This window comes from Amblyomma maculatum, chromosome 9 (genome assembly GCF_055883805.1).
Source record: "Amblyomma maculatum isolate TAMU_Amacu chromosome 9, ASM5588380v1, whole genome shotgun sequence".
In the NCBI taxonomy this organism is placed as follows: domain Eukaryota; kingdom Metazoa; phylum Arthropoda; class Arachnida; order Ixodida; family Ixodidae; genus Amblyomma; species Amblyomma maculatum.
Genome location: NC_139352.1, coordinates 90,044,953 through 90,189,131, shown reverse-complemented (window position 1 = coordinate 90,189,131; position 144,179 = coordinate 90,044,953). Strand labels below are relative to the sequence as shown.

Here is a 144,179-nt window from a genome sequence, read left to right as displayed (position 1 = left end):
TTTCACTAGAACGTGTAAGCTATAGCCTGTTTGAAGAGATGAAATAACAGAAAAAAAATATGATTACACTTAAGTGAGTTTCTCATCTCTCACAGGACAGGAATGTCTTCTGTATCATTGTAAAAATGCAACTAAAATGATGTCTATAGTTATAAAACAAAGCATGAAATAGTAATGCACTACATATGAAAGACTATGGCATTATCATGACAATAACCTTAAACAAAGGTCGACAGAACTCTGTTCAATTTATTGGATCTTAACCCGCCGTTTTCTTGGTGGGAAATAAGCACAGATAAAATTGTTCAGGTACAGTATTATTAAACATATATTTGCAGAGATAAAAATTTGTGAGATGTTATCACATAAGTGGAGAAATAAGAAAGCACATTAGTTTCCAGTTAAAATAATGTGCATTATACAAATGGCTAAACAAATGAATAAACTGGACATTGCACTTTGCCCACCATAAGCACATAAAATTGTTCAGGTACAGTAGTAATAAACGTATATTTGCAGATATACAAATTCGTGAGATCTTATCACAGAACTGGAGAAATAAGAAAGTACATTAGTTTCCAGTTAAAATAATGTGCATTAAACAAATGGCTAAACAAATGAATAAACTGGATATTGTACTTTGCCCACCACTTTTTCAACTCTACAAAATAACACAGTAAAACACAAGTATAATATGAACTAAATCAAAGAATTAGCACCATCGTAAACTTGACATTCAATACTTTAAAATGATTACTCCATGTGACATGCAAGTTGCATGAAAACATCAGCAAATAAAAACTTATGTATGATAAAAAATAAAGGTGTGAATTTGACCTTTGTGACATGATAAAAAAGAAAGCTGCACCTTTGGCCTTTGCAACATGACCAAAAAAGAGAGGAAGCTACGTTTTTGGCCTTGTAACATGACCAAGAAAAAGAAAGCTACACTTTCGGCCTTTGTAACATGACAAAAAAAAAAGAAAGCTGTGCATTTGGCCATTGTGACATCTTCAAAAAATATAGCTGCACCTTTGTAACATGAGCAAAAACAAAAGTTGCGCATTTAGCCTTCGTGACATGATCAAAAAGAAAGCTGCACCTTTGGCATTTGTAACAAGACCAAAAAAAAGAAAGCTGCACTTTTGGCCTTTGTGACAAGCCCAAAAAAAATTCTGCACTTTTGGCCTTTGACATGATAAAAAAAAGAGTTGCGTCTTTTGCCTTTGCAATTCAGTGTTCATGGTTCCATGTTCACGTCAGGGCACTAGATTCCTTTCGCATCGAGGTGTTGACCCTCATTTCAGTGCGGTCTCCTTCTCTGTCGTTAGCCCCTATCAGCCATCGCCTAACTACGGCACTGACTTCTCGCTGAGACGCTTCTTTGGCATGGTTAACACTTGCACAGCCTGCACAAGAGACAGAAATACTTAATAACATAAAATTCAAGAGTACACATTTCTTTTAGCAAGAATGGAAAACAAGCAGAGAACCACAAAAATACTTGAGCAAGAAACTTTAACAAAAATAAAACTTTGTTCTATCTTATTCTCTTGTACCAGCAGCAGAACGAATATGTCACTATTAGAATTACTTTTTCTATAGCCTTTTAATGAAGCAATTAAGAAAAACCACATGACTTCCTTCTATGGCTGTTTCATATTACACAAACGTGCATAAGTATCATTTAATTTTCACTGCTTCCAATGAGGTAGTATGGCAGCAGGCCTTGCATATTAAGACCTTTAAGGCACATCAAGACAATATGAATGACTTGCTCAGGGTAGAGAACACAGCACCTACCCAGTATCATGTTCAAATTCTTGAGGTTCGCAAATGCATTCTTGCTTCCTCCTCTTCCTCTCCAGCTGAACTGGATTGCTGCACCTTTCGAGAGCAGCTGGCGGAGCAGCCTGCGAACGGTGTCAGCTAAATCCGTGCCACCATATTTCGAGAAGTAGCTGACCTGGAATATACGAAAACATGTTTAGTCTTGAATGGCGGATGCATTTCTCAAAAATATCGAATTACGTGATTATGACCCTGGCAAAGAATCCCTTTGGTACTGTCAGGGTTATCACCAGAAAATTAGAGGTGGACATTTGAGGACTGCGGGGGGGGGGGGGGGGGGGGAGCTACAGTATTCAGGGAATAAGACCACAGCGCCGTCTCAAGAGAAGAAACTGCAGCACAAAAAGCTATGCAGGTTTTCTTTTTGGACTGATCTCCATCATATAGCACAACTCCAAATTGTTGGCGTTGTGTACAAGGCCTCACTAGGGCTTTTAAACAGGCCTTACCCAAATGCGAGATGTTCAATGGCAACTCACCATGGTGAAAAACGAAACATTTTGAATGCATAAATGTGCCAGACAAGTAAGCACTGTATTAGGAAAAAGGAGAACGTAGCATCTCAGAAACAATCATGAAATCAAATTGACAAAAGAAGGGGGAGCCACACTGTGAATGCAGTAAAATGTTTATTTAGGCATTCAGAAATTTGTTCGAATTTTACAAAAGTTCAAATTGTGTAAAACTCTGAAAACCATTTGCCTAAGCAATGCTAGTTATTTAACATCTGACCTGAACATTGATTTGAGTAGAAGGGTTAGCTAAAACGACCGTATTTCATAGACTCGCCAAGTGCTTTGTTGTACAGTGCACAGACTGTAGGGAGCACCCAAGAATTGCTCCAAAATTGAAAGTGCTACCTCGAGCCTTTTTGCAGTGCAGAGTAGTAGCAGTGGTGCTTTGTTACAAATGGCCTCATTGTGGTTACAAGATACTACACCATACAGACTGTGACCTGTCCAGTGATGCGTCCTCATAACTCAATGTTTCAGCCGAATTGAGAAGTGGAGGCAGCATGCGGGCGCAAGAGAAAAATATGAGTAGCAAGTAGAACAGCGTGATGCCATTCCGAAATAAAACTAAAAGGCCAGTGATGCATGCTGCAGTTTCTGAAATGGTATGTTTAGCCACATCAGCACAGTGTATGGCAAGCGGCATTTAGGCTTTATGGCTGGAAAAATAAAACTTACCAGTCTGTCCAAGTTTTCTGACGATGAAAGGTATTCATCTAGCGTGAGCACGTCCACAGCACAGGATGCTGGAAGCACTGGACAGTCCTCTGGCAGCCTGATCATGGCTGCCCCTCCTGATCCAGATGACTGTATTGTTGCCCGCATACTCTTGAGCTCAGACAAGATGATTATCTGGTTTTGGAAAACCTTCTTCTCAAAGGCTGAAATAAAAAAGCAATGTACATTAATTCTACAGGGTGCACCAACCACCAGCAAAAGTTCAAAAAATGCCTGGTGTGTGCTATTATATTTACATATGACTGAGAACAAAAAAAAATTTACTTTAGTGCTTCTTTCTGCTCCAGTATAATGAGACCCTAATTCAGCCATTCTTCTGTGCTCAAAATTGCAGTAATTATTCTTTTGGTAAAAGATCCTGATGCCCTAAGCGACTATGCCACCCCAATCTCTCACAATAGTAATAGCTGTGGCATATCTTTTGATGTACCGAGCAAGCAAAGCATAATCATTTCACCAACTCGCTCCATGTGCACCCACGTTACGGAGGAACCATAATTACCCAGTTCAGACAATGCAGCTACATGTGCATATAACTGCAGCTACATGTGTACATCCAACTTGGAACACCATGAAATCAAAGTATACATAGTATGTCTTAGCAACTAACCTAGAATTGTTGCATTGATGTTTTCTGCAATTTTTACTTGTCCGTAAAAAAAGTATCCAACACAATTGTAGCATTATCACTTTTTGTATAAATAATTCATGCATGCAAGGATCAACCGTTCACGGTAAGCAGCAATTCGGGAGAAACATGCAAGATTATAGGATTTTTAGTGGCTGATGCCTCACACATATGCAAACAATGTCCAGAAGAGAACTTGACTCAAGGAGTGATGTTAAATAGTTGACGAGCTTTCATGCACACTCACAGCTGCTAATTGATCTGTTATGACTTCCGTCAGCTGCATTGAATTGCAAATCTCTAAAAACACTAAAGGGAAAAAAGGCACATCAAATACAGTGCTCATGATTCCGGTGCGAACAAAAGCCCTGCAAATTCAAAGTTTAGTAATGAAACATGAATCCAGAGTGCATTCTTACCGACAAGATGTTCAGATAACTCTTTAATAGATTTGCGCACATCCGCTGAAGGAGGCTCTACTGATTCTGTAAAAAATAAAAACAAAGCACGTAAGCAGCACTTCCTACAATTCTTATATGAGGTAGTGCCTTTCTCAGCATTCAGCACATTATGAACATTTGTAATAGGCTCTAATTGAGGAAGCATAATAATATGCATATCAGAAGAACTCCAGAAGTGCTGCTAAAAGAACGAAAAAGATTTTTACAAGTCAAGCAACCCAATATGTTTCTTGGCATTAACAGACCATCCAAAAACGACTGGAGCATAGCACAGTAAGGTTTATATGCATATCACGTACCAGTCACTTGAGATTGCTCTGCTGAAGCTAGACCTAGTTCTTAAACTTGAAATATCATTTATCGTATTCACCACAAAAAAGGTACTGCACATATGAAGGCAGAAGAAATATGTGACAACAGAAAAACTAGTTCTATAAAATATAAAGCTTTAATAAGTTCTCATCGGTTCTTGCAGTGTTTTAGCTCGAAAAATAAAGAATTTTATACCGGCCACATTAAGGAGGGCTGCATGTTTTCAGCCTTTAAACACATGTTGAAATGTTTTAGTAAATTAATATATATAAAAAAAAGAATCAGGCCATTTTACAATATACGAAAATGAGTAAACGCACATGTACATTAGAGCACATCTCGTGTCACAGCTTCATATTAAGACAAATGCGCTCAACACAAACCAATCTACTGTTTTATCAACGCAAATGAAACTATTTTCGAATTAAACAGCAGTAACAGTGCATTTTACTATGAACACAGACTGAAGGCGAAATGGGCACTACCGAAGGATTGAATACCTTGTTCATTCGTGGAGGTTTTGCTGAATTGATGTGAATAAAATCTAGCGCACGAGTCATGCTTTCGAGTGTGGGAGGTATTTAGCCTTTTCTGTGCATCCCTTGGGGCTGAGCCAGATGGTTGTGAGGCTTGTTGCACAGTTTGCCTTTGTGTACCCGTAACACACAAAAGTGTCTCCTTAAGTAAGGCAACTTTTCAAATACTGATTAACACCGCTTGCTCTGGGTGAAGCTGCACATTGAAGCAAGCCATTTATTTACCAGGTTTGTGGTGCAACCGCATCTGCTCTTTCCCATTATTGTGCCGAGGTTCATCTCTGTCGCTTTCAACTAGTATGAATGGGTTTTCATCTGCAAAATCCATAAAATGTACACAGCTGAGCTGCATGTGTGTTACAATGAAATAATTGCATGAACATAATCCATACTGAACATTCAGAGTCAATGATAGGAGAGTAATTACCCACTACCATTCACGCCAAGTGCAGCTATATGCAATATAAGTTTGTAACTGAAGAAAAATGCATCCTGGTCTGGCATTTCAACCTGGGACCACCACCTCATCGGTAAATGATCTAAATTGAGACAGCTATCATTTGGTGGGTCAAGAATGAATTGATCAACAATTCAAAGTGAGCTAGAATGGTCTTTGGTGCACTGTAAGGTGGAGTAGATTTTTCATGGGGCAGTAATTACTCAATAGCATCGTCCCAAGCACATCCATAGCTACAAGCTTGCTTTCGTAGCTATATGCAATTATATGAATGCCAATGATTACTTCCCTATTACAAACCTACTGCGACTTAATTGGGAGCTTTCCTTAAACAATGGACTATTCACAACCAATGGCATTACAGAAGAGAGTGGGTCTAATTTAATATAAAAAAAACAAAACTCAGTGATTGCTGTTTCCATCCAAAAATCTCCAGAATGAATTCTCGGCAAAATTTTTCTAGAGCATTTCCGACAAACCACTGTGGAGTCGACCACTTGCACCACTTGAATTGATATGCATGTTAGAAAAATTACACAATCACGTACAAAACAAAATGACAGATGATACAGTAAGAGGAAGATCATTAGATGCCAATTTCATATGCATTCGTCGTCAATCGTGTAACATTTTTGCCTCTTTTGAAGTTAGCACAGCAGTTAACTTTGTGCATCAAACAATGTAATCACAATGTGATAATCTCATACATTAGACCTAAGTGCCAGCATTCACTTTCTAGCAGAACAGCAAGAATACAAGTTTTTTTTAAGCTGTTTCAAGCCTTTAATAGCACCAAAAAAAGTTCACTACTAAGACATTGCAATCAATACTCCATCACGCCTTCTGCTTAGCTCCTCAAGGTGCAACTGCTATTTTCCTTGCTTTCCTTGCATTCCCGCCAGTAAGCGACAGTAACTATTTCAAACTTCTGCAGCTTGTGATGTATAATACGTAGGGCTGAAATAGGTTTCTATGTTAAGGTTAAATGCAAAACATACTGAAGTATACAACAAGCCAACTGTCCAACACTCACTCTGCATGAAGGAACTATGTAGACTTGAGCTTGACATATCATCCTCACTATCAGTGAAAATCCTTTTTTTTTCGCCTCCCCCTTGGCTCTTTTGCAGCATCAGAGTGTTCGGACTCCAGATGAGATGTAACCAATGCGTTCACTAAACACTCCTTGGCTCGCATGTCGGTACCTGGTTTCAAAAAATTTGAAAGTTGAAGACAACACAACAGAAACCTTTAAGGCGACATGTAAGCTCAAGGAACTTTGAAAAATTAAGTCCTACAACCTGACATTTCAAAACTCTGCCTATCTCACCACTAGTTCCAACTTACTTCTATGAGCAGGAACTGCAACAGTAACTAAGCAGGGGCAGAGTACTGCTGCCACATAAACTCTAAAGGATTGCATGCCGCTTTGTTTTCAAGTGCAATGATTTCACTTTTAGGCGAGAATACAAACAGGTAAAATCAAGCATATAATTGGCTGCTTAAAATTAAAATTTTGCAACAGTGACTAGCTGAATCATCAGTTCACAGCAAATATTACTTTAGTTCTGAAAAAAAATTAATTTAAGGGACAAAACATCGAGGCAGTTAAACGTCAGACAACAAGCAGCACTGAAAAATATATGCAGGTGATGACATTTCATCCTTCCACACAGTTTCCCTCTTGTCATGAAATATCTGAAGTTATAAGACAAGCTGCTTACTTTTGGTAGACAGAATCCTAGCTGGGTACTGCTTCCAGCCATCCTCCAGATCTGCTCGAATCTGTACCATGCGGTCAACTTCATTTTTCTTCGTTGTTGGTGGCCAGAAACAAACTCTTCCAGCCCCAGCTTCCTCGACCCAGTTTGTAGGAACGACATACGAGCTTCCCTCCTCTACAAATTCCACAATGTGAAACCTGCACAACTTCAAAACCAACAACTGCAGAACTCCTTGAACAAATAGCAACTCAATGTGAAAGCACATACTTGGCAAACTTCAGATTAAAAAGAAACACTAATTTTAAAAAAATGCAGCAGGACATACACCCCATTGACAGCTCCCAGCCTAAAAGTGATGGAACAAAGGGCAGAAAACATATTTCCTCTTGTATGGCAAAAGCTGCCCTTTGCAAACAATGAAAATGTCTCAAAGCAACCAGCAGAAGATGATACAACAAATATTGACAGCAACGATGACCTGCAGGGGCGAGTGTAGAGCTGTCCTTCAATTTTGCACAATTTGCCAACGATAACAGTGCTGGATCCAGATGCAAGGACGTTCGAAACTAGAACCACTATGTTTTTAGTGAGCAATATGCAATTGTCAGGAGCCTTTCTGCTGATGCAACTATTTTTCCATGCAGCTTTACAGTACTGATTCCAGTCACAATAGGAGAGAGCAGGACCAGAAGAATGGATAGAGGATGAAATAACCCCAAACTCGACAGCATCAGCATTTGAAGGAGTGCTAACTCTAGAGTTCTGCTGTTCAACAATTCTGGTGTACAACTGCCGCAAAGGCTTATTACCTGATCTGACAAGACATTTCAAATCCTTTAGATGATTCTCAAATGGAAAGCAGCTAAATGAATCAAGGCAGCCAAGTCGACGAGCATCATGGCACAAGTGTACAAGACAGTGAAAATTATAAACGAGAGATTCTGGTCCATAGATGATTCTGCACTGCTGAACAAACTTGTGAAGCATTTCATCAGCAAAGTCAAGAAAGCCTTTCATTGAAGGACAGCACATCACCGCTATTCCAACATGCAGTAGCAGAAAGTGATGACACAAAACTGGTGGCAACACCTGTTTCAAAACAACGTGTCCAGAGTACAAGACAGTGTCTGAATTCTGTGGCTTTCCGCCTCTCAAACATCTGAAGAGGCCGTAGCTTTCGAGCAAAGTCCTTGGGCGCATGGCTGCCAAGCAGTTTCAGGATTTGTGATGCATGCATAACTGAGCTGTATGCAATGCGCACTTTCAGGAGACCTTTCACCCAATAAGCAATCCGTTTTTTCATCACACCAAGGCAAACGAGGTGCATAGTCTAACAGAAATGCAGTGACCATTAGAATGCTAATTGCAGTGAGGGGCGAAACGCCTCTATGATGTTCCTTTTGCTCTTGGTTTACAAATGACTCATCAGAGCGCAGTGCACTACATAAGCTTTGATAGGTCATACGGCCAATGTAGACTCCTTTTTGGCAACATCTATCACATCCAAAATAGCCTGAGTACAACTTAGTAGCTTTTACAAAGGCCTTTGCCGGTGAATCACATAGTATTGCTTTTAGGAGAGAAACATAATGAATACCCTTGTGACAAAAACCATCTGAAAGTAGAAGCTGCAACTCTCCGACAAATTTGTTGAGGCAGTCATTGAGAGAGGGTGGTTTTGACGAACCACAGAATACACCCACTACAAACACAGAATCAAGGTGCTGACTAGTAGGATGGTGCAGTTGGACAAGAATGGGCCAAACCTGCTGGTGACTGCTTTTGAACAAGGGTAAACCATGAATGTTCACAGAAAAGAAAAGGCATGTAACATCTTTCAAAGGAGGCCAGGCATCCATTGTTTGTATAGACCCTCAAAAATTCCGAAGTGCACATACTCCCCATCGCCCATTTTGACAACCGGTACATTGCGGGGAGTGGACAGCAGGCTTTTATAGCTGCGCGGAAGATTATGAAAATGAGGCCTCAAACTTTTTTAGCAAAGAGTCAATAGCTGCTCCTGTGATGTTGTATTTGACTGCCCAGGCATGCCAACTGGCTTTGAAAACTCTCATGCTGCGTATAATGTTGCAAGAGGCCTTGAATAGGCTCAATGAGTTCTGCAAAGTTTAGTAATGAACCCTCAGAATGATGCTCAGAATGAAGGTCAGGTAGTGAATCCTCAAAATAATCTCGAAAGGTTGATGCCGCATCAGAGTCATCGCCTTCAGTCATTTGTTCTGGGGTACTCTCTGAAAGAAACTCTTGCATTGATGGAATAACAGTTTCTGGAGAATCTGTCAAAGCAGCAGCCGCTTCTGAAACCTCATTCAAGCACTGCAGAAACGCTTTTGATGCTAATCTAAATTCTCGGCGACGCTATGATTTTAAAATCTTCTCCCTGATGCCACAAACTTCACCTGGTCATGCTTGTCCTTCCACAATGAGCGAGATCTGTGACAGCCTGACACAGACCGGAACACTCCGTCAGAAGCTGGACATGTCTCACATAAAGCACCGTGCATACAGCAAACTCTCCACTCGCTCCATAGACCTATATATGCCCACCGTTACTGCGTGAAATCTGTATTGCTATATGCAGCAGGCACGTAGACAAAGTATTTTTTTTTCATAATAGAACTGCCAGCAATAGAGGAGGGGGATATCAGGTGCAGGGTAAGCAAGATGAACAAGAATACGGGGAAGAGAATGGAGGGGTAGGAATTACTTGTGCCTCCATTCAGATCAATTAAGGGGAAATTAGGGTGCTCGTTATAATACATGAAGGAAAGAAGCCAACAGTCGGCGAGGCCAAGGAAAGCGTAGGGGATGTTACTTTATGTCCTTTTTTAATGTTTACTTGGATAATCACAGAAATTAGTAATGTAATCTTGTTTAGGGGAAATATAATTAAACACAAAGTAGCGGAAAAAACAACGCGCCCATGGTGGGAACCGAACCCACGACCTCCGAATATCGCGTCCTGTGCTCTTCCAACTGAGCTACATCGGCCGCTGTCCCCCCTGCTACTTGCTTGGGTATTTATGTTGTCTGTATACGAACCTTGAGAGTGTTCACCAGCGCCACCCTCAACCATAGCGGCGGACGTAGAACGTCTTTTGTTACCGCCAGCGTCACGTAGAACGTGATCAAGAGCGAGGGCGAAAGCTGTGCTAGAACCCTCTTACGCTACATATGGCTTCAAGACTGCCAGAACTGAAAAGAGGATAGGCTATTGGTATTCGCAAAACGTTGGGCCAACTTACCTTGCCAATTGCAAACCGACATAGTCGGCAGCCAACCAGACTTCAAGCTTTTCCGTACCTTCGCTGGCCAACAAAATAGGCCAGCGACGAGTCCCCAACCTGGTGCCAACCATTGGCAAGCAGAAGCCATGTCTGCTTGGGAAGGCCAAGAGAAGGTGTGAGTTGCCCGCCCAAGGTAGAGTAAGGAATAATCAAGGGGGGTGGGGAAGCAAATGTGGACAGGCCACCTGCCAAGGGAGCCGCGGCGTGTGCCGCCGCATTGCCCCCTGATTCGTCCGAGTGACCTTGGGTCCAATGAATAGCGACAGTTCTGGTCGCCAGTTGGTGGCGTTTAAGGAGGCGCTGTATGGCCGTAGCTGTTGGATCTTGTGAACCCGGAGTAGCGATTTCCTTGTAAGCTTCATAAGAATCAGTAAGAATACGTATTGAACCAGTTCCGGTGCAAGGCACTCCTGACAAGGCTCCCCAAATTGCGAAGTGTTCAGCATGAATAGGGGTACCTTGAGGTAGGTGGCAGGCATAAGCGCCTGAAACGGAAGGGTTGTCATTGCATGCCCAGCCCATAGATGCAAATTCGAGTGTAATCATGCCCGACTGCTGTGCCGGAGTATCCGTGATCGAACCCGACCTCGACGGCTGCGTTTCGATGGAGGCGAAACGAAGAGGCGTCCGTGTACTGTGCAATGTCAGCGCACGTAAAGATCCCCGGGTGGTCGACATTACTCCGTAGCACTCCAATACGGCTCCTCTTTCTCTCTTTCCACTTTTACTCCCACCTCCATCCCTTTCTTTACGGCGCGGTTGAGGTGTTCACAGAAAACAAATGAGACAGTTACGGCGCCTTACCCTTCTTATAAATCAATCAATCAAAGCAGTGGTGGCTCAGCTGCAGAGCCAGTAGCAGGTCTGCGCATTTTCTTTTCTTTCTTCCTACAGCCACAACAACAACAAAAACGAATTGTCTACACCATTTTTCGAAGGCTATGTCGTCTTCTATGAAAACTAGATCTCACTGAAAACCCCGTTCCACTACGCTGCAGAGAAGGGTGGCTGTTCCTGGTCCTACGGAGCTGGGACCATAGGTCAACGCCGCTTGTGGCAGGGGCTAGCCAGCCACTGAATTTTTATTTTTTAGGCCGTCATTGCATCCGCCGCCGCTTAGGGAGTGGACGACGGCTGTTTTTGCAGCGCGCGTCTTTCCCTCCGTCTTCTTTTTTCTTTCTCTATTTTCTGCAGCGGACGTACTGGTGAAAAAAACAATACATGGTGCCAGACGGGTGCCAGTAGTAGCGATAACGTAGGCGAGCATATGTTTTCAGGAATCCAGCATGAGCGCTCTGTGGATCGTCGTAATAATTCGCACAAATGACTGGTCAGAGATGCCGGGGAATAACCAGCAGCCATTTTCGGCCATCAGGGAGGTAATTTCTGCGGTAAAGGAGGTTCTCACGGATAGTGAAGTGATGGGCTTGTCATCGGAGAGCTCGAGAAAGGTGGCGCTGTGATTGGTTGCCCAGAACGTTCATGAGTGAAACAATCCGGGGATCTTTGCACTGCTGAGATGCCATATCCATGGTTTCAAGAAGAAAGGAGTGAGGCCAGCAACATCGTGCGGCTCAGGGTCAGAGGTCACAGGGGAGCGTGAAAGGGCGTCTGCGTCGGAGTGCTTGCGACCAAAGTGATAAAGGACACGAATCTGATAGTCTTGTAACCGGAGAACCCAGCGGGCGAGGCGGCTAGAAGGATCTTTGAGGGACGACAGCCAGCACAGAGCTTGGTGATCGGTTATGGCATCGAATGGCCGACCATATAAGTGAGGACGAAACTTAGTTATGGCTCGAACAATCGCCAGACCTGCTTTTTCTGTTACTGTATAGCTGGACTCTGCTTTGGTCAGGGTACGACTGGCGTAAGCTATGACGAACTCAGCGAAACCAGGTTTGCGCTGAGCAAAAACGACACCGATACTGATGCCGCTGAAGTTCGTGTGGAGCTCGGTAGGAGCGCACGGGTCGAAATGGCGTCGTCGGACGGTGGGGATGTCAGATGTCGGCAGAACGTAGCAAAAGGATCATCACATTATTGAGACCAGGCCGACACGCCGGGGCTTCCAGCAAGAAGGTTCGTCAAGGGGGCAACAATTTCGGCAAAATTTCTAACGAAGGGGTGAAAATACGAGAAAAGCCGTATAAAGCTGCGTAGTTCTTTCATGTGAGGTGGGCCTGGGAAATTCTGCCACTGCAGGAAGTTTTGGCAGGGTCCGGCAGGATTCCGTCCTTGGACACGACGTGGACGAGTATCACCAGCTGTCGAGCACCAAATTAACACTTCTTCAAATTTATCTGCAAGCCTGCGTCGCGCAAACATCGAAGAACGCTCTCAAGGCGAATACGAGGAGATGGAAAGTTCTTCGAGGAGATGACATTATCTAGGTAGCAGAAATATATCTGACACTTCAGCCCGCGGAAGATGTCCATCATGCGCTCAAATGTGGCTGGAGCGTTACACAAACCAAAACACATGACATTACATTCATACAGACCGTCTGGCGTTATGAATGCAGTTTTCTGGCGGTCGGCTTCAGCCTGCCAATAGCCAGAGCGGAGAATGAGCGAAGAAACGTATTCAGCTCCCCGCAAGCAGTAAAGGGCATCTTCGATGCGTGGGAGGAAATTAACGTCCTTCCGAGTAATCGTATTGAGCCGACGGTAGTCGACGCAGAACCGAATGGCGCCGGCATTTTTCTTGACTAGCACGACTGGCGAAGCCGACGGGCTGTGAAAAGGCTGGATAACTCCGCGCTCGAGCATGTCACTCACTTGGTCATTGACGACGCTGCGTTCAGCGGCTGAAACTCGGTAGGGGGGCTGACGCAGTGGTGCGTGCAGGCCGGTGTCGTTATGATGGCGAACCGCGATGGTACGTACCAACGAAGTTTGGTGAGAGTCGAATTAGGCGCTGAATCGTTGATGCAAGGCAACAAGTTCGTCGCGCTGGGTAGGCGGCAAAGATGCGTCGACAAAACGCTCGAAAATATCAGATGTGGTCGAGTCGGTAACTCCAGCCGGAGGAGTGAGGGCAGTAACGCGATGCACTATAGGGTATGTAATAGCACTATAGGCGTCGGTGGGATCTATGATAACGACAGTGCCAAGTGATTCTCCTCGAAGCAATGTTGTTGGAAAAGGCAACCGGTTGGCGACGTACAGAGCGCTAATACCACCGGAAATTGCTAGCACGGCATGTGGTCAGCCACACATATTTGCGATGAGCACAATGGAGAGACGGTATGTACATTACTGTAGCGTAATTGATGGCGTCGCATTTCACAGACACAAAAAAAACAGAAGAGGAAGCCGGGACACCGACGTTGTCGGTAGTGAAGATGTGTGCAGCTGGAGCAAGGGTTGTTTCTATGAGAGTCTCACAAAGTGGCAACAAATCAATATGAGCACGTGCGCAGTCGATGAAGGCATGATGCTTGGACAAAAAGTGCCAGCCGAGGATGATTTCATGAGAAGAGTTGGCGAGAACAATGAATTCAATAATGTAGGAGAGGTTTTGTATGATGAGCCGTGCGGTGCACGCCGAAACTGTTCGAATGTTTTCGCCGCTCGCTGTTCGCAATAAAATATCGGGGGTCGGCGTCGTCACGTTTTTAAGTTTGCGGCAGAGGTTGCAGCCAATCACGAGAACCGCAGCACCAAAGTAAACAAGCACATCAATACCAACGCCTTTGACGAAAACCTCAATAATGTTTACCGGGCTTGACACAGTTACTTAAGGTGCAGTTCTTGCCTCCGGAACTGCGGCGCCTATTTTTCCGCCTGAAAGGGTGGTGATCGGCTGGTCATAGGAGAGCGAGACCGACAGCGTGGAGCTGGCAACCGGTGGACATATGAAGTGGAACGTGTCGGAGAATGATGCGACGGCGGACGACGGGACTCAGGTTCGAAAATATTTACGTCGTAGGCTGGAGCGCGCCCGTAGTAATAAAAACGGGATCCACGTGCGCGGCACCACCGCGCCATATGGCCAGCTACACCGCAGATGTAGCATATCGGTCGGTTGTCTTATGTGCGCCACAGACTTGGATTGCGGGGAACTGTGCGAAGTCGAGCGGGCTGAGTAGGTGGCACTGGAGGTATGGGCTACCGGCGATTGAAGAAGTGGCTTTGGGGCGAGTACATTGGCGTTTCGGGTGAAAGCGGTGGACGACTTGCGATCTCGACGTAGATCTGTGGAGCAGCTACCATAGGGGGTGGGTTGGTACTTGGCCGGATCTCGCCAACCTGCTCCTGGATGACACGCTGTATAGGAGGCGACAGAGATGAAGAATCGGGCCGGCATTTACCCAAGGACAACTGTTGAGCCACTACTTCCCGCACAAACAGTTTTATTTGCTGGAGAAGCGCTGGGTGATCCTGAGGGGCACCGGGAAGATCCAGTTGTCGATAGTGCTTCATTCGATGAAATGGCACGGTGTGTAAGGATACGCTGTTTGCGGAGCTCGTCATAATTCTGACACAAAGAAAGGACGTCAGAAAAGGTTTGAGGGGATTTGGCGGCGAGCATGTGGAATGCGTCCACTTGAAATCCTTTGAGGATGTGCTTGATCTTTCGTGCTTCAGTCATAGATGAAATAAGACGTTTACACAGGTCGACAATATCCACAGTGTAGCTCGTGAAATATTCGCCTTTCTGCTGGACGATAGAACTGAACCGTTGTTCGGCGCGAAGTTTCCGAACAGCAGGGCTGCCGAACACCTCTGTGAGACTAGTTTTCAGTACTGCCCAGGTTGAAATATCAGCTTCGTGGTTTCGGAACCACAAGCTGGCGACATCACGTAAATAGAAGATGACGTTGGTGAGCTTAACGTGGTCATCTCACTTGTTGTAAGCACTCACATGCTACTATGAAGTCAGCCAGTCCTCTACTTCGGTGTCGTCCGTGCCGATGAAGATAAGTGGGTCACGCTGTCGCACAGTTCCACATCAGATGATAACGCTTAAAACAAGCTGGCCAGACTGGGTTGTGGTGCCTGTTATGAGGGTATAGCCGGGTAAGGTGCGACTAAGGAGCTCCAGGTTGGGAACAGGCGACACCTCCACCAAGTGTAATGAAGCTGTTTAGATGGCTCGCACAACAATAAATTGTTACGGTGCAATAAGAAGGGGTGTTTAATTACAGTGCTGATGTAGCGGACAAGATGAAGCCTACTAGCGCCCAGAAACCAACTCTTCTTCGTCCTCTTCTGCCACACCATCACAATCCTTCATCATCATCAGTAGCGTGACATTTCCCCCCTACTCAGACGAAGCACTCTGGGCGTGTTCGTGAGTCGTGCGAGGCTCACACGGCTTCAAGCGGGCAACATAACATAGTTCGGTTTTGGCAGACCGGCGACCCGATGCTCTCAGGCGGGCTATTGCATACGTTAAATCAATGATGCGTTTGATAATCACATATTGGCCGTCATAGCAGGCCAAGAGTTTTTGATGTAGGCCGCTGCGCCGAATTGGATGCCAAAGCCAGACTAAATCACCTATGAAGTACGTTACACGCCGGTGACTGGCATCGTACCGTGCTTTGGAACGTTCTTGTGAAGCACCAGATCGTCAGCGGGCGATTCTCCGAGCTTCTTCGGCTAGACAGAGCGTCTCAGCCAGGCAGAGATCTTCATGGCTTGAGAAGGGCAGGGTAGTATCCAGGGCGTAGCATAGCGGTCTGACATACAGCAGGAAGAATGGACTGTACCCAGTCGTCTCATGCGTGGCAGTATTGAACGCATACGTGATGAAGGGTACTATAGTGTCCCAGTTCTTATGCCCTGCATCCACATACATAGCTAGCATGTTTATAAGCGTTCTGTTTGCGCGCTCAGTCAAGCCATTTGTCTGGGGATGGTATGGCGTCGAGTGTCTGGATGTTACGGCGCATAAACGCATGAGCTCTTCAACAACAATAGCGGTGAATTGTCGACCCCGACCAGTGATGAAAATTCGTGGTGGCCCGTGTGGTAAGATGACTGAGTGCAGCAGGAAAAGTGACACTTGATACGCCGTAGCAGAGGGAATAGCGGCGGTTTCACAGTAACGTGTGAGGTAGTCCACGCAGATTACAATCCATCAATTTCCATCCAAGGACTTCGGAAACGGACCTATGAATTCAATGCCTACTGGATCAAACGGAGCTGTCGGGGTCTTCACAGGATGCAGCAAGCCATATGGGGTTGCAGTGGGGCGTTTGTGACGTTGACAGTGTTTGCAACTGGCAACGTATTGCTCAATAGTCGAGCGCATTCTGGGCCAGTAAAATCTTTCTTGAGCATGGTGGAGTGTTTGAACTGATCCCAAATGCCCAGAAGTTGGATCATCATGCATGGCACGCAATATGTCCGTGCAAAGCGTCTTGGGAACTACGAGTAGGTATCGCTGGCCGACAGGCGAATAACACTTTTTCCATAGGAGGCCATCACGCACACAAAAACGGCTTGTAGCTGCGCTGGCTTGGGAGGCGGCAAAGAGACGCTGCAGACTGCTATCCCTTTGCTGTTCTATTTTGAAAACATTCGTGTCGGGGAACGCTGCTTCGAGGGTCGATATGTTATTGTCGAAATCGTCGCTGTCAGATCCGGTCGTGACTATTGGCATCCTAGAAAGACAATCTGCGTCTGCATGACGCCTCGCGCTTTTGTGCACCACGGCAAGGTCATATTCCTGTAACCGGAGGGCCCAGCATGAGAGGCGACCACTTGGGTCTCAAAGGTTCCGCAGCCAACAGAGTGAATGATGGTCAGTTACGATAGTAAAGGTCCGTCCGTATAAATATCAATGGAAACGCTTCATAGCTAAAACGACAGCCAGGCATTCCTGTTCGGTGACTGTGTAGTTTCGCTCCGGTTTGCTCAGGGTGCGACTTGCGTACGCGATAACATGCTCCCGTCCATCGTGCCGATGGACAAGGACTCCACCGTGACCGATTCCGCTAGCGTCCATGTGTACTTCTGTCAGTGCAGTAGGATCAAAGTGACGTAGGATGGGTTTCAATATTAAAAGAAACTTCAGTTGACGGAATGACACGTCGCAGTCTGGTGTCCAGTCAAAAGTAGAGTTTTTGTGGAGAAGGCACGTCAATGGGGAAGCAACGTCAGCAAAACGATGTATAAAGCGCCTAAAATATGAACACACCCTAGAAAACTGCGCAACTCCTTCACTGTATTCGGGGGTTTAAAAGACTCAACAGCGGGAGTTTTCTGGGGATCCGGCTTTACACCATCACCATTGACAAGAAGACCAGCGCTTGGCGCTCTCCAAAGCGGCACTTTTTCGAGTTTAGAGTTAGGGCGGCGTTGTGCACACAATTCAAGACACGTACTAGACGGTCATTGTGTTCTTGGAAGGACTTCCCAAATATGAAAACATCGTCCAGATATCAAAGACAAATGTCTCATTTTAAACCACGCAAAACTGTGTCCATAAATCGTTCAAATGTGGCAGGGGCGTTGCACAGCCCGAATGGAATAACAATAAACTCATAAAGGCCGTCTGGCGTTACGAAGGTTGTTTTTTTTTCTTATCCGCAGGGTCCATTGAAATTTGCCAGTAGCCAGATTTGAGATCAAGACAAGAAAAAATTTGGAGGACGCTTAAGCTTCACCTTGTGGGCAATTCCTCTGCCCGAGGGATGCACACGACAAACACACAGTGGGCCGTATGACAAACATCTTTAATCTCACAGGGATCGTCTAAGTCGGTGCTAGGTCGTCGTCCGGGGGGCTGCGGCCTGCGGGTCGTCTTCCGTGCGGAAGCTCCAGGCGCGAAGCAGGAACGAGGAGGCAGGAACCTAGAAGAGAGCGAGACGGCGGCGCGTGCCTTCTTTTATGCCCCCTCGCGCGGGACCGGTTATCCCCGAGCGAGCGGGGAGAGGGAAACAGGCACGCGCGCAGGGAGCATTGGGAAGTGGCGCGGACTTCGAATGCGCGGCGCGCCACGAGCCCTACATCTTCCCCCCCTCAGCGTCCGACCCGGGCTCCGCCAACAGCCGGGCCATGTCCATGTCCGAGTTCGGGTCGGCGTAAAATATGAAGGCTTGTCGCCTGGCTCTGGCGGGATGCCATCTCAGCTGGTCCATGGGATGGAAGAAGCAGCAGGCATGGCGGGACTGTTCCGGCTGGTCCCTCTCCGGCAGCGGCCACATCCTCGGGGTCACAGCACAGCTGGGCTCGGCCCCGGATACGCCTGGCAGCGGCCCTGAGCTGCTGCTCTACATCGTTGACCCCTTTCCACGTGGCGCCGTGCTGGATGCACATTGCAGCAGGCGTTTTCGCCCCGGGCACACCTGGCTTCCTGAGGCCCGTACTCCAGGCCTGGGCAGCGGGCTCCACTCCAGACGCGTTGAAGACGGCCAGCATGGCCGCGCTGGTCACAATAATGGGCCACAAACCACTACAAACTAGGGGGTGCCCCCTGTTTAAGTGGCCCCTCCTTGAACCAAGCGCTGGGTGCGGTTTCCCGCCCCAGCGACGGTGGTTCATCTGGCTGCAGCAAAATCTTATCAGAATGCATTCTGAAAGAAGCAAGGACGTTAGACAAAGTAGTGCCCTACCTTGGCCTTAGGTTATAGCTTCGGTTGCGAACCGGGTTGCTACCTGTACGCCTTACTTTGGGGGAGATCACTGCATCGCTTTGAGCTTCCCCCGCTTCGCAGTTATCGTCCTTGCGAAGGTGGTAAGCTTTCAAGTCTGCGACGTGCACCGGGCCAGCGGTTTCACCGCTCGCCAACAACCGCAGCTAGTAGGTGAGTGGCGTAGTCCGTGCCGTAACTTCGAACGGTCCAACCCACTTGTGCGCTAGCGACGCGGCGAGAACCACGCGCTGTGTTACTAAGCGGGTGCGTTCGCCGCGTCGCTAGCGCACAAGCGGGTTGGACCGTTCGAAGTTACGGCACGGACTACGCCACTCACCTGCCAGCTGCAGTTGTTGGCGAGCGGTGAAACCGCTGGTCCGGTGCACGTCGCAGACTTGAAAGCTTACCACCTTCGCAAGGACGATAACTGCGAAGCGGGGGAAGCTCCAAGCGACGCAGCGATCTCCCCCAAAGTAAGGCATACAGGTAGCAACCCGGTTCGCAACCGACGCTATAACCTAAGGCCAAGGTAGTGCACTTCTTTGTCTAACGTCTTTGCTTCTTTCAGAATCCATTCTGATAAGATTTTGCAGCAGCCAGATGAACCACCGTCGCTGGGGCGGGAAACTGCACCCAGCGCTTGGTTCAAGGAGGGGCCACTTAAACAGGGGGTACCCCCCTATTTTGTACTGGTTTGTGGCCCATTATTATGACCAGCGCGGCCTTGCTGCCGTCTTCAACGCGTCTGGAGTGGAGCCCGCTGCCCAGGACTGGAGTACGGGCATCAGGAAGCCAGGTGTGCCCGTGAGAAAACGCCTGCTGCAATGTGCAGACAGCACGGCGCCACGTGGAAAGGGGTCAACGATGTAGAGCAGCAGCTCAGGGCCGCTGCCAGGCTTATACGGGGCCGAGCCCAGCTGCGCTGTGACCCCGAGGATGTGGCCACTGCCGGAGAGGGACCAGCCGGAACAGTCCCGCCATGCCTGCTGCTTCTCCCGTCCCACGGACCAGCTGAGATGGCATCCCGCCAGAGCCAGGCGACTAGCCTTCATATTCTACGCCGACCCGGGCTCGGACATGGATATGGCCCGGCTGTTGGCGGAGCGCGGGTCGGATGCTGAGGGGGGGGGGGGAGGGGGAAGATGTAGGGCTCATGGCGCGCCGCGCATTCCTTGCGCTCTACAGGCGAGGGGGACAAAAGCCTCTGCGCCCCCGGGGCGGTCGCCCGGTGACGCGGCGTGGGAGTACATTTCCCATTTTTCGCCGTGGCTACCACGAAATTCTCCCGCCGACGGCGAAAGGCTGGTGTTACCAATTATGGCCGCCGGCGGTACGCGTTTCCCTGCATACGCATTGCTTGACACTCTCGTGCCAACGTTGCAGCGCACGGCAACACGACGGGCCGGTTCTTTGTATGTTAGGCGCGACGCCATTTTGAGTTTAGGCTAGCGTGTGTGCATATGAGGCGGAGTGCAGTATAGTGGTGCTTGTACAGTGTTTTAATTTTGTTTTGGATTATGTGTGTGTTTTTAGTGTCGGGCGGTTCGTGTTTTAATTTTTTTTGTGCATATGTTAGTTTGATGAAGTGTTTAGCCTTTGTGAATAGCCTAGTTCTGCGGCTCTCGGTCGGCCTTAGTTGTCGAGTGCAATGCCTCCTAAAAAAGACGTGCTAGATAGGGCCGCCGCTTCGGACGCCAGTGCGTCCGGAAGTGGAGGGACGTGGTAGAGTCTGCGCAGGTTTCCGATGCGGCCGCCCTGATGAGGCAGATGAACGAAACGTTGTCGGTGTTCACCCGTCAGCTCGGTTCGGTGGCTAGCGCTAACCAAGCCACAGCTGCGGCGACATTCTCGTGTCCGCGGATAAATGTAGAGGTTCCCTCCTTTTCCGGCTACATGGACGTGAAGTCAGTCCACGAGTTCTTGCAAGAACTCGAGGATTATCAGACGGCACTGGGTTTCCCAGACGACGTGGTGCTAGCGCAGGTAATCCCCGTGGCACTTGTTGAGAGCGCGGCGCGATGGAGACGCTGCCAGCCGGCCTTCCAGTCGATGGCAGACTTCACAAATCGCTTCCGCACCGAGTTCTTGCCGCCCGATTACGAGCGCCGGATGCTTGAGGAGCTTGAGTTGCGCACACAGCACCCAGAGGAGAGCCTCCTCGAGTATGTACGCGCAATGCAGGAGCTCTACAAAAGGGCAGATCCCACGGCAACCGATCTTGAACAGGTCGCACGCGTGATCAGGCAATGCCATCCGCGCTTCAAGCCGTATTTGCGGGGACGTGGTTTTGCAAACCTCGAGGCCCTAGCACAAGGAAGCGAAGGTAGTACAGGCGGATTTACTCGCTGAATTGCGCTACCAGCCACCCCCCAGGCCAGCCGAATCGCTAGAGCCGCGATACGCCTGGGCCGGAGGCCAAGACTCCGCGCCGCGCGCCAGGGGCGCAGACGTAATGACGGTTGGGCAGGAAAGGCCAGCGGAAGGCTCCGCGATTCCTCGCGCTCTTGACCCGTACGCGTTCGAGCAGCGGCGTCGAGCTGGGCTCGCCAGCGACGTCCACACAGGCGCGGAGAGACGAGAAAGACGTCCTCAACCGCTTCGTGGAACGCGGCATTCCCCGACCGCGCGGCAGGTGAACGATCGGCTTTTCTGGAATTGCAACCAGCCGGGCCACGTGGCACGAGAGTTACAAGCAAGGCGTATGCAGGGAAGCACGGACCGCCGGCGGCCATTACTGGTAACACCAGCCTGTCGCCGTCGGCGGGAGAATTTCGTGGTAGCCACGGCGAAAAATGGGAAATGTACTCCCACGCCGCGTCACCGGGCGACCGCCCCGGGGGCGCAGAGGCTTTTGTCCCCCTCGCCTGTAGAGCGCAAGGAATGCGCGGCGCGCCACGAGCCCTAGATCTTCCCCCCCCCTCAGCGTCCGACCCGGGCTCCGCCAACAGCCGGGCCATGTCCATGTCCGAGCCCGGGTCGGCGTAAAATATGAAGGCTTGTCGCCTGGCTCAGGCGGGATGCCATCTCAGCTGGTCCGTGGGACGGGAGAAGCAGCAGGCATGGCGGGACTGTTCCGGCTGGTTCCTCTCCGGCAGCGGACACATCCTCGGGGTCACAGCGCAGCTGGGCTCGGCCCCGGATACGCCTGGCAGCGGCCCTGAGCTGCTGCTCTACATCGTTGACCCCTTTCCACGTGGCGCCGTGCTGGATGCACATTGCAGCAGGGACAACAAAAGCAGGAGCGAAGCAGGAACGAGGAGGCAGGGACCAAGAAGAGAGCGAGACGGCGGCGCGTGCCTTCTTTTATAGCCCCCTCGCGCGGAACCGGTTAACCCCGAGCGAGCGGGGAGAGGGAAACAGGCACGCGCGCAGGGAGCATTGGGAAGTGGCGCGGCCTTCGATTGCGCGGCGCGCCACGAGCCCTACATCTCCCCCCCCCCCTCAGCGTCCGACCCGGGCTCCGCCAACAGCCGGGCCATGTCCATGTCCGAGCCCGGGTCGGCGTAGCCGGTGCTAGGTCGTCGTCCGGGGGGCTGCGGCCTGCGGGTCGTCTTCCGTGAGGAAGCTCCAGGCGCGAAGCAGGAGCGAAGCAGGAACGAGGAGGCAGGGACCAACCCAGGTAGCACAAAGTGGGCTATGAAGGGTGGGCCCCGGTGGGCCCGATGTAGGCAATGCAGGACAGCCCCGGTGGGCTCAATGTGGGTGCTGCAAGAGGGGCCGACGTAGGCCCGACGCGGGCTGTCGACAAAGCTCCAATTGGCCCCACTAGGGGCCGATGCAGGCAGCCCTTGCGGGGCTGCCCACATTTTTCCGACATTGTTAAAAGGGCACATCCCGCCAACTCCCCGCGATGGTCCTACTTTGGACCGATTTGGGCAGCCGCTTTGGAGGAACATTTTTTTTTATTTCAGTTAGCCCCTCAGAAAATGACATAGGACCAATGCGGGTTCTATAGCGGTAGCCACACTTGGGCTTGCCCACATTATTCTCATAGGGGTCCGACGTAGGAAATTGATGGAAAGCCCTAGTCCAAGTTTTCCCAATCAATATTTATGCACATAATTAAGTAATTATTTTATACATGTCTGCACTTTCTAAACAGCCGCAATATTAAATTTTACAATAATTCATAACATTCATCTAGCCAAAATGACATCTTGTTCAGGCTATGGAGATGTGTGTTCTGAACAGTAATATTGTACTGCGAGTTGCAGGCGGTCCAAAGCAACCACATAAGAGGCAACAGTTAGCAATCAGTTTGTTTTAGTATATGTAGCGCAATTTGCACGAGCGCGAGAACTAAAGCCATGTAAATTTCTAATCGACTAAACATGGCCACAACTGTTATACAAATCATCTATAACGGTAATTTAGGGCAACATCTAATGCAAATAAAAGTTAGAAACAATGATTACGCAATTGCACGCACGCCTTCTAGCCCCATTACGGCCGATGTGGGACCTACAGCGGTTTTGTGTGGGCAGCCCCAATTGGGCTGGGTGTTCGTTTTGAACCTAAAGCCCACTTGCTATTGCACGTGCCTTCAAATTCCCCACAAGGGACCAATTTTGGTATCATGCGGGCACGCCCGCCTTCCAGCCCCATTACGGCCTATGTGGGATATAAAGCAGTTTTATGTGGGCAGCCCCAATTGGGCTGGACGTTGTTTTTGAACCTAGAGCCCACCTGCTGTTGCACGGGCCTTCAAAGCCCCCACAAAGGACCGATTTTGGTACCATGCGGGCACGCCCGCCTTCCAGCCCCATTACAGCCTATGTGGGACCTAAAGCGGTTTAGCTAAGGCTGCCTCATTTGGGCTTCACGAGGGCTTGCCCAAATTGAGCCCTTATTCATATTTCACCTGCCCTCAAGTAACCTACAAGGGGCCGATTTGGGCAGCATGTGGGTATGTCCGTTTTCTTGCCCCACTGCGGCCGATGTTGGTCCCACAAAGATTTAATGGGGGCGGCCTCACTTCGGATCTATGAGGGCTCTCCCATAAAAAGCCCACATTTAGGTTGGATTGCCCTCAAATATCCGGCAAGGGACCCTTGTGGTCTGGATGCAGGAATGTGCTCTGCATTAGCCCAAGAAACGCCGCTATGGGACCCATGCAGGAGGAGCAGGGGCAAGCCCAAATGGGGCTTGCCCACATTTGCCCCATCGGGGACCGATGCAGGTTTTATGATGGTTGCCCCAGCCCCACTTGCCTACATCGGACCTACTGGGGCCCCACATTCTGTGCTACCTGGGAAGAAGAGAGCGAGACGGCGGCGCGTGCCTTCTTTTATATCCCCCTCGCGCGGGAATGCTTATCCCCGAGCGAGCGGGGAGAGGAAAACAGGCACGCGCGCAGGGAGCATTGGGAAGTGGCGCGGCCTTCGAATGCGCGGCGCGCCACGAGCCCTACAACCTTCAAGAGTGGAACGCGATAGCGTTATTGTACCTCGTTCGCACCGCCCGCTCATTCGGTCGGTATGCTCTTGAGTCACACAAAGACATAGTTTTCATACTCAACACCTCTAAGTGCACTGTACAATTTTTTTCTAATTATTTGTTCAAACAAGTGCTTCTCACAATATACATTATCGCAACGGTGAGCGCCGAGCAACGCAGCGTTCGGCGCGGGAACGAAACGTGCGCCTGAGCAAGCGGAACGAACCAAAGAACTCGGTGTCTCGGAGGAAGAAAGCCGGGCACCGACGCGCCATGAAGGCGGACGCGATCATGGGGCTGACGCCTTGGTGGGATCGTCCTCTATCTCGCTTGGGAGCACCACGCAGAAGCATGATTCCTCGGAAGCAGCTCGGCACACATCGCAGGGGACGCTTTCCCAGCAGAAGCGCTACGGCGCAGCGATCACGTCAGAGGCGTCCGGCATCAGAGGCTGCACCTAGCAATCGCGCTGTGAACGGAAAGAGGAGCCGCGTCGCCTAAACACCGCTGTTCGAGTGACGCACGCTGGATGTGGGAAGGAGAGAGAGCGAGAAAACTTATTAAACGCAAGGGTATTAGGGCATCCTCGCACCGGTACCCGCGCGGCCCGAAGGGGAGAAGCGGGTGAGCGAAGATAGCGATCTAAAGAAAGGAAAGACGCTTGATTCTACAACCCGTGAGGGTGCACGGCGAAACGTCAGGGGCGAGTGGCGCGCCACGTGTCGGGGCAGCGCCGCACATTGCGAGGAGGGGTTCTTCTGTGTTTGCCGCAAGATGACTCTGCATGTGCGCAGAGCGCAGAAGAAATGTAGCGGAAACGTACTTCGCTACTCGTGTAACAGCGACTTCTGTAAGTAACATGCTCATAATTACCGATATACACCGCAGTATAACGTTCTACGGCACGTTTCTAAGGCAACACCGCATTCACTAGAAGCGCTTTTGTACCGCTTTCAAGCATCGAACTCGTGGCTGAGTGTTTTTTTTTTGGTAGCGTCTCCATCTCACACTCCGGAGACCCTGGTTCGACCCTGGAGACCCAGCCCATCTTTGAAGTTGCTTTTTATTTATGAAGTGCATGCCGGAATTTATCGCTCACGGCCAACGCCACCGACGCCGACGACACCGGCTTTTCTGCGACACGAGCTCCTTAACGCTACCGCGTTAAAATAAGACGCACCAGACAGGCATTCGAGGGCGTTGTCTATGCGAGGAAGAGGATAGACATCCTTTTTCGTAACAGAATTTAGAGCCGGTAATCGACGCAGAATCGCCACGCACCGTCTTTCATGCGTACGAGAATAACAGGGTCTGTCCAAGGGCTAGATGACACCTGTATCACCTTCTTCGGTAGCATGTCCTCCACTTGCTCATGAATGACTTTGCACTCAGAAGGGGACACTTGATATGGCTTTTGATGGATGGGACGATCCAAACCAGTGTCGATGGTATGATGTGTCCGAGGTGCAGGGAAAAAGGTGGGTTCATCTGTTTGAGACAAGTCAAACATATTCGAAAAGGGTAGAAGAACATCCACAAGAGTACAGCGTTGAGTTGAGTTGAGATCGGCATGATCATGTGGCAGATCGAAGTTTCATCAGCAGGCGGAGGTACGGTGTCACTCGTAGCATCTGTGACCAAACCGACAACAACGTGGGGCGCATCGGATCCACAGGAGACAAGCTTCAATCCGGTGGGTAAAACTGCGGGCTCAGACGATGGATTGATTTTCCATAACGAGGCATTACTGTGATGCACGGAGATCATACAATGAGGAACAATAACATTTTTCTCCAGGCATGCTGAGTGAACTGGGTGCACCACGGCCTGGAATGAAACCTGCTCAAAAAGTGGAACGGACACGGGGATGAACATGACAGACAAGGGTGGAACTACTGTGTGTTCGGTAATACTAAAAACTGTTTCTTCATTACGGCCGCTTTCAAAAAGTGTCGGCAGATGCGAGCCGTCAAAATGAACTGCTTGACTTCGGCAGTCCACGGTAGCGCCACAAGACTTCAAAAAGTCCATTTGTAAAATGATGTCATGCGTAGAGTGGCGTGAGACGACGAGTTCGGCTTGAAAAATTGCACCACCCACAATCACTTCAGCACTACACACACCCAGAAGCCGCAACGCCTCTCCACTGACACCACAAAATGTTGAAGCCCGGTCGTATTCAAACATCACTTTGCGTCCCAACAAGCACCTAAACTGATTACTCATCACAGACACAGTCGCATCCGTATCCACCAAAGCAAATGCACACACACCATCAATGAACACACTTATTTTGTTTTGAGCATTGCAGTTGGAGGGATGTTGGCACAGAGCACATTTCCAGCGGCCTAACCTCCATTGGTCGCACTGGTAAATTTTTCTGACAGGTTGACATGGAGCACCGCCGCGGTGATGGAGAACGACGCGCACGGAAGGCGGGTGGAGGAGTAACACTTCGGTCAGATGCAGGGGAATGGTCGCGGAGATTCTCGTTCTTGATGCTGTGGTAGTACCCACGGGAAGTATTGGATTGCTGGAAAACGAGGCTGTATTGTCGATTGTTGGGTACTGCTGGAGGCGCCGGGTGGTTATAGCGTGGCGGGAACCTACTGCGGCAGTGCCTGGCGATGGGACTTTCGGCGCCGCAGCGGTAGCATATCGGTGGGGAAGGTAGAAAATGCTGTTGTGGATAAGAGCCAGGCACGGCAGGGTGCGTCGTAGGTCTGGCTGAATGCTCATACTGCACATGAATTCTGGTAGGTCGAATAGAAGATCTAGGTGCACTTGAGGTGACGTCATACCTTGGGGCTGTAAGCAACGACGCCGCCGGGTTGGCAAAATGCATTGGCGGGTAGTCAATAGAAGCTGCAATTACAGGAGCTTGGGAGAAAGGCTGCACTTGAATCGCTTGTGGTGGTGAAGCCGGCCGTCTAGGGACCCTCTGGACAGAAACCTCACCAGATTCATGCAGGGGAAGCGTGTTGAATCGTAGAAGTTCTTCGCTCACGATTTGCCGGATAGTTGACGGATGATCTAGTTGGGCATGGTCATCAAGACTGACCACGGTAGGCACGTTGGCCAGCCGCCCAAGTTTCGGTGCAATGCGACGTGTTTTAAAAGCTTGAAACGCGCGAATGTGTCTAATGACATCGGAGACAGTGTCAAGGTTGTCTTTGGCGATCAAGAAGTTGTACACGTCCGCCGCGATACCCTTCAAAATGTGACCGACGCTGTCTTCCTCGGGCATGTTGGAATTGACACATTTGCATAACTTGAGGATCTCTTGTGTGCAGGTTGTACAAGTGTCATCGGGCAATTGAGCTCTTTGAGCAAGGGTCTGCTCAGCCCACTTTTTGCTGGGAACGAGTCGCCAAAACGCAGTTTTATCTCGGTGGCGAACCGTTCCCAAGTCGCCAAGTTGTCCTCGTTATTCTCAAACCAGGTCATAGCCGTGTGAGTGAGAAAAAAAACGACGTTTGTTAGCATGGTAAGAGGGTCCCACCGGTTGTACCGACTAACTCGTTGATAATCAAGTAGCTACTTCTCAACGTCCTCGCTTTCTTCTCCGGCAAAAGCTCGTGGTTCCCGGTAAGGCTGGGACGGAATAGGGCTGGAGTGGACAGGCATGCCGCCAGCCTGGCTTGCAGCGTCGCGGCTTGCACGGTATGAGTCGATGTGGTCCATGATGGTCGTGAGCGGTGGCAGTTAAGCGATGCGGCGACTACGTCGAAGGTCCAGCTGGTCTTGCAGCGCTTTTGGTAGGGATCGTACGGAGCACCTTCAGCCAAGTTGTTACGGTGTAATAAGAACGGTTATTTATTTACAGTGCTGATGTAGCGGGACAAGAGAAGCTGTTGTTGTTGTTGTTCGCCTATAATTTGATGGCACATACCCACACAGGGGGATCGGCCAAGAATTGGGGTGCAGAAATATTAGATTTTGAAATGTATAACTACATCGCAAAAATAAATATAAATAAATGCTAGGGAATAGAGAAGGAAATGTAAATATGAAAAACCAAAATAAAAAGAGTAAATACTAACGCACGCAGTAGGAGAATAGTAAGATTTATATGTACAGATTAATACTTCAAAGCATATTAGCAAGGTAGACGTTTTGTTTCTATTAAGAAGTTTTGAATGGCGTTAAAAACAGGCCTGTGGCTGTACCCAAGCATGGTGGCACCGAGCGATAATAAAATTTGGCTCCTCAAATTAAGACCCAGCTGTTGTAACGGCTTCTCTAAATACAGTTTTCTCATCATGGTAAAATGGCGGCAAAATATCAAGAAATGATCTATTGTTTCCGGTTCCCCGCAGAATGCGCAGACAGGAGAAAGCGCCAAACCAGACCGGTGCATATAGATATTTAGGGGCGGAATACGACAGCGTAGCCTGGTTAGAGACACCTCAGTCTGCCTTGATTGACATGATTTCCTATTCCAGGAATACTTGAGATGCAGGTAGTCATCCGATGATAAAATAGATCCAGACTGCGTGCTTAATAAGGCACGCCGCCGAAATCGTGCTGCTGTTATGTACGCTGTTGCAGGGAGGATGGGCAATACAGGGCCACTTAGAGATTTTTTAGCTAGTTTGTCAGCAACCTCATTGGCTGTCACATTGCTGTGTCCTGGTACCCACACTATATGTATGAGGCTGAAATGTGAGGGGAGAAATGAAAGAAAGGCGTTTAAAATTGGCGAATCCATATTCGAAGAAAGCGACAAGTACAAGGAAGAAGAGCCTAATTACAGCCACTGTTGAGTATGGTGGGTCTAGTTTGCGCAGAGCAAGCACCACCGCCAGCAACTCCGCCTGGAAAATTGGAGTAAAATCCGGAAGTTGGACTGAAAAAGCCCAGTCTAAAAGCGGACAGTGTATTCCAACGCCGGCTTTTTCAATCTGAGAAGAATCCGTTGCTATCGTTATGCTAACGGGAATACTTTGTAAATGATCTTCTATTAATCCATTTAAAATGTGAGGTGATAAGTGTTTTGCATTATTTGGGAAAATGTCATCATAGACAATTTGAACCGACGATGCACTCACTTTTGTTGGAAGGATGTTAGAAAGGAGTACGTGCAAAGGTTGTAACAGATTTTGCACTCGAATTACTTGCGGGGTATGAAACTGAGGCCATCCGACTCCAAAAAAGAGTCTGCTTCGCAACAAAAAATTGATATGGAGCGGTGGAATTGTGATTCATATATTTTTAGATACGTCTGGACAGTCAAGAATTGTAAACTAGTTAACAACGGTGGTATTCGGGCTTCAAGGTATAATTCATACTTAACCAGCCAAAAGACGAGACACAGCAAAGAGGGGACAGGACAAGGCTTCTTTGTCGTTGTACCTGACAGCTGTTTCTCTGAAAAAGCCTCGGCCGCGATTGCCAAGAATTTTAAGAAGGTGAAAGCGAAGCCATCGTCTTACAGGAAGCAAGCTATCGCTTGGTTAGACGATCACAACCTGAAGGCTTTAAGTTCGAGGGTGAAGGCAGCTACCGACGCCAACTTGGATGTTTTCTTCTCGGGGAAGACGCACAAGACGGACATACCTTTCAGGACCATTGTTTCGGAACGTCGAACATGGCAGTACGAGATTTCGGGATTTTTGAAGAAGCATCTAAAGATGTTAAAAGTTAAGGACCCATTTTTGATTCGGAGTTCTTCTAAGGTGCTAGAATTTTTAATGGACAGAAATCCGGGTAGGTGCTCTGCAATGAGCATTGATGTGGAGGACTTATATTATTCTTTGCCGCAGGACGGACTTCTAAGGTGTGTGCAAGACTGCATCACTGTTGATAATGATGAACTGGCATTCATTAATGCGTGCGGTATATCGGTTGCTAGTTTCTTGGAGCTGTTATCCTTTTACCTTAGTTCCACTTTCGTCTGTTGGCAAGGCAGCACGTACATCCAGAAGTCAGGGGTATGCATTGGCTCGCAGGTCGCTCCTGTGCTCAGCGACATTTTTCTGTCTAAAGTTGACACCGCACTGAAGCCAGGTTTGGACGCCATCGGTATAGTAGCGTTTCGCTAGTTGATGACTACCTTATTTTCTTGAATAAGGATGGTTTCGATAGTTTGGCGCAAGATGTGTTACAAATGTTCAAAGAGCAAGGTCAGGGTCTGTCTTTTACGTATGAGTTTCCAAAAGATCACCATATAAAGTTTCTGGATTTGGACTTGTGCTTTGAAGATAATCACGTGTGTTGAAGCTACAGCCCCAGGTCAGGGAAGCCTCTGCTTAGCTTTGAATCGGACCACTCGAGGTTGGTAAAGGATGGGTTGGCGGTCGCATGCATCAAGTCCGCATTACGTAAATCTTGCTATCACCGTGTCGAAGATGCTTTTTCAAAACAAATTTCGAAGTTGTTGGCGGCAGGCTTTCCAACTATCCATCTCGCTCGTCTGTCAGAACGTGTTTTAACGCGATCGAGGAAGAGTAAAACGGTGCAGGGTGACGTTGGTGTGGCGACGCGACGAAAGATGGTGGCTGCGATACCTTATACCTCCACTGCGTTTCTCACCGACTTAAGAAACTGGCGGCAAGGTACGACGTTGACGTTGTATTTACAGCGAGAAACAAGATAGGAGGCTTGTGTGCTAGACTTAGAAAGGGGCTCGACAGTGTACCTCGTGATAGTTTTCGTTGTGCAGTGTCTCATAAGAAAAAGTTCACCACCTGCAGTAAGAATGTGGTCTACCGCATTCCGTTGAATTGTGGCCGGTGCTACTACGGGCAGACAGGCAGATGTCTAAATGTGCGCCTGACGGAATACTCTAATTCTCTGGGAGGGAAGGCGAGTTCCAATCTTGCGCTACATGTGGAATCCCGAGAGTGTAAGTTGAAGCATAACCCGTCCCTTTGTGCGCCTGACTTCAATAATACGGGTGTAGTTTACAGCAATGGTAATCAACTCTGCAGGGAGTTGGTTGAGGCATTTTACATTGCTAAAGCCGAGGACAAGTGTGTGGCTAAGGCGTCGGTTAGCCTTCATCGTAAGGAATTTGACCTTTTAGAAAAGTCGTTAGTTAGGCCTTGACTTTGAATTGGCTTTGTATTTTCGTCTTCATCTTCTTCCCAATGTCTTGCATTCCACCGGTTGGGTTGTGCGCGAGCTTTTCGGAAGGAGCCTTCGTTGTTTTCTTCCGGTCATAAACATTCAGTTGATAGTCCAGCCTTGTCCTGTCCCCTCTTTGCTGTGTCTCGTCTTTTGGCTGGTTAAGTATGAACCCATACCAACGTGCCCAGTCATCAACCTTGTTGAATTTCAAGGTATAATACATTGTTAGCCACGAATTTGGGGAGCCCAAGGCATAATCTAAGCGCTTCCCGCTCTAAAAGAACAAGCGGACGAATTTTGTAAGCAGGTGAACCAGAAAATAACACAGATCAAAATTCTATATATTGGGCGGACATACATAACATAAATCATTAAAAGTGCGTCTCGCCGTATCCCAGACCTTGGATTGCTTAACCTGCGCAACATACCCACAGCACGTGCCCCCTTCGCTGCAACATGTTCAATGTGATCCCTCCATGCCAGATGGTCATCGTAAATCACCCCTAGATATTTCAGAGACTTAACTTGTGGAATCATTTCCTGCTTAAATGTTAGAGAAAGATTTACCGTGCCCTGAAATTGGAAAACAAGGAAAGCGCACTTTTTAATGTTTATTGTAAATCTTAAGTCACATAACCAATTTTGAAGGGAGCTTAGGTACGATTGCAGGCGCCTGTTGAGGGATTGAATGTCAGGTGCAGCCGTAAAGAATGCGATGTCATCCGCATAGACATACGTGCGAACCTCTTGATGAGTGGGAATTGAACTCATTAAAATGTTAAAGAGCACGGACGAGAGAACTGCCCCTTGTGGGACACCTCTGGTTTGATGATATTTGCCAGAATGCACTCCATTCAATGAACAGTAAAATTGTCTTTTTTGTAGGAATGTAGATTTCCACTCAATTAAATATTGTGGAAAACTTACAGTTTCTAATCTGTGAGATAAAATTCGGGGCTCTACACTATCATAAGCCTTCTCTATATAGAGAGTCACCAATGCAGCATGCATTTTTTTGCGCCGCGCAAGAAGAATTCGACTCTCATGGTCGATATGTGCATTCCATATTGAAAATTTTGCGCGAAATCCGGTTTGACAGGGACTAAGAATATGTTTTTGTTCGACAAACTCAGTAACTCGTTGGAGTACGACCCTTTCAATTAAATTTACCAAGTTTGATGTTAAAGATATTGGTGTGATATTGTCCAAAGTAAAGCCACCACCATTATGTTTCCGTAAAGGAATCACTTTGGCTAGTGTCCAGTCACCAGGTATCCAAGAATGAATAATTGAGTAATTTACCAATTCTAACAAGGAATTTGGAGACACCTCAAAGAGGACCTTTGACATTTTTGGCGTTACTCCATCAGGGCCAGGCGCAGCAGCTGGCAATGTCATTACAATCGAAGAAAGCTGAGAAAATGTAACTTTAGGGACATCCTTAACCGTATATACTGGGCCTACAAACATAGGGGATTTGGGAAGTGTTGACAAAAAACGCTTTTCTAAACCTTTAGCGATGTTTTCTATTGTTTTAAGAGCTTCTTTAGGAGTCGAAACACATGAGGGTAAATTTTCTGGGACAGGAATCTTTTTCCGTGATTTTAAAAACCTGAAAAGTGCACGTCGGTTATATGATTGTGAAAGGTAATTGAAATGCTCAGTATCATAATTATCTTTCGCTTGTGCGACTGTGCGTTTAAATGTAGCTGCAAAAAATTTATAATCATGCCAATTTTAGGGGCACAGGTTGTGGAGGAGCTTCTTCCATGCAGCCTTTCTTCTTCTATAATCAGGCGAACAATCTGCATTCCACCATTTTGTTGATGTATTGCCTTTAGATGCACGTACTAAGAATTCGCACTTCTTACGACAGGATGTAATAGCCTGGCATAATGTGTGCGATTTTAACTCTTCCGTAGTCTCAAACACTGACTTAAGAGACGAAATCAAAAATGAGTGAAACTGGTTATAATTTACGCATGATCTCAACTGCGATGTCGGCGGAGTTAAGCGGCAGTTAACCTAAAAAAAAATAGGTATATGGTCGCTAGAGATGCCACCATCAACTGTCGAATTTTGCATAGGTGATGCGGAAAGAGGGTCATTTTGCGAGCAAGACATTGCAGCTAATGAGTGCTGCACTGATGGTGAATGCCCAGGTGCCGTAGGAGAAACCATAGCAGTTTGCACAGTCTGAGAAATGTGAGCTGCCAGAACGTTGGATATGCATTCTGTGACTGTTGTCACAATCCTATCCACCATTTTGGTCACGGGTGCTTCCACAGCAGTTAATATGGTTTTAGACATCGTGGAATCTAATGATGCTCCTTAACGGGCTGACACACCTGCATACCCATGAGCTCTCTCTTTAATTTCTTGAATTGCCTCACGCCTTTAGCAACGTTTGCGGTCAATAATCCACAGAATTTGCATTTCATGCGCTCTAGAAGGACATTCCAAAGAATTTGCTGAGTGAAGTCTGCCGCAAAGACAACATTTGACATTTTGATCAGAGCATAAGTGTGCTTTATGGGCATCGCCGCATTTGCCACACCGCACAGTGGATTTGCATCCGCCAGCAGTATGGCCATAACGCCAGCAGTTGTTGCACTGTAGAGGCTTTGATGGTAGGGGATCTACTCTGAAAATTAAAGGCCACGCTTTAATCTCCGATGGACAGACTGCGCCTGCAAATGTAGGAATAACCGATTCTGTCGGCACACGAACATTATTAACCTCCCGGCTACAGCGATAGACCGCAACAACGCCGGCTGCGGAAAGAAGGTCAAGGGTTTCTTCTGGACTTAATAAGGAATATACACCTCGAACTAGACCTTTTGTGCAGGCCATATGTGAAGGGATAAAACTGCTTACCTGATGAGAGGCAAAAGTAGAGCATATTAGCAGATTCCTTATACATGACAGGTCTGGTGAACGGCAAAGAATCCCGCCGCAACCAAATTGTCGCACCTCGGCTATTCCTTCGTAGAAGGAAGTGGGTTCCTGAAGTGCATCTCGAACAGCTCCTGGGTTGTTCATTTTAATGGTGCCCCCATCCTTAGGAACGAGCGCCACAGGGATGTTGCGGACACCGGAGCTCTGAAAAACTTCATTCAGTTTCGGCAATTCAATCTACTAGCGCCCAGAAACCAACGCTTCTTCCTCCTCTTCTGCCAGACCATCACAAGCCTTCATCGTCGTCAGTAGCGTGACAATATTATCTTCTTGTAGCTGCTATGAAAGCCAGTGTTCACAGTGGCGGCTCGAGCATCGTCCGCTTTGTCGTCTTCCCCACTTCATCTTCTTCAGTGCGCGATCTCTATATCTTCCTCTTCTTTCTGCTTTGTCTCAGGTCAGGCATCTCTTACAATATCCATATTCTTCCGCCGACGCACTGCGACGGTGAATGGCCGCCTTTCGAGTTCTTTAAATTTGTCTTTGGGCACCTGTATATGCACATTCGGTTTTATCTTCAATTTTATCTCACTCCATGAAAATAGAAAAGTTTAGTTATTCTGTGCCTGTCGCTATGTAAGAACATGGACAAATTAAATATTCTTTTCAAACAAGCATGCTGGAAACAAACAATGTTTTAGTTTAACCACGTAATTGGTTTTGTCATTAACCTTAAGTTACGGAGTACCTTGTTAGGTATGGTAGACACAGCGGCCTTTTGTGAGCAGCGGGAGGGGTAGAGCTTATTTCGCAACCTACATAGTAGGCCACTCGAATGTTTTCTCCTACTAGCCCATTTTTTCGTGTTTTTCCTTCAGCAGTGCAGACATTTTTACCACCTTGGACATTGGAACTTGATACATCAGAAAATATATGCTTTGTCTGCGCGCTGTAAATTGGTTCCTTTGTTTTCTGTTCCTTGCTGTCGTGCACGTCCAGAGGTGGTCACATGGATGTGGCAGGTCCAGCTGGCATAAATAAAGTGGATAAGTAGCCATGAATATATAAATCCCAAAATTATGCATGAGCATTGTAGAAGCACGTGTGCAATGTTATGGCTGGTAAGTCTGAATAAAGGAGCCAAACAGAATTTTCATTTAGCTGACGTGACACACTGCAGTGTTACGACAAGCAAAGGTACGAAATAAACTGGCGGGAAAACACGCATGGCGCACCGCCAGCGGTAGATATCCTGCATGGCGGAGCTAGTGGCCACATCATTTCCATGCGGAGGATGCTGCTAAGGTTACGTTAAAGCACTGGTCTGACCTTGTGTCGTATTGTGCGAGCAGAGGCGTCATCCTGTTTATTGCCAGCAGACCATACTGTAGATTCTTATTGCACCTCGCATCTAACACGATGGTGGCGTTTGCTCAGCAGCACACGTACTGTTTGAGCACTCAAAACAAGTGTACTCACGTATGTACATTTTCCACAACATCAATATCAAGCGGGCGCTCAGATTTAGTACGAAAACAACAGCCACTAGACAAAATGTTTCGGCAATTATTGTTGCTCATCGGTTGATTTTCGAGTAAAAGGGGCATAGCCGAACAGTCTCGAGAAACAGTTAAAAATGTTCTCCTGACTGTGGCTCAGTTCTCAATGTTGAGACGCGATAATGCTTCCTTTGCCGTGGCTGGGATACAACGCTTGATCGTGGTGTCGGGGTCTGGCTGTCACCGCTGGAAGAAATAACTTCGGTAGTAAACGCGATGTGGCGATACTGCCACTCACGTTGCTGACCCGGGCATCTTTAATTGGCTCCACCCAGTTCGCGGCGCACGGCATGCCACCGTAAATGGATCCTCTACTCATTCGGTGCTCAACAGGTTTTTCCACTGCCACAGCAGGGTTTGAGCCAAGCTGCTCGCCGCTGATGTCACGCCGTGCGCATTTTTCCGCCAGTGTATTTGTACCTCAACATTGCAGAAACCACCGTGATGCACACTGGTGCGAAACAAAGCCGTGACACAGCGCGACTACACAGTGACGATACGACAGACAACAGTACTACAGACAATAGTGCTACAGACAACATGGTTCCATTTTACAATACACAACAGTACTGCACATTACAGACTACTACAGACGACAGAGAACAGTACTACAATGAACAACAGTACTTCACTCTACAGACAACTACTACAGACGACAGAGAACAGTACTACAGACAACATGGTTGCAATTTACCACACATAACAGTACTGCAGGGTGCCATTGAAAACTGACGCTGGAAATATTTATTGCTAGAACTCAAGTTAGGGAGGCTAGTTTAGCAGTGAGGAACTATATGTTATGAAATAGGATATCATAGGGCATACTGAGGTTAGGGGATGAATGGGGCATATACTGTATTCAAAAACGGGCCATGTACTGTGTTATTGAGGTTTACCGAAGTGACGAGAAGGTGGAGTCGAATTTCTTGTCAATAAGGATGTAGCTGGTAATATAGATGAAGTTTTATAATTATTATGAGGGTTCCAGACATTTTAATTAGGCATAATAAGCGCTATAAACTGAAGGTTGTATGAGGAAAGTAAAAGCAGTACTGTTCTGATGGGCGACTTCAATTCCAAGGTAGGCAGAATGCAAGCTGGAGACCAGACAGTGACAACTCTGGCATTGTGTAAAGGAAAAGCAGCGGGGGGTATTAGTTGACTTTGTTGTAAGAATAACTTGCGCATTATCAGTACCTTCTTCAGCAAACGAAATGACGTGAAGTGGACACGGAAAAGCCTGTATGGAGAGACCAAGAAATAAATTTACTTTGTACTCTGCTCTAACCCTGGAATTGTGCAGGATGAGGTAAGCGGAAAGTTTTGCTGCAGTGACCACATGATGGTAAGGCCTCGAACTGATCTGTATTTGAGCATCGAACGGAACAGACTAGCGAGGAAGGAGTGAAAACAAATTGGCGGTACGGAGAAAAGTAGAAGACTTTAGGCGCTTGCTGCAGAATATATTCAGAGGAAGCCAACCTTAGCCGAAAGCAGTTGGTATAATTCGGCCTTGAGGATGATGATTTTGCTATTGCAACGCACCTATTCTTATTCCAACATATTTGCCAAAAAGCACGCATACTTTGATGTCATTTTATTACTTACAAAGAGTATTTATTCCTTTTTACTTTTGAACCAAAAAAGAGCACGCAAAACGTCACAAGCGGTCATTTCCGTCGAGGTAAGGGTTGACGGGAAAAAAGATACGCATAAAACTCTCAAGGAAAACTACGGTAAACGTTGTTATATACAAGCTGATAGTGCACAAAGAAAATCTGAACGATCATTCGCCACTAACAAGTAACTACTCATACTTTGAAGGCGTAAGTGACACATCCGCCAAATAAAACAAAAAACACAAGATCAAGGTTTCGGTAAAGAGATAATTGATTTCCTAGTGCTCTTACACGTAGATAATAAACCTGAAATGAAATCGAAATGGACAGCTGCAATAAATATAGCTGGAAGGTATTCAAATGATTAATAAAAAGTTTTCTCTGTCACCTCCGCTGTTCATGCTTTCATTATTAGGTAACGTCATAAAGCTTACAAGAAATAATTGTGGTAATCTTTATACCCTAAACCGTCGGTGGGAAGAGATGCCACGTACCCAGCACCTCCACCAGCGTCATGACTGAAGTCACAGGGAGCCGTGAAGGTACACGTAACCGAGAACCCGAGAATAAGGTCGGCTTGTAGTTCCGATCACAGAGTCACACAGTCCAGCCCCAGCGCGCCGCTCGTGCCAACCACTGCTTCGTCGTCGTCGGCACCAAACACGGCTGTCGCGCGGCGCTAGGCACGTGGCAATATCATTATTGAGTTCGCGGTAGACATAACCGGTAGAATTTCCAGAGGTGATACCGACACGAAAGATTTGAGAACACCAATGTGTTAACGCCTCCAAAGCAACGGAACGGGTAGGAAAGCCATAGATATCAAAGCTAATCAATATGCGTATGGTGCCGGCATAAGGGCGTATAACATGGGGAAAACTGAGCATGCTCTAAGAACGGTCGCAGCCTGAAAGGAGTAACGCGAAAAATCAGCCTAGTGCAAAAATCAGATGTATGCACAGAGGTATAAGAGGCGAAATGTCATTACTAACATGAACACCATAATCAAGGTCGCTAAGGAGTTCTATACAGACCTCTTCAGTAGGCAAAGTATTCGGGACCAAAATGCAATTGACTGTTGTGAAGAGTAACCAGACGTTCCGCCAGTTAAAGACGAGGTTTAGAAAACCTAAGAAGTTCTGAAAAGGAAAAATGCAGATGGGGAGGATAAGGTAAGTGCATATTTGCTGGAGGATGTAGGGGATGTCATGCTAGAAAAACTGGCCACCCTGTATACGCAATGCCTGACGACATCAAAACTGCCGGAATCATACAAGAATAATAGCATTATCTCAATTATAAGAAAGGGGACGCTAAAGACTAAAAATTGCACACAATTCAGCTCTTTATCCGTTATGTACAAGGTATTAACTAAGTGAATCGGCAGTAGGATCAGTACCTTAAACTTGAACCAACCAAAGAATCAAGCAGAAGTTCGTAATAGGTACTCTACCAGCAATCACACCCACACCATCAATAAGGTAATAGAAAAGTGCTCGGAACATAACCAGCCACTATACATATACATTTTGGCTACGAGAAAGCATTTGACTCGGCCGAAATCTCAGCAGTCATGCATTCATTGCGAGATCAGAGTGTGGGTTAGCCATATCTAAAAATTCCTAGAAGATATCTGTACCGGGGGCACTGCACCCGTACTTCAACATAAGGGAAGCAACACAATTCCCAGAAAGAAAGGGGTTAGGCAAGGAGACACAATCTCCTTAGGGCTATTTAAACCTTGCTCAGAGGGTTTGCTCAAATACATGAAATGGCAGCAGTTACGCACCACGTCGATGGAGAATATCTTAGTAATCTGCAATTCGCTGCTAATGTTGCCTTGTTAAGGACCACAGGGGACAAATTGCAAAGGTATGATTGATTATCTACACATGCAGAAGCAAAACCGCAGGCCTATAATGAATACGCAGAAGGCTAAGGTAATATTGAACAGCATGGGAAAGCAACAGCAGTTTCAAATATGTATCAAAGCGCTGGAAGTGGTAGGCGAATATGTCTACTTTGAACAGGTAGTGACCGCAGATCTGAACCACCAATGGTAAATAACTAGGAGAATAAAATTGGGATTGAGTGCATTCGGAAGTTACACAAACGTTATGACTGTCAGCTTACCGGTATCACTCACGTGAATAGTATATACAAGTTGCATCCTATACTGACCTGCTGACTGATCTATAGCTTACCTATCGGGCTGAACTATGGAGGTTACAGAAAAGGGTTCTACGTAAGTTGACGACAGCGGAGAGGGCCATGGAACGGAAAATGATAGATGTAACGTTCAGAGATAAGAAGCGCGCACAGTGGGCCAGAGAAACAATTCAAGTTACTGATATTCTAGTTGTAATCGAGAAGCAGTGGGCGTCGGAAGGACCTGTAGCGCGAAGGGAGGACAACGGATGGTCTCTAAGCGTAACAAATTGGAATCTAAGGGAAAGCTCAGCTGGAGGCATGAAGAATTTAGGTGTGTGGATGACGAGACCAAATCTGCAGGTATCAAGTGAATGCAGCAAGCTCAGGACAAGCTTAATGGGAAAATTGCAATTGCCTTTGTCCTGCAGTAGGTATAATCTGGCCTTGACGATGATATTTTTCTATTGCAACGCACTTATTCTTATTCCAACATATATGCCAAAAGGAACACGTACCTTGACGTGATTTTATTACTTACAAAGAGTACTTATTCCTTTTTACTTTCGAACCAAAAAAGAGTGCCCAAAGCGTCACAAGTGGTCATTTCCGTCGAGGTAAGGGTTGACGGGAAAAAAGATACGTTGTGATAACAAGCTGATAATGCACAAAAGAAAAATTGAACAATCCTTCGCCACTACCAAGTAATTACTCATACCTCGAAGGCGTAAGTGACGCATCCACCAAATAAATAAATAAAAAACACAAGATCAAGGTGTCGGTAAAGCGATAATTGATTTCCTAGTGCCCTTGTAAGTAGATAATAATCATGAAAGGAAATCGATACGGACAGCTGCAATAAATATAGCTGGAAGGTATTCAAATAATTAAGAAAAATGTTTCTCTGTCACCTCTGCTGTTCATGCTTTCATTATTAGGTAACGTCATTAAAGTCTACAAGAAATTAATGTGGTGGTCTTTATACCCTAAAGCGTCGGGGAAAGGCTGTAAAGCAGTAAATATCCGGTATAACTTATGCAGATGATATTGTCCTCTCAGCAAGTAGCATGCGAGATTAGATAACGTTGTTTACTCTGGTGGAGATGAAGGGCAGAAATTAGGGTTATATTTTAAGACATGTTATTCAGTCCAGATTACATTCAAGGATTCAAGCTAAGAACAAATGAATACAAGGCTGCAAAAGAGCCAGTTCGGAGCAGTAACAATATGTTGGGTTACGGGTACATGAAGACTGACGTGGACGGTAAAACATGAACGAGCGTTACGACAAAACGGTTAAAAATGAAATATATACCACTGTTGATCTACGAGTGGCACGCTGTGCTGAGGGCATATATAGAGATTAAAGATGGCAGGCATTAATTTAGGTATTCCGCTGTTCATCCTAGGAGTGAAGGCCCATTCTAAATTGGGAATAAATCGCGAAGTTGGAAGGCTAGTAGGAGATTCTCACAGAGAAAGCAGAAATGTATGCAGTGAAAAAAAAAATATGGTCTCGGCATATCTTTGGAGCGATTTGAGGTTGCGAAAAAAATAATAAACGAAAGTGTCTCAGACAACTTACCCATAGCACACGGCAGCTCTGTTAATTAGTTACCTATGCTCCAAACCCATTGTCATATATTAGCGGAAAAGGACAAGGAAATTAACGCTTTGGCATGCATGATCTTTGGCATGATCTAGGGGACCCAGCGCAGGCTGGTAACTAAGGCAAGGGCGGTAGCCCAGTCCACTGGGGTCTTGATATGAAGACTCCACTGACTGCCCCCCCCACCTTTTTTTTTCTTTTCTTTTCCTCTTTCTTTTTGAAATAAAGTTTTCTCTCTCTCTCTCTCTCTCTGGCAAAACCAAGTACACAAGATAGAAACGCCGGATTAATACAGTCCAATTTAAGCAGAGCAGTGCTTAGAGATAACAATAGTGGATGAATTATATTCCTTTGATAATCAGTTGGAAGGGGCTAGATGATCCCTGGCAGAAAAGCAGAGACTATGTTTTGGAGGGTACAATAAAGCAAGACAAAAATGTATGACATTTTGATAAATGTATTTCCTTATCAAAAGCAACATTGACGGAATATAGAAACAAAAATTCTGAATACTGTTACAACCCTTAAACATTACATTCAATAGGGGATGTTCGCACACTCAGTGCAACCATGTGCAGTTATTTCCCATAAAGACTAATTTCTAAAACAAAATATATTTTCTTTTAAATTATTTTCTTAAGTCTGAGAAACATTATTCATGTGTGTTTCACGCATGGTATACAAAATTGCATGTAGGTTTTATTAAAAAATCTCGGATTGTCGATTTGCAGCACACCACTGTCTCCAAACTGAAATGTGTTTGCAAACCAGTTTTTTTTTTAAGAAAGTGTCATAAATGTGTACATCAATGACAATATGTATGATCGAATTATAAGAGTTCTGTTCTTTTGCGTGTTTTTTTTTATTACTACACTAGGTTTCGGCCCGCCGCGTGGTACCGAGAAGGGCCACGTTTTACCTTGAACAGCTGCGAAGAAGACGAAGACAAAGAAGACGAAGATCAAGACGAAGAAGATTAAGAACACTCGGTCACCAGCAGCTAGTGCTTACGCTCCACATTCGGGTCAGCAGCATTGAACCTTTTTCATTTATTTGTCGGCTAGTAGCTTACGCTCTCGCGTCATACTTTTAAATAATTAGCTTAATTGTCCCCAATAATGTATCACCTTACTCTGATAGGGTGTGATAGGGAAATAATGCAGCAGGCAAAATAAACTTTCGCCGTTGTAATTACTATTTTACTAGAGTTAACCAGAGCTAAATCACTATTTTTTTACAGCTAGAAAATATTTGCACCAAACAGTTACATCTAGACGAATATGAAGATTTAACAAAGTATGAGTTTGGTATTTAATTCGGCAGACTTTAAAGAGTTATTTTGGTCCGTCCATGTGTGCGTGCGTCCACAAGAAGTGTCACTATCTTTTGAGGTATTCCTTCGGATACCGCGAGATTTTGACGTTCACATCTGGTAACGCGTTCGGCTACAACCGCATGCGATTTTTTACCCGGATGTGATGCCAGCATGACACTACATGCGCTCGTGTATAATATCCGGACCTGAGGTCATCATGAGGGCACATCCGGTCATGATGTGACGTCGGACTATGACCAATTACTTCACCTGGCGATTCACTTGTATAGACGGTTTTTATCATGAGCGCTGCCATTTTGTGTTTGCGGCGCCATCTAAAGGCCAAGTTGAGGACAACTGCATGCTGGGATGTGCAGTCCCTTTCAGGAAACAGGCGACAACTATGCACATCGGCATTCCGGTAGATTCGCGTGCACATTTTTTTTGACAGTATCTGGCTGAAAAGAAAAAAGACGGTTATCAGAGCCAAGCCATTCGGTCAGAAATGACCGGAATTTATGCTTTTGATCGGGTCGACTCAAAAGCTACAAAAATGACTGCAACTAGAGTATAACTTTTATGTGGCACAAAATTGCAGTGGCGCAGCACTGGCCATGAGGGCGGTGAAGCAAGCTACCCAGGCCAACTTTCGATCTACTTTTTGTCCATAAATTATTTCTATAGACGTGCTACCGTAACAATTTGAGCAGTGAAAGCAAACGAACATAGCCGCTTCATGTCGTATTTAGGAGCAATGCTAATTGCGCTGCATTTGTTGGGTCAGCCCGTAATTCAAATACTGTTAACTGCTTGAGCGGCTACTGCGGACGTTCTGACCCCTTTACTGGGGTTCTATTCATAATGATTCATTATCCATTTCGGACCTATTTACTCTGTCTACATTTGTTGGGCCACAAAGTTTGAGTGTCCAATACTAGGCAATCGAATTTCACCGTCGCCTACATTACTCTACCACCTGTTTGGCCTTATGTGCGAGAAGTTGCAATGACTGTTAATGACTGCAGGAGCAGCTATCCTGCAATTTCTTTGACTGGCCGCTAGTTGCGTCTGTCAGATGCTGCCATCATGTTGACATCCAAACGAAAGAGAAAGTGAAAAATTTATACTTTGGAGTAGTGACGATAAATTTTGTCCCATGAATCCCAGAGAAAGTTGCGTTTATCAACACTTATATAGCCCATTTGTCGTCGCAAGATTTGCTTACTACATGAAATTGTTACTTTTTCCATGACCGTATTCTCATTTATTATCGGCAGTAAAAGCTTACGAGATGCATCTTCGAAAAAGTATGTAGCACAGTTTCACTTAATAGTATGTTGACAAAACTTTATACAGCCTCGTTGTCTCCAAGTGGGACATGTTTTCTCGTACTTTCATAAACCTCAGGTGACTGCATCGAAATAATTATTCTCGCCCAGGCGGAATCTCACAAACATATACTGCAAGGAATATCATCCACTTTTTGTCCAAAGGCTGCCGTTGTTCCACTGGTGTTCAGTTTTTCCTGTCCATTCTCTACAAACGCAGTATTCGGAACTCTCAAGAAAGGCTTCCAATGAACTTTAGGTAGTGGTTTGCAGTTCAGAGGGGCTAGCTCTTCTTCATTCAATTGAAAGAATTGCAATAAAACAGCGTAGTGCGACACACGAGCATATCATCACTGCTATTTTTTATCTTTTGTATATCATCACGTTTTGGTAGTTATTTCTTATTTGGAACAGCAGAGTAAAGAAAAATATTTTTTTTTGTCGCGGAACCATTTAGGAGCTAAACTGCGGCCGGCTGAATTAAAACGATCAGGGTTGAAATGAAATGAAAATTTCATTTAGCGGTTGAATTTACTAATAGGCTAGTTATTAGGGCAATGACCAAATTATGCTACCAGCAGACATGACATCCGCAGGAAGGCAAGGACATTGACCTTTGAGAAACAGTATGAGAAGTAACCACAAGCAGTGCATATGTATGCATCTCAGCATATCAAAAACGGAACATATGTGCAATGTATGGCCACTCCAAAGTCTGCTCTATACGCGAGGCAGTGGAAGTAGTTATCACACTGGCAATTGCGGGTCCCCGCACCAAAACTATTCTAGGCGACTCAAAGAGCATCGTTCAATACTTTGCCAAAATTCTGTAATTCTGCGCAACCGAACACTCGATCACAGCTTCAATCTCAAATCCCCCAGGCAGTAGCAGCGATCGGCCCAATAATGGGGATTGATTGAGGATAACTGGGCCACAAGTGGCTCAATGGTGCCAACGAGCTACCAATAATGCCCGGCCGCACTATAACATAACGATTATTGGCCTAGTGAACGTCACCCATATCCGTTATTGGCATTCAACCGGTCAATAATGTCCATGCATATTGAACAGTTTTTTTATTATTGTATACACAATGAAGCAACCTGGTCATTATTGGCCAACCAGCTGCAATGATTTGCCAATATCTTCCACACCATGGCACAATCTGGTAAAATATGTCCAGTCAATAACCACGGCTTCTGAATATTGAATATATCTAGGCATACAGTGGTCAATAATGTCCAACCAACTTGGCGGTTTCCTAACATTGTAATATCTTGGTTTCTACTGGTCGATATATTCTAATGAGCCTTGATGGCTGACCAGCATTGCACATATCATGGTATAGGTTGGGCAATAATGTTCAGCCAATATGGCTGTCTTGTCAACGTTAAATATATATTGGCATGCATTGGTCAATATTGCTCTGACAGTCATGATGGCCTGCCAACAATGTATACAGTTCGGCTTATAGTGGTCAATATTGTTTGATGGACTGTGATGGCTAGATAGCATTGCACATATCATGGCATAGCTTGGTTAATATAGTCCAGTCATTATGGTTGTCTTATCAACATTGAATATATTTTGGCATATATTGGTCAATATTGCCCCACTAGCTTTGGTGGCATCCTAACTGTTGTATATTTGGTTTCGGTTTGAGTTTGTGATCACCGGCCGCCAGAGGCACCAGTGTCGCTCTGTGTATATAAGTGACTGCATGTTGAAATAAAGGGGATTTTCTTGGTTGCTTGGCAGTCCGTGTACATCTGCGGCACACGCCGCTACAACATTGGCGACGAGGATTGGCCGATTTCAGGGGGCGTGACTTTCGTCGCTTGCTCTTCGGCGCCATGAGAGTTTCGGGACTCGCGCCACCGCCCCCGTTCCTGCCCGCGCCTGGCCAACCTGCTGTTGCGTGGCCGCAATGGTTCCGCATCTTCGAGAACTACCTGCTTGCTTCGGGTGCCTCCGACTGCACACCGGATCGTCGCAAGGCACTACTTCTTCACAGTCTTGGGGTAGAAGGTCAGCGCATATTTTACACCCTCCCATCTTTGGACAATGCCAAGCTCGGTGAGCAAATTGCTACTGATAAAGCATCGGGCTCAGGCGATGGAAGGCCTGAAGTATCATCGTATGATATCGCAGTGGCCGCTCTGCATGCTCATTTTTCGGCAACAAGCAATGTTGTTGCCGAACGGCATCGTTTTAGTAGGCGTGTCCAACAAGTTGGTGAATCAGTGAATGAGTACATCACTGCATTACGGGAGCTTTCTGCTACATGCTCGTTTCCTGTTGAGGAAGATTCGCTGCGTGACCAGTTCGTTGCGGGTATTTCGTCTCGGAGCTTGCGCGAACGTTTTCTTCTTGAAGGATCGTCTCTCTCGTTCGCTAGAGCGGTACTCCTGGCAAGGCAGTTTGAGCAGGCGTACAATGATCTGCAAGAATTTCCTTCTGAAGTTGTTGGACGTATAAATACTCGTGGAAATACGCCTATGCGCACACCATATTCCGACGAGAGCTCGAAGCAGTCACACAGCCGCCAATCGCGTTGTTATCGCTGCGGTTCATCTCAGCACAGTGCGGCATCATTTCGCTGTCCAGCCAAAAGCAAGCGTTGTCACCATTGCGGTGTTATGGGTCACTTCCGCTCTGTTTGCAAGAAACGAGGCTCCGCTCCGGTTCGTGAGGTAGACAGCCAAAATTCTTCTAGCGAGGAAGTTTTGAGCATTCTGGCTGTGACGACGGCCGCTCGCTCCGCAGTTCACGTCACAGTTTCGATTGGTCGCACGGACATAACTTTCCTTATAGATTCTGGGTCATCTGTTTCCATTGTTACACAGGACCTTTTCAAGCAGCATTTTGGAGACCACGTACTTTTTGCCCCAACAGTTCGGTTACTACACTATTCAAAACAGCCAATTCCGGTTCGTGGCTGTTTCTTCGCTGACGTTACGTACAAAGCTGACACAACAAGTCTTCTTTTCTATGTTGTAGAACAAGGCACCTCACTCTTGGGTATTGATGCCATCAAGGCGCTCGGTCTACAGATTGATGGGTCATCTCTTCAATGCCTTGAAACGACGCTAACGTCTAATTCTCGAAGGGAACAGCGCTCTGAGCCGACAAAAGCCGTGCAGGAAATTAACCTCCCAAAGGAATTAGTTGAAGAGTTTGGATCTCTTTTCGATCCAGGCCTTGGCCTCGTAAAAGGTTTTGTGCACCACGTCAAAACGCGATCCACAGTGCAGCCATTCCAATCAAAACTTCGGCGCCTTCCGCTCTCACTGCGACCATTGGTCTCGGAAGAGCTCCGTCGATTGGAAAATATTGACGTGATAGAGAGGGTGGAGGCATCTGAATGGGTGTCACCCATTGTGGTCGTTAAAAAGAAAGAGGGAGGTATTCGCCTCTGTGTAGATCTTAGACAAGCAAACAAAGCTGTCGTAGCAGACAGCTTTCCCCTTCCTCATACAGAAGAGCTTTTGCATAGTCTAGTGGGGGCAGCACATTTTTCTAAGCTAGACCTCGCATCAGCTTACCACCAGGTCATGCTTCACCCTGCGAGTCGCGATTTGACCGCATTTCTTACTCACGAAGGCCTCTTTCGTTTTAAAAGAGTGTGCTTCGGGCTGGCTTCCGCGCCCTCTGCATTTCAGAGTATGATGTCCAGAGTCCTGCAGGGATGTAAGGGCGTGCTTTTCTATATAGATGATATTATAGTCTTCGGGCGGGGCCGGCAGGAGCACATAGATAACCTTGCATCAGTACTTAGACGCATTAAAGAGGCAGGACTCAAGTTGAACAGGAAATGTATCTTCGATACGCAGGAACTTTCATTTTTGGGTCACAGGATCACAGCAAGTGGTATTGTTCCACTGGAGGAAAAGGTTGCTTCCATCAAGGATACCCCGGCACCCACCGATGCAGCCAGCCTTCGATCGTTCCTTGGACTGGTCGAATACTACTCTAGGTTCGTTCCCAACTTTGCCGAGATGGTTGAACCGATGCGTGTTCTTCTTCGAAAAGGGCAACCATTTGTTTGGTCTGGCGAGGTAGACTCCAGTTTTCGAAAGATCAAAGAGGCACTTGCGTCCAGCACAGTCCTGCGGATGTTCGATGCATCCCTTCCCGTTGTAGTTTCCACTGACGCTTCTGACTGTGGGCTTGGAGCGGTTCTCCAACAGGTGGATGGAGAGGAACTGCACACAGTCGCCTTTGCTTCTCGAGCACTTTCATCCGCAGAGAGGAGATATTCAGTAGGAGAACGTGAAGCACTTGCGTGTGTTTGGGCGTGCGAAAAGTGGCATGTCTACTTGTGGGGACGCCATTTCACATTGCTTACTGACCACCAAGCCTTGGTCGCATTGCTTTCTACCCAAGGGCCAGGAAGGCGTCCTTTGCGAATAGCACGGTGGGCTGAGCGCCTACTGCAGTACAACTATACAGTAAAGTACCGGAAGGGTTCGCAAAATCGAGTAGCAGATGCGCTTTCTCGTCTCCCGGCGTCATCTTCTCAGGAAGAAGAGACTTTACCAGATGAAACTGTATCAGTTGCCTTTGTATCTTCTTGCATTACCAGGGAAGAGTTTGAACAGGCCCAGTCGGAAGACGGCACACTGCAACAAATCAAGGCTTACATTGAATCGTCGTGGCCTACGCACAAATCCTTGCCGGGTGAGCTTCAACCTTTCTTCAAACTTCGCGATGAGCTTTCAGTGGTGGACAATTTGATTTTGCGTGGCGAACGCCTTGTGGTCCCCGCATCACTTACACCGCGGATAATTACCGCTGCTCATGAGGCCCACCCTGGAATTGTACGAACGAAAGCACGTCTGCGAGAAAAATTTTGGTGGCCAGCCATGGACAGGCAAGTCGAGCTAGCTATCCAAACATGTAGTATATGTCAGGCAGCGGACAAAAGCTCGAAGGTTAGGGCTGCACCATTGAACCCGGTCCCCTTACCAAAGGAACCGTGGCTAAAGCTGGGAATGGACATTGTTGGCCCATTTGAGAGAGCGCCACACGATTGCCGATATGCAATCACGCTGGTCGACTACTTTTCTAAGTGGCCCGAGGTATATTTTTGCAACCAAGCCACAACACGCACGGTCACAAGCTTCTTGGTGTCAGTGTTCGCACGTGAAGGTTACCCAGAAGAAATCGTTTGCGATAACGGGCCACAGTTTTCATCTCGAGAGTTCCAAGCTTTTCTGCAGGATCGCGGCATCCGCTTGCGGCATTCATCCGTATACTACCCCCAAGCAAACGGTCAAGTAGAACGGTTTAACAGAGTTTTTAAAAGTTTTGTTCAAGTAGCTACACTCGAGCAGCGTCCCTTACGCCAGACGGTAACAGAATACTTGGGCGTTTACCGTTGCACGCCACATGCCACAACTGCTGTTGCCCCAGCACTTCTCCTGCATGGACGTTTGCCAAGAACTCGGCTTGATGTGGTTGGGTACCCGTCAGCCATATTTTCGACTGACCCTAGTGCAGAGCTCCACCGCCTACGCGAGCGGGTGAAGCAAAAGCAACAATCCAGTAAACTCTACACAGACGCTCGCAGGGCCGCAAGGGAAACCAAAGTGGATGTTGGTGACCTTGTACGGGTACGAAGACCTACAACTGCATTTAAAGGTGACTTCGCTTTTAGCAGCCCAAGGAAAGTGATAAGAAAGCAGGGGCAATCGTCTTTTCACCTTGATGATGGAAAAACGTGGAACGCTTCAAAATTGTCGAGGATGCCACAAGCTTCTGCATCCCTTTGTGGGTGGGGTGAAAGGAATGGTACAAATGATACCGCTACGGAAAGCAGCTCACCGCCTACCATGGACGGACCCGTTTCAGAAGCGCCAACCGGGTCTTCAGCTGTGGCTGCTGCTAAGCAGCAACCTATGCCACCAGTGACCTGCTGTGAACCGGAAGAGACTTCGCCTGCAGCCAGTGGGTTCTCTGAAGCATCGGGACCACAGCGTAGGGTACAGCCACCAAGGAACAGGCGACCCCCAGACCGCTATGGACACTGAGTGCAGAAGGACTCGTGCTGCAGTGAACATGAATTTGTCACTCTCCGCACGAATGTTGTTGAGTTTGAAAGATGTGGACATTATTGAAGTGTATCTTGTTTTGTTTGTTTTTGTTTTCTATATACTTTTGTATTATGTGCTAGGACAAGCACGTTGTCATTATTGTAAATATAATTCTGTACACGAGCACTAACGTACTACCACTACTAAATTACTAACCAATGTAGCCGTTTTTATAAGGAAGGGAATATGTTGTATATTTGGTTTCGGTTTGAGTTTGTGATCACCGGCCGCCAGAGGCACCAGTGTCGCTCTGTGTATATAAGTGACTGCATGTTGAAATAAAGGGGATTTTCTTGGTTGCTTGGCAGTCCGTGTACATCTGCGGCACACGCCGCTACAACACTAACATTGTATATATCTTGGTTTATAGTGGTCAATATTGTTTAATGAGATTTAATGGCTGGTCACCATTGCACATATAATGACATAAATTGGTTAATGTTGTCCGGCCATTATGGTTGTGCTTGTCAGCAATAAATAAATCTTGGCATATATTGGTCAATAGTGACCCATCTGACCCACCTGGCGGCTTGCCAACAATGTACACATATTGCATTATATTGATCGGTATTGTTTGATGGACTGTGATGGCCAGCCAGCATTGCACCCTAACGACGTAGGTTGGGCATAATGTTCTGCCAATATGAATGGCTTGTCCACATGGATTATATCTTGACATACATTGGTCAATATTGTTCCATCAACTTAAGTGGCATCCCAACATTGTATATATCATGATTTCTAGTGGTCAATATTTTCTAACGCGCTTTGATGGCTGGCCACCATTGCACACTTCAGGCTGCGGCGGCGCTAAAAAAACAGCAGCAGCAGCTCTGACCGACACAGACATTTTTCAATGTGCATGTGCGCATGTATCACAATATGACAGTGTTTTCGGGCTAATTTCGTCCCAACTAAATTTTTCGCTGGCCCAGACATCAGTTTACATTCAACTGTAAAAGATATTCAAGCTCCATACATAATTGGGGTCACTATATATAGTGTTACGGGCGCAGAAGACGAAGCGGACAATGGCGTGGACAGGTGCGCTAGCACAAGGTCCGCCATCATTCATTAAACGTCATCTACCATCGCCACCGGTCATGCTCTGTCTCCTTTCAACATCAGCTTGCCGCCCTGTAACATATGGTGGAGGTGCGGGATACATCATCACTCGTCATCCTGGCCCGGAGCTTCGGCACCCTGTGTCATCTTGCGCCGTCGGCAACGGGTTCCTGGGACGACGCATCACCTGGCTGTACCCTATCCTTCTGGACCCAACGCAACATCGCCGTGACTAAACGACACGAGGAAACGCAAGCAGCCCCACTTTAACATCCCACCGACCTGAGACGCCACGAACACGCGCATCACAAGACACAGCGCATGCAAGACCAGACCAAAGGATCCGACCGACCCGAAACGCCGACCAGACGAACCCACTGACCCGATACAACACTACACGTGAAGACATCGCCCCCGCCTGTGCCGTTTGATGAGGACCCAGCCATCAAATCCTGGCGACCGGTTCAATGAAAGCTTGTTCGGCCAGGCTTCATTGATCAGCATGGCGGCAAGCCGTTACCATCTTTCTCTTCTTTCTTCATTGGTCCGCACAAGATCACCATCTTGTGACAAATCTGCCCAACTTTGACTTCTCCGTCCACAATCGGGACGATCGCTCGGTGGCCCCGGGTAGTGTTACGGGCGAAGAAGGAGCGGGCAATGGCGTGAGCAGGCGCGTTCGAACAAGGTCCGCCATCATTCATTAAACGTCATCTACCATCGCCATCGGTCATGTTCTGTCTCCTTTTATCATCGGCCAGCCCCGTACGATATAATGTTTATTGGGATTATTCTATACATGGTCCTAAATTTGTTTGACTGATCTGACCACAAAAATGTGCAGAAGCGCCCATCACGGAAAATGCAGGATATATTTTTCTGGTTACATTTTCCGTGATTCGCTAATTGTTGCAGATGACCTGCGATTATATTTGACAATTCTGGTAGAGTACTCTTTTATTTACGATTTTCGGGATGATTAATTGTTATGTAAAGTTCTGAATATAATATCTTCGATGCAATTCCTGCAGACTAGAGGCCCGATGTCGATCACGCGTGGACGTAGCTAACACATATAGTGTTCCAAACTTTAGTCAAGTGTTGAAAAAATTCTGACAGCACGTGGAATCTACACCGCAGAAATTTGCGAAGGCGAGAATAATGCTGCTGCACACGGTGCATCATGTATCACTATCGTTATCAACTAAACGGACCGTCATTATCATTGACACTGTGATCATTGTCATTATCACTAATTGCAGCATCATTCTTGTCGCTATCCTCACGGTAGACGAGGAGAATTATATACGGTGCTAGTTTCACGATGCAGGCTTCAGCGCAGTTGGTTAAAGCGCAACCTAGGCTGGAGGTTCGATTCCCGGTGGAGACGAGTTGCTTTTCTGATCTCGTCCAATCAGGATGATTGAAAGTGATAGACACATCAGCGCACAGATCCGATGCACAGATCCAGAACACATCTTGCTCACAGCTCTTGCGCCCGGGACTTCGTTCCGTGGGCCTATATATACGTATACGAGTGCATAAGCATACGCACACGTTCGAGCACACATCCGACAAGCAAACGTTTAATAGATGCGTGTCCGCGAAAAAACGCCTGCGCAGTCAAGGAACGCAAGGTACTCAAATGCAAAGAACGCGATATAACGTGTGAGTCGCTTGAACTAACATCAGTGGTTACATTTGCGTAGTATACGCAGAAAAGGTCGAATATATCTGGTGAATCCACGTCCTGTAAACGTTTGTCCATGACTGGAAACACGCACGCGTAGCATCATTATTTCCGCCTTTTTTTACGTGATAGAAATAACCCTACATGTTGAAGCGATAGCAGAGGTGGGAGAAGTCAATCGCGCTAGCTACTAAACACTCACGGCATGATTCGTCATTATGTTAGCTGTTTCCTTCATTCAGCATCAGCACCGACTATATCACGCCTCAGTACTAGCTGTTCTTATAGACAGATATGTCGGGCTGTTTTAAGGCCTTCGAGTTCTAATATCTACTAAACACAAATGTGCATCTTATTCCTGTATTTTTTGCGCTCTGCTGTGGGCTTCAGCAACAGACACATACAGATTGAACAACTTTGGCCATCGGTGTAGCAGCGCATAAAATATTTCAGCTCAAAGAAAAAATGCAAGCAACATATATTCTACACTATGTCAAGCTATAATTCACTTGACAAGAAAAGAAATCTGAACTGTCCTGGAATGGCTCGTATTCTAATACGACGTATATTGCGCACTGCCAAAACATTGTGTGCATGTGGAAGATAATAAAAAAAACAGCACTACATGGGGCCAGGCAAACGAAAAACAAATAAAAATTTAAAACAATTACCTACAGTGCAATGAATGCGCGCTCATATGTCGCCAGCATATATGGTAGCAAAATTGAAATAGCATAATAACGATGCTCTTTACGGCAGTTATTTTTGTTCTAAAGCTGCAATACATGGCTCATAATGATGCATTTGTCTACAGCGTTTGACAGCGTTCTCCTAAGCACTGCTCAGAAACTATTCTTCAGGCATTCATTGCCTTATAATCGGAGCTTATAATTACCGCACCGAAGGCGTTTTGCCCCAGAGAGCTAAACAATCCTATCCCATCGTGTTAACCAAGCAGCTAATGGCAATTCATATCTATTAAAAGTAATGCGAGTGCATTATTTAAGCAGTTTTGGGGCATTTTTAGAGAACGCCTCTCTCGAAGAATTTAACACATGAAAGAGAATTAGGTTTCCTCTCTGAAATATTCTTACGCTTTCACAAGCGCAGTTTCTGCGGGCTGAAATATGATGATTATACCGCGCTCATTCCTGAGGACTACACCTTGTGCCAAGTTGACCATGTTGACCCTTTCTTTCTTTCTATTCTTTCTTTACTGCCAATTTAGTTCTTCAGATCTTAGCTCGTCGAGTATTTTGTATTTCTTGCTGTTTTATATGCCCACGCTTAGTTCAATGCGGACTTTTTCTTGCTCATAACGTCGACTTGATGAGAAAAAAAAAATAAATAAAGATTAATAACATTGGAATTTTAACCTGATGTACCCGTAGATATGGCCGTTTTCGCTTTTCTTTTCCTTAATAGGAATACAAGGCTGGTGGATCGCTCAGTTGCGCGCGATGACGTTTCAAGGTCACTGTGTCATGAACCTGTGTGCCATCTTTAGTACACAAAATATGTCCATTTGTCCAAACCAAGAACAATTCCCTGCAAACTGAAGATTGTTTTACGTATGCGATTATTATTGAGACACTGAGGTAAAACGCATTTCGCATTAACAAAAAAATGTAGCGAAATTATCATGCCACTGAAAACATTACCGAGCCAACAGTCGAGGCTACCAAAGAGCTCCGAACGCACTCCTCGATGTTTTAGCGAAGCCGAGGGCAAAACTCGGCGCATTCCTCTCAAGCTTGGCTCAAAGAACATATGGTTTTTATTTTCTCGTCCTTTCGTCGCTGCTCCGACCGAGCAATTTTCCAAACCGCTCTCAACTTCCCGTCTTGTAGTATTTTCTCCCCGTGTAGCATTCATCGCGGAAGGGCAGCGACCTTCACTGCCCTCTCTTTCCTCTCGGCTAGGCATGCCTTGGTCACAATGCCCCACACTCTACTCCCCCGCACTCTTCCCATGCTTCCCGCCAACTTTTATGGCCGACAGCCTTCTGGGCTCGCGCGGTCCTATGGGACATCTGTCACTTCTCTCTCCCCCTTTCGAGATTTATGCCTACTTTTTCGACAGATCTCAAGCAAAAAAAAGAAAGAGAGAAAACACAACGATCCTTCTGCCCCCTTCCAACCGTGTCCCGAAACTCGACACAAGCGGCTGATTCAGAGGCGTCCGGCCGGCCACGCAATCCTCACCCGCTCGAGCTATTCGAGCTCCCGCAGCTTTGGACAGCAGAACCGAAAAACCAAGCCCTTTGAAAGTTCCGATTCGTTTTAATGACTATGCCTGAAAGAGGATATCTGTGAGTACCACCAGCATTTTAAATTGTTTGTTCATAACTGAGCTTTCTGAGAGTATTTATTGCTTTGTCTCGTTGTACTTTTTCTTACCAGGTATAATAAATCATCAGATCACGGGTATGTACTTTGCGTGGAAACATTCATTTTGGATTGTTTCAACTGGGGTCTGCAAATCTGCGCTAACCGTACGGTAAGATACCATTTTTTTGCATGATTTGGTGCGCCATGTTGTCAGCCTTGATCATCATGTCAGTAACCGATATGCTTGCGAGAACGGAAAGTCATCTATTTCGACCGCACCACGCCAGTGAGTTCTGAACTGTATTTTCAGCGCACTATTTTGTATGCATAAACTCTGGTCACAATGACAAAAGTTACGCCGCAGAGGTGGCCAATTTTTATTGCAAAAGAAAAAGGTGACAATGTAAAACATGACACGTGTTTTGTGTGATTTTCAGGTTAGAACTTCATTCGCGCGTGTGTTGTGTGTCTGAGGTGATCAGTTTCTTTCACATATATATTCAAAACTCAGAGATAAGTTAAGCTTTCTGGAACATGATTTTTAGTTGCGAGTGAATATTTAATATTGTAATTTGCCGTTATGAATGCGCGTTTGGAATGGTCTGAACCACGCGTAGCTTATTCACGGGTTTGATCTTGCTCCTGCGCTAATCCCGAGTAGTAGAAGGGTCATAAAATAGCCAACGGGTGCAGTTTTACTATCAATTGTAGAAAACTAAAAGCGTCCGGAATAAGGGCTGACGCACTTCTTCTTACTGCTAAATTTGATTATTTGCGGAAATAATAAAAAAAACTTTTCGTTGAAAAATGCACTTATCCACAATTGCAGATTGTTATATCGCGCAGAGAAAAGGGACTTGCCTGAAACATGACACTTTATCTTCTACGCGCAAGAGCTTCTACTGTCCGTGCGAAAAACTCCATGAAAACAAATTCTGAAAAGGGGATTCTTATTTACAGTTGCTACCATAGTTCTTATACTTTACCACACATACAACTTGTTCCCGCAACAAACTTGATGCTAAGCTACGGATTTATTTATTTTTTTCAATTTGAGTGTATCATGCAAACCCCAAAGCATCTGTGTCGTACCTTGTTTTGGCTGCAGCTTTTACAACTTTTAAAACGTTCTGTTTGCAGTAATGATGCGGTGTGCACTAATTTTAACAGCCGCGGTCGGAGTGCGACTGCCATTTTTTGCGTCTCTTTTTTGCTTTGTAGTTTCTGCTTAGTTCTTGCGGCAATGTATTCAAACGAAACCTATTCAAAAGAAAGCTATAGATTTGAAGCATGCAGTTGTGACAACATCTTTATTCTACAGGTGTTCGATCACAAAGGCACTACAAGTAGAAGGGGCAAGCACTGATTACTGTTTACGAAGAGATAACGGCAGATATCATTTGTTTTATGTTTCCAGCGTCAACAACACATCCACATGGGAAGCTGCGCACTTCCAGAGGTCGCAACCAATGTAACCAAGTTAATATGGCCGGCCTCACCGAGCATGCAGCTTATTTCAACCTGAGTAAGCCAGACAAGAAAGTTGCCTGAGTGCCAACAGGTGGTGGTTTATTTTGCCTTTTTACTTCACGGTCTAGCTGTACTTCCCCTTTCCAAACGTTTTCTGCCCTAATGGGATTTATGTATTATGCTTTTTTTTCCAGGTGCCATCTGCGAACGGAAATACATTGTTATGCACGCTGCTCAAGTCCATATCTTTAAAGGCTGCTGGGATCTGCTGCCCTTGCAACCGACCACAAAAGAAGCTGCGATAAACTCAGCGCCTTCCTGCAACCTGGGACCTGAGAACACCTCGCCAAGGGACGCAAAAACAGGAGAAGCACTGAAGTCTAAGAGTTCTGCCTAAATTTTTACACGCCCTGTGGCACATGCACACCTAATAAATCACCATGAAATGAACCTTTCAGCTGTATTATTTTCTGTGCATGGATATTTTCAACATGCTTTATTTAAATAAAAAGCTACATGAAAAATATCAGCGCTGCATAGGTAGGGAATGGCTTTGTAGTTGCCTATAACCCATAGCATGAAAAAGCAACGAGCCATAGTACTGATTATTGAAACATTCAGAACTGTGATGTGCCGGATTGCCAATTGCTCTGCTAGATGCCAATAATGCAAAACCAGTGGGCAAGATTAAATGGGAAATATTGGGTAGCCGATAAATCTGGCTGGATGCCAATGCTCTCCAAGAGATGGAAGTTCCAATTCACCTCATCTGTCTCCTCAGGAACCTGTATGAAGGGCAAGAGGCCACAGTCAGAACTGGGCATGGTCTTAGTGATTGCTTTCCGTTTGAGAAAGGAGTGAGGCAAGGCTGCATACTGTCGCCCTGCTTATTTAACCTATATGCTGAGTGCATCATGAGGAAGGCCGGTCTGGACGAGTCTTCAGCTGGAGTGAAGATTGCTGGAAAACGTATCAACAACCTTAGATATGCGGATGATGCCAACTTTAATGGCAGAAAGTGAAGTGGAACTCCAGAGACCTGATGCGCGTACAAGAAGAGAGTGAGAAGTTTGGGCTTAAACTGAACATTAAAAATACAAAGATCATGGCGTCTTGCCCTATCAAGTCCTGGAGCATCAATGGACAAGAAGTGGAAGCTGTGACAGATTTTCTCTTCTTGGGCTCCAAGATTACCTCGGAAGGAGACTGCAGCCATGAAATTACGAGACGCCTGCTTCTGTGAAAGAGAGCAATGGTTCGCCTTGATCGCCTAGTAAACAGCAGAGACAGTCTGCCAAGCAAGATCCGTATAACTCGTGCTATGGTCTTTCCAGTTGTGATGTATGGATGCGAGAGTTGGACTGTGAAAAAGGCTGACCGCTGAAGAATTGACACGTTTGAATTGTGGTGCTGGCGAAGACTCTTGAGAGTTCCTTGGACTGCCAGTAGATCAAATCAGTCGATATTGTCGACCATAAACCCTGACTGCTCATTGGAGGGTCACATTCTAAAGTTAAAGCTCAGCTACTTTGGTCATCTGATGAGAAGAGAGGAGTCGCTGGAGAAATATTTGATGTTGGGAGAGGTTGAGGGTCGCCGGAGAAGGGGTAGGCAGCGAACGCGATAGTTAGATGGCATCCTCGAGGCACTGCAGATGAAGTTATGTGATGTTAGGAAGATAGTGAGAGACCGGAAAGCGTGGCGTGACATGCTCCATAGAGTCACGAAGAGTCGGACACGACTGAACGACTGAACTGAACTGAAGCATGGATACAAGATATTATATGGCCAATGAGCTTGGCAGGATGGCCGTGATATAACAACCAGTGAGTGAGCTTGGGTGGAAGATGTTGAGCAGCCATTAAGTGTCATTGAATGGCAGTAAGCAAAGCAGTATGCCAATACTGGTTTTATAGCAGAGCCAATCAAATTGGTTGGCATATATCTTGGGTCTTTGTGCGCCCCAATCAGACGCCAATATTGACAAATATTGGGGCCCATATTTCCCAATATTGGACCAATGGCGGTCCATTGACGGCGTGCTGCTTGGGCCGTTCCTGCTCACGCGGGTAACTCCGGAAACAAAGGGATCGGCGTAGCCCGAGGCCTAACCAACCGGGGATTGGAAGATCTGTAAAGAATGAATGCACCCGCCGAGGCGCGGCGCAGACAAGCGGAGATTACAAAATTTTGTGGCGAGGTAAAGTACAAGCACCCCTACCCCTCCCCTACCGATGCCTACGAAGGCCAGTCTTAACATCTATTATAATTATAAACAGCGAGTACAGCCCCGCATTCTGGCATTGCGTTGACGGGACGCAGGCCACCCAAAACTATATACGATGACAATGCAGTAGCAATCCAGCAATATTTGTCAGAAATAAAATCAATCAATCCGCTCCAATGAGGGGATGAAAGAACGCAACACCCGTCGACTTATCAAGGTTTCGTCATGACCAGGCTAGTCTAAAACCTGCCATATCTGCAGTTGTACCATTACGAAAACAAAAAGGTTGAATACCTTTACCGGCAAGGTTACAAAACAGTGCAAGGACTATCGAGGAACAGTTCAACTGATAGACTCTTAATACTTTGAATGCAGAACAAACCTAATGTACTCACGAAATCACGTTAAATATCACAGTACCTCAGAATAGCGAGCACCACGCCGTGAGGTTTATATTGCTAAGGCCAGACATCAATGCCTACCCCACGGAGGACGATCCCATGCTAATACCCACAGCAATCAGGAAGGAGCTTGCTATGAGCACCCTAAGAATACGTCCCTATTCACCACGTAGACAAGCGACTAGTACGCGCGGTGCACTGCATTCAAAATATAAACAAAACGAGTCAGTTTTTTACGTGGGTGCAGCCGAATATGAAGAGACGGACAGAGGTTTTGTGATTTGTGTGGTGACTGGGGCCCGTGAGTCTGCACATTCCAAAATCTTAGCTTCAGCCACTGTACGCTCGAGAACCTCCAAGGCTCCAGAGGAAGCAGCCATCGCACTGTAAAGAAATCTTATTTCTTTAGTGGAACTCTTAGCAGCAGTCTCAAAAAAGTGAGGCAAAGAAAAACTCCGCACTTATGGCAACAAATGCGTCACTTGGAAGCACAGCCTATGCACAGAACTGATGTTAGACGACGGAGCAGAAGTGTCCAACTACGTATATATTAAGCATGAGACCCCTGTCTGGTATATTCACGTATATGAAGATGTAAAATTCTAATCGCACAAAGGCTCCTTGTAGAGGGCGAGCACTTTCCGTTGAGGCACAGCGCAGATAAAGAATGACGTAGCATCAGTGGTAAAGCTAAGTATATATAATACATTACACTCCAGCTGACATATCAATCGTGTAGATAGAAAAGCCGAATTATGATTCATTGAAGTTACCTTGTAAGGGCTGCCGCTTTCTGCTCAGGCCCAGAGTGGATGTTGGACGACGAAGCATCGGTGGCAAAAACTAAGTATAAGTGAGGCGGTGCACTTCTATCTTATAAATCCATGAAGATTAAAAAGCCAAATTGTAATGGGTGGAAGGCACCTTGCAGAATTCTGCTGCTTTCGGCGCATAAACAGATTGGATGTCAGACGTGAAAGAATAGGTGGTGATAATAAGTACATATGAGGCATCAAACTCCTGTCTGATATACCCACCTAAATGAAAAAAAAACAAAACAAATTCGAATGACTGGAACGATACTTGACGGCTGCCACTTTCTCCAAATTAAATGATGGATTTTGGATGACGATGCATCGGTGGTTAATCTAATTACATATCAGGCATTTCATCCAGTCTGATATATCCATGTAGAAGAAAATGCCAAATATTTGATGTTTGGAAGGATCCTTGTAGAGAGTTGCAGTTTTCTGCTATGACACAGACTGATAGCGGGAGACTAAAAAAATATTTGGGGAAACTAAGTACATATCGCCTGTGCGATATATTCATGTAGAACATACTAAATTTTGATAGTTGGCAGGTACGTTGTAAAGGGCTGCCACTCGGCTCAGACACAGAATGAATGTCGGCCGCCGAAGCATCATATGTGAAACTAGTATATATCAGAAAGCTGAATAGTGCAGGCTAGACAAGGATACACAATATACACAGACCGTGTCTCGCACGCACCAATGTCGAGCGGCAATGGTGCACGCGAGAGACAATCTGCGTCGGTGTGCTTTTGGCCACTCATAAATGGCGTAACAACGTCGAACTCCTGGAGCCGCGAACTACACCTGGTAAGGCATCCAGAAGGGTACTTGAGGTTTGTAAACCAGCACAGGGAATAGTGGTCAATGACGACTCTGAACGGTCGTCCGCAAATCTACGATCTTGAATTAGCGAACGCCCACACCACTACGAGACATCCTTTTTTTGTTGTCGAATAGTTCTTTTGGGAACGAAAGTGCATGGCTGACATAGTCAATGAGGCGTTCATTGCCGTTCGGCCACTGTACTCATAGGCGCTAAATACAACACTTCTCGCGTCTGTTTTGACTTCCGTGACGGTGTTCGTGTCGAAGTGGCATAAGATAAGTGACGGCTGAGAAGCCTCTGGAGGTCGGCGAATGCATCTTGTTTGTGGCCTCAAGAAAAAAAATTGGCCTCCTTGGACGGGCAAGTTACGGGCTCTGTTATTCTGAAAAGATCGTCGAGAAAACGCCAGTAGTATACACACATTTATGTTCTTCATTAGGTAGTATGCACACAGACCCAAAATACTGGCGGAGGGAGCACTTGTCGGTAAGTGTCGGGAACGACGCCACCATGGTCGTTTTGTCGGGGTCAGGGCAGACGCCATCGGAGCTGACAAGGCGGGCTAGAACTTTTAGCTCGTTGAAAGTGGAGCTTCTCCGGATTGAGGGACACGTCAGCAGAACGGATGGCATTGAAGACGGTATGAAGCTAATTCAGGTGTTCCGAAAACATCTAAGAAAAAACTACAATTAGGTAAACGAGGCAAGTTTGTCACTTGAGGCCCGACTGTACAGTATTCATCATTCTTTTGGAATGAGGCTGGTTCTGAACAGAGGCCGAATGGGTCACCTTGAATTTTTAAAAGTAACCTCAATTTCCCATTAACCGCTTCTCACTTGAATAGACGAATAACAGCGTGCATAGGCGCTAAATGTATAATATAATATATACCGGAGGACAATCCAGAGGGCTATGGAACGAAAAATGGTAGGGCTAACATTAAGAGATAGAAAGCGTGCAGAGTGGGTCAGAGAAATAACTAAAGTTACCGACATTCTAGTAGAAATAAAGAAGAGGAAATGGACATGGGCAAGACATGCAGTGCGAAGAGAGGATAACCGATGGTCGCTGAGGGTAACAAACTGGATTCCAAGGGAAGAAACGCGTAGCAGGGGGCGGCAGAAAGTTAGGTGGGGGGATGAGATTAAGAAGTTCGCAGGGGTCAAGTGGATGCAGCTAGCACAGAACCGGGTTAAGTGGAGAAATATGGGAGAGGCCTTCGCCCTGCAGTGGGTAAAATCACGCTGATGATGATGATGATGATGATGATTAGAGCGTGCATGGCGAAGGCGATCCAAAGAATAATCGATTCGGGGAAGGGAGTAAACACTTTTCTTCGTCGCATTGTTGAACTTTCTTTAGTCGACACAAAAACGTAATGTGCGATCTTTTTTTCCATACCAACACACATGGAGATGCACAAGGACTTGTTGAGGGCTTTATAGTGCCACATGGTGTTCCTGTTTAGGTGGTACCTGGAAGAAGAGGACGCTGAAGTCGGCTCGCGTGCTGTGTACGGAACTCAGCCTGCTCGTACGGCTTCGCACTGTCTTTTAGCTACGTCTAGCACTTTTGTCCGCTACATTATTTGCTGTTGGCGCGGATATCAATCCAAGTATATGTCGTGCACACTACCGCACGCCCAGGAGTCAACGCATGTACCAGTCGACACCCCTGTGCACCGTGCTAGCCGGACGAATCAACGCCGGCCACCTGTGCATCGGCCGTTGGAGTTCAGCATCACAGGTGCCCTTCGACCTGCCATGAAAGCTCGCAAGTTACGACACCCTGCAGAACCAACGACTGTCTCAGCCCTTCGACGGCACTCAGACTGAATACGTTGACTGGCTCGTCCAGTTTGAACGGGTCGCCTCGTTTAATCAGCTCAGAATGGTATTATTCATCCTGGAAGATGGCGCTCGTACTTGGTACTAGAACCGAGAAGACGCCCTAACATCATGACATGAGTTCTAGCGACGCTTCCTTGAGAACTATACCAGCGGGGACCGGTAATAACGCGCAGGAAGAGCTTTACAGTCTTGCATGCATATGCCGAATGAGGCTGTAACCATGTACATGGAGGACACGACCTAGCTCTTCCGACGATCTGACCCAGCCATGATGGAAGACAAAATGTTGGCCACCTCATGCGCCATATTAAAGAGGAACTGTTATTTTTCCTAGTACGTGATCCACCGAGCACAATTTTCCAAGTCTTTTGCTGAAGATGTCACGATAGAGAATGCTCCAGCAGTGGTCTACCGCCTATGACAGGCCGGTACTCTCCGCTTCGGTTGCGGAGCCGCTTTTGGCCTTGGGGGCCACCCCGAATTTACGCGTCATCATCCGATCAGTTTTACGCGAAGAGCATAGATTTTTCGGTGCTCCCCAGCCGGCGGTCGGCTCTGTTGCTATCATTGTGCGCTAAAAGCATTCAAGCATTGAGGCCTTCGCAACCGCCGGCTAATCCACCGCCTTTTCCCATGGAGCACCATCATCAAACGTATGCAGATAGATTGCAGCGCCCTGCGCCTGGTTCGACGCAATTACAGCCGCCCGATCAAGGCTGATTATACTCCGCCTTAAAAGCCGTGCACCGACAACCTACGATCAACCCAGCAGGCGGACCTGCGGAGCGCCCCGAATCGCGAGCGCATGGGCATCCATTGCTGAGAACCAGGTCATTTGTATCGCCAGTGCCCCTATCGACACCTGGAACTTCTCGGATTTCAGGCCAGCGCCCCGTGAGATTGAGGAATACTTACCCCAGTAGCACATGGTGCCCGCTTCCCAGCGGCAGTCGCGCTCCCTGTCCCCGCGCCGACCATCGCTGCAGCCCGGATCCTCTTGGATGGCGCAGTGATGGTCGTTAACTACCCGTCGGGAAAACTAGACAGTGACCTCTGGGGGTGAAGCCGCTTGCAATCAACGTGACGAAGACCTCCTGACAACAAGACCTGTGAGCGACCACAATTTTACAGCACCGAAGACAGTTCCTACGCTTGAAGATCGATTCTCGCTGGTAATATTAATGGTTCTCGATAGCTATTAGATTAGCGCATGGGTGCACACTGGCGCTGAGTTTTCGATTATAAACGACAAGCTAGCGGCACTTCTTAAAAAGTAATGACCCCAGAGTCTGGCACGCAGATTCGCACCGGTGGCGGACATGTCGTAACTCAGAGTGGCCTGTGGACGGCAAAAGTTCAAATTCGCTACTCCACGTTTGTTGACCGGTGCTTAGTTAGAGATGAGGCTCCCGTGACTTCATCTCTGGTTTTGATTTTCTCCGGGAGTATGGAGCTATTATCGACATCCAAAAACGTACAGTGACATTTTCGACCGAGAAAGCTGCTGGCACTGACAACGAGAATCGCCAACGCCACGCCGTCCTTCGAATTTCTACCGAGAGCATTTCGATTCTGCCACGCACCAGTGTTTTTGTGACTGTTACCTGCGAGGAACTGCTTGACGGGCCTGCAGTCGGTGAAGGTAACCAGTCTCTTTTGCTCACCAACGGCATCTGTACAGCGCGCAGCCTCATTTACCTCTGCGACGGCTGCTCTGAGCTCCCGTTGAGATACCTTTATTAACGAACCCCGGAGCCTTTTTTCGTTCTACTGCAATAACAATCGCTGACTCTTTAGCGGAAGTTTAAGAATGTTTTACGTTTGGGGTTGACAGCATTATGCACCTGCCTCTTGACAGGCTTTACATTAGTCCGGATCTCTCGGAAACACAAAAGCGTTACCTACGTGCCCTCATACTAGAGTACAGCACTTGTTTCGCGTCCCCATTGAAAGTGCCGCAAACACTTCTTGTGAAGCACCGCATCATTGCTCCTAACGGCGCCATCTCTATCTGTACGCAGAAGTACCATATCTCAACGACGAAATGAGAAGCGATTCAGACACAAGTTCTGGAGAAGCTTTATGGTGGCGTCATCCAACCGTCCAACAGCCCGTACTCATTCCCTGTCTTGCCGATAAAGAAAAAGGATGGGACCTATAGCTTTTGTGTTGATTATCGAAAGTTTAACGACGTCACTAAAAATGATGTCTACCCGCTGCCTCGTGATGACGATTCGCTCGGTAAGCTTCGTCGCGCCCTGTACTTCGCCTCAATTGACTTGAAGAGCGGGTGCTGGTAGACTGAGGTCAATGACAGGGACCCCGAAAATACAGTTGTTTTCACCCCAGATGGACTGTACGAGTTTAAAGTGCAACCTTTCGGCCTATGATCAGCGCCGGCCACTTTTCAGCGGATGGTGGACACGGTTTTCGCCGGCCTCAAATGGCAAGTTTGTTTAGATTATCTCGACGGCGTTGACGTGTTCTATGAAACCTTTGGCGAACACCTTTAAAGCCTGCGCGCAGTATTAGATGCCCTTCACTCAGCTGACCTGATTGCTCACGCGCGGGAAGTGCCATTTTGGCTACAAACAGTTAACGTTTCTCGACCATCGTATGAGCGCCGCAGGCGTTAGGCCAGACCCCAACATAACTGCTGCTGTCGCCACTTTTCCCGTTCGTGCCACGAAGAGGAATTTGAAACGTTTCCTAGGTCTATTTGCATACTACCACCGCTTCATCGCCGACTTTTGTGTTAGCCGCACCCCTCACATGCCTCACGCGGGATGACACACACTTCGTATGGAAGGCCGAGCAACATGAGGCTTTTGCGGAGCCGCGCAGACGACTGCAAACTACCCCTGTTCTACCTCTCAAGAAGATGCTGTCGCCGAAGTCCATAAAGACCCCAGCAACATCGGCCTCGGCGATGTACTCGTTCAACACGAATCTAACGTTGAAAGGGTTATTTTGTACGACAGCCGCACGCTCTCCCACGCTCAAACAAATTATTCTACTACGGAAAAATAATGCCTGGCTGCTTCGTGGGCAACTATGAAATTTAGGCCTGTCCTCTATGGCCGCGCGCTTTAAGTGGTTACCGACCACCATTCTTTGTGCTGGCTGGCCAATCTCCGCTACCCATCGAGGCCTTCTTGCGACTCATCAGGATACGTCGATTGAGCCTTCGCTTTCAAAAATTTGATTACAGAACTTTGTACAAATTTTTTCAAAAGCGCGAAGATGCTGACACGCTCTTGCGGGCGCCCGTGGGATTTGTTGATAACGTCACGGATGACGACAGATGATTTCTTGCTTGGACTAGTGAATGCCTTAGACGTAATGAACCGACAGTGAGCTGACCCAGACCTTCGATCTGCAACTGATCACCTGAAGGGTCGAAGTGCTGACGTCCCTCGCCAGTTTTGTAGGAACATCTCTGCATTCTGTCTCCCGAATGGTGTTTTAATAAAGAAAAACTCTAGAACTGTTGACCGAGCTCATCTCCTCGTCATACCAGCCGATCTTCGCGCCGATATCCTTTTTGCTTGCCACGACGAGTCCACCTCTGGCCACTTGGGATTTGCACGCATACTCGCTGAGGTTCGTCAAGCCTATTATTGGCCTAAACTTTCTGACACCATCCATCTTGATGTCAGAGGCTGCCGCAATTTTCCACGTTGAAAGATTCCGCCTCTCAAGCCTGCGGGTTTGCTCCAAACTACTGCGCCGCTTTGGACACCGTTTCACCAAGTCAATATTGTTACGCGGTAATAAGAAAGAGGTGTTTATTTACAGTGCTGTGGCAGCGGGACAAGGTAAAGCCTAATAGCCATCAAAAAACCAACGCCCCATCCTCTTTTTCTGCCAGACCAGCACAATTCTTCATCTTTGGTTCCACCTCCCGCTAGGCCACCTCCTATAATATCCAACGTTGCACCCCCGCAGTAGCTGCGGCTGCAGCCCCACAAATCTTCTTATCTTTAGGAGCATGTGGCACAACTGCAGCTCCGCGGTTGATAGCTAACACCTCGCGAGCCGGCGGCGCGAGTTGGGGCCCCTGTTTTGCCGCAGATGGGATGACGTCACTCCGGCTGTAGTGCCGCTCGTGGAAGGAGCGGGAGTTAGGCTGCAGTCAGTAGCTACCGTCTGGAGCGCCGACGGCACGAGTTGGGGCCCCTGTTTTTGCGGCAGATGGGATGACGTCACTCCGGCTGTAGCGCTCCCTCACGGCGGGAGCAGGAGTTAAGCCGCGGTTGGTAGCTACCGCCTCGCGAGTTGACGGCGCGAGTTGGGACGGCGCGCCAAAGGTAACGTATAAAAGTCAATGGTAGCTACCGCCTCGCTACGCGAAGGGCTGAAAAGTAAAAGTAGTATTGCTTTCGCAATAAATACCAGAAAGAACAATTTTACCCTTCCAAGTCTTAAAATCTCTGACTACCACTCTAGGCCCTGGCTACAGAGTAACAAAACTGAGCAATGGTGATCTACTGTGTATACAGGGTGAGAACTGGCCACCCTGTATACGCAATGCCTGATGACATCAAAACTGCCGGAATCATAGAAGAATGATAGCATTATCTCAATTATAAGAAAGGGGACGCTAAAGACTAAAAATTACACACAATTCAGCTCTTTATCCGTTATGTACAAGGTATTTACTAAGTGAATCGGCAGTAGGATCAGTACCTTTAACTTGAACCGACCAAAGAATCAAGCAGGAGTTCGTAAGAGGTACTCTACCAGAAATCACACCCACACCATCAACAAGGTAATAGAAAAGTGTTCGGAACATAACCAGCCACTATACATAGACTTTTTTGACTACAAGAAAGCATTTGCCTCGGCCGAAATCTCAGCAGTCATGTATTCATTGCGAGATCAAAGTGTAGGTTAGCCATATCTAAAAATTCCTAGAAGATATCTGTACCGCGGGCACCGCACCCATACTTCTACATAAGGGAAGTAACACAATTCCCAGAAAGAAAGGGGTTATGCAAGGAGACACAATCTCCTCAGGGCTATTTAGAGCTTGCTCAGAGGGTTTATTCAAATACATGAAATGGCAGCAGTTAGGCATCACGTCGATGGAGAATATCCTAGGAATCTGCGATACGCTGCTGATGTTGCCTTGTTAAGGAACACAGGGGACCAATTGCAAAGGTATGATTGATTATCTAGACATGCAGAAGCAAAACCGTAGGCCTATAATGAATACGCAGAAGGCTAAGGTAATATTGAACAGCATGGGAAAGCAACAGCTGTTTCAAATATGTAGCAAATTGCTGGAAGTGGTAGGCGAATATGTCTACTTTGAACGGGTAGTGACCGCAGATCCGAACCACCAATGGTAAATAACTAGGAGAATAAAATTGGGATGGAGTGCATTCGGAAGTTACACAAACGTTATGGCTGTCAGCTTACCGGTATCACTCAGGTGAATAGTGTATACCAGTTGCATCCTATACTGACCTGCTGACTGATCTATAGCTCACCTATCGCGCTGAACCATGGAGGTTACAGAAAAGGGTTCTACGTAAGTTGACGACAGCGGAGAGGGCCATGGAACGGAAAATGATAGATGTAGCGTTCAGAGATAAGAAGCGTGTACAGTGGGCCAGAGAAGCAATTCAAGTTACTGATATTCTAGTTGTAATCGAGAAGCAGTGGGCGTCGGCAGGACCTGTAGCGCGAAGGGAGGACAACGGATGGTCTCTAAGCGTAACAAATTGGAATGTAAGGGAAAGCTCAGCTGGAGGCATGAAGAATTTAGGTGAGTGGATGACGAGACCAAATCTGCAAGTATCAAGTGAATGCAGCAAGCTCAGGACCAGCTTAATGGGAAAATGGGAATTGCCTTCGTCCTGCAGTAGGTATAATCTGGCCTTGATGATGATGATTGTCTATTGCAAAGTACCTATTCTTATTCCAACATATATGCCAAAAGGAACACGTACCTTGACTTGATTTTATTACTTACCAAGAGTACTTATTCCATTTTACTTTCGAACCAAAAAAAGTACCCAAAGCGTCACAAGTGGTCATTTCCGTCGAGGTAAGGGTTGACGGGAAAAAAGATACGTTGTTATATACAAGCTGATAATGCACAAAAGAAAAATTGAACAATCGTTCGCTACTACCAAGTAATTACTCATACTTCGAAGGCGTAAGTGACGCATCTGCCAAATAAATAAAAAAAACACAAGTTCAAGGTGTCGGTAAAGCGATAATTGATTTCCTAGTGCTTTTATAAGTAGATAATAATCCTGAAATGAAATCGATACGGACAGCTTCAATAAATATAGCTGGAAGGTATTCAAATAATTAAGAAAAATGTTTCTCTGTCACCTCTGCTGTTCATGCTTTCATTATTAGGTAACGTCATAAAGTCTACAAGAAATTAATGTGGTAGTTGTTTTACCCTAAAGCGTCGGGGAAAGGCTGTAAAGCAGTAAATATCCGGTATAACTTATGCAGATGATATTGTCCTCTCAGCAAGTAGCATGCGAGATTAGATAACGTTGTTTACTCTGGTGGAGATGAAGGGCAGAAATTAGGGTTATATTTTAAGACAAGTTATTCAGTCCAGATTACATTCAAGGATTCAAGCTAAGAACAAATGAATACAAGGCTGCAAAAGAGCCAGTTCGGAGCAGTAACAATATGTTGGGTTACGGGTACATGAAGACTGACGTGGACGGTAAAACATGAACGAGCGTTACGACAAAACGGTTAAAAATGAAATATATACCATTGTTGGTCTACGATGTGCACGTTGTACTGAGGCCATATAAAAAGATTAAAGATGGCAGGTATTAATTTAGATATTCCGCTGTTCATCCTAGCAGTGAAGGCACATTCTAAATTGAGAATAAATCGCGAAGTTGGAAGGCTAGTAGGAGATTCTCACAGAGAAAGCAGAAATGTAGGCAGTGAAAAAAAAATACAGTCTCGGCATATCTTTCGAACGATTTGAGGTTGCGAAAAAAATAATAAACGAAAGTGTCTCAGACCACTTACCCATAGCACACGGCAGCTCTGTTAATTAGTTACCTATACTCCAAACCCATTGCCATATAATAGCGAAAAAAAAACAAGGAAATTAACGCTTTGGCATGCATGATCTTTGGCATGATCTAGAGACCCAGCGTAGGCTGGTAACTCAGGCAAGGGCGGCAGCCCAGGCCACGGGGTCTTGAAATGAAGACTCCACTGACTGCCCCCCCCCCCCCTTTTTTTTTCTTTTTCTTTTCTTTTTCTTTTTGAAACAAAGTTTTCTCTCTCTCTCTCTGGAAAAACCAAGTACACAAGATAGAAACGCCGGATTAATACAGTCCAATTTAAGCAGAGCAGTGCTTAGAGATAACAATAGTGGATGAATTATATTCCTTTGATAATCAGTTGGAAGGGGCTAGATGATCCCTGGCAGAAAAGCAGAGACTATGTTTTGGAGGGTACATTAAAGCATGACAAAAGTGTATGATATTTTAATAAATGCTTGCCTTATCAAAAGCAACATCGACGGAATATAGAAATAAAAATTCTGAATACTGTTACAACCCTTGAACATTACATTCAATAGGGGATGTTCGCACACTCAGTGCAACCATGTGCAGTTATTTCCCATAAAGACTAATTTCTAAAACAAAATATATTTTCTTTAAAATTGTTATCTTAAGTCTGAGAATCATTATTCACGTGTGTTTCACGCATGGTATACAAAATTGCATGTAGGTTTTATTAAAAAATCTCGGATTGTCGATTTGCAGCACACCACTGTCTCCAAAGTGAAATGTGTTTGCAAACCAGTTTTTTTTTTTAAGAAAGTGTCCTCGTATATACTAAGGTACCTGAATCATAAATGTGTACATCAATGACAATATGTATGATCGAATTATAAGAGTTGTGTTCTTTTGCGTGTTTTTTTTTATTGCTACACTAGGTTTCGGCCCTTCGCGTTATACCGAGAAGGGCCTCGTTTTACCTTGAACAGCCGCGAAGAAGACGAAGACAAAGAAGACGAAGATCAAGACGAAGAAGATTAAGAACACTCGGCCACCAGCAGCTAATGCTTGCGCTCCACATTCAGGTCAGCAGCACTGAACCTTTTTCATTTATTTGTCGGCTAGTAGCTAACGCTCTCGCGTCATGCTTTTAAAGAATCAGCTTAATTGTCGCCAATAATGTATCAGCTTACTCTGATAGGGTGTGATGGGGAAATAATGCAGCAGGAAAAATAAACTTTCGCCGTTGTAAGTGCAATTTAACTAGAATTAACCAGAGCTAAATCACTATTTTTTTAATGCTAGAAAATATTTCCACCAAACAGTTCCATCTAGACCAATATGAAGATTTAACAAAGTATGAGTTTGGTATTTAAGTCGACAGACTTTAAAGAGTTATTTTGGTCCGTTCATGTGTGCGTGCGTCCACAAGAAGTGTCGCTATCTTTTGAGGTATTCCTTCGGATACCGCGAGATTTTGACGTCCACATCTGGTAACGCGTTCGGCTACAACCGCATGCGATGTTTTACCCGGATGTGATGCCAGCATGACACTACATGCACTCGTGTATAATATCCGGGTCCGAGGTCATCATGACGTCACATCCGGTCATGATGTGACGTCGGACTATGACCAATTACTTTACCTGGCGATTCACATGTATATACGGTTTTTATCATGAGCGCTGCCATTTTGTGTTTGCGGCACCATCTAAAGGCCAAGTTGAGGACAACTGCATGCTGGGATGTGCAGTCTCTTACAGGGAAGAGGCGACAACTATGCACATCGGCAATCCGGTAGATTCGCATGCACATTTTTTCTGGCAGTATCTGGCTGAAAAGAAAAAAGACGGTTATCAGAGCCAAGCCATTCGGTCAGAAATGACCGGAATTTATTCTTTTGATCGGGTCGACTCAAAAGCTACAAGAGTGACTGCAACTAGAGTATAACTTTTACGTGGCACAAAATTGCAGCGGCGCAGCACTGGCCATGAGGGCGGTGAAGCAAGCAACCCAGCCCAGCTTTCGATCTACTTTTTGTCCATAAATTATTTCTATAGACGTGCTACCGTAATAATTTGAGCAGTGAAAGCAAACGAATATAGCCGCTTCATGTCGTATTTAGGAGCAATGCTAATTGCGCTGCATTTGTTGGGTCAGCCCGTAATTCATATACTGTTAACTGCTTGAGCGGCTACTGCGGAAGTTCTGACCCCTTTACTGGGGTTCTATTCATAAGGATTCATTATCCATTTCGGACCTATTTACTCTGTCTACTTTTGTTGGGCGACAAAATTTGAGTGTCCACTACCAGGCAATCGAATTTCACCGTCGCCTACATTACTCTACCACCTGTTTGGCCTTATGTGCGAGAAGTTGCAATGACTGTTAATGACTGCGGGAGCAGCTATCCTGCAAATTCTTTGACTGGCCGCTAGTTGCGTCTGTCAGATGCTGCCATCATGTTGACATCCAGACGAAAGAGAAAGTGAAAAATTTATACTTTGGAGTAGTCACGATAAATTAGGTCCCATGAATCCCAGAGAAAGTTACGTTTATCAACACTTATATAGCCCATTTGTCGTCGCAAGATTTGCTTACTTCATGAAATCGTTACTTTTTCCATGACCGTATTCTCATTTATTATCGGCAGTAAAAGCTTACGAGATGCATCATTGAAAAAGTATGTAGCACAGTTTCACTTAATAGTATGTTGACAAAACTTTATACAGCATCGTTGTCTTCAAGTGGGACACGTTCTATCATACTTTCATAAACCTCAGGTGACTGCATCGAAATAATTATTCTCGCCCAGGTGGAATCTCACAAATATATACTGCAACGATTATCATCCACTTTTTGTCCAAAGGCTGCCGTTGTTCCACTGGTGTTCAGTTTTTCCTGTCCATTCTCTACAAACGCAGTATTCGGAACTCTCAAGAAAGGCTTCCAATGAACTTTAGGTAGTGGTTTGCAGTTCAGAGGGGCTAGCTCTTCTTCCAATTGAAAGAGTTGCAATAAAACAGCGTAGTGCGACACACGAGCATATCATCACTGCTATTTTTTATCTTTTGGTATATCATCGCGTTTTGGTTGTTATTTCTTATTTGGAACAGCAGAGTAAAGAAAAATATTTTTTTTTGTCGCGGAACCATTTAGGAGCCAAACTGCGGCCGGCTGAATTGAAACGATCAGGGTTGAAATGAAATGAAAATTTCATTTAGCGGTTGAATTTACTAATAGGCTAGTTATTAAGGCAATGACCAAATTATGCTACCAGCAGACATAACACCCGCAGGAAGGCAAGGACATTGACCTTTGAGAAACAGTATGAGAAGGAACCACAAGCAGTGCATAGGTATGCATCTCAGCATATCAAAAACGGAACATATGTGCCATGTATGGCCACTCCAAAGTCTCCTCTATACGCGAGGCAGTGGAAGTAGCTATCACACTGGCCATTGCGGGTCCCCGCACCAAAACTATTCTAAACGACTCAAAGAGCATCGTTCAATACTTTGCGAAAATTCTGTAATTGTGCGCAACCGAACTCTCGATCACAACTTCAATCTCAAATCCCCCAGGCAGTAGCAACGATCGGCCCAATAATGGGGATTGATTGAGGATTACTGGGCCACAAGTGGCTCAATGGTGCCAACGAGCTACCAATAATGCCCGGCCACGCTATAACATTACGATTATTGGCCCAGTGAACTTCAACCGGCATTCAACCGGTCAATAATACCCATGCATATTGAACAGTTTTTTATTATTGTATACACAATGAAGCAACCTGGTCATTATTGGCCAACCAGCTGCAATGATTTGCCAATATCTTCCACGCCATGGCACAACCTGGTAAAATTTGTCCAGTCAATAAGCACGGCTTCTGAATATTGAATATATCTAGGCATACAGTGGTCAATAATGTCCAACCAACTTTGGCGGTTTCCTAACGTTGTAATATCTTGTTTTCTACTGGTCGATATATTCTAATGAGCCTTGATGGCTGACCAGCATTGCACACATCATGGTATATGTGCAATGCTGGTATATCATGGTATAGGTTGGGCAATATTGTTCAGCCAATATGGCTGTCTTGTCAACGTTAAATATATATTGGCATGCATTAGTCAATATTGTTCTGAAAGTCGTGATGGCCTGCCAACAATGTATACAGTTCGGCTTATAGTGGTCAATATTGTTTGATGGACTGTGATGGCTAGCTAGCATTGCACATATCATGGCGTAGCTTGGTTATTATAGTCCAGTCATTATGGTTGTCTTATCAACATTGAATAAATCTTGGCATATATTGGTCAATAGTGACCCACCTGACCCACCTGGCGGCTTGCAACCATGTATACATATTGCATTATATTGGTCGGTATTGTTTGATGGACTGTGAAGCCAATATAAATGGCTTGTCCACATGGAATATATCTTGACATACATTGGTCAATATTGTTCCATAAACTTTGGTGGCATCCCAACATTGTTTATATCATGGTTTCTAGTGGTCGATATTGCCTAACGCGCTTTGATGGCTGGCCGCCATTGCATAGTTCAGGCTGCGGCTGCCCTAAAAAAAAGCAGCAGCAGCTCTGACCGACACAGACATTTTTCAATGTGCATGTATCCCAATATGACAGTGTTTTCGGGCTAATTTCGTCCCAACAAATTTTTCGCTGGCCCGGACATCAGTTTACATTCAACTGTAGAAGATATTCATGCTCCATACGTAATTTGGGTCACTATATATAGTGTTACGGGCGCAGAAGAAGAAGGGGACAATAACGTTGACAGGTGCGCTAGCACTAGGTCCGCCATCATTCATTAAACGTCATCTACCATCGCCACCGGTCATGTTCTGTCTCCTTTCATCATCGGCTTGCCGCCCCGTAACATTTGGTGGAGGTGCGGGGTGCATCATAACTCGTCATCCTGGTCCGGAGCTTCGGCACACTGTGTCATCTTGCGCCGTCGGCAACGGGTTCCTGGGACGACGCATCACCTGGTTGTACCCTAGCCTGCTGGACCCAACTCAACATCGCCGTGATCAAAAGACACGAAGAAACGCAAGCAGCCCAACTTTAACATCCCACCGACCTGAGACACCACGAACACGCGCACCACAAGACACAGCGCATGCAAGACCAGACCGAAAGATCCGACCGACCCGAAACGCCGACCGGACGAACCCACCGACCCGATACAACACTACACGTGAAGACATCGCCCCCGCCTGTGCCGTTTGGTGGAGACCCAGCCATCAAATCCTGGCGACCGGTTCAATGAAAGCTTGTTTGGCCAGGCTTCATTGATCTGCATGGCGGCAAGCCATTACCATCTTTCTCTTCTTTCTTCACCGGTCCGCACAAGATCACCATCTTGTGACAAATCTGCCCAACTTTGACTTCTCCGTCCACAATCGGGACGATCGCTCGGTGGCCCCGGGTAGTGTTACGGGCAAAGAAGGAGCGGGCAATGGCGTGGGCAGGCGCGTTCGCACTAGGTCCGCCATCATTCACTAAACGTCATCTACCATCGCCATCGTTCATATTCTGTCTCCTTTCATCATCGGCCAACCCCGTAACGATATAATGTTTATTATGATTATTCTATACATTGTTTAAATTTGTTTGACTGATCTGACCACAAAAATGTGCAGAACCGCCCATCAGGGAAAATGTAGGATATATGTTTCTGGATACATTTTCCGTGATTCGCTAATTGTTGCAGATGACCTGCGATTATATTTGACAATTCTGGTAGAGTACTCTTTTATTTACGATTTTCGGGATGATTAATTCTTATGTAAAGTTCTGAATATAATATCTTCGATGCAGTTCCTGCAGACTAGAGGCCCGATGTCGATCACGCGTGGACGTAGCTAACACATATAGTGTTCCAAACTTTAGTCAAGTGTTGAAAAAATTCTGACAGCACGTGGAATCTACACTGCAGAAATTTGCGAAGGCGAGAATAATGCTGCTGCACACGGTGCATCACGTATCACTATCGTTATCAACTAAACGCACCGTCATTACCATTGATACTGTCATCATTGTCATTATCACTAATTGCAGCATCATTCTTGTCGCTATCCTCACGGTAGACAAGGAGAATTATATATGGTGAAAGTTTCGCGATGCAGAATTTAGCACAGTTGGTAAAGCGCTACCTAGGCCAGAGGTTCGATTCCCGGTGGAGACGATTTGCTTTTCTGATCTCGTCAAATCAGGATGATTGAAAGTGATAGACACATCAGTGCACAGATCCGATGCACAGATCCAGAACACATCTTGCTCACAGCTCTCGCGCACGGGATTTCGTTCCGTGGGCCTATATATACCTATACGAGTGCATAAGCATACGCACACGCACACGCTCGAGCACACATCTGACAAGCAAACGTTTAATAGATGCGTGTCCGCGAAAAAACGCCTGCGCAGTCAAGAAACGCAAGGTACTCAAATGCAAAGAACGCAATATAACGTGTGAGTCGCTTGAACTAACATCAGTGGTTACATTTGGATAGTAAACGCAGAAAAGGTCGAATATATCTGGTGAATCCACATCCTGTAAACGTTTGTCAATGACTAGAAACACTCACGCGTAGCATCATTATTTCTGCCTTTTTTTACGTGATAGAAATAACCGTACATGTTGAAGCGATAGCAGGGGTGGGAGAAGTCGATCGCGCTAGCTACTAAACACTCACGGCATGATTCGTCATTATGTTAGCTGTTTCCTTCATTCAGCATCAGCACCGACTATATCACGCCTCAGTACTAGCTGTTCTTATAGACAGATATGTCGGGCTGCTTTCAAGGCCTTCGAGTTCTAATATCTACTAAATACAAATGTGCATCTTATTCCTGTATTTTTTGCGCTCTGCTGTGGGCTTCAGCAACAGACACATACAGATTGAACGAATTTGACCATCGGTGTAGCAGCGCATAAAATATTTCAGGTCAAAGAAAAATACAAGCAACATATATTCTACACTATGTCTAGCTATAATTCACTTGACAAGAAAAGAAATCTGAACTGTCCTGGAATGGTTCGTATTCTAATACGACGTAAATTGCACACTGCCAAAAAATTGTGTGCATGTGGAAGATAATAAAAAAAAACAGCACTACATGGGGCAAGGCAAACGAAAAACAAATAAAAATTTAAAACAATTACCTACAGTGCAATGAATGCGCGCTCATATGTCGCCAGCATATATGGTAGCAAAATTGAAATAGCATAATAACGATGCTCTTTACGGAAGTTATTTTTGTTCTAAAGCTGCAATACATGGCTCATAATGATGCATTTCTCTACAGCGTTTGACAGCGTTCTCCTAAGCACTGCTCAGAAACCATTCTTCAGGCATTCATTGCCTTATTATCCGAGCATATAATTACCGCACCGAAGGCGTTTTCCCCCAGAGAACTAAACAATCCTATCCCATCGTGTTAACCAGGCAGCTAATGGCAATTCATATCTATTAAAAGTAATTCGAGTGCATTATTTAAGCAGTTTTGGGGCATTTTTAGAGAACACCTCTCTCGAAGAATTTCACACATGAAAGAGAATTAGGTTTCCTCTGAAATATCCTGCCGCTTTCACAAGCGCAGTTTCCGAGGGCTGAAACATGATTATACCGCGCTTATTCCTGAGGACTACACCTTGTGCCAAGTTGACCATGTTGACCCTTTCTTACTTTCTATTCTTTCTTTACTGCCAATTTAGTTCTTCAGATCTTAGCTCGTCGAGTATTTTGTATTTCTTGCTGTTTTCTATGCCCACGCTTAGTTGAGTGCGGATTTTTTCTTGCTCATAACGTCGACCTGATTTGAAAAAAAAAAATAAATAAAGATTAATAACATTGGAATTTTAACCTCAAGTACCCGTACGTATGGTCGTTTTCGCTTTTCTTTTCCTTAATAAGAATACAAGGCTGCTGCATTGCTCAGTTGTGCGTGATGACGTTTCAAGGTCACTGTGTCATGAACCTGTGTGCCATTTTTAGTAAACAAAATATGTCCATTTGTCCAAACCGAGAACAATTCCCTGAAAACTGAAGATTGTTTTACGTATGCGATTATTATTGAAACACTGAGGTAAAACGCATTTTGCATTAACAAAAAAATGTTGCGAAATTATCATGCCACTGAAAACGTTACCGAGCCAACAGTCGAGGCTACGAAAGAGCTCCGAACGCAATCCTCGATGTTTTAGCGAAGTCGAGGGCAAAACTCTGCGCATTCCTCACAAGCTTGGCGCAAAGAACATATGGTTTTTATTCTCTCGTCCTTTCGTCGCCGCTCCGGCCGAGCAATTTTCCAAACCGCTTTCAACTTCCCGTCTTGTAGTCTTTTCTACCCGTGTAGCAGTCATCGCGGAAGGGCAGCGACCTTCACTGCCCTCTCTTTCCTCTCGGCTAGGCATGCCTTGGTCACAATGCCCCCCACTCTACTCCCCCGCACTCTTCCCTTGCTTCCCGCCAACTTTCATGGCCGACAGCCTTCTGGGCTCGCGCGGTCCTATGGGACATCCGTCACTTCTCTCTCCCCCTTTCGAAATTTATGCCTACTTTTTCGACAGATCTCAGGCAAAAAAAAAGAGAGAGAGAAAACACAACGATCCTTCTGCCCCCTTCCAACCGTGTCCCGAAACTCGACACAAGCGGCTGATTCAGAGGCGTCCGGCCGGCCACGCAATCCTCACTCGCTCGAGCTATTCGAGCTCCCGCAGCTTTGGACAGCAGAACCGAAAAACCAAGCCCTGTGAAAGTTCCGATTCGTTTTACTGACTATGCCGGAAAGAGGATATCTGTGAGTACCACCAGCATTTTAAATTGTTTGTTCATAACTGAGCTTTCTGAGAGTATTTCTTGCTTTGTCTCGTTGTAAGATGACTACTTTTTCTTACCAGGTATAGTAAATCATCAGATCACGGGGATGTACTTTGCGTGGCAACATTCATTTTGGATTGTTTCAACTGAGGTCTGTAAATCTGCGCTAGCCGTACGGTAAGATACCATTTTTTTGCATGATTTGGTGCGCTATGTTGTCAGCCTTGATCATCATGTCAATAACCGATATGCTTGCGAGAACGGAAAGTCATTTATTTCGACCGCACCACGCCAGTGAGTTCTGAACTGTATTTTCAGCGCACTATTTTGTATGCATAAACTCTGGTCACAATGACAAAATTTACGGCGCAGAGGTGGCCAATTTGTATTGCAAAAGAAAAAGGTGACCCTGTAAAACATGACACGTGTTTTGTGTGATTTTCAGGTTAGAACTTCATTCGCGCGTGTGTTGTGTGTCTGAGGTGATCAGTTTCTTTCACATATATATTCAAAACTCAGAGATAAGTTGAGCTTTCTGGGACATGATTTTTAGTTGCGAGCGAATATTTGATATTGTAATTTGCCGTTATGAATGCGCGTTTGGAATGGTCTAAACCACGCATAGCTTATTCACGGGTTTGATCTAGCTCCTGCGCTAATCCCGAGTAGTAGAAGGGTCATAAAATAGCCAACGGGTGCAGTTTTACTATCAATTGTAGAAAACTAAAAGCGTCCGGAATAAATGCTGACGCACTTCTTCTTACTGCTAAATTTGATTATTTGCGGAAATAATAAAAAAAACTTTTCGTTGAAAAATGCACTTATCCACAATTGCAGATTGTTATATCGCGCAGAGAAAAGGGACTTGCCTGAAACATGACACTTTATCTTCTACGCGCAAGAGCTTCTACTGTCCTTGCGAAAAACTCCATGAAAACAAATTCTGAAAAGGGGATTCTTATTTACAGTTGCTACCATAGTTCTTATACTTTACCACACATACAACTTGTTCCCGCAACAAACTTGATGCTAAGCTACGGATTTATTTATTTTTTTCAATTTGAGTGTATCATGCAAAACCCAAAGCATCTGTGTCGTACCTTGTTTTGGCTGCAGCTTTTACAACTTTTAAAACGTTCTGTTTGCAGTAATGATGCGGTGTGCACTAATTTTAACAGCCGCGGTCGGAGTGCGACTGCCATTTTTAGCGTCTCTTTTTTGCTTTGTAGTTTCTGTTTAGTTCTTGCGGCAATGTATTCAAACGAAACCTATTCAAAAGAAAGCTATAGATTTGAAGCATGCAGTTGTGACAACATCTTTATTCTACAGGTGTTCGATCACAAAGGCACTACAAGTAGAAGGGGCAAGCACTGACTACTGTTTACGAAGAGATAACGGCAGATATCATTTGTTTTATGTTTCCAGCGTCAACAACACATCCACATGGGAAGCTGTGCACTTCCAGAGGTCGCAACCAATGTAACCAAGTTAATATGGCCGGCCTCACCGAGCATGCAGCTTATTTCAACCTGAGTAAGCCAGACAAGAAAGTTGCCTGAGTGCCAACAGGTGGTGGTTTATTTTGCCTTTTTACTCCACGGTCTAGCTGTACTTCCCCTTTCCAAACGTTATCTGTCCTAATGGGATTTATGTATGTTGTTTTTACTTCCAGGTGCCATCTCCGAACGGAAATACATTGTTATGCACGCTGCTCAAGTCCATATCTTTAAAGGCTGCTGGGATCTGCTGCCCTTGCAACCGACCACAAAAGAAGCTGCGATAAACTCAGCGCCTTCCTGCAACCTAGGACCTGAGAACACCTTGCCAAGGGACGCAAAAACAGGAGAAGCACTGAAGTCTAAGAGTTCTGCCTAAATTTTTACACGCCCTGTGACACATGCACACTTAATAAATCACCATGAAATGAACCTTTCAGGTGCATTATTTTCTGTACATGGATATTTTCAACATGCTTTATTTAAATAAAAAGCTACATGAAAAATATCAGCGCTGCATAGGTAGGGGATGGCTTTGTAGTTGCCTATAACCCATAGCATGAAAAAGCAACGAGCCATAGTACTGATTATTGAAACATTCAGCACTGTGATGTGCCGGATTGCCAATTGCTCTGCTAGATGCCAATAATGCAAAACCAGCGGGCAAGATTAAATGGGAAATATTGGGTAGCCGAAGAATCTGGCTGGATGCCAATGCGCTCCAAGAGATGGAAGATCCAATTCACCTCATCTGTCTCCTCAGGAACCTGTATGAAGGGCAAGAGGCCACACTCACCCAGGTAGCACAGAATGTGGGGCCCCATTAGGTCCGATGTAGGCAAGTGGGGCTGGGGCAGCCATCATAAAACCTGCATCGGTCCCCGATGGGGCAAAATTGGGCAAGCCCCATTTGGGCTTGCCCCTGCTCCTCCTGCATGGGTCCCATAGCGGCGTTTCTTGGGCTAATGCAGAGCACATTCCTGCATCCAGACCACAAGGGTCCCTTGCCGGATATTTGAGGGCAATCCAACCTAGATTTGGGATTTTTATGGGAAAGCCCTCATAGATCCGAAATGAGGCCGCCCCCATTAAATCTTTGTGGGACCAACATCGGCCGTATGGGGCAAGAAAACGGTCATACCCGCATGCTGCCCCAATCGGCCCCTTGTAGGTTAACCAGGGCAGGTGAAATATGAATAAGGGCTCAATTTGGGCAAGCCCTCGTGAAGCCCAAATGAGGCAGCCTTAGCTAAACCGCTTTAGTTCCCACATAGGCTGTAATGGGGCTGGAAGGCGGGCGTGCCCGCATGGTACCAAAATCGGTCCTTTGTGGGGACTTTGAAAGCCCGTGCAACAGCAGGTGGGCTCTAGGTTTAAAAACAACGTCCAGCCCAATTGGGGTTGCCCACATAAAACTGCTTTATATCCCACATGGGCCGTAATGGGGCTGGAAGGCAGGAGGGCCCGCATGATACCAAAATTGGTCCTTTGTGGGGAATTTGAAGGCACGTGCAACAGCAAGTGGGCTTTAGGTTCAAAACCAACACCCAGCCCAATTGGGGCTGCCCACACAAAACCGCTGTAGGTCCCACATCGGCCGTAATGGGGCTAGAAGGCGTGCGTGCAATTGCGTAATCATTGTTTCCAACCTTTATTTGCATTAGATGTTGCTCTAAATTACTATTATAGATGATTTGTATAACAGCTGTTGCCATGTTTAGTCGATTAGAAATTTACATGGCTTTAGTTCTCGCGCTAATGCAAATTGCGCTACAAATACTAAATCAAACTGATTGCTAACTGTTGCCTCTTAGGTGGTTGCTTTGGACAGCCTGCAACTCCCAGAACAATATTGCTGTTCAGAACACACATCTCCATAGCCTGAACAAGATGTACATGAAGTCGTTTCGGCTAGATGAATGGTATGAATTATTGTAAAATTTAATATTGTGGCTGTTTAGAAAGTGCAGACATGTATAAAATAATTACTTAATTATGTGCATAAATATTGATTGGGAAAACTTCGACTAGGGCTTTCCATCAATTTCCTGCGTCGGACCCCTATGAGAATAATGTGGGAAAGCCCAAGTGCGGCTAGCGCTATAGAACCCGCATTGGTCCTATGTCATTTTCTGAGGGGCTAACTGAAATTAAAAAAAATGTTCCTCCAAAGCGGCTGCCCAAATCGGTCCAAAGTAGGACCATCGCGGGGAGTTGGCGGGATGTGCCCTTTTAACAATGCCGGAAAAATGTGGGCAGCCCCGCCAGGGCTGCCTGCATCGGCCCCTAGTAGGGCCCATTGGGGCTTTGTCGACAGCCCGCTTCGGGCCTACGTCGGCCCCACTTGCAGCACCCACATTGAGCCCACCGGGGCTGTCCTGCATTGCCTACATTGGGCCCACCGGGGCCCACCCTTCATAGCCCACTTTGTGCTACCTGGGCAGAACTGGGCATGGTCTTAGTGATTGGTTTCCGATTGAGAAAGGAGTGACGCAAGGCTGCATACTGTCGCCCTGCCTATTTAACCTATATGCTGAGTGCATCATGAGGAAGGCCGGTCTGGACGAGTCTTCAGCTGGAGTGAAGATTGCTGGAAAACGTATCAATAACCTTAGATATGCGGATGATACCACTTTAATGGCAGAAAGTGAAGTGGAACTCAAGAGACTTCTGATGCGCGTAGAAGAAGAGACTGAGTAGTTTTGGCTTAAACTGAACATTAAAAAGACAAAGATCATGGCGTCTTGCCCTATCAAGTCCTGGAGCATCAATGGACAAGAAGTGGAAGCTGTGACAGATTTTCTCTTCTTGGGCTCCAAGATTACCTCGGAAGGAGACTGCAGCCATGAAATTACGAGACGCCTGCTTCTGGGAAAGAGAGCAATGGTTCGCCTTGACCCCCTAGTAAACAGCAGAGACAGTCTGCCAAGCAAGATCCGTATAACACGTGCTATGGTCTTTCCAGTTTTGATGTATGGATGCGAGAGTTGGACTGTGAAAAAAGCTGACCGCTGAAGAATTGACACGTTTGAATTGTGGTGCTGGCGAAGACTCTTGAGAGTTCCTTGGACTGCCAGAAGATCAAATCAGTCGATATTGTCGACCATAAACCCTGACTGCTCATTGGATGGTCAAATTCTAAAGTTAAAGCTCAGCTACTTTGGTCATCTGATGAGAAGAGAAGATGCCCTGGAGAAAGATTTGATGTTGGGAAAGGTTGAGGGTCGCCGGAGAAGGGGTAGGCAGCGAACGCGATAGTTAGATGGCATCCTCGAGGCACTGCAGATGAAGTTATGTGATGTTAGGAAGATAGTGAGAGACCGGAAAGCGTGGCGTGACATGGTCCATAGCGTCACGAAGAGTCGGACACGACTGCATGACTGAACTGAACTGAAGCATGGATACAAGATATTAGATGGCCAGTGAGCTTGGCAGGATGACTGTGATATAACAACCAGTGAGTGAGCTTGGGTGGAAGATGTTGAGCAGCCATTAAGTGTCATTGAATGCCAGTAAGCAAGGCAGTATGCCAATACTGGTTTTATAGGAGAGGCAATCAAATTGGTTGGCATATATCTTGGGTCTTTGTGCGCCCCAATCAGACGCCAATATTGACCAACATTGGGACCAATATATCCCAATATTGGACTAATTGCGGTCCATTGACGTCGTGCTGCTTGGGCCGTTCCTACTCACGCGTGTAACTCCGGAAACAAAGGGATCGGCGTAGCCCGAGGCCTAACCAACCGGGGATTGGAAGATCTGTAAAGAATGAATGCGCCCGCCGAGGCGCGGCGCACACAAGCGGAGATTACAAAATTTTGTGGCGAGGTAAAGTACAAGCACCCCTACCCCTCCCCTACCGATGCCTACGAAGGCCAGTTTTAACATCTATTATAATTATAAACAGCGAGTACAGCCCCGCATTCTGGCATTGCGTTGACGGGACGCAGGCCACCCAAAACTATATACGATGGCAATGCAGTAGCAATCCAGCAATATTTGTCTGAAATAAAATCGATCAATCCGCACCAATGAGGGGATGAAAGAACGCAACACCCGTCGACTTATCAAGGTTTCGTCATGACCAGGCTAGTCTAAAACCTGCCATATCTGCAGTTGTACCATTACGAAAACAAAAAGGTTGAATACCTTTTCCGGCAAGGTTACAAAACAGCGCAAGGACTATCGAGGAACAGCTCAACTGATAGACTCTTAATACTTTGAATGCACAACAAACCTAATGTACACACGAAATCACGTTAAATATCGCAGTACCTCAGAATAGCGAGCACCACGCCGTGAGGTTTATATTTCTAAGGCCAGACATCAATGCCGACCCCACGGAGGACGATCCCATGCTAATACCCACAGCAATCAGGAAGGAGCTTGCTATGAGCACCCTAAGAATACGTCCCTATTCACCACGTAGACAAGCGACTAGTACGCGCGGTGCACTGCATTCAAAATACAAAGAAAACGAGTCAGTTTTTTACGTGGATGCAGCCGAATATGAAGAGACGGACCGAGGTGTTGTGATTTGTGTGGTGACTGGGGCCCGTGAGTCTGCACATTCCAAAATCTTAGCTTCAGCCACTGTACGCTCGAGGACCTCCGAGGCTCTAGAGGAAGCAGCCATCGCACTGTAAAGAAATCTTATTTTTTTAGTGGAACTCTTAGCAGCAGTCTCAAAAAAGTGAGGCAAAGAAAAACTCCGCACTTATGGCAACAAATGCGTCACTTGGAAGCACAGCCTATGCACAGAACTGATGTTAGACGACGGAGCAGAAGTGTGAAACTACGTATATATCAAGCATGAGACCCCTGTCTGGTATATTCACGTATATGAAGATGTAAAATTCTAATCGCACAAAGGCTCCTTGTAGAGGGCAACCACTTTCCGCTGAGGCACGGCGCAGATATCGAGTGACGTAGCATCAGTGGTAAAGCTAAGTATATATAATGCATTACACTCCTGCTGACATATCAATCGTGTAGATAGAAAAGCCGAATTATGATTCATTGAAGTTACCTTGTAAGGGCTGCCGCTTTCTGCTCAGGCCCGGAGTGGATGTTGGACGACGAAGCATCGGTGGCAAAAAATAAGTTTAAGTGAGGCGGTGCACTTCTGTCTTATAAATCCATGAAGATTAAAAAGCCAAATTGTAATGGGTGGAAGGCACCTTGCAGAATTCTGCTGCTCTCGGCGCAGAAACAGATTGGATGTCAGACGTGAAAGAATAGGTGATGATAATAAGTACATATGAGGCATCAAACTCCTGTCTGATATACCCACCTAAATGAAAAAAAGAACAAATTCGAATGACTGGAACGATACTTGACGGCTGCCACTTTCTCCAAATTAACTGATGGACTTTGGATGACGATGCATCGGTGGTTAATCTAATTACATATCAGGCATTTCATCCAGTCTGATATATCCATGTAGAAGAAAATGCCAAATATTTGATGTTTGGAAGGATCCTTGTAGAGAGTTGCAGTTTTCTGCTATGACACAGACTGATAGCGGGAGACTAAAAAAATATTTGGGGAAACTAAGTACATATCGCCTGTGCGATATATTCATGTAGAACATACTAAATTTTGCTAGTTGGCAGGTACGTTGTAAAGGGCTGCCACTCGGCTCAGACACAGAATGAATGTCGGCCGCCGAAGCATCATATGTGAAACTAGTATATATCAGAAAGCTGAATAGTGCAGGCTAGACAAAGATACACAATATACGCAGACCGTGTCTCGCACGCACCAATGTCGAGCGGCAATGGTGCACGCGAGAGACAATCTGCGTCGTTGTGCTTTTGGCCACTCATAAATGGCGTAATAACGTCGACCTCTTGGAGCCGCGAACTACACCTGGTGAGGCATCCAGAAGGGTACTTGAGGTTTGTAAACCAGCACAGGGAATAGTGGTCAATGACGACCCTGAACGGTCGTCCTTAAATCTACGATCTTGAATTAGCGAACGCCCACACCACTACGAGACATCCTTTTTTTGTTGTCGAATAGTTCTTTTCGGAACGAGAGTCCATGGCTGACATAGTCAATGAGGCGTTCATTGCCGTTAGGCGCTAAATACAACACTTCTCGCGTCTGTTTTGACTTTCGTGACGGTGTTCTTGTCGAAGTGGCATAAGATAAGTGACGGCTGGGAAGCCTCTGAAGGTCGGCGAATGCAACTTGTTTGTGGCCTCATGAAAACAAAAATGGCCTCCTTGGACGGGCAAGTTACGGGCTCTGTTATTCTGGAAACATCGGCGAGAAAACGCTAGTAGTATACACACATTTTTGTTCTTCATTAGGTAGCATGCAAACAGAGCCAAAATAACTGGCGGAGGGAGCACTTGTCAGTTAGTGTCGGAAACGACGCCACCATGGTCGTTTTGTCGGGGTCAGGGCAGACGCCATCGGAGCTGACAAGGTGGCCTAGAACTTTGAGCTCGTTGAAAGTGGAGCTTCTCCGGATTGACGGACATGTCAGCAGAATGGATGGCATTCAAGACGGTATGAAGCTAATTCAGGCGTTCCGAAAACATCTAAGAAAAAACTACATCTAAGTAAACGAGGCAAGTTTGTCACTTGAGGCCCGACTGTACAGTATTCATCATTGTTTTGGAACGAGGCTGGTTCTGAACAGAGGCCGAATGGGGGCAACTTGAATTTTTATAAGTAACCTCAATTTCCCATTAACCGCTTCTCACTTGAATAGACGAATAACAGCGTGCATAGGCGCTAAATATATAATATAATATATAATATATACCGGAGGACAACCCAGAGGGCTATGGAACGAAAAATGGTAGGGGTAACATTAAGAGATAGAAAGCGTGCAGAGTGGGTCAGAGAAATAACTAAAGTTACCGACATTATAGTAAAAATAAAGAGGAAATGGACATGGGCAAGACATGCAGAGCGAAGAGAGGATAACCGATGGTCGCTGAGGGTAACAAACTGGATTCCAAGGGAAGGAACGAGTAGCAGGGGGCGGCAGAAAGTGAGGTGGGCGGATGAGATTATGAAGTTCGCAGGGGTCAAGTGGATGCAGCTAGCACAGAACCGGGTTAAGTGGAGAAATATGGGAGAGGCCTTCGCCCTGCAGTGGGTACAACCAGGCTGATGATGATGATGATGATTACAGCGTGCATGGCGAAGGCGATCCAAAGAATAATCGATTCGGGGAAGGGAGTAAACACTTTTCTTTGTCGCATTGTTGAACTTTCTTTAGTCAACACAAAAACGTAATGTGCCATCTTTTTTTCCATACCAACACACATGGAGATGCACAAGGACTTGTTGAGGGCTGTATAGTGCCACATGGTGTTCCTGTTTAGGTGGTACCTGGAAGAAGAGGACGCTGAAGTCGGCTCACGTGCTGTGTACGGAACTCAGCCTGCTCGTACGGCTTCGCACTGTCTTTTAGCTACGTCTAGCACTCTTGTCCGCTACATTATTTGGTGTTGGCGCGTATATCGATCCCAGTATATGTCGTGCACACTACCGCACGCCCAGGAGTCAACGCATGTACCAGTCGACACCCCTGTGCACCGTGCTAGCCGGACAAATCAACGCCGGCCACCTGTGCATCGGCCGTTGGAGTTCAGCATCACAGGTGCCCCTCGACCTGCCATGAAAGCTCGCAAGTTACGACACCCTGCAGAACCAACGACTGTCTCAGCCCTTCCACGGCACTCAGACTGAATACGCTGACTGGCTCGTCCAGTTTGAACGGGTCGCCTCGTTTAATCAGCTCAGAATGGTATTATGCAGCCTGGAAGATGGCGCTCGTACTTGGTACTAGAACCGAGAAGACGCCCTAACATCATGACATGAGTTCTAGCGACGCATCCTTGAGAACTATAACAGCGGGGACCGGTGATAACGCGCAGAAAGAGCTTTGCAGTCTTGCATGCATATGCCAAATGAGGCTGTAACCATGTACATTGAGGACACGACCTAGCTCTTCCGACGATCTGACCCAGCCATGATGGAAGACAAAATGTTGGCCACCTCATGCGCCATATTAAAGAGGAACTGTTCTTTTTCCTAGTACGTGATCCATAGAGAACAATTTTCCAAGTCTTTTGCAGAAGATGTCACGATAGAGGATGCTCCAGCAAGTGGTCTACCACCTACAACAGGAAGGTACTCTCCGCTTCGGTTGCGGAGTCGCTTTTGGCCTTCGGGGCCACCCCAAATTTACGCGTCATCACCCGCTCAGATTTGCGCGAAGAGCTCCATAGGTTTTTCGGTGCTCCCCAGCCGATGCTCGGCTCTGTAGCTATCAATGTCCGCTAAAAGCATTCAAGCATTGAGGTTTTCGCAACCACCGGCAAATCCACCGCCTTTTCCCATGGAGCACCATCATCAAACGTATGCAGATAGATTGCAGCGCCCTGCGCCTGGTTCGACGCAATTACAGCCGCCCGATCAAGGCTGATTATACTCCGCCTTAAAAGCCGTGCACCGACAACCTACGATCAACCCAGCAGGCGGACCTGCGGAGCGCCCCGAATCGCGAGCGCATGTGCATCTATTGCTGAGAACCAGGTCATTTGTATCGCCAGTGCCCCTATCGACACCTGGAACTTCTCGGATTTCAGGCCAACGCCCCGAGAGATTGAGGAATACTTACCCCAGTAGCACATTGTGCCCGCTTCCCAGCGGTAGTCACACTCCCTGTCCCCGCGCCGACCATCGCTGCAGCCCGGATCCTCTTGGATGGCACAGCGATGGTCGTTAACTACCCGTCGGGAAAACTAGACAGTGACCTCTGGGGGTGAAGCCGCTTGCAATCAACGTGACGAAGGCCTCCTGACAACAAGACCTGTGAGCGACCACAACTTTACAGCACCGACGACAGTTCCTACGCTTGAAGATCGATTCTCGCTGGAAATATTAATGGTTCTCGATAGCTATTAGGTTAGCGCATGGGTGCACACTGGCGCTGAGTTTTCGATTATAAACGAAAAGCTAGCGGCGCTCCTTAAAAAGTAATGACCCCAGAGTCTGGCACGCAGATTTGCACCGGTGGCGGACATGTCGTAACTCAGAGTGGCCTGTGGACGGCAAAAGTTCAAATTCGCTGCTCCAAGTTTGTTGACAGCTGCTTAGTTAGAGATGAGGCTCCCGTGACTGCATCTCTGGGTTTGATTTTCTCCGGGAGTATGGAAGTATTATCGAAATCCAGAAACGTACAGTGACATTTTCGACCGAGAAAGGTGCTGGCACTGACAACGAGAATCGCCAATGCCACGCCGTCCTTCGAATTTTTACCGAGAGCATTTCGATTCTGCCACGCACCAGTGTTTTTGTGACTGTTACCTGCGACGAACTGCTTGACGGGCCTGCAGTCGGTGAAGGTAACCAGTCTCTTTTGCTCACCAACGGCATCTGTACAGCGCGCAGCCTCATTTACCTCTGCGACGGCTGTTCTGAGCTCCCGTTGAGATACCTTCTTTAACGAACCCCGGAACCTTTTTTCGTTCTACTGAGATAACATTCGCTTACTCTTTAGCGGAAGTTTCAGAATGTTTTACGTTTGGGGTTGACAGCATTATGCACCTGCCCCTTGACAGGCTTTACATTAGTCCGGATCTCTCGGAAACACAGAAGCGTTACCTACGTGGCCTCCTACTAGAGCACAGCACTTGTGACACAAGTTCAGGAGAAGCTTTGTGATGGCGTCATCCAACCGTCCAACAGCCCGTACTCATTCCCTGTCTTGCCGATAAAGAAAAAGGATGGGACCTATAGCTTTTGTGTTGATTATCGAAAGTTGAACGACGTCCCTATAAATGACGTCTACCCGCTGCCCCGTGTGGACGATTCGCTCGGTAAGCTTCGTCGCACCCTGTACTTCACCTCAATTGACTTGAAGAGCGGGTGCTGGTAGACTGAGGTCAATGATAGGGACCCCGAAAATACAGTTGTTTTCACCCCAGATGGACTGTACGAGTTTAAAGTGCTACCTTTCGGCCTATGATCAGCGCCGGCCACTTTTCAGCGGATGGTGGACTCGGTTTTCGCCGGCCTAAAATGGCAAGTTTGTTTAGTTTATCTCGACGGCGTTGACGTGTTCTGTGAAACCTTTGGCGAACACCTTTAAAGCCTGCGCGCAGTATTAGATGCCCTTCACTCAGCTGACCTGATTGCTCACGCGCGGGAAGTGCCATTTTGGCTACAAACAGTTAACATTTCTCGATCATCGTATGAGCGCAGCAGGCGTTAGGCCAGACCCCGACATAACTGCTGCTGTCGCCACTTTTTCCGTTCGTGCCACGAAGAGGAATTTGAAACGTTTCCTAGGTCTATTTGCTTACTACCACCGCTACCAATCTCCGCTACCCATCGAGGCCTTCTTGCGACCCATCAGGATACATAGATTGAGCATTCGCATTCAAAAATTTGATTACAGAACTTTGTACAAATTTCTTCAAATACGCGAAGATGCTGACACGCTCTCGCGGGCGCCCGTGGGTTTTGTTGATAACGTCACGGATGACGACAGATGATTTCTTGCTTGGACTAATGAATGCCTTAGACGTAATGAACCGACAGTGAGCTGACCCAGACCTTCGATCTGCGATTGATCACCTGAATGGTCGAACTGCTGACGTCCCTCGCCAGTTTAGTAGGAACATATCTGCATTCTGTATCCAGAATGGCGTTTTAATAAAGAAAAACTCTAGAACTGGTGACCGAGCGCAGCTCCTCGTCATACCAGCCGATCTTCGCGCCGATATCCTTTTTGCTTGCCACGACGAGTCCACCTCCGGCCACTTGGGATTTGCACGCATACTCGCTGAAGTTCGTCAAGCCCAATATTGGCCTAAACTTTCCGACACCATCCATCTTTATGTCAGAGGCTGCCGCAATTTTCAACGTTGAAAGATTCCGCCTCTCAAGCCTGCGGGTTAGCTCCAAACTATTGCGCCGCCTCGGACGCCATTTCACGAAGTCAATATTGTTGCGCTGTAATAAGAAAGAGGTGTTTATTTACAGTGCTGTTGCAGCGGGACGAGGTAAAGCCTAATAGCCATCAAAAAACCAACGCCCCATCCTCTTTTTCTGCCAGACCAGCACAATTCTTCATTTTGGTTCCACCTCCCGCTAGGCCACCTCCTATAAAATCCAACGTTGCACCCCCGCAGTAGCTGCGGCTGCAGCCCCACAAATCTTCTTAGCTTTAGGAGCATGTGGCACAACTGCAGCTCCGCGCTTGATAGCTACCTCCTCTCGAGCCGGCGGCGCGAGTTGGGGCCCCTGTTTTTGCCGCAGATGGGATGACGTCACTCCGGCTGTAGAGTCGCTCGTGGAAGGAGCGGGAGTTAGGGTGCAGTCAGTAGCTACCGTCTGGAGCGCCGACGGCACGAGTTGCGGCCCCTGTTTTTGCGGCAGATGGGATGACGTCACTCCGGCTGTAGCGCTCCCTCACGGCGGGAGCGGGAGTTGCGCCGCGGTTGGTAGCTACCGCCTCGCGAGTTGACGGCGCGAGTTTGGACGGCGCGCTAAAGGTCACGTATAAAAGTCAATGGTAGCTACCGCCTCGCTACGCGAAGGGCTGAAAAGTAAAAGGAGTATTGCTTTCGCAATAAAAACCAGAAAGAACAATTTCACCCTTCCAAGTCTTAAAACCTCTGACTACCACTCTAGGCCCTGGCTACAGAGTAACAAAACTGAGTAATGGTGATCTACTGCTTGAGATCCATCTGTCCGTGACAGACTGTGACTGTCCGGCCTTGCATGATGGCTCACACGGGTAGCATGACCAGCGTGACAGTCCGGCCTTGCTTGATGGCTCACACGGGGAAGATTGGGAACGAATAAGATGACAGTGCATGCTTAGGCATTTCTGAAATATTTCTGAGTGTTTTCCAAAACACGTTCTTTTTCCACTGTGCACAAAAATGAAATGAATTCGTGTAAAATGAATGCACACATGATACTGATATCCAGTTCAGTCGTTCAGTCGTGTCCGACTCTTCGTGACCCTATGGAACATATCACGCCACGCTTTCCGGTCTCTCACTATCTTCCTAACATCACATAACTTCATCTGCAGTGCCTCGAGGATGCCATCTAACCATCGGGTTCGCTGCCTACCTCTTCTCCGGCGACCCTCAAACTTTCCCAACATCAAATCTTTCTCCAGCGACTCCTCTCTTCTCATCAGATGACCAAAGTAGCTGAGCTTTAACTTTAGAAGTTGACCCTCCAATGAGCAGTCAGGGTTTATGGTCGACAATATGGACTGATTTGATCTTCTGGCAGTCCAAGGAACTCCCAAGAGTCTTCGCCAGCACCACAATTCAAACGTGTCAATTCTTCAGCGGTCAGCCTTTTTCACAGTCCAACTCTCGCATCCATACATCACAACTGGAAAGACCATAGCACGAGTTATACGGATCTTGCTTGGCAGACTAATGTCTCTGCTCCTTAATAGGCGGTCAAGGCTAACCATTGCTCTCTTTCCCAGAAGCAGGCGTCTCCTAATTTCATGGCTGCAGTCTCCTTCCGAGGTAATCTTGGAGCCCAAGAAGAGAAAATCTGTCACAGCTTCCACTTCTTGTCCATTGATGCTCCAGGACTTGATAGGGCAAGACGCCATGATTTTTGTCTTTTTAATGTTCAGTTTAAGCCCAAACTTCTCACTCTCTTCTTGTGCGCGCATCAGAAGTCTCTTGAGTTTCACTTCACTTTCTGCCATTAAAGTGGTATCATTCGCATATCTAAGGTTGTTTATACGGTTTCCAGCAATCTTCACTCCAGCTGAAGACTCGTCCAGACCGGCCTTCCTCATGATGCACTCAGTAATATAGGTTAAATAGGCAGGGCGACAGTATGCAGCCTTGCCTCACTCCTTTCTCAATCGGAAACCAACCAGTAAGACCATGCCCAGTTCTAACTGTGGCCTCTTGCCCTTCATACAGGTTCCTGAGGAGACAGATGAGCTGAATGGGAACTCCCATCTCTTGGAGAGCTTGCCACAATCTGCTGTGATCTACGCAGTCAAACGCTTTCGCATAATCAATAAAGCAGAAGTAGACGGGTTTCTGGAACTCTCTTGCTTTTTCCATGATCCAGCGAAGGTTGGCAATTTGGTCTCTAGTTCCTCTGCCCTTGCGAAACCCAACTTGCACGTCCGGAAGCTCCCGATCCACATACTGCTGCAGCCTACCTTGGAGGATTTTCATCATCACCTTGCTAGCATACGAAATAAGCGCGATCGTGCGGTAGTTGGAACAATCTTTGGCACTGCCTTTCTTTGGAATGGGGATGTAAACCGACCTCCTCCAATCCTGTGGCCACTGCAGGGCTGTCCAAATCTTCTGACATAATGTATGCAGAATGTTAACAGCGTCATGGTTGAGGTTTTGAAGCAACTCCGCTCGAATGCTATCAATTCCGCTAGCTTTCTTCTTAGCAAGACTGGCTAAGGCCCATCCAACTTCATTCTTCAGGATGCCCGGCTCGAGATCAGTAATCACAACCGTCTTATGTTGGCTTTGCACATCCGGGTCCTTCTTGTACAGTACTTCTGTGTATTCCTGCCACCTCTTCTTTATCTCTGAGGCTTCAGTGAGGTCCTTGCCTTGTTTGTCGTTTATCACGCCCAGCTTAGCACAGAAGCTTCCGTTGATATCTTTGATTGTCTTGTACAGAGCTCTTGTGTTCCTTAATTGGCGGTTGTCCTCAACTGCTTGGCACTGTATGTTCAGGAAGGCATTCTTATCTCTCCTTGCTATTTTCTGAAAATCCGCATTGAGAACCTTGCACCTTTCTCTTGCCCCCATAACTTTTGCCATCCTCCTTTCCTCACCTATTTGCAAAGCCTCTTCAGATAACCAGTTTGCTTTCTTGCATTTCTTTTGCTTTGGAACTACCTTAGTAGCGACTTCTTGCATTATATCTCGAACATCAGTCCACATCTCTTCGGGCTCTTTGTCTTCTAGATATAATTCTTGAAATCGATTCCTCACTTCCACAGCATATTCTAATAGAATTTGATCCATATCATACCTGAAAGACCTTCTAGTTTTCTGTGTTTTCCTCAATCGAAGCTTAATTTTGGCAACAAGAAGCTGATGATCGGTGCCACAATCGGCCCCAGGCATTGTTTTTACTGTTTGTACATCGCTTCTACATCTCTGCCGGCAAAGAATATAATCGATCTGATTCCTGTACAGACCGTCCGGTGAAGTCCAAGTGTACCGGCGCCTCTTGTGTTTGAAAATGAGTATTTGTTATGGTCAGGTTGTTTTCTTGACAAAACTCTACTAGCCTCTGCCCAGCCTCATTTGGCTCACCAAGACCAAACTTGCCTGTAATTCCAGATATTGCTTCACTCCCGACCTTAGCATTCCAGTATCCTATGAGAAAAACGACGTCTGATGATGGGGTGTGGTCTAAAAGGCATTGTAGGTCCGCATAAAATCTCTCTCAACGTCAGCTTCTTCAGCAGTAGGGGTCGGTGCATAGACTTGTATAACTGTTATGTTGAAAGGGTGACCTTTGATCCGAAGTGAAATCATTCGGTCCTTTATGGGGTTGTACCCTAGCATTGCTTTGCCCATTCTTCTGTTTACTATGAGAGCGATCAAATTTCTTCTCCTGGATTCGTGCCCACAATAAAATACATAATGGTCGCCGCAGTTAAATTCTCCCATTCCGGTACACTTGAGCTCGCTGATACCCAAGATATCAATGTTCAATCTGTTCATTTCTCGCTTGACGACATCCAGTTTACCTTGCTTCATAAATTTTACATTCCATGTTGCTATGTGATATATCTCCTTGTAACATCGGACTTTCCCGTCGCTTCCCGACACATCGACAACTGAACGTCCTTTTGGCTTTAGCCCAGCCGCTTCATTCGTCCTGGAGCTACTAGGAATCGCCCTTTGTTCATCCCCAGTAACATGTGGGACGCCTTCCAACCTGAGGGGCTCATCTTCCGGCGCCATATCATTAATAGTATTGTGACTGGCCATAGGGTTTTCTTGGCAGGAAATACTGGAGTGGGTTGTCATTACTTTCTCCAGTGAATCACATTTTGTCAGAACTCTCTGCCGTGACCTGTCTATCTTGGGTGGCCCTACACAGCAGAGCTCACGACTTCATCGAGTTTCGCAAGCCCCTCCGCCACGACAAGGCAGTGATCCATGAAGGGGAATACTGATGTACATGCACGTATTATTGTGCCTTCTCTAGTACGTACTTGGAACTGCAACCCCGGCAAGGCTCGAGAAGTTTTGAAACAGCAAGTCAAGCAAAATAAACTGAGTACGGTCTTTAGAGATTAAATACATTTTGCGAACCAATCGATTTAATGTGCATAGTATGACGCAAACACCTCCACTTGTAAATGGTGGGAAGAGATACGTTGTCGTACATACGCCAAATAAATAAACAATGGCAGTGGAAAAAGACACACATGATGTCCACCATGACTGGCAGAAATCAACTACGTCCTTGCGGTTGTACTAAAAGTTGTGTTCTGTGAAGTACCGCACATGCTCACCACTTCTGTATCAGCAGTGTCGTCTGCTAGCTGCCAGAGCGAAGCCCGCACTAAATCATCCTTGGGAGAGTCTGACGTCCAGCAGCACACCATCAGAGAAAAATGAACACATTTTGGCTGCAGCCAAAAGTAACCCCCCCCCCATACACACAGAAAAATGCAAGAGCTGGCTCCAGGCTCGGTGTCCATGGGCTTCTGTGGATAACCGAAGTCCAGTCACAAGGTGGCACGTATGCTGGAACTAAAACCAAGAAAGAAGAGTAAGAATGACAAACGTCTCTTATCTTAATTTATATTCACAGTTTTATCTTTTCTAGCTGTACTTTTATTCATTCATTTTTATTGTGATAATCTTGCATTGTGAAAATCTTGCATTGTATTTGGCAACGTTGTGAGCAAGCGGTCATGAGCATGGTTCTAGCATTTGATAATAAGCAGGGGACATTTTTGTGGGTCAGGCATTGATTTCTAGTGTTGGTTTGTGTGGGATGATGAGACCGCATGAGATAGCCGAATTACCAGGAGATCCTTGCGATTGATGGGTGGGATGGCAATCAAGCCCTTCCGAGTCACACTTTTCTACAATGTTGCTAAAGCAGGTATATATATATATATATATATATATATATATATATATATATATATATATATATATATATGTCAGGTTGTCTTTCAGATAATGTGGTAGCTTATGACTGTATGCTAATGAATGTTTGAGATAAACGGCTCAGTGCCGAAGCGAATAGCAGTATGAAGGTACAAAATTGAGGGTGCCCTAATAGAAACGCAGACTGGAGATAGTCACACTGCCATATTATACCCTTAAAGGCAGACTAAGTATCCCTCCAGGTTTTAAAAATAATTTTAATTTATCCGAGGTTTTTTTTAGCACCTGCTTTCCTTCCGGATTTGGTTTTCGTTTGTAATCATCGTGTCGATTTAAGATGGTCTCATTTCTTGCAAGGGTAGAGGAACGTGCTAAGTGCTAGTTCATATTGGAAAAGCAATAATGGCACAATATTGAGACATGGAAAAAGCGCTATGTTGTCATTTTTTGTCCATGTCTCTGCAGTGCGCTGTTATTTTTTCTCAAGTTCTCTGTTCTTACTGAGCTTTTTTCATTTCACCCCAGATTCCTTACCTACAGTTGTAAATAAGGGCATATGCCTGTTTGTTTATGCCTTATCACTTAATATTGTGGTATTTTATTTTTGCCTGATCTCTATAGCCACGTGTTTCAGATAAAAAGATTGACCGAGGTCACCGTTTTCTTATATTGAACAACAATGCACCATAACGTCATCTCACTGTCACAACACGCATGAAGATCACAGCATATCCTACCTCTCGTTATCACTCTCAAAGAAAGTGCCGAGCATGCAGAAACAATAAGACAGTAGGAATTGCTAGTGAAGTTAACCGCCGCCCGATCACATGCCCACAAGCTATGAGGTCACTCAGTCGGTGTGTATGTGTGTGACGACTAGGTAAACCTCCTGAAGTGTGAGCAGAATAAGGTTAGCAGCAGCTTCTCTACACTGCCAGGAAAGCAACCTCTGACAGGGCTTTGATTAGTTTGAATGCTTGTCATGCAGTATGCTTTCTTGGCCGAACTGGTCACAAGGCAACGCATGACCTTCCCAATTGGATCTCGGCCTTCTCCACTAGTACAGAGTGTAGGTAGCACATAGCAAATAGTCTGCGCATCATTTGTGTAGGCTGCGTAGTGTGTTGTTAATTTATGCAGATTTACTTCAGCGGAAAGGTGGCTTTATGATTCAAGCAGCAGCGATCCGATATCCCTTTACTTGAAGCTTGATGGGCTGGTGGAGTGCATTACAGAAAGATTATATGTATAATGTACGTTCTGCATGCACATGTGCTTGGTAGCATTGCCGCAGTATCTTTCACTATTCAGGATCGAAGACAAGAATGCCAACCTACCACCAGCTGTCGTTAAAACCTCGATTACTATAATATTGCGTTTCTATCAGCGGCTTATTCACAACCAATGACTCGATCAAAAGAACATAAGCACTGTATAAAGCTTTGACGTCAGCTTCACAGGGTCAGGGTGCGTACTGAATTGGGTGTGGCAATTAGCGTGCAAAAAAACTTTTACGCTCCGCTAGAGTTAACAATTATTTTCATTATTTTAGCGGTCTGTGGGTCTTACATGAAAGTTGCAATTTTCAGTTCAATTTTGCAAATAAATTCGGCGAATTCAGCTGTACAATACAGTATGACGCTATATCTAGCTAGTTGCACTTATCTTTAAGGTTGCTTTTTGCTACTGCTGTCTGCCGTGCTAAAACCTAGTTCCTCGTCTCCCTTGTATATGAAGCAATCAATTACATCCTCTGCATTCTAAATACACCGCAATCAATTACATCCTCTGCATTCTAAATACACTTATATTTCAACCTTTGAACATCAACAGCCTCTGGGGACACCACATGCAAATATTTTAAAATACGCAAGTAAATAGGCTAAAGAGACACTCCAAGCTCACCTGATGATGTCATTACATGGTTTTGCTGCTGCCATGCGCTCAAAGTACAGATGTATCTGAATTGTTCTTTATATGCCACCGAGCTAGATGATGATAATGATGGCAACAGGCAGCTGCAGTACCTCGGGGTGCATGCGATGCCTCTGTACTTTGCAGATTCCATTTTTTTTTTCAGATAACAGGTTTTCAGTTTAGAAGAAGTGGCTCACACATAAATGTAGCCCTTAGTCGAATGTGAAAGATACCATTTATGTTTCGTTGGTATGGATGATCATAGATTGTTTAGGCTTTTTGAGAAAATATATAGCATGAAAGGGTTGTCCTTTCTCTGTATTCCTTACACTCAGCAAAGTGCTAGACTTCATTATGCAAATATAGTCCACAATCTACTTCTCCCTTCTTGAAACCCTGCTGAAAGACATCTGTTGTCGGCCTCTCTAGCAATGCATCCGTCTGTTATTTCAGCCTGCTAGGGAAAGTGAGACTATGCGCAGGCAATCATAATAACCGTACGTATTGCGCTGACACTAGCAATGTAGAGCAATTCGCCTTAATGGTCTTGCTTACTGTCTTTTAGCTAATTGCTTGTCTTTTTATGATGCTATTTCCTTGCACCTCCAATTACGGTCACGGCAATTTGCCATATACTTAGTATATAAGAGAAATGCGCAACAACTTAAACAGGACACAGGAAGAAACACACACAACAGCTCACGAGCGCAACTACCAACTGTTTAATAGGGTGAATCAACAACAACATATATACAGACAGGCAGAGCATGCGTAAAGGTAGAGCAGGCACATACATCACAAACACCGCAATTTTACAAAAAACGAATCAAGATATGAAAATTCAGCATCATAGATCTGCAACGAAGCATCACTTACGCAGCGATCAGATAGTTTCTTGACATGGAAGGCCTCTACGACAAGCCGGGCTTTCACATTGGTACTCCTGCCTAGAATCTTTGTCATCTCAAATCTTGCCCTACACGTGCTAATGCAGGAAGAAATGTGCCTTACAAGGTTTGAACTTTTATCATTATTGTCTACATTTTTTGCATGCTCCCGTAGCCGGTCATTAATGCAACGGCCAGTTTCGCCTACATAAGAAGAGCCACAAGAAAGGGGCAAGCTGTATACCACTCCTGTGGCGCACTTAACATAGGAGGTGCCATGCCTTTTTTTACAACCCCTTTCACAAACGCCAGAAATGCGGCAGCAAAGCTTTGATAGCTTGTTGAGGGCGGAGAACACCATAGCTTTGCTGCCGCATTTCTGGCGTTTGTGAAAGGGGTTGTAAAAAAAGGCATGGAACCTCCTATGTTAAGTGCGCCACAGGAGTGGTATACAGCTAAGCTGGCCTGTCTCAGTTGACAGAAGGCGTTCCCTCTGGGACAGGAGGACAGCTCTTCAAATGTGTTATGCAGTCCAAGATCTTCCAATCTGCGTTGGAGGTGTATGGTGCGAGGCGTAACGCGTTCTTGTAAGCTGTGGGTATCATTTCATTTACTTTGTTGAGATCTCTTCGGAGCAGGGTGAGGTAAGGTAGTCCATAGGAGAGACGACTGATGACCAGTGCCTGCACCAGACGGATCGTGTCTTCTTACCGTATGCCTTTTCTGTTTCTGGCCACCCGGCGGCTCATTTTAGAGATCTGCTGTGTTGTAGTCTTTAGGAGGTGGAGCACGTGGTCTACTTTTTTGTTGCTTTGGAGCCCAGAGACCCAGTATTCGTATCTGCGGCACTCCCCCACACCACTGCCCCATGCAGGAGGATGCTAAGATTGCCTGGTGATGTATAGGGGTATCGATGTATGCACATGACTGCTTATTTACTGGAGGAGCATTGGAGCTCGCATCGAAAGGCATCTGTTTCCACGCAGGTTGCCGCTGCTTGATGTGTTTCTTCCGTCTGAACTAGAGAGCCGGCGGCTGACCAGATCGTAATGTCATTAGTGTACAGGGTATATCCTATGTTCGGGACCTGTCGCAGAGTCCTTGCGACTCTAATCAAGGCGATGTTGAAGAGGAACGCGGAGATGATCAATCCCTGCGGCGGACCCTTGTTTGGCATGTCTTAAAGATTCGATCTCACGTCACCCATTCCTATCGTTGACGTTCGATTGCACAAATATTTCTTGACGTATCGAAAGGTGCGTTCACCGCAGTTTAGGTTATTGAGTTTGGAGATGATTGCCTCATGAGACACGTTATCAAACGCGCCTTTTAGATCTAGCGCCATAATGAGGTGTTCGCCTCCTTTCGGAATGTTGGAACGTACCTCCTCTGTGAGGAGAAGAAAAGCATCTTGAGTGGACAGGCCTGATCTGAAGCTGATCATAGAAGGATGGAAGAGGCCGTTATCTTCTATGTAGTGTTGAAGTCGCGCCTGGATGACTCGCTCGTAGAGCTTGCCCAGGCACGAGGTGAGCGATATGGGTCGTAGCGTTTCGACCGCCGGCTTCTTGCTCGGTTTCAGATGATGATTTTCTCCGAGCGCTCCCACTCAGAGGGAATTTCATTCTTCTTCCACAGTGAGTCGTTCAGATGCTTGATGAGGGTGCTGCTCTGTGCGTTGCTGAAGTTACGGATCATGGCGTTATTGATCTTTACCGCTCCCGCCGCCGTGTTGCGGGTGCATGATCGAAGTGCAGCATACACCTCGGCTACAGAAATGGGAGCATCTATTACCGGATTTTCCTTGCCCTGGTAGGTCAAAGAGCAAGATGGAGCTGCGCTGGTGCCCTTTAGAGCCTGAAGCAGCGTGACGTCTTCCCCCGGAAAAGGTGAGGAATACTCTTCAGGGTCCGTGTAGATGCGGATTTTGATTTAGAGGTGTGAATGAGGTTCCGCAGGATTTCCCAGGTTCGGGAGGTTCCCAGCGTTCCTCTCAACGACTCGCAAAACTGTTGCCAATTTCTTTGTGCTAGGTTGGCGGCGTATGTATGGGCTTTCTCCGTGAGCTATGCAATTCGCAGTCAGAGCAGTCTATTTAGGCGCTGTCTTTTCCATCGCCTCACAAGGCGGCTGTGCTTCTGCCATAGCTTGAGAAGATGGCAGTCTACCTATCGGCTTTCAGTGTGCGTTGTACTTTTTCGGTGACTTTCTTATGCGCTTGTCTGATGTCTTCGCTGCAGTCCTGTATAGACGGAATTGGACCTGATGGGACATATGGGTTGCGGAATTTGGGCCAATCGGTGATATGGGCAGCGCCCAGATCTCTCCGGATATTGGTAGATGATATGGATGCGCTTAGTATGCAGTGGTTGCTTCCCAGGGTTTTTTATTGGTTCGTCCACGTAGCCGTAGTAAAGAGCAGAGACATTAGTCTGCCAACCAAGATCCGTATAGCTCGTGTTATGGTTTTTCCAGTTGTGATGTATGGATGCGAGAGTTGGACTGTGAAAAAGGCTGGCCGCCGAAGAATTGACGCGTTTGAATTGTGGTGCTGGCGAAGACTCTTGAGAGTTCCTTGGACTGCCAGAATATCAAACCAGTCAATATTGTCGACCATAAACCCTGACTGCTCATTGGAAGGTCAAATTCTAAAGTTAAAGCTCAGCTACTTTGGTCATCTGGTGAGAAGAGAGGAGTCGCTGGAGAAAGATTTGATGTTGGGAAAGGTTGAGGGTCGCCGGAGAAGGGTTAGGCAGCGAACGCGATGGTTAGATGGCATCTTCGAGGCACTGCAGATGAAGTTATGTGATGTTAGGAAGATAGTGAGAGACCGGAAAGCGTGGCGTGACATGGTCCATAGGGTCACGAAGAGTCGGACACGACTGAACGACTGAACTGAACCACGTAGCCTCAGCAACGTTCTTTATCAGAGTGAGGTCAGGGGAGAAGTCATGGGGGACGTTGTTGCATTTCCTGGTCTGATGTAGAGGGTCGGTGAGGAGTTCCAAGCCGAGGGATTCTATTGCTCGCGAAACTGTCACTCCTCTGGCTAAGTTTGACTGGTACCACCAGTCCCGGTGGGGTATGTTGAAGGGTCTGACCACGATAAGCTGATTTGCTTGCTCAATAAAGAGGTTCGTGAAGTCGGCCATTGCGAGTCGTGGCGGCTTGTACATGATCGTGATGAATGTACTCTTTCGGTTTCGTTTGTTAGGTACTATTTGTATCGCTAAGTGCTCCACGTCCGGTTCGGATAAGGAGTGCTCGATTACAGTAATGGCGTTTGCGACGAGGATTGCAACCGACGGCATATGGGGTTGGCGGATCGTGTAGTACCCGGCTAGCATCGGTGACATGTCGGCTCCTACCTCTTGCAAGCAGAGAATGTCAGGTCTGATGAGGGTGGTACAGAGATATTGTTTGAGCAAACCATGTTTTCGCCTACAGTTCCATCGCCAGATTTTTATTTGTTCGATGTTTGGGCTACGGTGTGGGGTGCCAACGGGCAAGGTAGGCGATGCCACCTGACTGCTAAGGTCCATACTGAGTTCGAGCGCGGATTTTGTACGAACATTCGTGCAAAACAGAGCACGACTCATGTCCCACATGATGACTTGACGGGCGACCGGCGGCAGCACGGGGGGCACACTTAACGTTAGGGTCCCGGATGGAGCGAGGGCAAGCCGCCATGGCCTGTGGCCGCACACAGCGGGTACAACACGTCTTCGAAGGATCATTCTTGAGCTTGCACGTCTTCGAAGCGTGGCCATACTGCGCAGAAAACTTGCACAGGGGAACTTGCAGGTCCTCGCGGACCTCGGCGGAAGTCCAACCGATGGTTACACGACGCGCTGCACAGAGACGGGCAAAAGCGAGAGGGTCAGCTTCAATAACGTGAACAAACTGTCCGGAAGGCTGAGCAAAAGAGAGCCTGACCTTACAGGAAGAAGGGTCCAGATGAAGAGCGTGGTTCCAATGATTGAGAGCCGCGTTGAGCTCCTCCGGCCTTATACCGGGGTCCACCTCAGTCAGTCGAATTTGCGGATTCCGCTACTTGGGTATTCGGACGTTCACGGAGGTTCGCGTTGCCTCGACCTATGAAATGGCGGACTTCAGACGGTCGAGGTTCTCAGGGTCTCTGGAGGTAACCGTCAAGGCGCGACGAGCGGCCCTAAGAGTAACAGCTCAGATTCCCTCAGCTTCTGGATCGATGTTCGCATGGAGCAGAGCCGCCAACTTGGCCCAAGGGCGCAACAGAAGTTAGGAACATCTGGTGCGGCTGGAGACCCGAGCAGGAGTCTCCAAACTGAGGATGCCTACTCGGGCCAAAGGTCGCAGCAGGAGCTGCAATCGCAGCGCCTCCCTGTTGATGAGATTCTGAACCACCGCTCAACATAGCAGCATACGTCCGAGGGACCTGGGGTTGCCGCCTCACGTCGCAGAGGTCCACCGCAGTCGTGGTGTCCTGGGTAGTCTCGCCAGGAAGGCGCATTTTGAGGACAGCGAGTTCATGCTCTCGCGCAGTCAAAGAGGTCCGAAGCGTTTCTGAATGACTCAGCTCAGCAACTGCACACGGAAAGAAGTGCGCAGTGTGACGGTACAGGGCACGGACCAGAGGCAAAATGACTGCCCTGGTTGCTGGACCCATCTTGTTATCTTTGTCCAGAATTACCGCAACGATCTCATGGACCCTCATGGCGTCAGTTTCCGTACCAAGCTCCAAGCAGTTGGACTTTGGTGACTCCGAGTCCGCAGTTGTCCGCGGCGAAAGGCCCAGGAGCCCCGAAAGCTGAGAGATGTCGAGTTCCGAATGGGGACTGGCTGAGGTGGAGGCAGGGGAGGCACGAAGCGCACCAGGGGGTGCAAGGACGCCGGGATGGTCCTTGCACCCCCTGGTGCAAGGACGCGGCAGTGTTAGGAGTCTGGTCCGCGGCAGTGTTAGGAGCCGCCCGACATGACGCGTCACATAGAGTTGATGGGCTGCCTGGAGCAGCTTCGTCTGCCATGGCCAAATAGGCAGCCGGTAGGCATAACCAGGCAGCAGCCGGATACCAGAATGGGGAAAAAAGCGATCGAAGGGCACGGACCGCCAGGAAGGAGGCCACTGGGAGATTCTGCCAGGTCTTACCGAGCTCCTCCGAGTAACATGGGTACCAAGACACCCGGCAATTAATATATAAGCATTGATTTTTGATGACTCAACTGAAACATGATAGTGCATGCATGTCGAACATCTCAAATATATCAGAGCTATTACCAGAGCATGTCAGCATTCCCACTGCATTGAAAGATTAAAATACCACACGCTCAGATTGTGCTTCACACACTGACGAAATGCTTGCATGGATGTGCATGCCTGAACATGCACGGGAGGCTATGATCTGCTGTCATACTTGAGAAGGTTCTTAAACGGTACCATAAAATAGGCCAAGGCTATGCACTTCACATATCCAATATATATTGGGAATCCGAGTTCAGTGAGTTCATTATGAAATAGAAATCTACAATTATCAATTATCTGGTAGGAAACATTGTCACATGCATATAATATATAAGCAGCTACAGTTGAAAAAGACAAAGATATCATAGGTGCGCACCGCGGATCAGCTAAGAACACCTATGGTGCTCTCGGATAAAAGAAATGTCGCATGATGCTCTTGTCCTTCTAGTCAGTTTAAAAATAGTGCATACATTTCTTACTTCCATATCACCTCTCCATTGTCTGCTAACAAGCAAGAGGTGAATGGAGCGCAGCCAGGATAAAATCATCTTGACATGTTTCGCTGCCAGTAGGTGAAAAAACATATATGAATAAAAATCGCAAACATTGCTTTATGCATTCTCTGGTTTCCCTGGCTGCTGGCTTTCCTTATGTAATGATTCATTTTGTGGATTTCATTACTACGAAAGGAGCGTTACTTTAAAAGTTACGTTGTCATAGTCTTGCCTGAGCGGTAGTGTTAACTTACAATTGTATAGACACCATACTCATGCCACAGCATTCACGATTTATTATGGATGTAGCCTGATATAAGCATTTTGAGCAAACTTCATGAGCATGTCGCTAGCAGATGGTGGTTGGCTGGTGACTTGGCTGGACACTGCTTAGTGGTTGTGCACTTCCCGAGTTTACATGATACGGCCAAGTTGCAAGATAGGAATTCCGGCTTTAACCAAGCCATCTAAGCGTGCCTGACTGATATATGAGTAGCATGTCTGTCTGGATTCAAGGAATCCAAAGATCCTTTGAATCCAGTCAACCAGGCATCCCCAGGTGACTCAGTCGGGTTCAGATGGCGTGGTTAAAGCAGGTCTCTATATCACTGGTAAGTGATCTTTAGCATAATGTGGTGGTTTACGACTGTGTATTTAATATACATAACATATTAGAGGATAAAATTATGTTGTTACTAATATAGCCTGTAGCAAAGTGCACGTACATGAATAAGAATCCACAAGGAAGACTCAGCATGCTCCATCATACACTTATGGCGCATTCGGCTCGGGGGACGAGAGCAGAGGCGCCGAGCAGTACAGGAGCACGCCGAGCGAGGGTGTAACTGCCTTCCCACAGGAATGCTCTATGCGTGTCGAGAGCAGAGCGCCACGACCATGTGACAACACTTCTCTCCCCAGCATCCCCGTCTGCCCGTAGTGCCGGCAGTTGCAACCCGAGGAGAGGCCAACGCTCCATGTAGAACCGCTCGTTTTGTATGCCTTTGCTCTCAAAGCGCGGGCGATCTGCCTCCCTTGGCCCTTTAGACGCCAGCAGCGACTCTCAAACATGCAAGTAGCACCTGAGAAATGCTTTACGTTCGCCGAGCGCCGACACTTTGAAGTCGCTATATTGAGCGTCGCCGGCTCAAGAGAGAGAAAACAATAGATGGAGCAGATATAACGCTTTATGCCATGTGACTTCCTCGACTTTCGCTTTAGACATCGGAGCAGCCGGGAGTGCACTCGGGTGCTCTCAGCGGAGTAAAAGACCTCCCCTTTACCATTGGAAGCCTGTGATTCTACTTTTGCTCTCCCACTGGAGAGCGCCCGTATGTCCGAGAGCACTTTCGAAGTGCTCTCAAGTGCACCGGCTCACCCACTCGAATTCGCCATTAATACAGAATTCAAGTGCCCCCCATTTTTATTTATTGTGTGTTGTCTTTTAAGAGTGTGCATGACTATACATGGATTATCATGTGGTATTTGTTTATGGCTGCTAAACAAAAATAGAGTCTTTCCCATCATCTGTTTCAATATCAACACTGTAGCAATGACTGTCTCAGAAATCAGTGTAGCCCATGGATGGAATGAAAAACAAGAAACTGCAATATCTGCTTCATAACTTTTTTCACTATATCGCTGAAACTTGCCTGGCTCTGGAGCAGTTAGCATGCCGAACGTGCATTTATAACCTTTCCGGATATTTTACACCAAAACCTTCTTCACCTGGCTTCTAAATATAATTAAAGTCAAGGATTCATTATTCCCAAGCAGTACGAACATCGTGCCCAGTGTTGGTACTACGTCGGTAACGACTGGTCGTACATTGGCCCGGACATTGCGAAAACCATACCAGCAGTGGGCCCAAGATTCGCTCTGCCTGAGATGATATTTAGTCAACATAGATGGATGCCACTCTGAAAAAGCGGCCGCAGTATACTCCAGAAAGAGTGGATGTTCGCCAGTACAGCTGCATGTGTTCTACATCCAAAGCCGATTCTCGGGCAGCAAACGGTCCACTGAAGACCAGTCTTGAGTTTAGCCTCTCAGGGGACTAACATAGTGCTATTCTCACTTGAGGTATAGCAAATTGGCAGAGGCAGATTAAATTAGGTATATGGCTTTCTGTAGAATATCACAAGCTCTGTTTAATGATTTGAAATGAAAAATCTACACTTGGTTATGATGTGCCACTTCCTAGGGCATACCTAGGTGGCGATCCCTTGTCCTGCACACCAATATTTTTGTTGCATTACCTATAGGTTAAAATTAAAAGCTTGAGATTAAAATTATGTTAACTTGCTTAAAATAGTTTGCTTTAACCTCACTTGCATTGTTTTTATTCATATATGCAGGCACCTGGAGAATGGAAGAATATATTGAGCAGCGTCAATAGGCTTAGCAAGCTGCGGTGGGGTCAAGCCACGGTGGTCAAGCCACAGGTTCACTCGGCTTTTAGCAGTGTTCTGGACATCTAATGCCAATTAGGCTGTGGTGTTCAAAACACTGATGGGTCTAAACCTCACAGAGCACATTTAAATGCATTGCTGGCACCAACAGCAACCGTGAGAATAAAAATAAAAGTTGTCATCCGTGTACTTTTGCGTCCCTATTTTTTGAAGCACTGATTTCACATCACTGACTGTTGTGTGTATGCTGCAAGAAGCGTAGAAAAAAAATTTGGTCACAAATCATTTTCAAGTTTCTACACTGAAGCAAAATTTGTTCATTCACCAGTGAACATTGCATAGTGTAAATACTGTGCACTATTTTACAGAGGAAGGTATGACCAAGGTGAGTCCTGCAAAGCATATGGCTGGAACTAGTTTTGCAGACGTGAAATAAAAAAAAAATGGTAGGGTACGCAAACAGGCCATGACGTTTCACCAGGAGTAAAATAAAATGGGTGCTAACTCTGCTTCAAGGAGTGCAGGCACTATAATCACTATAATCAGTAGATTCTTTTAACTACTTCTGGAATAGTTTTACGACTCTGCTACAATGGGTAGTGTTACTCCTTTCGGAGGAGTGCCTCAGGAGTAGTACAGTACTCCATGCGTGGAGTCGGATCACTCTATGGCTAGAGAGATGTCTTTAACCCTGGAAAAAGGAGTCGTATATGGGATGCGAAAACTCCTCCAAAGTGAGTTCTAGCACTCCTTCTGTTCGTAGAGTGTTCCGCAATACCTTGAGCAGTGTGTGTGTCGTTACAACCAAGACTGATTTGTTCACTCAAGGAGTTAGGCGGACATCGTTATCGTGGTGGTCAGTGCCGGAACGGATCATCCGTCATTTTTGGTCGGGAGCGCTCGAGCAGTAAAAAAGAGACTAGAAGCTTGAGGAGAATAACTGGTTTATAATCTCGAAGAAAATCAATCCCTAGAATAACTTGCCTGAAGCGCTCCCACAGAGCAACGAAGCATGCTGGAAACGTAGCCTCGCGGATTCCAATTTGAGCAGTGCGGTTTCACACCGTCGTGACAGATTAACCACCTGTTATGCTAATATGCTGCCCGTGTACAAGCGTCGTGAGTTTTTTTTAGTTAAATAGCCAGTATCCGAATCATAACTGAGAAATCGGCGCATGCATCCACAAGGGCACTTACTGCATGGGCGTCACCACACATTGGCAGTTCGGCGCGACCGCTTTAGGTATCGGCGAAGAGCGTTGGCAGAGTAGCAGCGGTAGTACGGGGCGTCTGTGGAGGATGTTAGGAAGTGTGATGAACAGCGGCCGTACCCCCGGATGTCGCTGTTTCTAGTTTCCCCGGCACGGGCTGGCACGAGCCAGCCCGTGTCTGGCTGGCACGGAGGAGACAGGACGGCGGAGAGGAGATAGGACGTGCTTCTCCGAAAACTTATGTCGCACCGGTCGACCACCTTTCGTAGTCGCGACGTCCGTACCTACTGCGCCGGGTAGGATTTCAGCACCACTTTGTATTGGCGTACAGCCCCCAAGTGAATGGTCTCGCCGAGCGGACGAATCAGGCCATGTACTCATGACTCGGTCCCTTCTGCATGAACAACAAAAAATGTGAGGCAGACTAGGGCGATCACACCCGAGCGACAGCCTACGCACTCAACATCTGTTGCAAAGTTCTGCCAGAAAAGCTTCTTAAAAAATTGTATACGTTCAGCAGAAGATGAAGTTAATATCGCAGGGGCGGACCAGAGAAAGGCGAGGAAGTCGGACGAAAGGCTAGGCATTCGAGCGGAAGGCCGCTTCTCTGCTTCAGTCATTTACACTATATATCAGCAATTGCATCCTGTCTGATACATCCACGTAGATGAAAATGGCAAAACGTGATGGCTGGAATACACCTTGTAGAGCGCTGCCGCTTTCTGCTAAGCGCAGACTGGATGTCGGAGGACTGCGATGGTGAAAATAGTATACATTAGAAGGCAGAATAGTACAGGCTAGACAAGGTCTAGAAATGAAGACCGGACGCGGACTGCTACATGGCTCGTCTTCCCTTTCCGATCCTTTCTAGCCAGCGCTGTTCTGCCCTGTGATTGAGCGATTAGCTCGATATATGTTATTTAAGTATGCATCAGGCCTTCACTCCTGTCTAGTATCATCTCGCTGAAGAAAAATAATTTTATTTATTTACACATTCTGCTGCACAATAGATCACTATAGCAGGAGTGGGTCCTTTAAACATATATGCATGAAACATATTATGGTCATCAATGCTTGAAGATTGAAATGGTTGAAGCCACTACTAAAATAAATACTTTACAATGCGCAGTTAAGAACAGAAGTAGGAACACGATTGGAGTACATGTTCAATGGAGGATTACAGGTATGTATACAAATGTTTATGCCTCTTGAATGCCTGCTACAAAACAGTCTAGATCCAAGAAGCGAATGTTCCCAGTTAATCCATTCCAGGAATAAATGGTAGGAATAAATGGTGCTTGGAAAGCAATGACAAGTAATCGATGCTTCTGAACCAAACATTGAGCGAACGCATTAGCTACGGGTGACCGAGCGTTCTTCTTTCCTTTTTCTTCTTGCTCAGCCCACATATAAAGCTCCGCTTTAACCAACCCGTATGAGCGTGCCTTAGTGGCCTATGGGGGTAATGTGAACGCCAGGTTGCTAACAGGCTGATTCTGACAACCGTCCCATGTGAAACGAGAAATCCAAGGTGGCAGCTACTGGAAGCCCTGCTTTAACCAAGCCGTATGAATGTGCCTGACGTCATGTATCACGTGAGCACCAGCTGCGCCTCTAGCACGCCACGTTGACCGCTTTTGTATCATATGGGTTGTGACGTCACGCGCTGTGCCGTGGCTGCGACCGCGCTACGCCGATCGCTTGAGTTGGTAGCCCAGCTCTCACCCTAGTGTCACGTAGGGTGTGACGTTAGAGTGTCACGTGGGTGCGGCCGCTCCACGCTGAAGGCTCGAAACCTAGAGTAGTATTGCTTTCGCAATAAAAAACCCGATTTTGAACACGTTATTAAGTCCGTAAAAAGATGTCAAGTTAAGTCCGTGATGACTTCTGCTTGATGTTTATGCAGCAAAACTACAGTGATTGGACGAGATCGTGTCTGAAGAATTGAATAAGCAACACACAATGTTAACGATTCGATGCCGCGACATGCAGAAAGCGTTGTTAGTTTCAGGGAGGGAAGTGCCGACGAGGGTGCGAAATAGCAGCCACAACGGCGAAAAATTAAACGCACTGCATTATTAGGATAGCCTCCAACGTATTAGCTTGCGATTGTTTATACGGATTTCACACTAAGAAGCATATTCTAAAACTAGACGAAATAGTAATTTATAAATCAGTAGCTTTATGCCTTTAATTGAGTTAGTTAATGAACGGCACATCAAGCGTAACTTTTTAACTCCTTTGTTACAGACGTAAGGAATGTGATTATTAAAAGATAAGGTATGCGTGAAAAGGACCAAAGTATACATACTGGGACACACTACTTAGGTATGACCCTGTAATGAGTAACTATTGTCGATGGTCTTAAGGCAGACAGCAAAACAATTTAATCAAATGTAAACCTCATCTGCCATGTATAGCAACAAGTACAAAACCAACCAAACAATTCTTGCAAGTGAAAATGATCGTTATATTTATTATTCACATCATATGAAACGCGGTCATTTGCGTAAGAGCGAATGTTAGAAGAAATGTTACTCGCCAAATCATTTATTTATATTAAAAACTAATGGCCTGAGATGGAGCCTTTGTAACTTGTAAGAAATGAACTGGGAGCGATGTGATTGGAGACTGGAAATCCTGTTAACTAGTTGAGGGCTAATTAGTATAGCACTAAGTTTAGCTTAACGTTTAAAATTAAATACAGTATATAATGTTTTTGCGAAATCAATATAAGTGGCATCAACCTGTTTATCAAGACAAAGGTTAAGAGAAATGTAATGCGTGAATTGAGCCGTGTTACTGTACTAAAACCACGTCTGAACTTGTGCAGCCTGTTAGAGAGCAAATTTACATTTTAAAATGGCGTGATGTGCTTATGAATTATATGTTTCAACATTTTGCAGGATTGTGATGTCTTTGATTTCGGCCTACCCTACTGAAAAATCCTGTATAAAATTCGTACAGGAAATCGTATACAGGTTTACTGTACAGGATCTGGGATACAGGATTGGGGGCTATTTCAGCAAATTCCTGTACTGCCCTAAAAGTCCGGAATGAAACCGCGCGGAGCTCTGATACGGGAATGGCCTGTATGGTTGATGGCCCTCGTTTCCGGAAAGAAACGCGTCGCCAGGGTGGAAAAAGCATGCAACAATATAAAAAAACGACTTCATTTAAAATAATATATAAAATTAAAAAAAAAGGTTTAGTACCGAATGTGGAATCGAACCTCGATCCTTATGCTCCTCAGACGGGCACCTTAACCACTACTCTACAACGGCTTATGGTTACAGTGGTTATTATTCAGTATATGTAGCTACTTTTGCTCTTTCGTACTTTTATATTTTCCTTGGCAGTAGAATTTGTGGCCGTAATTCACCGATCGCCCTTTAAACACGCTGAATATCTTTGCAGACTATCACGAGGGTTCACAAATATGGCGTATGTTTATAACGCGTCGCTTTATTGACGGCAAACCTCGAGATATCATAATTTACTAGTGCTGATATGTTTTTCATCGTCTACGAACGCTTGTAAGTTTTCCTACATAGAGATATCCGCTGCACTAATACTTGTAATACTGGGCGTTTTAGCTTCACGTGCTACCAGCGGAGCATCGATGCCAATGAATAAATACACTTCCGACTGAGCGGTTTCAATATCTAAACATTTGAGAACGCGTCGCGCGGTGTGCGGCTATCTGCGCGTCTTTCGATGGTCAGCGATGTTTGTTTATTTTTTCTCGAACAGTTTTTTGTCATCGCTAGCGAAACGATACGTTCGTGCTTCTACTTTCGTGTTGTAGGCGGCAGATCTTCAGTCGCAGATATGAAGACGCACCGCAAGATCGTACGAGCTGCAGCGACTGTTGTACGCGCAAAAGCGACGCGACGCGCGTAGATGCTTGCTAACGCACACTTCGACGGCGCATTTTCGAGGTATTTGGGAAACGAAGCGCGCCCTTTATATACAGAACAGTTGTATAACATGTTTGGTATCATGCTTATTTAGTGCGCTGGCGTGTCCGGCATGGTCATTCTGGTTGAGCTTCGTCGATCGGCCCGGCTTCTGTTCAGAAGCGGAATACTCTGCCCGATATCAGTTCCAGAAATGACGCGTTCGTCCGGTTTCTGGTTAATTGATACAGGCTGAATAATACATGACACTACTAAATTTGAAAAAGAAAAAAAGAAAAAGAAACAAAAAGAAAATAGAAAAGGAAAAAAAAACTACATGTTATTCGAACTTCAGTCTTTCAGGCCGGAAAGCACGCACTTTAACCACTACACCACGGCAGGACACCGTGATGGTGGTTATATATCTACTTATGTAGTCGAGATTGCTCTTTTGTAGTTTGTGTATTTTTGTAGGGTGTAGAATTTGTGGTCGCAATTGAACGATCGCCGTTTAAACACGCTGCATCTTTTTCCTGGCTATCACGAAGGGTTATCCGTGTCCCGCATCTTTACAATGTATCGCTGTCTTGCAGACAGACCTCCGAATGTCACAATTTACTAGTGCTTATGTGTTTTTTCATCGTCTTCGAACGCATGCAATTTTTGCTACATATAGATATATGCGGTGCACCAACACTTGTAATACTGCTTGTTTTAGCTTCACCTGCTGCCAGCGGAGCCGCGACGTCAATGAATTTACTTCTGACCAAGTGTTTTGCATGCGTAAACACTCGAGGAAGCGACTCCCGATGTCCGGCTGACCTGTGCATATTTCGATGGTCAGCGATGTTTCATTTATTCTCGAGCGTATTTTATCCGCGCTAACGAAACGCTACGTTCTTGCTTGCACTTTCGCGTTGAAGGTGGCAGATCTTCAGTCGCAGATTATGAAGATGCACCGCAAGATCGTACAAGCTGCAGCGACTGTTGCACACGCAAAAACAAAATGCGATGCATGTATGTACTTGCTAGCGCACACATCCACGGCTTCTAATCTTCTAGGTATGTACGAAACAACGCGTACTTAACATATACAGAAAAGTTTTAACGTATAGTATGTATGGTTTCATGCTTATTTAGCGTGAAGGCATATTCCGACGTGGTCATCCTGGCTGAGCCTCACGATCCGCCCGAGTTGTACTGAGAAGCGGAAATACTCTGTCCCGTATCAGTTTCATTCATATCGGATTTGTCCGGTTTCTGTTAAACCGGACATGACCTGTCCTGTATATGAGCTCAATACAGTACTGGTCCGCCCTGTTTCATATCCATACCGAATTGGGATGTCGTGTATAAGGTGCATACGAGAAATGGTCTGCCCTGTATTAACTCGATACCGGACTGGATCGTCCGGATTGAGATTCATACCGGACATGACCTGTCCGATATAAACCCGTTTAAGCTTCATACAGGACTGGTCCGCCCAGTTTCACATCAATACCGGATTGGGATGTCATGTATAAGATGCATACCGGAAATGGTCTGCCCTGTATTAACTCTATATCGGACTGGACCGTCCGATTTGAGATTCATACCGGACATGACCTGTCCGATATAAACCCGTTTGAGCTTCATACAGGAATGGTCACCCCGGTATCAAATTTATACGGGATAATACAGGACCGGTTCAACCCCGTTTGTCGCGATACGGGATTTTTCACTAGGGTATAGTAATACAAAAGCTATTTGTCACCAGATTTAGAAAGAGGTAGCACTTTTCAAACTTCCCAGACACGAGAACTGTACAAGACAGTAAGGACATTTTAAATATTACTGCCTGATATTTCAATGACTGCGATGAGTAGCGAACTAGGAACACGTTAGGAACATCGCCTTGACCTGTCCATTTCTTTGTATTCAAGTTGTGAGGATCCGTAGCCCCTTGAAGTGTTTTAAACCCCGCGCGCGTTTTCTTATTTGTATTTTGTTTGCGTGGGCAGCGCGAGTGCTCATGAGCGAGCAGCTAATCTTGGGGGCGGGATGTTAGCAGCGAAGAGACGATGGTAGATAAGCGCGCCGAAAGCAAGGCGCGAGGCCTTTCGCCCCGCCGGGGAGGCCAGCGCGGTGCTGCCTGCGAGCGTCAAGGGAGAACGGGGCGTGCACGGACGTAGGAAAGAAGACCGGCGACACGAATATGTAAAGAGTGCCTGCAGAAACGGCCTAGGCGTATTCACGTGAGTGGCTGCCACGCGAGGAGCAATATCTGTTGCGCCGCAGCTAGTGCATTGGCCCTGTCGCTTGCCCTGTTCGCGTCTCAACGTGTTGTGTTTGCCGCGGTGAGCCGTGACCCTCATTAGGTTTTATCGTTGTCAGTGTATTGTCGTGCGAGTCGACAGCATGTCTCTAGCACAGTAGCATTTCTTTTGTTTGATGTCCCTTTTATTGAATGTTTTTGCGTTTATCCGGAAAAACGGGGGTTTTTAAGAGACTGGAATTTTTTGTCACGCGTGTAGCAAGACCATGGCTGATGCATCGGGCACCAAACGTGATTTTTGCTCGAGCTTTGGTGTGTCCCGCGAGTGTCGCAACTTCAGTGAGAACATTCCATGTTTCGTGCGTAGCTATGGTGGATGATCTCAACTTACCTGGCGCAAAAGCCCAGTTGACAGCTGAATTTCTACCTCCCACTCAGGCGGGTTCTATGCATGAGCAAATAGGAGACAGATGAAGCGAACCGTCGGATTTCGATAGCGTAATGATTGGCCTACTGTCCCAACTACTTGCATCAAAGACATATTTCAGAGAAATGACGCGAAGCAAGCCAGTTTCGGTAACGCCCACTCCTTTTTTATTATGGTAACCATCTACAGCTGAATTTGCCCGTGCCGAAGTTTGAAGGATAAGCCAACAAGAAATCTGTTGGCGATTTTCTTCATGAACTCGATGACTATCAGATGGCAATAGCAATTTCGGACAGTGTTCTGGTCACACGTGCGATTCCTGTAGCTTTAATAGGTTCCACAGCAACCTGGAGGCATAGACAGCGCAATTTACAACAAAACAGGACTTTGTGCAGCGTTTTTGAAAAGAGTTTTTGCCGCCTGACTACGTCATCTGCATCAAGGATGAGCTTTGTGCCAGGACGCAAGGCGAAAGCGAGGGTTTTCTCGAGTTGCGCAGTTTTCAAGAGCTGCATGTACGGGCAGATTGTGGAGCTCCGGAACCAGAGAAGGTGGCCCATGCCATACGTCGGTGCCATCTAAGCGACCAGCCATACCTCCGGCGCCGCCAGTTCCTGGACTGCGAAGATATGGCCATAGAAGCATCCCGCATCGAGTCATCTTTCCTGGTGGAGCTCGACTACAAACCATCTCCCCCAGCGGAGACCTGCCTCGAACCGTCCTGTGCGTGCCTCTGATCATCGGTAGCACGCAGCAGGGCGACCCGCAGCTGTCGTACGGGGTCAGGCGACTTCCACAAGGTCTCAGTCCCTGGTGCAGATCCTCCGGTGGCGAGCCGACTGCACGGCATCACAAGCCAGACTCCGCCCCTTCTGCTGACGGAGTTGTGGGTGCAATTCTTCGTCCGCCCACTCCTGCTGATGAAGTTGTAGTTGCAAGTCTTCGTCCGCCCCCTCCTGCTGGCGGAGTTGTGGTTGCAAGTCTTCGTCCGCCCCCTCCTGCTGGCAGAGTTGTGGGTTCAAGTCTTCGTCCGCCCCCTCCTGCTGGCGGAGTTGTGGGTGCAAGTCTTCGTCCGCCCCCTCCTGCTGACGGAGTTGCGGGTGCAAGTCGTCGTCCGTCCCTTCCTGTTGACTGAGTTGTGGGTGCAAGCCGTCCGCCCTCTCCCTTTCGCGGAGCTGTGGGTGCAAGTCGTCGTTGTCCGCCCCCTTCCTTTGACGGAGCTGTCGGTGCAAGTCGTCGTTGTCCTCCCCCTCCCTTTGACGGAGTTGGGGGTGCAAGCTTGTGTTGTCCGCCCCCTCCCATTGACGGAGTTGAGTGCAAGTCGTCGCCAGCCCTGTCCCTTTGGCGGAATTCGGCGTGCAACGCGGGCCGGAAGCACACCACAAAGCGGGGTAGTTTGATTGTCGCACCCCCCTGCTGCCACAAAATCCAACCGCAAACGACTGCCGCTGAAGCAGAGACGAGAACCGCTCACCAGGCCCAGATAAACGTGGGAGCCACCGGAATTAACCAAAAAGCTTCAGGAAAAAACGTGAGTGCTGTTCCGTCAACATCTCGTTGTAATGAGACCCCCTTGACAATATGCCGCTGGTTGCGGTGAGTGTGACCGGAATAGAAGTGCCAGCGCTTTTAGACACATGTTCTACAGTTTCAGTTTTCGGCGATCGACTCAAAAACGCCTGTGATGCGAAACACCTTCGGTTGCGGAGTGTAAGCACCAACCTGCGTATGGCGTCCGCTCACGTAGCGCCCGCAACGTCGACAGCCCGTTTAACAGTCGCTATCAATGGGCGAAAGATTAGACAGCGCTTCCTAACCCTTCCCAGCCTTTCCTGTCCAGTGATATTGGGCCGTAGCTTCATAGCCATGGCAAGAATCGTGATAAACTTGCGAAACCAAACTTACCAGTACAGCATGAATACTGCGGCCTTTAGGTTCACAGCACAACCAGGTGCTTTGCAGCCCTAGTTGCTGGCCACAAACATCCATTCGGACGCCGCCACTGGAAGTGGTATTCTCACTGTTTTGAAGTCTTTCAGGGGGTCACCAACCGAAAGATGCAGAATCGAGAGGACACTGAGGCCCTTCTCTACAATGTTCACGGAACATCCTGGGAAGGCCAAAACGTTCTCACTCACAGGATCGACAGCGGTGGTGCTCGTCCGATACGGTGCAACCCAAGGCCCGTGAGCGTCCACAAGCGAGCACTATTCGATGGTTCCCTCAACCAAATGATGGCCACTGGTGCGGTGAGACCCTCAAAGAGCCCTTAGGCATTCCCTGTTGTTCTCATGCCTAAGAAAGACGGCACAGCACGGTTGTGCGTCGACTATTGGCGGCTAAAGGCCGCAACAGTTCGAGACTCCTACCCCTTTCCATCAGTTGACTCGGTCATGTATTCACTTGGATCAGCAAAGTTTTTCACTACTCTTGACTACAGCAGAGGCTTTCTGCAGATCCTGATTGGCCGTCGGGAAGTTGAGAAAACTGCCTTTACTTTCCATCGAAGATTTTTCGAGTTTGTACGGCTACCCTTCGTTTGTGTAATTCACCTGCTACATTTCAGCGAATAATGGATACTGTGCTCGGAGACGATAAGTTTAACTACGCCGTGGCCTACATGTATAATGTAGTAGTGTTCTCGGAGAGTCTAGAAGACCATCTCATTTATCTAGCGAATGCAGGTATCACCATCAATCCCAGCAAGGTCCAGTTGGTGGCAAACAGAATCAACCTCCTTGTTTTCATAGTGGAGCAAAGCAGAGTCCGCCCCGATGAAGAAAAACTCCAGGCCATACTGAAGTTCCCACCGCCGGCAGACGTCAAGAGCCTCCAGCGCTTTTGGGGCATGATAGGATTATACCGACACTTCATCCCGAACTGCGCCGACCCAGTACGACCCCTCCATCCGCTCCTTCGAAAAGGGGCCCGTTGGTCCTGGACGGACACTGAGGATGGATCATTTCGAGCATTGTCCACAGCCATCGCGGATACAGCACGCCTACGGCTTCCCGACCTATACCTGTCATTCACGGTGCAAACGGATGCAAGTGAGTACGGCATAGGTGCGGCACTGCTCCAGGAGCATCAAGGGAAGCTTTGCCCTTTGGCTTTTGCGAGTCGTACCCTCACGGAACCAGAGCGCAACTATAGCGTGACAGAGAAGGAGTGTGTAGAGATAGTGTTCGCACTAAAGAAATTTGACATGTATTTGGATGGGGCTGAGTTCACCATTCAGACAGATCACCAGGCCCTGTTATGGCTCTTAAAGTTGCAAAACCCAGCCGGCCGTCTGGTCCGCTGGGCTCTTGCGCTCCAAAAATACCATTGCAGGGTGGAATACCACAAGGGAACCTTCAATAAAGTAGCAGAGCTCCATTTCCCGGAGAAGGGGAGCCAGCACCTGCAGTCCTGGCTGTAGCAGCGCCTGCAGATACCTAGGGAAAATTAATCTCAAGGCAACAGCGCCTGGACGCCCGGCGCACCGGTAACCAGAGCATCCAGGTACATCAGTGTCTGAGCAGGCCCAGCACAGTACCAGCAGGCAACTATGACAGCTACTGGAAGCAGCTGATGGCCTACTCTTGCGGTATATACTTGCTGCCGATTCGGATTGTGGTGAGTCCCTCTTTCGGGTCGTTGCCCCTAAGAGCCTTCGCAAGGCCTTCTTAGAGTGCTACCACGACACACGCCTCGCCGGTCATAGCGATGGTAAGAAAACATATGACAAATTGTGTTGTATTGTGACATGGCCCAGCATGAGAAAAGATTTCATGGCATACATTCGTACTTACCTACATGCCAAACAGCGAAGCCGAGGGGAGGGAAACCACCAAGCTTTTTGCAACTTGTGGACAGCCGTTATCCGTGGAATATTGTTGCCTGTGACGTAATGAGCCCTTATCCTAGATCAGTGAAAGGAAACCGCTACTTGGTAGTGGTCACTGACCGCTTTTCTAAATGGGTAGAATTATACCCGCTGCTTAAACTAGACGTAAAGTAATCTGGGATAAGCTCCTTGACGCATTCACTATGTTCGGCTTCCCGGCGCAGCTTATCACTGATAATGCCTCGTATTTCATGGGCAAGGTATTTGCTGACACCTGCAAAGCTCTCGGAGTACAGTATAAAAAGACTACTCCCTACCACCCTCCGGCTAACATAACGGAACGGGTCAACCGAAACCTGAAATCCATGCCTGTGGCTTTCACAGACTACCACAAAGACTGGGATTCCCGTGTGCAGGAGATAGCCTTCGCTACAAGGACCACAGAAAACCAGTAGACTGGTTTTATACCGGCAGCTATACTTCTTGGTCGTGAGCTTCGATTCCCTATTGAACATGCCCTTACCCATGACTCTGAACCAGAGACTCCCAGTTATTCCAGATTAAACGAGAACCTCTCCAGTTGTCTCGCTGGAACACTGGAGAAGGCCAGGGAGAACTTTCACCATACCCGCATGGAGCACTGTGGCCAGTACAACAAGGGCAGGCGTCCTTTGCAGTTCGAGGTTGGGGCTAAACTACTCCGCCGCTTGCACCCACTAAGTGATGCTTCAAAAGGGTTTGCCGCTTCTCTCGTTCCTCGTTGGACTGGCCCTTTCGTGGTAATAAAGCGTCTTTCACGGCTCGCGTACATGCTTCCTTATGTGCAGGGTGGTCGGGAGACCGGACCAGTCAACGTCGCCGACCTCAGAAAGTATTACGAGCGGGCGAAAAGTATGTAGAGGCACTCGGTCTACCAGATGTGAGCCACCTGGAACATCGTCCGATGAATGTCTCCAACCCAGCGGATGCCCTCAAGCGGTCACCTAGTCAGCACCAGCATTGTTCTGTATCCCTCCCCGTTCCTTTTCTTTCGTTGTTTGACGCCTCGGGAGGTGTCCTGTCCTGAAAGAGGTGGGGGGGGGGGAGTTTGGGGCTCCGCAGCCCTTTGAAGTGTTTTAAACCACGCACGCGTTTTCCTATTTGTATTGTTTGCGTGGGCAGTGCGAGTGCGCATGAGCGCGCAGCTAATCTTGGGGGCGTAATGTTAGCAACGAAAAGAAGATGTTAGATAAGCGCGTCGGAAACAAGACGCGAGGCCTTTCGCCCCGCCGGGGAGGCCAGCGCGGGGCTGCCTGCGAGCGTCACGGTACAACGGGGTGTGCACGGACGATGGAAAGAAGACCGGCGACACAAAGATGGAAGGAGTGCCTGCAGAAACGGCCTAGGCGTATTCGCGTGAGTGGCTGCCACGCGAGGAGCAATATCTGTTGTGCCGCAGCTAGTGCATTGGCCCAGTCGCTCGCCCTATTCGCGCCGCAGCGTGTTGTGTTTGCCGCAGTGAAGCCCTCACACTCATTTGGGTTTAACGTTGTCAGTGCATTGTCGTTCGCGTCGACAGCATGTCTCTAGCGCAGTGGCGTTTCTTTTGTTTGATGTCCCTTTTTTAATGTTTTTCCGTTTATCCGGAAATAAACCGGTGTTTTACAAAAGAGACTGGAATTAATTGTCACTCGTCGGGCAAGACCATAGCTTACAAACCCCTTTCTGAAGGCGAGGCCTTCAAAGTTTACGATAATATATAAAATGTAGAACTGCATGTTTCGGTATCAGTAATCTCCGGTATCAGTTCAGTTCAGTCGTTCAGTCGTGTCCGACTATTCGTGCCTCTATAGACCATGTCACGCCAGTCTTTCCGGTCTCTCAGTATCTTCCTAACATCACATAACTTCATCTGCAGCGCCTCGAGGATACCATCTAACCATCGCATTCGCTGCCAACCCCTTCTCCGGCGACACTCAACCTTTCTGAACATCAAATCTTTCCCCAGCGACTCCTCTTTCTCATCAGATGACCAAAGTAGCTGAGCTTTAACTTTAGAATTTGATCCTCCAATGAGCAGTCAGGGTTTATGGTCGACAGTATCGACTGATTTGATCCTCTGGCAGTCCAAGGAACCATCAAAAGCCTCCGCCCTGCACCACAATTCAAACGCATCAATTCTTCGGCGGTGGTCAGCCCTCTTCACAGTCCAACTCTCGCATCCATACATCAAAACTGGAAAGATCGATATAAGAAAAACCAAACATAAAAACAGTGTAGGTTGCTGATGTAAGAAAAACGTCTATCGGCAACCAGTGGGAGCAGGTTGATATCGGTAACAAATACGGTATTAAACGCATTCGAGACTGCGGTCGGGTCTCTACCATCACTGTTTCCTATTTTAAACGAGGTAGATGAAGTATCACTGGGAGGAATTGAAGACCTAAAATTTCAGGGGTTACTTTTCAATTCAACATGCAGATGAATACGAAAACACAAACCTTTGGCTGAACGTAATTGAACATTATTCTCGTTATTGCATTGAGATATCCATCTAAGGTGATATTATCCTTACATTTGTTGAACGTCTGAGCCTGCGAACGCGTCGTGACAGATGCAAGATATCATGAGTAACCCAATGGATGTTAGTATTTTTTGTTGTCTTCATAGGAATGAAACGGTGGACGCATGATTTTACAAGATGCTCAAAGTAATCAACAAGAAAATTTTGCCTCATGGCTTCCTGGCAATGCACTGAACAAATCGAAATGTTCAGCAAGTACGTCAGTAAGTGTAGTGTCTTCGTTGCGGGTGAAATCATGGAAGCTAGTAAATGTATAGAGTGACCTGGAAACCGGATAAGGGAAGTAAAATGAGACACCTTTGTGGTCTGATACGCTGTCAGCTGTTTCGCAACGAAATAGATTTTCTACCAGGTCAGCAATAAAAGATACGTGATCGAGAACAGAAGTTTAGCTAGAGGCACTAGAAAAGAGCTTCTAAGTCCAAAATACAAGGAAATATTTATTAGCTTTTTACAAATAGCTTTGGCACCACCGAAAGTTCACACAGATGGTCAGTGATACCAGGAGCATTAAAGTCGCCCATGCAAATTAAACTATATGCAGCAATATTGAGCTTTCTAATGAAGTCAGATACAGCAAAAAGGACAACAATAGAAGAGTCGGGTGGACCATATATAATGCTAATGATGATATGACTAATTTCTAATGTTTTAGCCACTAAGGTTCTGTTTCAAGAGAGTGTAAATCTGAGACTCATAGATCGGACCGGACAAGTGTACTCGACCTCAAGAGGGTGAAGTCCTGTTCAAGCGGACATCAGTGTAACCGGTTGGAGAGAATTCACAATCACAAATGGTGCTATGCAGCCAAGCCTCAGTAATGCCAATGACATGGGGTGAAGGGAGAGAGATAAGGGAAAAAACTGGAAATTATTTACCGATGCTTTGAGCTTTATTATTGAGGACCACAAGGCTATCAAAATGTCCAAGATGATATCAAGGAGTTGGAAAAGCAGCAGTCGCGGAAAAAAATGATCAAGAAAGAAGGGAATGCGCAGGTACCATAACCGCAGATTTGAAATGTTATCCTAGTCGTAACCGACTTTTTCAATGACAGCACAACCGTACCATAGCTTCGCAGAGCAACATTCGTTGCGAAAAGGGGCTGAGGCATCCTGAAGTTTCTTTCGAATGAAGCGAATCCTCAGAAATAGGTCCTCCGTAAAAGAAAATTTTCTGCCCTCAAGTTTTGATAGGTTTTTACACCTCAGTCTTGTCATTGAAATCCAGAAGTTTACTAAAAAATGGTCGAGATTAATCTGTGTAAGCTTTACCAGGCCGGTGATAAAATTCAATACGGGGGACATCTATTTTCAAGTTATTAGTGAATAAAGAAACCTCGGACCTTCCGCAATACTCACGCTTTGCGGAACATACAAGCCATTTCAGCATATAAATCACTAATTACGTTTGAGTCACTTGGTGCAAGGAATGATTCAAGCGTAGTCACTCGCGCCTCCAAGGCATCAAAACGCTTAGCTGTTGGTACTTGAAATGCTTTAATGTCCGCGAAGTCACTGCCCAAATGATTCTGCCCGGGCAAAAGTTGCGTGCACATTTCAACTAGACCTTGTCATGGTGCATACCAGGACAAGGTTGACCAGAAGCCTTCCCGCGAGCGATAGTCGCTTCAGTCCCAGAACGGATTGCTGGACCACTACCTAACTGATTGCGCTTAATCAAACTGCCTGAATTTGGCGAGGATTTAGGGTCACAAGGATTGAATTGCACGTCACCGCTCAGGAGGTGGAGACATGCGCATTATAACCCAATCCGTACCGGGAAACGAAATGTTGGCAAGGGAGCAGCAGCAAAAAAACAATCAGACCGAATGCAATAAACAATAATCTAACTGCAAGAAGAGTACGCAACGAATAAATATCGTGCGATGCAGGTGCAATCTTGGCCACTGAAGGATGGATGCATGTGCTTGGTATATATACTCTTCGCGACTGACCTCACAGTTCGGCAGCTGTTGATAATTGGCGGAAGAAGTAAAGCATCACCAAGATGGCTGGCGTGCGGAAACCTGAAGTAGGACACGCCGAGGCTTTGAGTCAAGAGAGCGATAGAGCTTGTAAATGGCAAGCATTACTTGATTCCATGCGTCAGTCCAGGAGCGAAGGTATGAAGACAGAAACGGTGCCGGGCCAAGTGTCGCAGCTGGTGCCAGGGTCAGCAACACAGCCAAAGAACTGCATGAAGACTACGCAACAATTAAACATGGTGCCGATGCTGCAGCGGAAATGTCGGAAACGAATTTTTGTTTATAAGGCTGTTTGTAGAGGGCTTCGCTTTCTGTTCAGGCACAAAATGGATGTTGGACAATGGAGCACCGGTGGTGAAACTAAGTATATAGTAGTCATCCCACTCCTGACTCAATAGTCATGTAAATAGAAAATGTGAAATTCTAACGGCCGTAAGGCTTCTTGTTGTGAACTGCTGCTTTCTCCTGAAATAGATTGGATGTCCGAAGAAGAATCATCGGTATTAATTTCTTTTTGATATATTCATGTCCATAAAGATACAAATTTTGATGGTTCTAAGGCTCCTTTAGAGGGCGGCCGGTTTCTGGTCAGACGCAGACTACCACTTATTCCAGGGACTGATTTTCGCATATGCTTAATATTCTAAAAGTATTCTAGATTGTTTTTCTGAAGCCTGTCTACTTGCAAATGACACCACACATTTCATTGGAACTTGTGTAGGAGGCTTTTGCAGAGGCAAAGAAAAACTCCGCACCAGCCACAACAAGTGCGCAGCTGCAACCACAACCTACACAGAGAACAGATGTCGGACGACTGAGGACCGATGTTAAACTAAGTGCAAAGCAGGCATTAAACTCCTCTCTGTTAAAATCATGTAGATGAAAAGAGCAAATTCTAGTGGCTGGAAAGCTCGTTGAGCGCTTCCGCTTTCTGCTCAGGCACAGTGCAGATGTCGGAAACGAAGTATCAGTGGTAAACTAGGTATGTATTAGGCATAGCACTATTGTCCAATATAACTGCTGCGTAGATGATAAAGCTAAATTATGATGGGTAAAGGTTTCTTGTAGAAGGCTGCCGCTTTCTGCTCAGGCACAGAGTGGATGTAGGACGGCGAAGCATCTTTGGTGATTCTTAATGTATATAATGCATTAAACTCCTGTCTGAGGTATGCACAGAAATATAGAATCCAAATTTACTGCCTGGAAGGCTCTTTGTAGAAGGCGACAGTTTGGTGCTCAGGCGCTGAGTGGATACTGGATGAAGAAGCATCAGTGCTCAAACTATATCGGAAGGCAGAACCAGTGCAGGCCGAATAAATAGTAAAAAGGGAATACGAATCAAGTAGCACTACCTGTCTCGCCTTGTCTCTCTAGTCTTAAGCAAGCCTGCGCTGTTCTGCCTTGCCAATAAGCCTGAGAGGTTTTACTCAATTATATATTTGGCATCGCATCCCTATCTGATATGTCACTGTAGAAGGAAATGCAAAATACTGATGGCTGGAAGACTTTTTGTGCATGGCTGCTGCTTTCTGCTCCGACAGACTGGATGTTAGACGATAAAGCATCAGGCAACTATTATATATCCGAACGCAGAAAAGTGCAGGCTAGAAAAGGACTACAAAGAGAAGATGCAAGTCGTACTACGTGTGTCATCATCCGTTTTTAGAACTTGTCTAATCTGCGCTGTTCTGTCTTGTGATGATCTTATTAGCCCCCGAAGTGCACTTCATGTTTATATCAGGCTTTTTCCACTCCTGTCTGATATATTTATGTAGTTGAAAATGCAAAATTATAATCGCTGAAATGCTCCTTTTAGACAACTGCAAATTTCTGCTCAGGCAAAGATTGGAATTTGGACTACGAAGCATCGCTGGTTAAAACTAACTATGCTATCAGACATTGACCTCCTGTCTCATGCCTCCATAGAGATGAAAATGCCGAACCTTAATGGCTGGAAGAATCCTTATCAAGGGCCGCTGCTTCCTGCTAAGACGCACTGGATATTGGACAGCGAAATATCGGTGCTGAAACTAAGTGTATATAGGGCATTCAACTCCGGTCTGATACATCCATGAAAAAATAGACACCAGTTTTTATCAGCTCGAAAGCACCCTGTAGAGCGCTGCCACTGTCTGCAGACGCAGACTGGATGTCGGGCGACGAGGCATGGGTGTTTAAACTAGTATATATCAGATACCTGAACAGTGAAATGTAGGCAAAGACTACAAAGGGAAGTTAACACACGTAGCGCTACCTGTCTTCCCTTTCTAATCTTTCACTACCCTGCGCCTTTCTGCCTTTTAGGTGAGAATGCAAAATTCTATTTCCTGAATGACTCCTTGTAGACAGCTGCCGCTTTCTGCCCAGGCACGGAGTGGATACTGAACGACAAAGCATTTAGTATATTATCAGGTGTTGCACTCCTGTCCACTATATATATTATCAGTCGTTGATCTCCTGTCTCATATGTCTATGTATATGGTAATGATATATTCTATGGCTGGAAGGCTCCTTGTAGAGGGCTGCCGCTTTGTGCCCTGATGAAGACTGGATGTCGAATGACAAAGAATCTGTGGTGAAAATAAGAGTATACAGAGCTGTAAACGTCTGTCTGGTGTATTCATGCAAAAAAATACAAATTTTGATGGCTGGAAGGCTTCTAGGGCTGTATTCTGAGTTTGCGTCATTATCAATTGTCGCTATCTCACGTGACCTCGAGTCATCTGATTGGTCGAAACGCCGGAAACGGATGTTGCCACCTTTTCTGGTTTTGTAGTGACAACACCCGGTTCTGGTGTTTCGACCAATCAGATGACTGGAGGTCACGTGAGATAGCGACAATTCGATTACGATGCAAACTCGAAATAGAGGCCCTAGTAGATGGTTGCCGCTTTCTCAGAAGCTGAATACCGCTGTTTCTAGATATTCAAATTTTATTACGTGATTAACATTTTAAATATATGCTCCCTCACTACTTGTGCACCTAAGGACACTTTACGGTTTTTTGTGGAACGAAAAAAATGCGCTCTTGCTACTACAAATGCCTATGAAGAAAACATATGTCGGATCACACAGCATCGGTTTGAAAATTGTATATATCAGGCAATACTCCTGTACGGTACATTCACGTCAATGAAAATTCCAAATCCTAACGCCTGGAATACACATTGTAGAGGGGGGCCGCCCTTTGCTCAGACGTAGACAGGATGTTGGAAAAGGAGGCAACTGGGGTGAAGCTATAAATCAGGCATTGCACCCCTGTCTGATATATCAATGTTGATACAAATGCAAAATTTGGAGGCTAGAATGCTCTTTTTAGAGGGCTGTCTCTTTCGTCTCAGGCTCCGACTGGGTGTCAGACAGCAAACCTTCGGTGCAAAGCTAGTGTATATCAGTAGGCAGATTAGAACAGTCTACAGAAGGACTAGAAAGAGAACAAGGGACGAGTGGCGCTGCGTGGGTCATCTTCCCTTATAGTATTTGTCTAGCCTGCGCTCTTCTGCCTTCTGATGAAGCGATTTCACTGAGAGGATTTATTCGAGTGTATATCAGCCATACCACTTTTTTCTTATATATCCGTGTATATTGAAACGCAAATTTCGAATGACTGGAAGGCTCGTAGTAGACAGCTGCCAGCTTCTACTCAGGAGCAGAGTGGATTTCGGATGACGAAGCACCGGTGGTAAATCTAACTATGTATCAGGTATTGCACTCCTGTCTGTTATATCCAGGTAAATGAAAATGCCAAAATTTGATGACTTGAAGGCTCCTTGTGGAAGACTTCCGCTTTCCGCTATAACACAGACAGGATGTCAGACTGCGAAGCATCGGTGGTCATATTAAGTACATATGAGGCATCAAACTCCAGCCCGATATATTCACGTAAACAAAAATAAAAATTCAGACGGCAGGAAGGCTTCTTGTAGAGGGCGACTAGTTACTGTTGAGACACGAGTGGATGTTGGAAGGCGACGTATCGCTCGAAAAACTGGATGATATCAGGAGGCATAAATGCGCAGGCTATACAAATAGTAAAAAGGAAAGAAGAAACAAGCAGCGATACGTGCCTCGTTTTGCCTTTCTGGTCCCTGCCTAGCCTGCGCTGTTCTGTATTGTGATTGAGAGGCTTTATTCTAGTATAAATCAAATATTAGACTCCTCTCCGCTATAATAACGTAAAAAATCTAAATTCTAATGGCTGGACTACTATTTGTAGAGGGCTGCCGCTTTGCTCAGGCGCAGAGTGTATTATGAAACATGAATGTTTGGTGGTAAAATTAATATATCAGTCATTGCACTCCTTTAGCATATATTCATGTAGATGAAAATGCAAAAATATGATGGCAGGAAGGCACCTTGCAGAGGGCTGGTGCTTTCGGCTCAAAGATACACTGGATTTATTATGACAGAGCATTAGTGGCGAAAATAAGGCATATGGCAACTCACCGTTCCCCTCGTCCGCACGACGCGGCGAAGACCATCTCTCGCTTTCGCGGGCAGCCCTCATCTTTCCCCTCTTGGTCTCTTTCTCCCGGATTTGTGGCGGAGAAGGCGGGGGGTGAGAGAACTGGCGTAGCATGCCGGGCGGCCCCGCCTTTCCTCTTCCCTCTCATCTCGGCGGAGAGCATCTGCATCCGGAATAACGAAGCCGCGACACTGGAGCGCGCGAACGCTGGTATGACCGAAGATGAAAATTGGGCGCTCCTAATAAAGAGCAGGGCGTCCTGGCTGTGCCTCGGTGTTTCGTTTTTCCCTACCATGGATGTGGTCGGAGCTGGTGGTGAGGCGTTTGGCTCTGAAAGCAAAGCAGCAACCCCACTTAAAACCCGCACAAAATGACACCCTACGTGGGACCCGACTGGTAATCCAGTTGGGGAGGCATGCTCTCGAAGCATGGTGAAATTGCACGCAGTATGTCGTCCGAAGACGGCTGGCAAGTATGCGAAGCCCAGCCCGATGGCCAAGCCTTCCAACCGCCATTGCGATACTCCTGGAGGGAAAATGCAGGCGTTGTCCGCCGAACAAGTTATTCTCAAGGAGATCCTGACCTACTCGTCAAGCTACTACCAGTTGCCGAGGCTACCCTTTAAACCCGTTGGAAACTCCGGCCCGCTGGTCCTACTCACGGATTCGTCGACCTCCGCTCAGAACTGCATACGCGGTAAGTCCGTTTAGCCATGTTAGCTCCACACCGTGCAGTATCTATGGTTGAAAAGCACGCCGCGTACAGGTTTAACGTTAAATGGCTCAGGAGAGTCAAGAGCCATGTTGCCTGGAACGGCGACGAATGAATATGCAGCGAGGGCACTCGAATTCAGCCGGTCAGTTCACGAGCAGCCAGATGCCGTACGAAAAGGAGGTGTTAATAGTGGTCGCCGGTGCGATGCCACTAGAAGCGATGGTACACCAAGTTCCAGAGTTTCCAGAGCACGTGCATCTCGTAAGATTTGATAATTGCACTAGAGCTTGCACTCAGCAGTTAAGCGCTTGTCTGGGGTTAGTAGGAAGGCGCATGTTCTGTCGTAAGAGGGTTGAAAGTTTTATTCAAGAGAGTACCACGCGACAGTTCACGGCACATTGCACTGTGAAACCACTTGTAGTGTGGTTACTGTTGATTAACTGTAGTGTAACTGGTATTGCTACGAATGAGTTGGAGACTTTTTGCGGATTTCTAAAAAACTTTGCGACAATATATACTAGCCAATGGCACCTCATATGAGGGCTGCGAAGCCGTTATTCGCAAAAATCGGGCGCAGAAATCATAATATAAAGCAGCTCTAGGGTGAAAATGCTAGATCGCATAGCTACCGAAATGTGCATTGGCCGCCAGTTCCTTGACTCTGAGCATGAACACAAAGGTTCCAGCAGTTGTGGACGACTTTGGAAAGCAATTGCACGATACTATATGGCAAATGCCAGAGTCTCAAGCTACCGACATTCTAGCGGAAATCAAGAAGAAATGGGCAGGACATATAGTGTGAAGAAAGAATAACGGATGGTCGCTTAGGGTAACAAATTGGATTCCAAGGGAAGAAAAGCGTACCAGGGGGCGGCAGAAAGTTAGGTGGGCGAATGAGGTTAAGAAGTTCGCAGGGGTCAAGTGGATGCAGCTAGCACAAAACGGGGTTAATTGGAGAAATATGGGAGATGCCTTTGCCCTGCAGTCGGGGTAGTGCGGCTGATGATGATGATGGTGATGATGATGGCCAATGCCCATGGGAAGGCGAAAGGCCGCTTTAGTAAGTGGGAGGAAGACGATCCTGGTGACCAGAAAGTTCTAGCTTATGCCAGCTGCCCGCTTTCCGACGTAGAGCGCCGCTGCTACTCTTCGGAACTCGAATGCCTCGCCGTTGTCTAGGCCATCGAGAAGTTTCGTCCCTACCTATACTGCCGTCATTTTACCACAGTTACGGACAATAGCCCTCTCACTTGGCTGCAGTCTGCCAAACACTTAAATGCCAAGATTGCACGCTGGTCACTGCAACCTCAAGAGTACGATTTCACCATAGTGCATCGGCGCGGTTCTGCCCATCAAGATGCCGATTTCTTTTCTCGACACCCTTGTCCCGTGACGGCTTTGACGTATTCCAGGACTGCACGAACACAAGGTCCCGACATTGCGGCCATAGTCCAATCCCTTGGCACCCGCACCGGCGCAGGTCTCCGTAAACTGCGCCGGGTCTATCGAAATAAAGATAATCTCTTGTATCATGTGAGGCGGCTCCGTGGTCGACCACCCGTGTGGTTGCCAGTGGTGCCAGCAACACTGTGGTCGCAGGTCTTGCGCGGCCTACACGGCGCTCCCATAGCTCGTCACCTTGGTCGCGGCAAGACCTACGCACAAGTGTCGGAGCGCTTTTGGTGGCCTAATATGTCCAGAGAGGTCACGGAACACGTTGCGTCCTGCCAGGCGTGCCAATCCCGAAAATCGGCCACACGAATAACCAAGCCACCCCGCAGGCTTTTTCGCAGCCCAGTTCACCTTCCAAACTGGTTGGACTGGACCATTTTGGCCCATTCCCGAAGACGCCCGCCGGAAACAGGTATATTTTGGTAGCGATCGACTACTTTTCCAAGTGGGTCGCAGCGCTGCCCGTTCCAGACGCCTCTTCCGCTCATGCCGTTTTGTTTGTGGAACAGCATCTCGTTCTTCGGCATGGTGTGCCCCGACGCCTCATCACGGACCATGGGAACTGCTTTATGTCCCATGAATTTGAACCAGCCCTCCGCTTCTTCGGCATTGCGCATTCCACTACATCCGTCAATCATCCCTAGTGCAATGGCCTCGTGGAGCATGTTAACCACACCCTCACGGATATACTCGCCTCCTACGTGGCTCCGTCCCAAAGAAACTGGGATCGTTTTGTTTCTGCGGCAGCTTTTGCACTCAACACTGCGAGGCAAGAAACAACGCATGTTACGCCGTTCTCAGTCGTCTATGGCAGAACACCCTCCATCACTCTCGACGCGCAGTTGGGCCTTCCCCATCACACTGCGTCACCAACCGACTCCGCCCAACGACTTCGTTACGCCCGCCTCGATGCTCAGCGCAACCTTCTCTCACGGCTCATGCGCGTGTGCAAGTGTCCAATGCGGCAGCACCACCACTTCCCTCCTTCCGGTCCGGTGACTTGGTCCTCATTCGCCGCACCATCCGCGCGACTGGCCGTGCTACAAAGCTCATGCCCCGATACCGCGGCCCTTACCGTATCGTTGAACGGCTCGGCCCCGCGACATACCGCCTCGAAGACCGCCCCGAACATCGACCATGCAGTTTGCACCACATTATCCCGGAGCATGTGTCAAACATGGAGCGATATGTCAACGGCGCCAGCATTGACCCCGACTTAGATACCGGGTCATCACCACTACTGTCGTCGCCTGCTGCCTCATTGCCTTCCCCACGAAATGCCGCCCCATAAGTGGAGCGCCGGAAACAGCTCACCGATACTTTCTCCCTCCCCCCGCCCCCCGGTGGAAAGATGTTACGGCGCGCGCCGAGGTGCGCTGCGCCAGAAAAAGAAGAAACGCGGGACGAGCGCGAGACGAGCGCGCGGCGCCAGCGCGAGGGTTAGAGAACAAAGGAACATCAAGAACAAGAATAGTGCCTGTGATGCCACGCTCACACACCTGCTGCCTACACGTGCAATATCATAGCCTCGATTATTTCTCTAACCTGTTTGTCCTTGTGGCGGCTGATAACCCGACTCTGTTGAAGCAATGGCACGCATGGCTTTGAATGGCCCTGATGACCAGGCTGGGACTCGCATTGGCGACAGTGCAGGCTTAAGTGTCCCTGCTTACTCTCATTAACATTGTGGTTATGTTCTTTTAATCTAGTATTTGCACATCTGCCTGTCTGCCCAATATACTCTTTGCCACAAGACAACGGTATGCGGTAAACAACGTCCTCATCACAACCGACTAATCTTCTTTTATGGTCAATTTTGCATAATTCTTTCTCTTGGTTAGTGCACGGATTGGTGTTTTGCAGAGTACAGACACTTTGAGTGGCGTCGAAAAAATCACTTCAACGCCTGCTCGTTTTCCAATCTTCTTTAGTTTGTGAGAAGTCTGATAAATGTGAGGGATTACAACTACTTTCCTGCGATCCCGCTGTCCGCTCGTATCTTCCTGGTTGTCTGACTGCCGTGTTTTTTTTTTTTCATTTTTTGGAGCATGCCTTCAGCCACAGACACCCCTAGTGACCCAGGGTACCCGGAATCAGACAACCGTCTAATCTGTAATGCTGCGCATTCTTGAATCCTGTGCTCGCATGAACATTTTAGCGCATTTGTCAGACAGTACTTGATAATGTCTCTCTTTACCAGCTTAGAATGCGCTGACAGAGCTGGTAGTAGGGCTTTTTTTGCACGGGGTTCATAACCCCAGCACATGTGCCTGTTATAAAATTTTAGCCGCAGATCTAAGAACTTAATAGTTTTCTCGTAATGAAGCTCATGCGTCAAAATTAATCGAGTTAAATTCTGTTTGAAGATGTCAAGCACACTTCCAGCCTCCGTATAAACGTCAGAGTAAGCATTGGCAATTAGGATCGAAAACTCGCCCACCAATCTAACAAGCTTCAATGCGTTCGAACTTGTTAAGCTTTCGTCCAGTTTCCTATCTTGTTTCGCGAGGAAGAGGTCGCTAAGGACAGGGGCTATGCAGGATCCAATACAAATTCTATGCTTTTGCATGTAAAAACCCTTGTCCCAGTTAGAGAGTGTTGAGTGCAAGTAAACATCCAGCAATTCTAAAAATCCACCCATACTCACTCCAGAACTGTTCTGAAATGAAACGGCTCCGAGCGCGTCAATAGCCTGTTCAACACATACTAGCAGTTCATCTTGTAGCAAAGAATAAACAAGATATTTGATGTGAATTGAAAATGCTAGCACATTTCTATCTCTATTCTGCCCCATATAGTCAACAACCTTAGCGGAATTTTTAATAATATATAGGACATCTATTTTGAGCAGCGGTAATTTTTCCAGCAAGAATTGCGCTAAACATTTCTGCCATGTGTCTCTCTCCGAGATTATGACGCGAAGCGGGCATTGTTCTGTGGGCGTTTTGGCAGAACAAAACATATCCAAGCACGGTTTGCGTCTTCCTTGAATTTGCTTCGCAAGGTTCTCCGACCCAAAACGTTTGCATAACTTTTTTGCCATTGCCCTAGCTTTTTTGAGATATCCTTGGTTCTTTTTGAGGAAATTGCAATCGATAGCTTGCGAAGCTTTCTCCCGAAACAGGTCATGAGGCAATACTGCAAAACTCCCCTCTTTATCGGCTGTCAAGGAACAAAGGCGATCGTTGCAAAGAAAATCTGACACTTGCTTTAACGACACGGTCCGCTTTGGTCGCACTGAACGTTCGAGAATGTCTACGGCTTGGGAAACACAGCTACTCTCCTCACTTTCCGGAGCTAGCCTGGTGACCTGTCGGACCATCCCTAGAAGCTCTGGGAGATTTTTCGTAGCCTGAATCGCAGTGTAGATGCCGTGCAGATGCCAGATCGGCGTGGTTCGTGTACACGAAGCTCTGCAATACACCTGGTGCATGGAGGGATAGAGCTTGCTTCCCTCATTTACGACCTGAGGAGTGTCGGCACGCTGGGAGAGAGCAGCGCATGGCGGGAGTACTAACGGCCCATCACTGAATGGCGGACTGAGAACCTCACCCCCTCTTCATCCCCGTCACCTCAGTGACGGGAATTTCAGCAGCACGAGCCCGATGTACGACCTACACGTGGAGACGGCCCGACGTGAGGTTGGCCGTGCTCGCTTTGGCCGCGCCAGAGGCAGAGCCTACCAAATACGACGCCCAGGTTGAGGCCACGATTAGGAGAGGCAGGGTGTGAGCATTCCACATTCCCCTCGCCCGTACTACGCGGAGAACAACCTCTCTCTTTCTCTTTCACGGGGAGCCATCATCTGTCCCCTCCTGACCTCCTTCACCCGGAGCTGTGGCTAAGAGGACGCGAGGGGAGGAGCATTGAAAGAACTGGTAATGCGCGCCCCGCGGCCCCTCTTTCTCCTTCCCCTCTCATCTAGACGGATAGCATCTCCATCCGGAGAGACGACGGCCTGAAGCCGGAGCGCGCGGAGGCTGCTATGGCCGAGGATGAAAATTGGGCTCTCCCAGTAAACAGCTTGGCCCGCTGGTAGTGCCTCGGTGTTTCGTTTTTCTCTACCGCGCATGTGAGCAGAGCTAGCGTCGAAGCGTTTGTCTCTGACAGCAGAGGCGGAGCCCTGCTAGAACCCTATACAGAGTAAACAAGAAAGTAAACTCCTGCCTGATATATTCATGTATATAAAAATACAAGTTTTGATGGCTGGAAGGCTTCATGAATAGGGCTGCCTCTTTCTCATCAGACGCAGATTATCACGTTTTCTGAAGACTGCTATTTTCATACATGCTTAACATTTTAAAACTATTCAAAAGATTTCCTCTAAAGCCTCGCTACTTGCGCAGTTTAATGACACCTTGCGTTTTTGGTGGAACAAGTAGTAGCAGTCTTTTGCAGAAGTGAGAAAGAAAATATTGCACAAGGGAGTACAAATGCGTGTCTTGGAAGACCGGCCTATGCAGAGAAAAGGTGTCGGAATTGAGCATCTTTGTGAAATTTAGTGTGTATGCGGCAATAAACTCCTGCCTGATATGTTCATATAGATGAAAATGCAAACTTCTGAAGGCCAGAAAGCTGCTTGTAGTGGGTTTCTTCTTTCTGGTCACGTGCAGTGCAGATGTCGGATGACGACACATCAGTAGTAAAATAAGTGTATATCAGGCATTACACTCCTGTAAGAAATAACAACCGCATAGATGAAAAATCAACATTATTGAGAGTAGAAGGCTTATAGAGGGCAGCTGCTGTCTGCTCAGACACAGAGTGGATGTCAGACAACGAAGCATCAGTGGATACGTTAAGTGCAAGCGAGGCATTGCACTCCTGTCTGATATGTCCATTTAGATGAAAATGACAGAATATGACGGCTGGAAGACTCCTCGCAGAGGACTGCCGGTTTTTGCTGAGACACAGACTGTATCATGGACGAAAAAGTGTCAGTGGTGAAACGAGTGATACCAGAATGCATAATAGTGCAGGCTAGAAAAGGACTAGAATGGGAAGATGAGGAGCGTAACACCACACGGCCTCGTCTTTCCTTTCTAGCATTTGTCTAGAAAGCGCTGTTCTGCATTCTGATGAACCGATTCACCTGAGAGGCTTTATTCAAGTATATACATGCATTGCAGTATTGTCTGACATATCCAAGTGTATGGAAATTCAAATTCCTAATATATAGAAGGCTCCTTCTAGGCAGCTGCCACTTCCTGCTAAGAAACAGAGTGGTTTTTGGATGATCAAGTATTGGCGGAATGTCGAACTATATATCAAACATCGAACTTCTGTCTGATATGTCCCTATAGATTAAAATAATGCCAAGTTTTGTTGATATTGAAGGCTCCTTGTAAAAGGCTGGCGCTTTCTGCCCAGACACAGAAAGGGCAGCGGACGACAAATAATTTGTGGAGAAAATAATATATTTCAGAAAGCAGAATAGAACAGGCTTGACAAGGAATACAAAGGGAAAACGAGACGCTTAGGGCTAGGTGGCTCACCTTCCTTTGCTTGTACTCGGAATGCCTGGATTGTTCTGCCTTGCGATGAACCTATTAGCCAAATAGTTTTATTCAAGTATAAATCAGGCATTGCATACCAGTCTGATATGTCCGTGTAGACGAAAACGCAAAATTCAAATGACTGGAAGGCTCCTTGTAGATAGCTGTCACTTTCTGCTCAGGCACAGACTGCATGTCAGACAACAAAGCTTCAGTGGTGAAATTATTATATATCTGAACGCATAAAAGTGCGGACTAGGCAATGACTATGAAAGGAAGACAAGGCAAGTCACGCTAGGTGGCTGATCTTTCCTTCCTACTCTTGAACCGATTAACCAGAGAAGTGTTGTTCTTGTACATATGAAGCATTTTGCACTCCTGTCTGATATATTTATGTAGATGAAAATGCTAAATTCTATTCGCTGAAACGCTCCTTATAGACGGCTACAGAATTCTGCCAAGGTATAGATAGGATTTCGAATGAAGTATCGGTAATAAAACTAAGTATATTACCAGACATTGCACTCCTGTCTCATATCTTAATGGAGATGAAAATGCCGAAATCTAATGCCTTGATTATTACTTGTAGAGGGATGATGCTTTCTGCTGAGACACACTGGATGTCGGAAGAGGAAACGTCGGTGCTGAAACTAAGTGTATGCCGGGCATTAAACTCCTGTCTGATATATCTATACAGAAATACATACGAATATTAGTTAGCTAAAAGGAACTCTGTAGAAGGCTGCCGCTGTGTTCTCAGTCACAGACTAGATGTCGGACGACCTAGCATCGGTGGTGAAATAGTATATATCAGATAGCTGTATAGTTCAAGCTAGACAAGGACTAAAAACGAAAGACAAGACACGTAGCGCTAGGTATCAATATCTTCCCTTTCTAGTCATTGACCAGCCAGTGCTATGCTGTATTTTTATGAACCGATTAGCGCGCGAGGTTTCATTCCTTTATATGTCAGGGTTTGAACTCCTGGTTGATATATTCATGTAATAATAACTGGTTCACAGGAAGGGAAAGACGCAGTATCCGTCGCACGTGTTTCTGTGGACTTCTGAACCGCGCCGTAAGGGAAGGCAGGAAGGTGGTAGTGAAGGTAGATAGAGAGAAAGGGGTGCCGTAATGGAGGGCTCCGGAATAATTTCGACCACCCGGGGATCCTAAACGTGCGCTGACATCGCACAGCACACGGACGCCTGGTACTCCCCTGATGGGGCTGGGCAACAGGCTGGGGCAGGTAGGCCGCCCCCGAATTTTTATCTGTTGTAGGCCGTCATTGCACCCGCCACTGCTTCGGTGCTGGACGACGGCTCTTGTTGCGGCGCGCGTCTTTCTTTTCCTGTTCCTTTTCTTTCTTCTCTATTTTGTCTTCTGTCAACACGAGGCAGCGGTGGTGGCTCAGCTATAGAGCCAGTAGCGGGCCCGTGCATTTTCTTTTCCTTCTTCCTACAGCCGCAACAAGAAAAGCAACTCCGTTTCGCCTCCATCGAAACGCAGCCGCCGCGGTCGGGTTCGAACCCAGGTAATCCGGCACAGTACTCGGGTGTCTTACCACTGCACCACCCCGCCGGCGAATGCAAAAAATTAGCTGGAGCTTAGCTTTAGTTAACCCTGTTGTTTGCGAGAGCAATAATAGAGAGTTTTAGCTTACCGTAATCCGCGATCCGCTACCGTGGTCCGCCACCGCGCGTTCCACTGCGCATGCCCAGGCCCCCCTTGACGCCAATAGATGACGCCACATACTGGATGTCGGCACACAGACCTACCGCGTCGGGACCAATCAGCTTGAGCGCACCGCCCACCACGGTAGAAAGTCACGGTGGCGGATCGCGGATCACGGTAAGCTAAATCTCTCTAATAGCATGGCTACGTTAAAATTGAGCATGTAGTGTAGGCAATTGTGGTTTGGTTTGGTAAAACTTTATTTCCCACAGTAGGGGTCCTGGAGGACACTCGGCTAGGCGCCAGGTGTACAGGGCAGCTCCCACGTCGACACAGAGAGCCCGAAGCTCTCCGCCGCCGTCCGGGCCTTCTGGACAGCCCGAAGCTGATCATGTAGTGAAGCACCTTTTAACACTTTGTCCCAAAGTTACTTGTTTTTGGCGTAGGCGTCGCTCGATGCACAACCACAGAGCATATGGTTTAAGTCTACATGGTCACTGCACCGTTCACACACATGTTGTCCGTCGTAGTCTGGGTCGATGTGCTTCATGCGCCATGGGTTGGGGTATGAGTCCGTTTGGAGCAAGCGTAATGTGACTGATTGGCTGCAGGTTAAATTCTTATCCGGGAGGGGAAATGCTCGTCTGCCTAGATAAAAGTGCTTAGTGAGGTCGTTGTACGTGAATAATTGATCTCTGTACTCGATATGTGGAGTAGCAGGGGAAACCGGAGGGACGCGGTCGATGGGTCGTCGCGCCGCCTCGTGTGCGATCTAATTGAGATTCCGCAGGCCGCCCCCCAAGCGGCCCATGTGTGCCGGGAACCATACGATGGAGTGATCGGTGATGTTACTTCCGCCTAAGATCCGTAGCGTCGTCTTGTCTATCCCGCCCTTGGCGAAAGCTCGAGGGGCTGCTCTAGAGTCGCTGTATACAGTTGTGAAGTTCGAGTCTTTTAGAGCTAGTGCTATCGCTGCTTGTTCAGCTACCTCTGGCTTCTTGGTGTAAAGTGTGAGTGAGTTGCGCGTACGCCCGTGTCCGTCGACTACTGTTCCGAGTAGGCATGCTTTCCCGGTATGTACGCTGCATCCCCGAAAGCTGTCTGGTCGGGAAACTGTGCCGCGTCCGCAGCGTGGGCTTTGGCGCGGGCGAGCCCTCTTCCTTATGCCCTCTTGTGGGTCGGGTGTACTTTTTTTGGGAAGGGAGACACTTTGATTGCTTCTCACACAACTTTAAGTAACTGCAGGACGTTGTCACTTTCTACTAGTGTTCAGGCCGAGCTTAACGAGAATTTCTCTGCCCGCTTTGGTGCTTGATAGGCGTGCAATCTGTACCGTGTGCTGTGCCTCGATGATTTCGGCAAGGGTATTGTGCACTAATAGCTGTAAGAGTAGTTCAGTGGAGGCACTATCGGGGAGCCCCAACGCTGTCTTGAAAGTTCGCGTATGTGTACTTCAAGCCTTCTCTGATGTTCCTTTTTCCAGTTGAGCATTGCAGCCACGTATGTGATGTGACAGAGAACAAAAGCATGGACCATTTGAATAGCGTTGTCCTCGCTCAGTCCTCTGTTACTATTCATGATGCGTCGAAACATTCGGATCGCGTTTGCAATCTTGATCGTGATGCTATCAAGCATCGCCCAGTTGGACCCACTGCTTTGGATGATTAATCCTAGAATTTGTATTTTATCGACCGTAGGTATGCGATTTCCATCCCTGTCGTGTAACTCTATGCATGGTGTGTTGTCAGCGCCAGTCGTTGGACGGGCGCCCTGGTCCTGGGGGGTGGTAGATAAGTAGCTCAGATTTTCTAGAAGAGCAACGAAGTCCCATTGGGGCAAGATGGGCCTCGATAACCGTGATGGCTTTTGCATGCGCGCTTCCAATTCCGCATCGCTGCCACAGGTGCTCCAGATGCTACATCGTCTGCGTATATGGTGTGCTCCACATCAGCAATTTCACTCAGTGCGCGAGAAAGCTTTCTCATCGCCAAGTTAAATAAGAATGGTGAAAGTACTGAGCCCTGTGGTGTTCCCTTATCGCCCAGATTAAAGCTCTCCGAGACGTGTTCGCCTATCCGGAGAGTGGCCGTTTGATCCTATAGAAACGCCTTGACCTAGTGGTAGAAGCGTGTTCCGAGATTGTGGTCAGATATGGCTTTGAGAATGGCTTGATGTTGGATTTTGTGAAAAGCTTGCGCCACGTTGAGTCCCAGTAGCGCCTTGGTGTCTCGTGTGGGGCGATCCAACAGACTTTTCTTGATTCGTAGCATAGCATCTTGCGTTGAGAGACCTGGCCAGAAGCCAATCATATTGTAAGGGAAGTACTCATTTTCTTCTACGTATTCCGATAGTCTATTCAGGATGACGTTTTCGGCTAGCTTTCCTAGGCAGGACATCAGTGAGATCGGCCTTAGATTGGGTAGGCGCAGCGGCTTGCCCGGTTTTGGGATGAGGACCGTATTGGCATGCTTCCACTCTGCAGGAAGTTGGCCAGTTTTCCAGAATTCATTGATTTGTTGCGTTGATACCCAGTGATCCTCTAAGTTTCGGAGAGCCCGATTTGTGATACCATCGGGGCCGGCTGCACAGCCAAATGAAGGTGGGCAGAGGCTAGTAGGGTTTTATCAAGAAAACAACCTGAACATAGCGAATACCCATTTTCAACAGCACAAGAGGCGCCTGTACACATGAACTTCACCGGATGGTCTGTACTGGAATCAGATCGATTATATTCTTTGCCGGCAGAGATGGAGAAGCGCTATACAAGCAGTAAAAACAAGGTCTGGGGCCGATTGTGGCACCAATCATCAGCTTCTTGTTGCCAAAATAAGCTTCGATTGAGAAAAACGCAGAAAACTAGAAGGCATTTCAGGTATGATCTGGATCAAATTCCAATAGAATATGCTGTGGAAGTGAGTAATCGATTTCAAGAATTATATCTAGAAGACAAAGAGCCCGAAGAGATGTGGACTGATGTTCGCGATATAATACAAGAAGTCGCTACTAAGGTAGTTCCAAAGCAAAAGAAATGCAAGAAAGCAAACTGGTTATCTGAAGAGGCTTTGCAAATAGCTGAGGAAAGGAGGATGGCAAAAGCTATGGGGGAAAGAGAAAGATACAAGGTTCTCAATGCGGATTTTTAGAAAATAGCAAGGAGAGATAAGAATGCCTTCCTGAACATACAGTGCCAAGCAGTTGAGGACAACAGCCAATTAAGGAACACAAGAGCTCTGTATAAGACAATCAAAGATATCAAAGGAAGCTTCTGTGCTAAGCGGGGTGTGATAAAGGACAAACGAGGCAAGGACCTCACTGAAGCCTCAGGGATAAAGCAGAGGTGGCAAGAATACACAGAAGAACTGTACAAGAAGGACCCGGATGTGCAAACCCAACATAAGACGGTTGTGATTACTGATCTCGAGCAGGGCATCCTGAAGAGTGAAGTTGAATGGGCCTTAGCCAGCCTTGCTAAGAACAAAGCTAGTGGAATTGATGGCATTCCAGCTGAGTTGCTTCAAAACCTCAACCATGACGCTGTTAACATTCTGCATACATTATGTCAGAAGATTTGGACAACCCTGCAGTGGCCACAGGATTGGAGGAGGTCAGCTTACATCCCCATTCCAAAGAAAGGCAGTGCCAAAGATTGTTCCAACTACCGCACGATCGCGCTGATTTCGCATGCTAGCAAGGTGATGTTGAAAATCCTCCAAGGTAGGCTGTAGCAGTATGTGGATCGGGAGCTTCCGGACGTGCAAGCTAGGTTTCGCAAGGGCAGAGGAACTAGAGACCAAATTGCCTACCTTCGCTGGATCATGAAAAAAGCAAGAGTTCCAGAAACCCATCTACTTCTGTTTTATTGATTATGCGAAAGCGTTTGACTGCGTAGATCACAGCAGATTGTGGCAAGCTCTCCAAGAGATGGGAGTTCCAATTCACCTCATCTGTCTCCTCAGGAACCTTTATGAAGGACAAGAGGCCACAGTCAGAGCTGGGCATGGTCTTACTGATTGTTTCCGATTGAGAAAGGAGTGATGCAAGGCTGCATACTGTCGCCCTGCCTATTTAACCTATATGCAGAGTGCATCATGAGGAAGGCCGGTCTGGACGAGTCTTCAGCTGGAGTGAAGATTGCTGGAAAATATATCAACAACCTTAGATATGCGGATGATACCTGGCAGAAAGTGAAGTGGAACTGAAGAGACTTCTGATGCGCGTACAAGAAGAGAGTGAGAAGTTTGGGCTTAAACTGTACATTAAAAAGACAAAGATCATGGCGTCTTGCCCTATCATGTCCTGGAGCATCAATGGACAAGAAGTGGAAGCTGTGACAGATTTTCTCTTCTTGGGCTCCAAGATTACCTCGGAAGGAGACTGCAGCCATGAAATTAGGAGACGCCTGCTTCTGGGAAAGAGAGCAATGGTTAGCCTTGACCGCCTAGTAAAGAGCAGAGACATTAATCTGCCAACCAAGATCCGTATAACTCGTGCTATGGTCTTTCCAGTTGTGATGTATGGATGCGAGAGTTGGACTGTGAAAAAGGCTGACCACCGAAGAATTGACGCGTTTGAATTGTGGTGCTGGCGAAGACTCTTGAGTTCCTTGGACTGCCAGAATATCAAACCAGTCAATATTGTCGACCATAAACCCTGACTGCTCATTGGAAGGTCAAATTCTAAAGTTAAAGCTCAGCTACTTTGGTCATCTGGTGAGAAGAGAGGAGCCGCTGGAGAAAGATTTGATGTTGGGAAAGGTTGAGGGTCGCCGGATAAGGGGTAGGCAACGAACGCGATGGTTAGATATGGCATCCTCGAGGCACTGCAGATGAAGTTATGTGATGTTAGGAAGATAGTGAGAGACCGGAAAGCGTGGCGTGACATGGTCCATAGGGTCACGAAGAGTCGGACACGACTGAACGACTGAACTGAACTGAGTCGTGAATTGCGAAGCGTACGCCGCTTTCTGTTAAGTCCGTATCTAGCTCTGAGTTTGGGGCACCGTCATTGCTTTTCATTTGTAAGGTACTGGGTAGCCCCGATTTAAGCGGTAAGTACAATTTGTAAGGTCATCCAGAAGGGCTTCGGCGGCACTGATTTGCTTCTCGCGATGTACTAATTTATTTATCCTGATCCGTTGCATAGTTTTGGACTTTGTTCCGTGTTCGTCGAGGAGTGGTTTTATGTGTCCCCACCCACTTCTGCGTATTTCCCGTTGATGGAGTTACCGACTTAGTCCCATTGTTGTCGGGAGAGAACCATGCAGTATTGTTCAATGGTCTTGTTCGGCAAGTTTCCTTCGTAGTCTTCTGTTAAGACGTTGACCCTTGCACCTGGCTAGAATGAAACGTTTGGCTTCGAGAAGATTCGCTAGCCGACTGTCCATCCTCTCTACCTTAACGTCCGTGGTAATTGTCCGTTCCGAGCCTGCGATGTCTGCTTTGAGCTGCTCGGTCCAGCTCGTTATCGTGTGCTTTGTGGTTGCTCCTGATGAGTTGGATGGCTGGGCCCGTATTGCACGAACTTTGTCCCAATCGATAAGTTTGTACTCCCTTTGCCTCTTTCCCGGTATTTCTGCATCAATTCGGAGAATATAGTGGTGACTGCCAAGGTCTATTTCCGAGTTGTGCCAGGCACATTTTTCTAGACCCTGGACAAAAGTAAGGTCCGGTGTGGTGTCTCGACGTGTGGAAGTGCCACATCTGTTTGGGGTATCCGGGTCTGTGATCAGCGTGAAGTCGAGCCAATTGTGGTGTACCATTTTAACCATACGATTAACAGAGGACACACATTGGAGCTGACTAATATTTATCTTTATTGTTTTTACCTATGAAGACACTTAGGTGATCACTGAAGTAGTGAGACTTTGTCTATACACGAGTAATCACAAAGCCATCTGTAGTGGAATGTCTATACATAACCAAGTCCAAACTGTTTCCCCATTGACTCGTTGTCTTCGGTTAGAAATCAGTCAACTGCAAGAAATACTGGGATTCGACAGCTCGGGCGAATGCATGGTTGATGACGTTTCAAGAGAAGCGCGACGTGCTCGTCTAGCTGCTCCTTGACCGCGCCGTCGAGCGACGCCTTTTCCCATTCTTCATCTGTCGCTGTAGCCCGCTGTCGTTTCCTAGCTCCATCCAGACGGCGTGCGTGACTTTTCTTTCTTTTTATTAGGCTGCACAGCGAGTGCCTCAGATGTTGTTGTTGTGGTTGTTGCGGCTGTAGGAAGAAGAAAAAGAAAACGCACTGGCCTGTTACTGGCTCTGTAGCTGACATGGAGGAAGAAAAAAAACTAGGAGGGAGCGCCGCGGCGGAGAAGTGAAGCCTAGTCATAAAATATATAATGGAAAGAATCATGGGAAATTAGCCGTCACGTGATATGGCAAGCGGTAGCTAGTAGCTGGTTTCGGTTGCAGTTTCGCACGCTCCGCTCTGAAGGAATGCCTTCGCGTGGCCTTCGCTACGCGACGCCTGCGCTATAAACCTGAGGCGCGCGCTGCGAGCAGGCGGTGGATGGAACTTTGGACTTTTAGACGGGCTGATCCCGTGGGGGCTGCCGCCGCCGCGAAATGCACCCGTGTATTTCGCGAAGTATGGCTGGGTCTCCTCAGCTACGCCATATGAAATGCTTGCGGGGCTCGGCGCACAAAGACGATGCACGCGAGAACAAGAAGGACGAGGGAACGAAGCGCTGATTATCGCTTCATCCTGTCGTCCGTTGTGTTCTTGTGCTCTGTCTTTGTGCGCCGAGTCCCGCAAGCATGGAATCAAACCAACTAGCCCAACAAAAAGTACTGCCATATGCAATACTGCGTGCCGGGATGCAAGAACTACACGGATATACCTCTCGGGGTTGTTGCTCCAACGGCGAGTATCCTGTTATGCGCACTCCTCGCGAAATTCATTTAGGAAATGC

At 46.8% G+C, this 144,179-nt stretch overlaps 1 protein-coding gene across 1 annotated transcript; it reads left to right on the top strand.

The window, feature by feature from the left end:
- The first annotated feature begins 45,951 nt into the window (after nt 1-45,951).
- On the top strand, nt 45,952-119,812 carry LOC146179725 (uncharacterized). Its single transcript, XM_084580258.1, has 7 exons — nt 45,952-47,598; nt 47,932-48,074; nt 48,684-48,778; nt 115,610-115,807; nt 115,904-115,974; nt 117,124-117,333; nt 119,741-119,812. The coding sequence occupies exons 1-7, from the start codon at nt 45,952-45,954 to the stop codon at nt 119,810-119,812; spliced, it is 2,436 nt and encodes an 811-aa protein (XP_084436384.1).
- The last annotated feature ends 24,367 nt before the right edge of the window (nt 119,813-144,179 follow it).

Bases quoted from the DNA above. Each gene is read 5' to 3' on its own strand.
- LOC146179725 (XM_084580258.1), top strand. From the start codon at position 45,952: ATGAGAGTTTCGGGACTCGCGCCACCGCCCCCGTTCCTGCCCGCGCCT. The intron at 48,075-48,683 runs GTTCGTTCCCAA...TTGCATTACCAG, and splicing joins CTGGTCGAATACTACTCTAG to GGAAGAGTTTGAACAGGCCC. The intron at 117,334-119,740 runs GTGAGACCCTCA...CCTTATGTGCAG, and splicing joins AAATGATGGCCACTGGTGCG to GGTGGTCGGGAGACCGGACC.